The 144,179-nt window shown below is 41.5% G+C and overlaps 1 protein-coding gene across 3 annotated transcripts; it reads right to left on the reverse strand.

Moving 5' to 3' along the window:
* Nucleotides 1-15,486: 15,486 nt before the first annotated feature.
* Nucleotides 15,487-115,150, reverse strand: LOC126335468 (serpin B6-like). Of its 3 annotated transcripts, none has more exons than XM_049998781.1 (8): nt 115,072-115,150; nt 63,269-63,358; nt 59,391-59,570; nt 36,012-36,219; nt 26,844-27,058; nt 26,192-26,377; nt 21,864-22,008; nt 15,487-15,710 (listed from the first exon to the last, which is right to left on the reverse strand). In XM_049998781.1, the coding sequence occupies exons 2-8, from the start codon at nt 63,344-63,346 to the stop codon at nt 15,571-15,573; spliced, it is 1,152 nt and encodes a 383-aa protein (XP_049854738.1). In that variant the 5' UTR covers nt 63,347-63,358; nt 115,072-115,150; the 3' UTR covers nt 15,487-15,570. The 3 variants fall into 3 exon arrangements, with proteins under 3 accessions (XP_049854738.1, XP_049854737.1, XP_049854739.1); XM_049998780.1 differs by lacking the exon at nt 115,072-115,150 and adding an exon at nt 89,093-89,135; XM_049998782.1 differs by lacking the exons at nt 15,487-15,710; nt 115,072-115,150 and adding exons at nt 19,191-19,383; nt 89,093-89,135.
* Between the last annotated feature and the right edge of the window lie 29,029 nt (nt 115,151-144,179).

Genomic DNA, 144,179 nt, shown 5'->3' on the forward strand with positions numbered 1-144,179 from the left:
CCCTCCACGCATCCCTCCAATGTTAAATTTGTGATCCCTTGATGTCACAGAACATGTCCTATATAACCGGTCCCTTCTTCTAGTCAAGTTGTGCCACATACTCCTCTTCTCCCCAATTCTTTTCAATACTTCATCATTAGTTATGTGGTCTACCCATTTAATCTTCAGCATTCTTCTGTAGCACCACATTTCGAAAGCTTCTATTCTCTTCTTGTCCAAACTAGTTGTCGTCCACGTTTCCCTTCCATACATGGCTACGCTCCATACAAATACTTTCAGAAACGACTTCCTGACACGTAAATATATACTCTATGTTAACAAATTTCTCTTTTTCAGAAACGCTTTCCTTGCCATTGCCAGTCTACATTTTATATCCTCTCTACTTCGACCATCATCAGTTATTTTGCTCCCCAAATAGCAAAACTCCTTTACTACTTTAAGTGCCTCAGTTCCTAATCTAATTCCCTCAGCATCACCCGACTTAATTCGACTACATTCCATTATCCTCGTTTTGCTTTTGTTGATGTTCATCTTATATCCTCCTTTCAAGACACAGTCCATTCCGTTCAACTGCTCTTCCAAGTCCTTTGCTGTCTCTGACAGAATTACAATGTCATCAGCGAACCTCAAAGTTTTTATTTCTTCTCCGTGGATTTTAATTCCAACTCCGAATTTTTCTTTTGTTTCCTTACTGCCTCTTGATGGCTGGGTGTTGTGTGATGTCTTTAGGTTAGTTACGTTTAAGTAGTTCTACGTTCTCGGGGACTGATGACCATAGATGTTAAGTCCCATAGTGCTCAGAGCCATTTGAACCATTTCCTTACTGCTTGCTCAATGTACAGATTGAATAACATCGGGGATAGTCTACAACGATGTCTCACTCCCTTCCCAACCACTACTTCTCTTTCGTGCCCCTCGACTCTTATAACTGCCATCTGGTTTTTGTATAAATTGTAAATAGCCGTTCGCTCCCTGTATTTACCCCTGCCACCTTTAGAATTTGAAAGAGAGTATTCCAGTCTACATTGTCCAAAGCTTTCTCTAAGTCTACAAATGGTGGAAACGTAGGTTTGCCTTTCCTTAATCTATTTTCCAATATAAGTCGTACGACCAGTATGCCTCACGTGTTCTAATATTTCTACGGAATCCAAACTGATCTTCCCCGAGGTCGGCTTCTACTAGTTTTTCCATTCGTCTGTAGAGAATTCGCGTTAGTATTTTGCAGCTCTGACTTATTAAACAGATAGTTCGGTAATTCTCACATCTGTCAACACCTGCTTTCTTTGGAATTATTATATTCTTCTTGAAGTCTGAGGGAATTTCGCCTGTCTCATACATCTTGCTCACCAGATGGTAGAGTTTTCTCAGGACTGGCTCTCCCAAGGCTGTCAGTAGTTCTAATGAAATGTTGTCTACTCCCGGGGCCTTTTTTCGACTTAGGTCTTTCAGTGCTCTGTCAAACTCTTCACACAGTATCATATCTCCCCTTTCATCTTCATCTACGTCCTCTTCCATTTCCATAATACTGTCCTCAACAACATCGCCCTTGTATAGACCCTCTATATCCTCCTTCCACCTTTCTGCTTTCCCTTCTTTGCTTAGAACTGGGTTTCCATCTGAGCTCTTGATATTCATAAAAGTGGTTCTCTTTTCTCCAAAGGTCTCTTTATTTTTCCTGTAGGCAGTATTCATCTTACCCCTAGTGAGATAAGCCTCTACATTCTTAAATTTGTCCGCTAGCCATCCCTGCTTAGCCATTTTGCATTTCCTGTCGATCTCATTTTTGAGACGTTTGTATTCCTTTTTCCTGCTTCATTTATTGCATTTTTATATTTTCTCCTTTCATCAATTAAATTCAATATTTCTTCTGTTACCCAAGGATTTCTAGCAGCCCTCGTCTTATTACCTACTTGATCCTCTGCTGCCTTCACTACTTCATCCCTCAAAGCTACCCATTCTTCTTCTACTGTATTTCTTTCCCCCATTCCTGTCAATTGTTCCCTTACACTCTCCCTGAATTTCTGTACAACCTCTGGTTCTTTTAGTTTATCCAGGTCTCATCTCCTTAAATTCCCACCTTTTTGCAGTTTCTTCAGTTTTATCTACAGTTCATAACCAATAGATTGTGGTCATAGTCCACATCTGCCCCTGGAAATGTCTTACAATTTAAAACCTGGTTCCTGAATCTCTGTCTTACCATTATATAATCTGTCTGATACCTTCTAGTATCTCCAGGATTCTCCGATGTATACAACCTTCTTTCATGATTCTTGAACCAAGAGATATTTGTCATAAAAGAAAAGGACAGCCAACGAGCTGTAGTTCGTAAAGATGCTAAGCATCACAGCGCAAGAGTAAAGAAACGGAATATTTTTTTTTTAATGTGTGCCTATACACAGTCGCGCGTCCAGCGTTTAAATACTCTAAATAAACTCTATGACCCCCTGGGCGCAGATATTTAAAATCATTGCATCAGCGCTTGACAGCAAGAAGCTGGGAAACATAAGAAAGAAAATCTTTTGTTAAGAAATATTCTAGAGACTTCATTATCCCTTGTGCTTTTGGTCGCCGACATCTTAGGACGTACTACATAGCATTGGTACAAGTTGTAGTTTTATTTTGTGTAAAAATTAGGTGAAACAATAAACATACATTTCGGTAACGGGTGAAGATATGATGTATTTATGCGCTCGCAAGGACGTTTAATTTTTAAGAAGGAACGGACTAAGAAAGCAGCGATTGTTGGACTGCGCCGTGTACAAAAGAAACATCAGATGTAAGCCAAGTATTTATTGTGTATTTGTAAATGTCTAGAAGTTTAAAGTCAGTTTGTTCAAAATATATTAATATTTTACGGTGCAGTAATTTTCTTCTTATTCTTCACTTTCAGTAACTAAAAATTATGTTCAAATTGTATATGAGCTTTGTTACAGTTTCTCTCTTTATTGCGGTGTCTTTTTAGTGTTTGGGAGACCACTAATGTGTTCAACTTCCGATCTACTAATCTTTCTCTTACGAAATTCTACTAATTAGCTTTCATTTCCATTTTTATATTCAAATAGGTCCCTTAGGTATTTTCAACGAAGATTCTGATTGCGTGAAGGCAATCCGGGTCAAAAGGTCAATTATTCGCGCAATCAGTCCCTACGTCTCCTGAACACAATCGGGAACTGACGCATCGGTGATCAATTACTAATCTCTCTTTCTTATCAAGTCGTACTGAAAAACGGCCACATAGGATAGCCGTAAGTACGCAATCTGGTGTCAGGGTGCATTTTGCCAGTAAATATTACCAACCAACAGTGACAGCATCACTATTATTATTTACTAATATTTCTTATACAGAATAAGCAAGTTCCTAACGCCAGAGCCGCTGACGGATCCACAAACGCACCTACTCTTGCACTTCCTCATCCGTCTGGAACCGACGTCCACAGATGTTTTTCTTTACGTTGCTAAAGATGTGAGAATCACACGGTGAAAGACCCGCTCTGTGAGGGGATGTTGCAGTGTTTCCCACTCAAATCACTGAGGCGTAGCCTTCGTCAGATTGCCGTTGTGGAGGAGAACATTATCGTGCAACAGGAGGATTCTATCCAACAGCATTCCTGAGCGCTTTGACTTTATGGCATGTGCGTTTGCCGCAGAGTGTCTTCACAGCGCTGCGCACTGACTGTGGTTCCACACACTAGCAATTCGAGGAACAAAGGAAGCATCCTATTGCACGATAACACCCACATCCGCACTGCCAATCAGACTAACATAAGATTACGCTTCAGCGATTTGATAGGGAACACTGAAATAAACTCTGTACAGCCCGGACCTCCACTGTACGATTTTCATGCCTTTGATGACCACGTGCGTGATCATCAATTTCTGTCGGTCGAAGAGTGGCTGGGGATCCGTCAGCGGCCGACCACAGTCCACAAAATGGGAACTGATCATCTCATCTCCCTATGGGATAAATGTCTTAATGTGTGTGGTGGTTACTTTTGAATTGAACTCTTCCATGGTCCCATTATCGCAGGTGTTCGGTTTTCATTTGACTGCCCCTTATAATCGCACAGTGGCCTTGCATAGAGCGTTCAGTGATGGGCTGCGTCACACTGTGGACTCAGCTAGGAGTGAGGTGCACAGGCATCGAAGTCTGCCCACCAGGACCGGAGGCAGGCTCTGGCCTTTGCTTGCCTCGCAGTCATGACTGTTGGCTGGTTCCTGGACCCACTGGTTAGGTCACACGAAGGCCTATCAGCTGATGTCTCTCATAGCTCGTCATCAGTCTTGACTCGGCTGGAAGCACCAGGTACAACTTACTATTCCAGCAGAGACTGAAGACGGTCTTGATGAGCACAAGATAGATCAAAACAGGCCCTACTCCCTGCTCGTGTGGCTGCTAACTGAGAAGCGGTAGATCAAGTCAATGGACAGGAATAATCTTTATACAAGAACTGTCTCACTTGTGTTGTTATTTCGAGGCGATGATGATTTCACTTCGCCTGCACTCGGTCTGCTATTCTGGCAGCTTCTGGACACTCCAGCTGTAGTTGAAACGTTTAACTTTGGCTTTCACAACGTATTTTGCAGCTGCAGTGCTCTAGATATCTGTGCTTATACCCCTCTTACAAGGGCGATGATCTTGAGGAAATAATTATGGAAATGGAGGAGACTGTAGATGAAGATGAAAAAGGAGATATGATACTGCATGAAGAGTTTGACATAGCACTGAAAGACCTGAGTCGAAACAAGGCCCCCGGAGTGGACAACATTCCATTAAAACTACTGACAGCCTTGGGAGAGCCAGGCCTAACAAAACTCTACCATCTAGTAAGCAAGATGTATGAGACAGGCGAAATTCCCTCAGACTTCAAGAAGAATATAATAATTCAAATCCCAAAAAAAGCAGGTGTTGACAGATGTGAAAATTACCGAACTATCAGTTTAATAAGTCACAGCTGCAAAATACTAACGCGAATTCTTTAGAGACGAATGGCAAAGCTGGTAGAAGCCGACCTAGGGGAAGATCAGTTTGGATTCCTTAGAAATGTTGGAACACGTGAGGCATACTGGCCGTACGACTTATCTTGGAAAATAGATTAAGGAAAGGCAAACCTACGTTTCCACCATTTGTAGACTTAGAGAAAGCTTTTGACGATGTTGACTAGAATACTCTCTTTCAAATTCTGAAGGAGGCAGGGTAAAATACAGGGAGCGAACGGCTATTTACAATTTATACAAAAACCAGATGGCAGTTATAAGAGTCGAGGGGCACGAAAGAGAAGTAGTGGTTGGGATGGGAGTGAGACATGGTTGTAGACTATCCCCGATGTTATTCAATCTGTATATTGAGCAAGCAGTAAGGAAACAAAAGAAAAATTCGGAGTTGGAATTAAAATCTATGGAGAAGAAATAAAAACTTTGAGGTTCGCTGATGACATTGTAATTCTGTCAGAGACAGCAAAGGACTTGGAAGAGTAGTTGAACTGAATGGACTGTGTCTTAAAAGGAGGATAAAAGATGAACATCAACAAAAGCAAAATGAGGATAATGGAATGTTGTCGAATTAAATCGAGTGATGTTGTGGGAATTAGATTAGGAAATGAGACGCTTAAAGTAGTAAAGGAGTTTTGCTATTTGGTGAGAAAAATAACTGATGATGGTCGAAGTAGAGAGGATATAAAATGTAGACTGGCAATGGCAAGAAAAGCGTTTCTGAAGAAGAGAAATTTGTTAACATCGAGTATTGATTTATGTGTCAGGAAGTCGTTTATGAAAGTATTTGTATGGCTTGTATGGAAGTGAAACATGGACGATAAATAGTTTAGACAAAAAGAGAATAGAAGCTTTCGAAATGTGGTGCTACAGAAGAATGCTGAAGATTAGATGGGTAGATCACATAACTATTGAGGAGGTATTCAATAGAATTGGGGAGAAGAGAAGTTTGTGGCACGGCTTCACTAGAGAAAGGGATCGGTTGGTAGGGCAAATTCTGAGGCATCGAGGGATCACCAATTTAGTATGGTAGGGCAGCGTGGAGGGAAATAATCATAGAGGGGGTCCAAGAGAGGAATACACTAAATAGATTCAGAAGGATGTAGGTTGCGGTAGGTACTGGGAGATGAAGAACCTTGCACAGGATAGAGTAGCATGGAGAGCTGCATCAAACCAGTCTCAGGACTGAAGACCGCAACAACCACCCTGCTTATGCCTTCTTGCTTCATTCTCTGGTGTCAACACGCTGTCTCCCTGCCATGTCGTTCTGCTGCATTATCGTATAATACGACCGTATTCAAGACGGTGACAGTTCTCCACACTTTAACAAAAGGAGGCGCCAGGATAATAGGTACAATCCTGGATACCGACAGAATAATTTGCAGAACTGTGAATACGTGGGATCACAACCATCACAATAGATAGAATCCTAATATGGATGTAACCCCACTCCCTAATATGAATTTAGGCAATCAGAACAATCTTAAGAAGCAACCTAGTGTGACCGAGCCAAACTATCGTAACCAGACTCAAGTTGTATGATTGACCGAAGTAGTTGAGGAAGGCTGCTCAGCATGTTGGTTTAGACAAACTAAGCTCTGCCCCATTCAGCCCTCGAATATCAGTCACTGGACAGGAAGAGGGTAGCAAGAAACAAACCATTTACCTGTTCCGATACTTGATTGGTGTGCAGGACAGAGGTTTGTAGCTCTTCAATTTTCGATGTTCAGGTATTGGAGATTTTAATGCGTTACAGAGAATGAAACATCAGTGTTATGAGTGTGAAAGCTTCTACTTTCCTATACCACTTGTAATGCGTACATACATTCCCTTCACGTGTTTAAGCGAAATATTACGCACGTTTATGCGAGCGAGAATGCTCAGTAGCAGCCGGGCTACATGTACATTTAACAGTTAAGAGTCAGCAAGGAGGATTAGAGATGAAATCATAGGAGGCATTGTCGCTACAATGCCAATGAGGGTGTTGTCCGCTCTTAACGGCTACATACACACTTCATTCTTTCTTTGGACACATCTATGACAAAATACCTTTTGAATTATAGAGGGTGGTCCATTGATAGCGACTGGGCCAAATATCTCTCGAAATAAGCACCAAACAAAAATCTACAAAAAATAAAACTCGTCTAGCTTGAAGGGAGAAACCCGATGGCGCTATAGTTGGTCCGCTAGATGCCACTGCTATAGGTCAAGCAGATATCAACTGCGGTTTTTTTAAATAGGAACCCACAGTTTTTTTTATATTCGTGTAGTACGAATGCTGTAGTTGGACGACTTTTTTCACTTTGTGATAAATGGCGCTGTAATAGTCACAAACGTATAATTACTTGGTTGTTGTTGTTCTTGTGGTCTTCAGTCGTGAGACTGCTTTGATGCAACTCTCCATGCTACTCTATCCTGTGCAAGCTTCTTCATCTCCCAGTACCTACAGCAACCTACATCCTTCTGAATCTGCTTGGTGTATTCATCTCTTGGTCTCCCTCTACGATTTTGACCCTCCACGCTACCCTCCAATACTAAATTGGTGATCCCTTGATGCCTCAAAACATGTCCTATCAACCGATCCATTCTTCTGGTCAAGTTGTGCCACAAACTTCTCTTTTCGCCAATCCTATTCAATACTTCCTCATTAGTTATGTGATCTACCCATCTAATCTTCAGCATTCTTCTGTAGCACCACATTTCGAAAGCTTCTATTCTCTTCTTGTCCAAACTATTTATCGTCCATGTTTCACTTCCATACATGGCTACACTCCATACAAATACTTTCAGAAAAGACTTCCTGAGACAAATCTATACTCGGTGTTAACAAACTTCTCTTCTTCAGAAACGCTTTCCTTGCCATTGCCAGTCTAGATTTTATATCCTCTCTACTTCAACTATCATCAGTTATTTTGCTCCCCAAATAGCAAAACTCCTTTACTACTTTAAGTGTCTCATTTCCTAATCTAATTCCCTCAGCATTACCCGACTTAATTCTACTACATTCCATTACCCTCGTTTTGCTTTTGTTGATGTTCATCTTATATATTCCTCTCAAGACACTGTCCATTCCATTCAACTGCTCTTCCAAGTCCTTTGCTGTCTCTGACAGAATGACAATGTCACCAGCGAACCTCAAAGTTTTTATTTCTTCTCCATGGATTTTAATACCTACTCCGAATTTTTCTTTTGTTTCCTTTACTGCTTGCTCAATATACAGATTGAATAACACCGGGGAGAGGCTACAACCCTGTCTTACTCTCTTCCCAACCACTGATTCCCTTTCATGTCCCTCGACTCTTATAACTGCCATCTGGTTTCTGTACAAATTGTAAATAGCCTTTCGCTCCCTGTATTTTACCCCTGCCACCTTTAGAATTTGAAAGAGAGTACCCCAGTCAACATTGTCAAAAGCTTTCTCTAAGTCTACAAATGCTACAAACGTAGGTTTGCCTTTCCTTAATCTTACCTCTAAGATAAGTCGTAGGGCCAGTATTCCCTCACGTGTTCCAGTATTTCTACGGAATCCAAACTGATCTTCTCCAAGGTCGGCTACTAGTTTTTCCATTCGTCTGTAAAGAATTCGCGTTAGTATAGATAGTTCGGTAATTTTCACATCTGTCAACATCTGCTTTCTTTGGGATTGGAATTATTATATTCTTCCTGAAGTCTGAGGGTATTTCGCTTGTTTCATACAACTTGCTCACCAGATCGTACAGTTTTGTCAGGACTGTCTCTCCCAAGACCGTCAGTAGCTCCAATGGAATGTTGTCTACTCCGGGGCCTTGTTTCGACTCAGGTCTTTCAGTGCTCCGCCAAACTCTTCACGCAGTAGCACATCTCCCATTTCATCTTCATCTACATACTCTTCCATTTCCATAATATTGTCCTCAAGTACATCGCCCTTGTATAGACCCTCTATATACTCCTTCCACCTTTCTGCTTTCCCTTCTTTGCTTAGAACTGGGTTTCCATCTGAGCTCTTGATGTTCATACAAGTGGTTCTCTTTTCTCCAAAGGTGTCTTTGATTTTCCTGTAGGCAGTATTTACCTTACCCCTAGTGAGATAAGCCTCTACATCCCTACATTTGTCCGCTAGCCATCCCTGCTTAGCCATTTTGCATTTCCTGTCGATCTCATTTTTGAGGCGTTTGTATTCCTTTTTCCTGCTTCATTTATTGCATTTTTATATTTTCTCCTTTCATCAATTAAATTCAATATTTCTTCTGTTACCCAAGGATTTCTATCAGCCCTCGTCTTTTTACCTACTCGATTGATCCTCTGCTGCCTTCACTACTTCATCCCTCAAAGCTACCCATTCTTCTTCTACTGTATTTCTTTCCCCCATTCTTGTCAATTGTTCCCTTACACTCTCCCTGAATTTTTGTACAACCTCTGGTTCTTTTAGTTTATCCAGGTCTCATCTCCTTAAATTCCCACCTTTTTGCAGTTTCTTCGGTTTTAATCTACTGATCATAACCAATAGATTGTGGTCAGAGTCCACATCTGCCGCTGGAAATGTCTTACAATTTAAAACCTGGTTCCTAAATCTCTGTCTTACAATTATATAATCTATCTGATACCTTTTAGTATCTCCAGGGTTCTTCCATGCATACAACCTTCTTTCATGATTCTTAAACCAAGTGTTAGCTGTGATTAAGTTGTGCTCTGTGCAAAATTCTACCAAGCGGTTTCCTCTTTCATTTCTTAGCCCCAGTCCATATCCACTTACTACGTTTCCTTTTCTCCCTTTTCCTACACTCGAATTCCAGTCACCCATGACTATTAAATTGTCATCTCCCTTCACTATCTCAATAATTTCTTTTATTTCATCATACATTTCTTTAATTTCCTCGTCATCTGCAGAGCTAGTTGGCATATAAACTTTTACTACTGTAGTAGGTGTCGGCTTCGTATCTATCTTGGCCACAATAATGCGTCCTCTATGCTGTTTGTAGTAGCTTACCCGCATTCATATTTTCCTATTCATTATTAAACCTACTTCTACATTACTGACATTCCGCGCTCCGATCCGTAGAACACCAGTTTTCTTTCACCTGCTAACGACATCCTCTTGAGTAGTCGCTGCCCAGAGGTCCGAATGGGGGACTATTTTACCTCCGGAATATTTTACCCAAGAGAATGCCATTATCGTTTAATCAGACAGTAAAGCTGCATGCCCTCGGGAAAAATTACGGCTGTAGTTTCCCCTTGCTTTCAGCCGTTCTCAGTACCAGCACAGCAAGGCCGTTTTGGTTAGTGTTACAAGGCCAGATCAGTCAATCATCCTGACTGTGGCCCCTGCAACTACTGAAAAGGCTGCTGCCCCTCTTCAGGAATCACACGTTTGTCTGGCCTCTCAACAGATACCCTTCCGTTGTGGTTGTACTTACGGTACGGCTATCTGTATCGCTGAGGCACGCAATCCTCCCCACCAACGGCAAGGTCCATGGTTCATGGGGGGGGGGGGGGGGGGGGGGGGGTATCACGTAACATTCCTCCAATGCGGATGGTATTTTCTTTGCGATACATTACCCGTGTTAAAATGGACCTTTTACCAACTGCTGAAAAGGTCGATATCGTGTTGATGTATGGCTATTGTGAACAAAGTGCCCAATGGGCGTGTGCTATGTATGCTGCTAGGTATCCTGGACGACATCATCCAAGTGTCGGGACCGTTCGCCGGATAGTTAAGTTATTTAAAGAAACAGAAAGTGTTCAGCCACATGTGAAACGTAAACAATGACCTGCAACAAATTATGATGACCAAGTAGGTGTTTTAGCTGCTGTCGCGGCTAATCCGTACATCGGTAGCACACAAATAGCCACGAGGAGCGGGAATATCAAAGACGCCGATGTTGAGAATTCTACATCAACATCGATTGCACCCGTATCATATTTCTATGCACCTGGAATTTTATGGCGACGACTTTGAACGTCGTGTACAGTTCTGCCACTGGGCACAAGGGAAATTACGGGACGATGACAGATTATTTGCATGCATTCTGTTTAGCGACGAAGCGTCATTCACCAACAGCGGTAACGTAAACCGGCATAATATGCACTGTTGGGCAATGGAAAATCCACGATGGCTGCGACAAGTGTAACATCAGCGACCTTGGCGGGTTAATGTATGGTGCGGCTTGATGGGAGGAAGGATAATTGGCCCCCATTTCATAGATGGCAATCTACATGGTGCAATGTATGCTGATTTCCTACGTAATGTTCTGCCCATGTTTCACTGCATGACAGAATGGCGATGTACTTCCAACACAATGGATGTCCGGCACATAGCTCGCGTGCGGTTCAAGCGGTACTGAATAGCATATTTCATGACAGGTGGATTGGTCGTCGAAGCACCATACCATGGCCTGCACATTCACCGGATCTGAATTCCCCAGATTTCTTTCTGTGGGGAAAGTTGAAGGATATTTGCTATCGTGATTCACCGACAACGCCTGACAACATGCGTCAGCGCATTGTCAATGCATGTGCGAACATTACGGAAGGCGAAATACTCGCTGTTGAGAGGAATGATGTTACACATATTGCCACATGCATTGAGGTTGACGAACATCATTTTAAGCATTTATTTCATTAATGTGATATTTTCAGGTAATCACGCTGTAACAGCATGCGTTCTCAGAAATGATAAGTTCAGGAAGGTACATGTATCACATTAGGATAACCGAAATAAAATGTTCAAACGTACCTACATTCTGTATTTTAATTTTGAAAACCTACCTGTTACCAACTGTGAGCCAAATGTTTGTGACTATTACAGCGCCATCTATCACAAAGCGAAAAAAGTGGTCCAACTAAACATTCATATTTCTTTACTTACTTCACAAATATGTAATAAAATACGGGGGTTCCTACTTAAAGAAACGCATTTGATTTCGTTTGACCTATGGCAGCGCTAACTAGCAGGCCAACCATAGCGCCATCTGGTTTCCCCCTTCAAGGTAGACAAGTTTCGTTTTTTGTAGGTTTTTCGTTTGACGCTTATTTCGTGAGATATTTGGCCCGGTGACGATCAATGGACCACCCTATATATAGATCATTGGTTTCCTTACACAATTAATATTAAAAAACTATACATCAATTTTCTTGTTGACGTATTAATATTATGACTCTTAATTATGTGATGGATTGATGTCGAGTCATGCCCTGGGGTCAGTTGCTTTCACATTATTGAGGGCCTATACAATGTGTTACAAAAAGGTACGGCCAAACTTCCAGGAAACATTCCTCATACACAAAGAAATAAAATATATTATGTGGACATGTGTCCTGAAACGCTTACTTTGCATGTTAGAGCTCATTTTATTACGTCTGTTCAAATCCCATTTTTCATGGAATGGAAACACACAGCAATAGAACGTACCAACGTGACTTCAAACACTTTGTTACAGGAAATGTTCAAAATGACCTCCGTTAGCGAGGATAAATGCATCCACCCTCCGTCGCATGGAATCTCTGTTGCGCTGATGCAGCCCTGGAGAATGGCGTATTGTATCACAGCCGTCCACAATACGAGCACGAAGAGTCTCTACATTTGGTACCCGGGATGCGTAGACAAGAGCTTTCAAATGCCCCCATAAATGAAAGTCAAGGGGGTTGAGGTCAGGAGAGCGTGGAGGCCATGGAATCGGTCCGCCTCTATCAATCCATCGGTCACCGAATCTGTTGTTGAGAAGTGTACGAACACTTCGACTGAAATGTGCAGGAGCTCCATCGGGCAAGAACCACATATTGTGTCGTACTTGTAAAGGCACATGTTCTAGCAGCACAGGTAGAGTATCCCGTATGAAATCATGATAACGTGCTCCCTTGAGCGTAGGTGGAAGAACATACTGACGAAACTAAAATGAGCTTCAACATGTTAACACATGTCCACATAACATCTTTTCTTTATTTGTGTGTGAGGAATGTTTCCTGAAAGTTTGGCCGTACCTTTTTGTAACACCCTGTATAGAAGCTGCTGAACTATCGCTGTCATACCGACACGATGTTCTCCTTAGCGGATACACAAGCCGTTTGTCTGCCATGCCTGGCCACGCATCCTGTGCCTCCTCCTTTGATTACTCCTATGACCGCCAGTATGGGACGCGTCCCTCTTTTCTGTTGCCTTCCGGACTTAGCTTTCGGCTTTTGCTTCGGCAGCTGAACTTCACGCTACGTGCCACTTTCGAGATGGGTGTGACCCCTTCACCACATTGGCTTCGTGCGGCGGTCTGTGTTCACCTTGGGCTTCAGGAGCTTCCTGAGGACACGACTCCACATGCGCTCTGTCGTTGTAAGTTTCTCGCTCTTCGCACCCAACTTCGTGATAGTACCTTTGTGTATACTAATGTCTGTCTGACTGACCGTGGTGTAGGAAGTGCTTCACCATTGGCGACGAAGATTTTCCGTATCGACTTCCGGAACACTGCTCAGTACCGTACTGTACCAGACCATGCACTACATTTGGTGACACAGGCTTTTAGTTGTGTCATCTACTCCGACTCTCAGTGCTATTCAGAGCCTCTCTGTGCTGTACACCATCCATCCATTAGTGCAGGGGGTCCAGGAAAGCTTTCACTTGCTCATTCTTGATGTAGCCACTGTGATGTTTATGTGGGTTCCTGTCACGTTAGTCTGACGGTAAACGAGGCTGCTGACGTTGCTGCCAAGGCTGCAGTCCATCTTCCTCGGCGCGCTGGTTCTTCTATTCCCTCCGATTACCTCTGTGTTGCCGTCTGACAGCAGGTGGTGTCACGTTGGCGTCACCACTGTCTTCCCTTGACGGGAACAACCTCTCGGGAATTAAACCGCTCCCAGCAGCTTGGCCGACCTCGTCTCGGCCCTCTCGCCGAAAGATCACTTTAGGTACGTCGCGTATTGGGCGCCGTCCGTCACCATTTTCTGACGGAATGCCATTTTTATAAAACACTTATGTTCTAATTTATTGTTGCTGTCTGAGTTATCTGCCGTTTTATCGAAAGATGTGCGGGCTGTCGGCCGCGTCTTATTTTTTATCAGTCGTAGCAATATGGCTAAGGACATTTAATCTTTAGTTCAGGACCTCCATTGTGTCTACAGCATATGTTGTGGACCTTCCTCAAAGTCCCTGTTTAAAGCTGTCTTTCCTTCCGTCGTTGCGCTTAATGTGTAGTCGCTTTTAACTCCTTTTTGGTCTTCGTTTTCTACAGTTCTGACATGGGCGCATATGACCTTAGTTGTTTTTGCGCCCTAAAAATAACGAACAAACATGAACAATACCACTTTAATTATAAAGTCTGCAGCATGACGAGGCTACGTGGAAATCTATATTAGGAGAACAAACTGTCATTTATTCGGCTGCATAAAAATGCCTTTCCTACAATATAGCGAAGCTCTGGAGCACAACGTAAGGAAGAATTTTAGAGGTGAAGCCACCGGAGAGGGAGTTCCGGCGTTGCTCTTGAAAAAGAAAGCAAGACTTGTGCATACAATGTACACAAGGACCAAGAGGCAATAACAGGAATGTAAGGCCAAGAGAGAGGTCCTCACTAGGGCATCGGACAAGGATACAGACTTTCTCCACTAAAGTTCATCCTATTCGTCTAAGAAGTGTGGCGACATTAATGGATACATACAGAAATGGCGTAAACGTCTGGTTGAAAATATATCAGCAATGAAAATCTTGATACCACTGCTGTTTTCTTTGAAACGAAGAAGAATTACAATAATTACCGAACTTAATGAATTCTGCTGACAAATACTATAGACTGTCAGAAAACTAAAGAAAGATGACTGCAATATGTAGTATAAACGTCATTAGTGATCAACTAAAACGATAGTCCGTGGAACATGAAATAGGCGAAATGAGAGAATTCCACTGTATAGGAAGCAAAATATTACGTAACGGACAAAGAGGACGGAAGAAACATGTTTGCACAGACAAAAAAGGGCATCCACAGGCATAAGAAAATAAAGAAATAACAGAATCGAAGCGTTGGAGATGTGACGTTACAAGAGAGTGCTGAGAATTAAGCTGACATGTTAGAAATGAGTGAGGATTAGAGGAAGAAAACTAATTAGAAGGAGAGACATTGTGATGGAACATGTGTTCACGCCTCGGGCAATTACTTCAGTAGTAAGAGGAATGTCTTAGTGGTCGAAAATTGTAAGGGAGTACAGAGATCGGAATACATCCAACCAGCAATTGAGGACGCTGGATGTAAGTGCTACTCTGAGATGAAGAGGATGGCCCGGGAGATCAAGTCGTGGTAGACACATTTAACATGACAGTAAAAATGTGGTATGGCATCTTGCAAGCCGCTTATCAGTTAAATAGTTCCTAAAATATTATTTCAACAGAGAAATTTTACACTGAGCTTGATCAGTTTTCTGTGGAATTGATTACCCACATATATCAGTAGCAAATTTGTAGCGTTCATCTTGGGTATCAAGGGAAATGTAATGAACTTCTGTTCTGCATATCGTTTCTTGTGTGGGAAGAATTATACATCGTGGACAACCAGATATTTATTTTCTATAGCATACATCTTTTTAAAGAGTAATATAAATTACGCAGAAATCTTCATCTGTTAGACATCACGGAGCAGGAGTTGAGTAGCGACCAGCAAACAACACAGTATGTGTCTGCAGGTCCAGTATCAGGAACACGAACGGATGATCTGCCTTGAAAGTTACGGGTGCCTCAGAATATAATACGCCGTAGCGGTCCGCAACAGCTGAAAATAAAAGAGAGGACATGAGAATATGTTAGAAAGTATTATCTTATTTCTAACCTTATGTTTTGATCACGCACTAAAAGTAGGTAAAACCAAAAAACAAGACAAAAATTATTTTGAGAGCGGTTCTGATACAACAGTACGAGCGTCTGAAAAATTCTAGAAACATAATTTTACGAAATCAATAAATCAGATGAGAAAGTCGCTGAGGATTCATAGCCGGCCGCGGTGGTCTCGCGGTTCTAGGCGCGCAGTCCGGAACCATGAGACTGCTGCGGTCGCAGGTTCGAATCCTGCCTCGGGCATGGATGTGTGTGATGTCCTTAGGTTAGTTAGGTTTAATTAGTTCTAAGTTCTAGGGGACTAATGACCACAGCAGTTGAGTCCCATAGTGCTCAGAGCCATTTGAACCATTTTTTTGAGGATTCATAACGCAATGCAAAAAGAAGAAACCAGTTTATATTGCGAGCGTCATTTCCGAATGGAAACACAGTAATTTCATTTTCAATGAGGGAAATGCAAATCTGGGTTCGGTGGTTCAGCTCCTATGACAAACTGACCAAGAAACATTAAAGCGATGATGCGTATTGCCGTTGATACCTGATGTGTCAATTGAAGCTATCAAATCTGTATCGGTCACAGTTCGTTGAAACTGAACAAAAAAAGTACCAGACAAAGACACTCAACTACCCACCTGCACTTATGCAAGGTAAATGTACTATTGATGAGAAAGCTGTTATTCTCCTTATACAACAACATAGAAAAACGATAACAAAATTAATGCTCCGCTACCGAACGTCTGCCGTTAGCAGTTTAGTTTACATTGTCTAACTCGGATGTCAGTAGTCTCTAATAACCTCCCTTTATTTTCCTCATTTTCAGAGAGTCCAAGTCCCCTCTTAAAATTACATTCACGGTCCGATCGACTTTGCCTGTTACCGTATATATCGAGGGTGTACTGAAAAATAATGCCACTGAATTCCTTAAATGGAAACTCTTAAAATAATGCTCGGCATCGCGAAGGAATTGTCGCAGCTCATCACAGCTGCAGTACTGAAAGGGCTCCAGACCGTCCACCAACAACCCTCTCAACCACAACATGAACACTGAAAGTGGAGATCTGATGATATGAACCTGGAACGCAAACAGCATCCATACACATCAAGGAGAGTTCAGACGAATCCATCGTAAAGAGACCATCGAGGTGTCCTCGTGGGAGATACACACTTGAAGTCGGTCACCAAAGTACAAGTCTCCAACTACTGTTGTTATCAAACTGCCGACTCAAGGCTGGTGGTGGTACTGCTGGCCACATACACCGCAGCCTCCAACATCACCAGCTGCACTTACTGGTCCCGGAGACTGTTGAAACAACCGCTATAGCTGTCGAATAACCTTAATAGCGAGACAAAGGCTGTCACGGGTCATATTCGAGAACAACAATTTCGCGACGTTATTATCGACCAGACATGATTTTTATCGTAGGGGATTTCAGTGCCAAAAATGCTGCGTAAACTTTAAAGCTCACAAACGCTAATGGCAGGAGATTATTGAGTGACGTGCGAAAAGCAACTGTTTTTAGTCCCCTTGAGCCAACAGCCGTCTCCAGGACAAGTGGACGTGCTCAGATGTGTGAGTAGTCCAAGGGCTTCACAGTTTATCACAGTGGAAGCAAAGAAAGCCCTCTTAGCTGACTATTTACCTGTAATTTTTCGTCTTGAGGACGGAGCCACCTTCATCCCAGAGAGGAGCACTGACACAAAGCACACCAACTGGGACCTATTTCAAGAACATCTCTCTACGAATCTTGAAATTTTCCGGTCCCAACGATGAAGAAATTGATACAGCACAGCAATGTTTTTCAAGTAGTGTCTTGGACGCCGCCAGGGAGGCCTCACCGTCGAAGGAGGTACAACTACATTCACGTCAGCTACCACCCCGGTCTGGTGCCGCAGTTACCAAAAAGAATAGGATTTGTCGGGAATAGCGGCTTAGTGTGAATGCTGCAACGAAACAACTGCTCAACCGCATCCGCCAAGAATAGCATCAAAATTAGTGACCACAGGAACCAAAGGTTTGGAGCCTCCGCCTTGAAGGAGACACGACACTCCCTCCACAAAAAAATACGGATTCCTCCACCTCATATGGGAAACCCAATGCAAGAACCGATGGCTTGGCGGATGCCTTTGTTAACTATTTCGGGCCAGTAGATTATCCGGTGTACGAAAGTCTGCCAAGATTACTGGAAGCTCACATGGATGAACAAGAATTAGAACCAATTACTACTGAGAAGTCCAAAGCCAGCATCGCTGCCTAGGCTGGAGGAATGGACCTCATCCCCAACACCTTGCTTCTCCACTGGCCACAGCCACCTACTGATCAGTTGGCGACCCTTTTCAATGCATTAATGAGGACTGGCAACTTCCCTGCAACATGGAAGCACGCAGGGATCATAACCATCCCTGTGAAAGTCACCCATTTCCCCCAAAGCTATCGACTGATAAGCCTACGCTCTGGAGTATCAAAGGTGTTCGAGTATCTCTTCCTGTGGAGCTCTCTCGACCATATGGAAGCCGAAAACATTTTACCATATGTCCAGTTCGGATTCCAGAAACGGAATTCTACAATCCACAGGATGCAATGAAGGCCTTCAACCAGCACGAGTCGAGCTGTGCTTCTAAATGTCGCCAGAGTTTATGACACCATGTTGTATGAGGGATTACTGTATGAGTTGGTAACACATGGAGTCTCTGTATAACATGTGAGACTACTGTGCATCTGGGTGCATGTACTTCCCATGTCCGTTCTAACAACCCTACCATAACAAAGATCTAAATCCCACGCTGGTCTCGTTGTAAAATCATGGCTCAATCGTCGAAAATCTAGGTGGTGGTGACTCCAAGCTCGGATGCAAAGAGGCCTAGGTTTTCAGAATGAGATTTTCACTCTGCAGCGGAGTGTGCGCTGATATGAAACTTCCTGGCAGATTAAAACTGTGTGCCCGACCGAGACTCGAAATCGGGACCTTTGCCATTCGCGGGCAAGTGCTATACCAACCGAGATACCGAGGCACGACTCACGCCTGCTACTCACCGCTTTATTTATGCCAGTACCTCGTCTCCTACCTTCCAAACTTCCCGAGTTCGAGTCTCGGTCGGGCACACAGTTTTAATCTTCAGGAAGGTTCATATCAGCGCACACTCCGCTGCAGAGTGAAAATCTCATTCTGCAAACATCCCCCAGGCTGTGGCTAAGCCATGTCTCCGCAGGGCGGTAGCTCAGTTGGTAGAGCACTTGTCCACGAAAGGCAAAGGTCCAGAGTTCGAGTCTCGGTCGGGCACACAGTTTTAATCTGCCAGGAAGTTTCAGGCCTAGGTTTTATTCTGCTATATTGAAAGGCTTTATACATGTATTTCACAAACCATTCTTGAGGATTACACTTTTGCAGGACAATGGTGATGTAAAAAAGTAATGAGCACTCCGAATTTAAGTTACACTTCCTTTTAATTGCTTTTATTGCAATATCACGTAACACAAAACATCACTTCACAATACACTTCACAATACTTGAAAACATCTTCCTCACTATTAAAGTTCACATTTTATAAGCTGACTACTATACGCGCCGCCTTTCCAGCAAGAGTCCAAGACTTGACTTCCTCAAGGGCCGACTCTGAAAAATTATACAAGACTGTGCTTAAACTGACACACAATAATTTTAGCGCAACGCAATCTGACTTTTAATAATCCCTACAAAAGAATGGCCCTGACTAACATTAACCTATACCATTCACAAATCACTTACCTCACCAAAAATATTCGTTACTCGAACTACTGCAATACAGCTAGCGCCACTACTGCCAGCTAAATAAAAGATTCAAGCTACGGAAGGTACTAACTACTGATAGGCACAGTTAGCAAATGAAAGATTTTGATAGATAACAAACAATGTATTTACCTTAATAGTCATAATATATAAAGCAGTTCAAGACATCCAGTCTTACAAATTTCAAAACTCCGCCATCTCTCTCCCCACGTCCACCACTGCTGGCGGCTCACCTCCAACTGCGCAACGCTACGCGCTGTTAGCATCCAGCTGCCGCTGCCCAACACTACAACGGCAGACAACAATGCAAACCAGCCACAGACTGCACATGGCACAGCCAGTGATTTTTCATACAGAGCGCTATGTGGCGTTACCAATAAAAAAAAACCTAAACAGCCTACTTACAATCATTGCAACATAAACATATCAATGTATCAAAGTACCTCTACATTAATGAAATCAAATCTGAATGTTGTCTCAGAAATATGTCAACTACTTTACAGAAACACAGTAGAATATTGCTGGTATCGAGAGATTGAGTTGAGATGCCGTAATGGTTACGTAGTTCAAGTACCATTACACCGTGCTGCTGAGGGAGTGTTATCACGTTTTCCCATCGCCTCTGGCTTATCACAAGGGTCGGTGCTTGGCCCGATCCTATATAAGTTGTATACAGTTCAAATGGTTCAAATGGCTCTGAGAACTATGGGACTTAACATCTTAGGTCATCAGTCCCCTAGAACTTAGAACTACTTAAACCTAACTAACCTAAGGACATCACACACATCCATGCCCGAGGCAGGATTCGAACCTGCGACCATAGCAGTCGCGCTGTTCCAAACTGCAGCGCCTAGAACCGCTAGACCACCGCGGCCGGCGTTGTATACAGTACACATCTCCAAAACACCATGGATGAAGCTGACGTTACATAGTGATGACACTGCCTTGTGCTCCAAGAGACTTAGTGCATGGATATTACAGCGGAGACTTCAAACAGCGATAAATCAACTTGGTGCCCAGACGATAAAATGGCGGCTAGCTTTCAACCCACACGAGACACAGGGAAAGAGGGCAATGGCAGCAACTGCGCCACCCGTCATCGTTAGAGGAACAGCCGAAAACTGGGCGTCACCAACTTGATATCTTGGCGTCATGCTGGACAGATGTGATGCCAACGCACAGAAGTAGTACGTGGCGGGTCCCATGGGCGACTGAGGGACGTATGTCCAGTTCTCAACACCCGCACCAGTCATGCTGTCCCCTCTCCTTGACTATGCAGAAGTTGCTTTTTGCCAACTCTGCTGAGACCCACACGCGATGGCTGCAACGAACTCAGACCAGGGCTCTGTCACTGGCTCTCCGTCTTACTGGAAACTACCCACCGCGGGAACTGCACGTACTGGCCGATGTACAGCTATATTTAAAAACTGCAAGGAAAGTGTACAGCAGGGTGTTAGCTCTTACATGTAAATATCAGAAACCTAAACCACACAGACGAGGACCCGCCCACCATGCTGTGTCCACACTACATCCGCTTCTAATCTGCTGCGATAAATAAGAAAAAAATTAACATTTAAAATTAAATCTAACAAAAGCACTACCTAGGTAGCAGCACGAGATTTCACTAAATTTGCTGTAAGTGATAGCAACGATACAAAAGGATCAGACATGAAACAACGGAAGAAGACAGAAAGTAAGACACAAATTGTTAAAACTCCATCTTAAATTGCAAGTTAAGCATTTCTAGTACTGAAGCTCACTTCGTCGTTGTCCAAAATCATTTTGTTTTACGAGTGAAAACGGCAAAAATCCTCTTGACACGCCATTAGGTGCTTGACATTGGATTGGGCTAACGATTACTATACGGACTATTTATTGTTGTGCTAACAGCGACGTTAGGAGGATTTTCTAACTTCGTGGGGTTGTTCTCCCACTATCCAATTCCCTCCCTCACACCGAGCCAGCTAGTTCTGGTTTAGTGGTGGTTAGTGTTTAACGTCCCGTCGACAACGAGGTCATTAGAGACGGAGCGCAAGCTCGGGTTAGGGAAGGATTGGGAAGGAAATCGGCCGTGCCCTTTCAAAGGAACCATCCCGGCATTTGGCTGAAACGATTTAGGGAAATCACGGTAAACCTAAATCAGGATGGCCGGAGACGGGATGGAACCGTCGTCCCCCGAATGCAGTTCTGGTTTACTGGGAACTCTAACTTCTTCCGTGGTTGTTTTATTGTGTGTTAACAAACGCTGAGCACGTTGGTATGCAGAAACGAAACAAATGTGTATAGAAGTAACGCTGCTCGTGGGGATTCGTCGTTGAAACACTTACCAAAGAATGTTGCTGCTGCTGCTTCTGTGCCTTCTTCATTGACTTCTATGAAAGCCTTGTGCAGAACTTTGGTAACTACTAATGGCCCGTCACTAATACCAGTCAAATTTGCTGTGCTGCCATCGAACATATCACTCATGCCAAGCTGAAATTCAAATAAGGGAAACGGTATTAGCGAATTTTCCACTACGTGTAACACTTATAAAATACGGCCCCATTCACGTTTGTAATAGTGAGCAACAGTCAAACAAGAATAGAGAGGCACTAAATTGCTTCGGAATTATGCTATCTGTAACATTGCAAGCTAGTCAGCAGCAGTGTGAACAGACAACCATAAATCACATCATTTATTTAACAATGCCATTCAAGCCATCAAGGGATCATACAAATATATCAAGATTCGATGTCGTGTAAATCGAATTAGCAGTTAACAGTGACCGATCTTATTATGAAAATACTACACTGACTCAAAAAGTGAGATTGCTCACATATTAAGGTGACAAATGTCATGGAGTATTAGTGCAGGGGCGTTCGTCGATCTTAAAACGTGACTAGTTTCATATAAAGCTTAGGGCCTATGGAAGAGCAAATAACTATATATGCGTTCTTATACTCCGCTAGAAACAAATAAAGGCGCAGTTCCTTCGTTTTTAGCACTTAAGAAATGGGTATCTAAATTCAAATGTGCTCGATAATCTTCCTGAGGTTCGTCCAAAACTACAAGCTCAGATGAAGATATCGAGCAAGTTTAGAATAAAGTGTTTATACACTCCTGGAAATTGAAATAAGAACACCGTGAATTCATTGTCCCAGGAAGGGGAAACTTTATTGACACATTCCTGGGGTCAGATACATCACATGATCACACTGACAGAACCACAGGCACATAGACACAGGCAACAGACCATGCACAATGTCGGCACAAGTACAGTGTATATCCACCTTTCGCAGCAATGCAGGCTGCTATTCTCCCATGGAGACGATCCTAGAGATGATGGATGTAGTCCTGTGGAACGGCTTGCCATGCCATTTCCACCTGGCGCCTCAGTTGGACCAGCGTTCGTGCTGCACGTGCAGACCGCGTGAGACGACGCTTCATCCAGTCCCAAACATGCTCAATGGGGGACAGATCCGGAGATCTTGCTGGCCAGGGTAGTTGACTTACACCTTCTAGAGCACGTTGGGTAGCACGGGATACATGCGGACGTGCATTGTCCTGTTGGAACAGCAAGTTCCCTTGCCGGTCTAGGAATGGTAGAACGATGGGTTCGATGACGGTTTGGATGTACCGTGCACTATTCAGTGTCCCCTCGACGATCACCAGAGGTGTACGGCCAGTGTAGGAGATCGCTCCCCACACCATGATGTCGGGTGTTGGCCCTGTGTGCCTCGGTCGTATGCAGTCCTGATTGTGGCGCTCACCTGCACAGCGCCAAACACGCATACGACCATCATTGGCACCAAGGCAGAAGCGACTCTCATCGCTTAAGACGACACGTCTCCATTCGTCCCTCCATTCACGCTTGTCGCGACACCACTGGAGGCGGGCTGCACGATGTTGGGGCGTGAGCGGAAGACGGCCTAACGGTGTGCGGGACCGTAGCCCAGCTTCATGGAGACGGTTGCGAATGGTCCTCGCCGATACCCCAGGAGCAACAGTGTCCCTAATTTGCTGGGAAGTGGCGGTGCGGTCCCCTACGGCACTGCGTAGGATCCTACGGTCTTGGCGTGCATCCGTGCGTCGCTGCGGTCCGGTCCCAGGTCGACGGGCACGTGCACCTTCCGCCGACCACTGGCGACAACATCGATGTACTGTGGAGACCTCACGCCCCACGTGTTGAGCAATTCGGCGGTACGTCCACCCGGCCTCCCGCATGCCCACTATACGCCCTCGCTGAGTCCGTCAACTGCACATACGGTTCACGTCCACGCTGTCGCGGCATGCTACCAGTGTTAAAGACTGCGATGGAGCTCCGTATGCCACGGCAAACTGGCTGACACTGACGGCGGCGGTGCACAAATGCTGCGCAGCTAGCGCCATTCGACGGCCAACACCGCGGTTCCTGGTGTGTTCGCTGTGCCGTGCGTGTGATCATTGCTTGTACAGCCCTCTCGCAGTGTCCGGAGCAAGTATGGTGGGTCTGACACACCGATGTAAATGAGTTCTTTTTTCCATTTCCAGGAGTGTATAAAACTTCCCGGCAGCGTGCCGGACTGAGACTCGAACTCGGAATTCTTGCCTTTCGTGGTCATGTTCTCCCAAGCACCATTCACGCCATTTTTTCCGTCAGCACCTCATTTCCATTCATTCTGGAATTATGTTTATACTACACAGTGTGTCAGATAGTTGATGCTATCAAAACAAAAGAGAAATGTTCAAATGTGTGTGAAATCTTATGGGACTTAACTGCTAAGGGCATAAGTCCCTAAGCTTACACACTACTTAACCTAAATTATCCTAAGGACGAACAGACACACCCATGCCCGAGGGAGGACTCGAACCTCCGCCGAGACCAGCCGCACAGTCCATGACTGCAGCGCCTCAAGACCGCTCGGCTAATCCCGAGCGGCTTGATGCTATCCATTACTACCATTACTACCACAACGGACTATTTTCTAACGACTGCAACTATTAATTAAAAGGTGGGAAAATGTGTTCTGCGTCAAGTTTTTGCTTCATCCTATACACGTTTCGATAATTAAGAAACATTATCATCAAGTGGAAGGGATCGTTTTCATAGGTTTTAATAGCAGTAATCATTGGCGATTTCTAGCAGTGGCTCAGCAGTTCGTTAGCAGCTTGCGCTGTTAACAATTAAATTATTAGTAAATAGCCATAGAATTAACAGATGTCACTTAACTACTTATTTAAAGTTATAAACGTTACGTGCACTGTAAGAACAGTAAATGTATTTCATTTTGAAGATGAAAATCGTAAAAGATTCTTACTCTATGTCAGTCACAAAATATTGTGGTTGTGTAGCAAATTAGTTACATCATTTTCACCAAGGAGTTTGCAACAAATAGGTGGTGATTTAACCGAAAAATTTACGTTATAACGATATGTTTACGTAATGTGTATACATAAACATACAGTTATAAATGTCTCCGTTCGTAGTCGCTAATTATAACAGTATGTTTACTTTTGTGCTATAACATATAGCTATAATCAGCTGTGGAAATATATTTGCGAACGTCGACCGTGTTTCTTGTTGGATCATCTGATCAGTCGGAAGTTGCATTGCAGAGGAGAGTAAATGTCTATTCAAAATTATAATGATTTTTGGATAGCTCAACATGAATTTCCTAAGGGACCGTAGGTTGTCATGCATTTACCAGTAGAATATGGCGCGAAGAAAATATTTCGCCGCATACAACTTCCGTCCGATTTCGACTAAAGAATTCGTGACTGTGAACTCTCTATTTGGCAGAAACATAAAGAAAATGAAATAACTTCATGAAGGAGTGAGACATAGATTCTATATTAAATAAATAGTCCATAGACCAGTTCCATTTAACTCTGAATTTATGGCAATTAATAGATGAACTTACACTGCAATGGACATTTAACATGGATGCCGTTTTGACTGGCACTTCTCTTCTCGTAATGAAAATAATTCCTTTGACGTTTTCACATACACGTCACACAATAAATCTACTGCTATGCAGTGTTGCACTTTTACTTTACACTAAAATAATATTATTTTAACGATAATAATACGGCGGCAAGACATGAGCGTCCGACACAAGTTACAGGAAACAAGAGAAGAATGAGTAAATGTTCATCGAGAATATCTCGTACATACAAAAAAAAAGTGTAAAAGTGTTCTTCTTCTGTCCTCTTTTCGCGCCGCGGTTTTCAGAGTCAGTAACTCAGTGCATCTCTGACGGCGCTTCGACAATAAACACGTTATGTCGCGGGTCGTTCACCTTTTACATTCTCGCAACATTATTTGCTAACTGTAGCTGTTGCCGAGCGAGTGCTCGATTAGTGAATGATTTAAAATGATAAGGCAATTACATAATGTTACATCGTTGCAAATACGCTCGTACCAAGTCGAAAATTTTTTCATTCAGAAGTCTGCTGCCCCTCATAAGTGCGTATTCAAAAAAGGCATTTTTGCGTGTCGAGCCGTACTCGAGCGTTTCTGCTTCTATTAACGTATGTTGTCAATCTTATCAGTTTTTGACCTTAATTATGGGCACCCTACATATCTGATGAGAAAATTCTCTTAGAAGGTTACAGATGAGTTTTGGAGTAATTTTGATTACCTAATGCATCTCAGTACATAACTATTACTGCTTTAAATATTTGTTTTTTCACTTACTGTTTTTAATGTTGCTTTAAGGTCCACTGTGTACTCCAGTTTGAATTTTGGTAAATAGAGATACACTTTCCGTTCGCCCATTACTGACAGAATGTCCTGAAGATTTATGTTGGCAAGTTTCTTCTCAAGATTCGAAAGTCCATTCTGCTCTTTGGGCAGTATTATCATCATACCGAGTTTTTTCCCCTGTTGCATGAAAAAGAAATGCAATGAATAGCTTATGTTACGTTAAATGGCTCTAAAACATTGTGCATCGTGTAAAATTAACTACTGCACACAACACACAGAAACGTGTGTATCCTCCAGAGAACAAACTATCTGCAAAGCATCGGAGGGAAAAGTTAAAAACTTTTTAAATGAGATAAATTTTTCACCTTTGTAGTCTGTAATAATGCAACGCTACTGAAACAAAGTATATTTCTGAAATAGCGATTTTCTCATCCTACTTCCACACACTGAAGAATCACAATAACAGATGGGAACTCATGGAATAACTGTTAGTTGTTATTATATAAAATTCTGAACCTTTAATCTTTAGGAATACTTTACACTTATGTGTATTTCTTGTATTATAATTTCTCACTCGTTTATACAGCTACATATCTTGTCTTCAAATTGCACAATTATTGTAGGTTCATAATTAGTAACATACCCTGTATGGAAGAAGCACAACCTGAGATTCCAATTCACTTATCTCTGTGTATTTGAACCCCTCTTCAATGTACATCATATCCACATTTTGTGTTGATCCTGAGGCTAGATGAAACGATGTTGGTAACGTAAATGCTACATCAAACTGCTGTAGCCAATCAGCATTGAGGTAGATGGCATTCACCAGTACCATCTTGGTTAAATCATTCAGGACACCTGAAAGAAATAATTTGCCTTCTTATGGATATGATGCTTTGATGCCTACTAACCTTACAAATTTATTTCTGTTGCTCCATGAGTCAGGAGAACGCCAGTACCCAACAGAGCACCGTTGAAAATACATAATGCTTATGTACATAAGTGGAAAAAAGGGCTCGTAAAAAGGTCCAGTAACGTTATTCAGGACATAATTACCTACAATGTCAACGATAATTTAAGTGATATGTTTACGGTTTACCTTTGCAATTCGGCAGGTTCTTTGTCTCATATTACTACAACAAAAAAACTGTTTCCGCGTCCAGATGACTTTTATGGCAATGTCAGTAGCCCAAACAAATTGCAAAAATGAATGTGTGTGTGTTCCGGATCTCTTCCTAAACCAATGTGCCGATTTCAACCAAACTTAATCCACATATGTACCTTACTGTGAAGCGACAATCGCTTTGGGAGTAAGAACCACCTATCAAGGGGGGGGGGGGGGGGGGGGCAGTGAAAATGAAGCCTAGCTCGCGACGAGTGAAGCCCCAGACATTATCTGTCTAGTATTTGTGAACAAAAGTACTTAGCAACATACAACCAACTTTATACATAATTTCGAACTTCAACGAAATTTTTTCTCGCTGACAATCTCTACAAAATGTAAAAACCATTATTGCTTATTACGTTTCCGCTGTTAATGGTTAAGTACCGCACGAGGCATGACGCTATAATTTATTACTTATTTACAACTACCTTTTATCGCGACGCATTGTACAGACAGTATGTACGTCACTGATTGTAAGTGCAACATTGTATGACTGTACGACATAATAATTCCGGAGATATGACATCATGTGATAAGTGAAGAACTGCCACATCATGCACGACGTTTAAATTTATTACATCTTTGCTGCTACCTCTATTCGCAGTAAATTTTACACATAGTAACAGCATATTCCGCTAAATGCACCTACGAAGTTATATCATTGTACGATACGTAGTTCAGAAGACATGACGTCATAAACCTTAAGCTCAGGGCCACACGCTGCATGGTACGTGCTTGGGCGCACAGTTGTAATACATAAACACCTGGGTACCACCAGGTTCCTCCGTTAGTACTTCATAAAAGTTGATTTATCGTGAACAGTATATTTACGGACCCAGTGATTTCTGTCAACCAGCCACACAATCAAATGGCGAGATGCGTCCTCGTCAGACCAAAAAATTTCTTGTGGTAAACACATTGGACTCGCATTTGTTAGAAGTGGAAGTCAAATCTCCATCTGGCCGTCCTGATTATGGATTCATCTTCCGATGTTATTGCACTGAGGACGTTCTTACTACAGTTCCTCATTCCAACCACAGTATGAATGCCAAATTAACATATAATAAAGTAAGTGTCGGCGGAATAGAGGGTCATCCGACCAAGCCTGTACCTCCACGTACAGCGCAGAAATTCATTCGCTGGTCTATTTTCCTCTCGCAGTACCGCTACGATATCTTGTATCGGTCCACTGCTAAGCACGGAAACGCCGATGCGTTGTCCCGCTTGCCTGTTGCTGAGGATAGGGCATTCGATACCTCCGAACTTGCTTGCATGTTCATTGATGCGGAAACCGATGAAGTGGTCGAATCGTTTCCGATTGATTTTAGTCGTGTAGCTACACCCACAGCTGCCGACCCTGTCCTTGCTCCCGTTCTGCGTTTTGTTGCTACGCAATGGCCCTTGTCAAAGTCACGGATCGGGAACCCGTTGGTTCGTCGATTTTTTTGGTCAGAAGGAGAGGCTTTTTGTACGACGTGGTGTTTTGCTGTTGCGTTCTGATAATGATCAGTCCAGGATCGTGGTACCACGTTCGTTACGGTCCTCTGTCTTACAGCTTCTCCACCAAGGACATTGGGGTGCTCCCCAGCACTGTACTTGGTTCGGAATCGATGCCGCGATTACGGAAATGTGCTCTTCTTGCATGGTGTGTGCAGAACAACAATAAGCACCACCGCGGAAATTCTTTGCATGGCCAAAAGCCACTTCCCCTTGGCAACGCTTACACGTCGATTTTGCTGGTCCATTCTGGAATACTCGATGGTTGGTTGTGGTAGATTCATTCAGTAATGTTCCCCGTAGAGATTCTCTCCGTCGGTCTCAAAACGCTCCAAAACTTCAGATGAAATGGCCATTCTTTGAATCTTGTGGTGCGCTGTGAGCATTCGTGGAACCCATCGTGAGCACCTCTTTCAGTATCCAACAGTCTCGATCATTGCAGATCCACTTCCAGTGCTGACCGACAAGCTACATCCATTTGAGCCTGCATACTGTATTCATCTCTTGGTCTCCCTCTTCAATGTTTATCCTCCACACTTCCCTTCTGTTCTAAATAGATGATCCCTTGATGTCTTACAAAGTATTCCATCACACAATCCCTTCTTTTGCTGAAGCTGGGCTACAAATTCCTTTTCTCCCCAATTCTGTTCACCCCAGTTCTATTCAGTACCTCCACGTTACATAAATAATCTACCACGTAATCTTCAACATTCTACTGTAGCACAAAATTTCAAAAGCTATTCTCTTCTGGTCTGAACTGTATATCGTCCACGTTTCACTTCCACACAAAACTACTCTCCAGACGGATACCTTCAAGAAAAACTGTCTAATATATAAATTCATATTAGATAGCTTACTCCACTTTTTCAAGAATATTTTTCTTGCTATTGTCAGTCTCCATTTTATATGGTCTTTGCTTCGACTACTATCAGTTATTTTTCTTGCCAAATAACAAAACTCATCAATTGCTTTTAGTGTCTTATTTCCTAATCTAATTCACCCAGCTCACTCGGCTACATGCCGTTATCTTTAATTTGCTTTGCCTCATGTGCATCTTCTGTACTCCTTTCAAAACATTGTCCATTCCGTTCAGCTGCACTTCGATGTCCTTTGCTGTCTCCGACAGAATTACGATATTATTTGCAAACATCAAAATGTTTATTCTTTCACCTTGAATTTTACTTCCTTGTCTATATTTTTCTTTGGTTTTCTTTACTGCTTGCTCAGTGTACAGACTGAATAACATTGGGGATAAGCTACAACCCTGTCTCATTTCTCTCTCAACCACTGCTTCCCTTTCATGGCCTTTAACTCTTATAATTGACGTTTGATTTCTTAACACGTTGTAATGATATAACAAACAACTACTGCGTTACTTGTAATTGACACTGTTGTCCTTGAAACTAATAGAATCGAGTGAGCGCTCTAAGTTAAGAGCTAGCTTATGTGTAGCTTACCGAGCAACCGCTAGTGTGTTTATTAATTCATAGTAATCATTACTACTAACGAGATGCCTGGTGATACCCGTGTCATGATGTGACTGTGGTTTCTCATTATTACCCTAAGGGCTGTCAATTCGAGTAAATACGTAGGAATTACAATTACGAGCAGCTGAAATTCGAAAGACCACATGGATAATATTGTGGGAAAGGCGAAACAAAGACTGCGCTTTGTTGGCAGAACACTTACAAGATGCGACATACTCACTAAAGAGACAGCCTACATTACACTTGTCCGTCCTCCGCTGGAATACTGCTGTGCGGTATGGGATCCTTATCAGGTAGAATTGACGGAGGACATCGAAAAAGTGCAAAGAAGGGCAGATCGTTTCGTGTTATCGCGCGATAGAGTTGAGAGTGTCACTGATATGATTCGCGAGTTGGGGTGGTAGTCACTGAAACAGAGGAGGTTTTTTTCCGGCAAGATCTATTTACGATATTTCAATCACCAACTTTCCCTTCCGAATGCGAAAATATTTTGTTGTCATCCACTTCTGTAGGGAGAAATGATCATCACAAAAAAAAAAAAGGGAAATCAGAGCTTGAACGGAAAGATTTAGGTGTTCCTTTTTCCCACGCGCCATTCGAGGGTGGAATGGTTTTTTTTTTATTATTTCGTTTGGCATAAAGGACACATTACTCGAATTAAACAGCAATGATGTTACTGGTAACACAATATGCACATACTACAAATAAAATAGATTACATTCATTTATGGCAATAAAAGTCTTAGATTAGATCGATAAATCATTAATATTCATATGGATAAAAACACTAGGATGAGTTACATGTAAAAGAGAAAAAGTGGTTTTTATAAACAGTAATACTGACAAACAGAGTTTCAAGTTGTAATAAAAACTATAGGTTAATATCTAAAGTATCCAGCCAGGAGATTGCTTCCTCAGAGACCTCATGTATGCTGGTCAGAGTTCCAGCATATTTCCGTAGGGGACACTCGGTGACTGTGTGGTGTATTGTTTGTCGTTGGTGTCCGCAGTCACACTTGGCGCTTTCAGCGATTCCCCACTTATGCTTCAAGTCCTGGCATCTTCCGTGCTTGCTGCGTATGCGATTTAGAGTGGTCCACGACCTCCTAGGTAAGTGGAATCCAGGAGGGACTCGTGTAGGATCAGCAATGAGACCTGCAGAATTGGGATTGGCTGCGAACCATTCTTCCCGCCATGCTGTTTCTGGTTGGAATCCATCAGAAGTAAGCCTTTTTCCAAGTCTCCAGGAGGGTTTCCTGGACTTAAGACGTTGCCTTTGAGTGGAATCACAGTCCTGGTGTAGCGGTAACTCGGGATTCTTGGAGCATTTCTCCCATTCCCTTTTCAACGCTGCTTGATGTCGTAACTTCGGTGGTGCAATATTAGACAGAACAGGTAGCCATTCTGTGGGTGTGGATTTTATTGTCCCGGATACGCTTCTCATGGCTACATTCAGCTGCGTGTCTACCATGGCTGTGTGAGCGCTGTTCAGCCATACTGGGCTGCAATATTCCCCAACTGAATATACAAGTGAGAGGGCAGTTGTTTTGAGTACTGATGCCTTAGCTCCCCAGCTTGTTCCGGAGAGTTTGTGTAATATATTGTTTCTGGTTCTCATTTTTAAAGCTGTTTCAGTTAGGTGTTTTCTATATGTTAGCGAACGATCCAAGGTCACGCCGAGATATTTTGGGAATGGGTTATATAAGAGCAACTGATTTCTAAAGGAAATTTGCGGTTTATAACGAGCATGCCTATTACTCAGATGGAAGGTGGAGGATTCAGTTTTATTTGTTTACTTTGAGTCGCCATCGATTAAAAAATTCATCTAGAATTCACAGATCCTCAGTGAGAGTCGTTTCTGAAGTTGTAAAATCGTTAGCCCGCGTCACCAAGGCTATGTCATCAGCATAGATAAATGTTCTTGCTTTCGTTTCTGGCAAGTCAGCGACATATAAATTGAAAAGTAGGGGGGCCAATACTGATCCTTGTGGTAGTCCGTCATTTAAATTGTATCTCTTGCTTACTTGACCTTTTAGGTGAACTTGGAATTTTCTGTTGGACAGCATGTTATTGAGTAGTTGTGCAATTCTTTTACATGGAATTATTCTTAAGAACTTAAGAAGCATGCCTTTCCGCCACACTGTGTCATATGCTGATGTTAGGTCAATAAACATGGCCATTGTTTTCTTCAGGTCTTCGAAGCCCTTCTCTATGTGTGTTGCCAACGCTAGCACTTGATCGCTACAACTGGGGTCTCGTCTGAAGCCAGCCTGTTCTACAGGAATGTGTCTCAGGATAGTTGGTGCAATTCTATTATAGAGTACTCTCTCCAGCAGTTTATAGCAGACACTTAAAAGTGCAATGGGTCTATAGTCTTCAGGATTGTTACCAGATTTTGACGGTTTCAGGATGGCAATTATTTTAGTTTTCTTAAAAAGATTTGGCAGTCTTCCTGTTGCGAGAATTTCATTAAACAGTGCAGTTAGCCACTGCACTGCACCTTGGCCAGCATGTTTAAGGAACTCCGGGTATATACCATCACAACCAGCCGCTTTACCAGATTTCAGAGTATCTAGGGCTGAAACAACTTCGGCTGAAGAGATTATCTGTGCAAATTCGGAAGGCTGTGCTTGAGACATTTTAGACTTTAGCTCATGTTTTATTTCTTTGGCTTTCTGTTTGTTGTTGTTGCTTGGTGTTCTTGTTATATTAACAATCCTGGCTGCTATTTTGTTAGGATTTATTTTGTCTGATAAGATATCAACTTTTGTGGCACTGCCAAGCTTTCGTAATAAATTCCAAGCTTTCTTGCTCGAGTTTTGGAAAGACATGTTTTCAGTTAGTTCCATCCATTTCTTTTGCCTAGCTGAATCTAGGGCCGAAATCAATTCATCTTTTACCTTGGTGTCTCGAGTCGTTTTAAATTCGTCATAAAACTCATGACATCTAGTGCTCCATCCAGGGATGTAGTTCTCACTGTACCCTCTTGGAATATGTTTTCTGGCAATGGAATGAATTAGTCTAACAAAGCGGTGATAGTGCCTAACTTTAGGTGGAATAAACTGAATAATATGATCAACTTCTTCAGAGAATTTAACCCACTTGGCTTTTTGGAAGTTCCATCGTGGCTTTGGTATAGACTTCACAACTGGGATTTCGAGTCCAATTTTCACCAGTACAGGTCGGTGTTGGCTTCTAGGGAAATCACTGAGCACCTTCCTGCTGCTCTGCAAGGGTAATCCTTTGTTGTTAGTGGTAACAAAACAGAGATCAGGTGTGTAGTCTTGAGCCCATCTAGCCGAGCGGAATGTCCTTTTGTCCTTCCCGTCAAATAGTAAGAAAAGGCGTTCCATTTCAGCCCATTCTGATACTTTTCACCATCTTCATTCGTGGTTCTGTAGCCCCATTGTGTGTTATGGCTATTGAAGTCTCCAGTTACTATTCCTGGATGTAGAATATTTTGAGCAGCTTCATTTACCCATGGTTGTGCTGGGGGCTTATAGATGTTCACAATCTCTGTGTTGGCGACTTTCAGTCTGATGGTATGGATGTTATTTCCCGTTTTTGTTTGGACATCTGTTACCTCTTCAACATCATTCTTGATATATGTTGCAGATCCGTAACTTGCATGGTATGTCGTAGCAGCTAACGTGTAGCCAGGGAGCTTACACCTGGAATGAAGTTGGGTTTCGCCTGAGCAGTGGGTTTCCTGTAGTAGAACAACGTCCACCTTGTTTTCAATCAATATTTGAGTGAGATACTCACTTTTTGCTCTGCTTGTTCCCTCTATGTTTAGCTGTAAGAGCCGAAGGGTATTCCCTAAGTCCTTTGTCAGGTAGTTATTGGCAGAACTGTTTTGCTTCATTGCTATGTATCCTCTAACAGCTGGGATATCCTAAGGTAATTTGCAACCACCAAAGGTCCAGCAGCCGATATCTGTAGACTATTTAGCCGTAACTTAGTTACGTTCCCCGGGGTACACCACTTGGAGGCTAGTCTACTTTGTACCCCGGTGGAATGGTAGAGAAGTAGTATGAAAATGGGTCGATGAACCCTCTGTGAGGCACTTAAGTGCGAATTGCAGAATAACCATGTAGATTTAGATCTAGATATAGATGTAGATCAATGAATCTGTGTGTTTATCAATGCCGCTAGGTGGTGATGTTTGTATGAAGTGTCATACTCTATGTAGATAGAGTTACAATCTGTATGATACAGAAGCCAAGTATGTTGTTTGCCTTGTTATTTAATTTTCATTGAGATCAGAATTTTATTTTCTTGAAATGTTATTTAGTTATGATCATTGGTCGGCCATCGGACCAAATCTTTAAATGGTAGGTCAACCGAATGTTTTTATTTGGCGAGTCATTTAAGTGTTGTCAGCCAGTGGCGGTGTTATTTGGAGTCACAAAAAAATGGTTCAAATGGCTCTGAGCACTATGGGACTCAACTGCTGTGGTCATCAGTCCCCTAGAACTTAGAACTACTTACACCTAACTAACCTAAGGACATCACACACATCCATGCCCGAGGCAGGATTCGAACCTGCGACCGTAGCAGTCGCACGGTTCCGGACTGCGCGCCTAGAACCGCGAGACCACCGCGGCCGGCCTTGGAGTCACAAAGAAGTCTAAAACGCGCAGTAGATCACGTTAGTTTTTGAGGTCTCTGTTTCAGGATGAGATCGCTTGTGCGTTTCATTTGTAGTTCGCCATCAGCAGTTCGGAAGTTCGCGTCGTCAGTGTTACCGAAGCCGCGGTGGTCGAGCTCGGTCAAATTTTGTCGTCTGGCGCCGGGTTTACTCTAGTGACGCCAGGCATTCCAAATTCGCGTCGGTTCCCGAAGCCCGAATGAAATGTGAGTTTGAAGGTTTAAAAAAAAAAGATTGTTTTAGTCCAATCCGTTTCGAGTCGCAAAACCCAGTGCTGCACTTTACGGTCACATCTTATGACATAGTGGACAGATGCGAACCATTGTTCGCGTATCGCGAGAGTACAACGAAGTCTGAAATCTACGGAAGTAAATTATCGAGGATACACAGGCACAGAGTGTATCTGGCGATTCATTTAATGAAGTACTGATGCCGAGGAAAATATGAGAATTTACGAAAAAGGTGGCTTTGCAAATTATCGTCGATCAGTTCTTGAGTACTGCTTCATTCCTCGGGTTTCTGAACCGTACAGGGAAGAATTATTAGAAGCGTTAGAGGAAAGCCAAAACAAAGTTGCTGTAAGAACTTCATTAGCAAACGCTGAAGTAATGCATGGCGTAACGAATAGGTTTACGTGCTAAATGGGTAGAACTTTCGTTTCAACAAGTATCCACCAAGGCACTACTTCTTTCTACTTGCGTCATCTTCCTACAACAAATCATACTGTGGTAACAGTTGGATTTTAGCTCATATCGCTGCTTACTAACAATGGTTCTCGTCGCTCATCATTCGCAAATTGTACATCAAAGGAGAGAAACAATAATGGCACCAAAACTATGATGTGCCATGTATCGTAAGGTGGCTTGTGGAGTAAAGGAATACATATTGACAACTATTCTAAAATAATTATTGCGACAAGCTGAAAAAGATACTCATTTACAGAGGAGAAAAGCTGAAAATATTCTTGAGTAGTGTTCATACGAATAGTAATTTAATGAGGAAAATTGCTTACCAGCAGGGATTATGTTTTTTATCTTCTGATTTGTCTTATATTCTATCCAGTCATTTATTATTTTTCGTGCTTGCTCTTCTTGTGAAAAATCTACTTCTTCTGTTCCAGCCTTGAATCTAATGGCAGAATTATTGAATTCTTCCTTAATATTATAACCATTTTTAATGAATATTCTGTTAGCAATGTTAAGCACTATGCCTTTACTTTCCTGAAAGACGGAACAGAAATAGACTTAAAAGCTAAAATATTTAAATTTATTTTATATTTATTTTTAACAATACACTTGCCGTATCAGTCATAATAATAGACAGTAATGAAAATTATAGTGTTAATCTTTTCTTGATATAGATCATGTCGAAGCAGTTTGATCTTTCTTTATATCCTATGAACCTTTACACCGCTGAACACTAAGTTTAAAAGAAATAAATTAAACACAGCCAGAATCAGGAGGTAGTTTGCCAAGTTATTTTTTTCCATACTGTATTTAATTATCTTGGTGAAATACTAGTGCAGTATAATTTTTCTTATGTTTCACTTACATTTATTACATTAACTTCCACCATGTGCAAGTTAACCATGTTTCTTATTTCATTTACCTTTCAGAGACAAAATTATTTTTTACCCATTAGAATATATTGCTTTCCATCGAAAATACTTCTTTTTTATCGAATAAATACACTGGGGTATTTAAAACTTAATAGCTACATTTAACAGTTTGAAAATATTGTCTTAGCAGTACTGCAACCACTTTACATCTTACTTATGGGCTACCCATAAGAAGTAAACTATTGTTTTTTAAAAATTGAGATACTGTCAAGTGGAAATATGTGACCATTTATATGTTTATGTAATAACTCATTATTTCCAATTGTTGTAATAATTACAGTGCTAGCATTACCAGTTTTGAAAACTGATTGCGATTTTCAGATGAAATTAATCCACTAACAGTTTCTTCATGGTATACACCAGAAATTGTAATATGTAATAGGAAATATATTGGTGAATTAATTGCATCAAATACTGAAATTGGGCATGTTAAGTCATATAAGTAGTAAGTGACTTGACATAATGAATTGTTATATTTAAAAACAATTGTTGTGACACTCTCATTTAAAAGAACATGCACTTGATAACCAGTCTCAGTCACGTTTATCGTTCATCATCATATCTGAAAACTAAATTAAATTAAACTTTGATAATCACTATCTCTGTAAATAATCTGATTCAAAGTGTTTAAAATTTTGGTTTTCTAATTTACTGCAATAAGTTGGAAACATAAAATGACACTATCTATAGTTTCTAATAAGGTACTTGATTCTCACCAGTTGTAAAAATCACAAAATTCTTTAAAAGGAGCTTGGTCACAGCTGAAAAGTACTTGTGTCAACATTCTGTAGCATCTACCATTTTACTAAACCCACTATGAATCATAAAAACCCATGCATCATGGTTGATGGATGAGTAGGGAGAAACGTAGGGGGAGAGCAAAAACACAGAACTTGTATGGTATTAAAATGTAACAATGAACTGTCTAACAGTGTCACAGAATTATTTAAAACTAAGAAGCAATTTATGTAATCCACCAAACGTTTATATATGAATCATCATGCTGCAATTCATAATTAAATTACAATATCCAACCTGAAAGCTGAGTGCACACATTCCCACCATAGTATGTCTAAGCCATATTATGTATGTGTACAGTGGGCTCAGTCTCCCTGTGGCCATGCTGGCACTGACTCACAAGTGCAGCGACCTGGTAAGATCTTGTTCAGTCTGGTATGGTAGTAGCAAAATCAGAGAGTTTCCACTGACTTAAGATTTTATCGACATTATAGTTTTATTGTTGTCAGTAATGTAAATTGTGAGAAAGTTAGGTTTACTGTGAGGCATCAGAAAAAAACTTACATCTGCATTGATGTAAAAGTAAAGGGAAAGGCATACTGCAAAATTTGCAGAAGTTCTATGACAGATTTGTCAATTTAACAAACATCACACTAGTTAATAATAAGATTTTATTTGTTTAAAAAGGACTTAAATGTAATCTACAGCCCATATTATTCGTTAAAGAAATAATGAGAACTATAGGTGAGGTAAAAAGGGCTAGCAACTGGTTAAAATCACCCGTAGCTCAAAACCCCCCCTCCCTTGAACCATGGACCTTGCCATTGGTGGGGAGGCTTGCGTGCCTCAGCGATACAGATGGCCTTACCGTAGGTGCAACCACAACGTAGTGGTAGCTGTTGAGAGGCGAGACAAACATGTGGCTCCTGAAGAGGGGCAGCAGCCTTTTCAGTAGTTGCAGGGGCAACAGTCTGGATGATTGACTGATCTGGCCTTGCAACATTAACCAAAGTGGCCTTGCTGTGCTGGTACTGTGAACGGCTCAAAGCAAGGGGAAACTGCAGCCGTAATTTTTCCCGAGGACATGCAGCTATACTGTATTATTAAATGATGATGGCGTCCTCTTGGGTAAAATATTCTGGAGGTAATATAGTCCCCCATTCGGATCTCCGGGCGGGGACTACTCAGGAGGACGTCGTTATCAGGAGAAAGAAAACTGGCTTTCTACAGATAGGAGCATGGAATGTCAGATCCCTTAATCGGGCAGGTAGGTTAGAAAATTTAAAAAGGCAAATGGATAGGTTAAAATTAGATATAGTGGGAATTAGTGAAGATCGGTGGCAGGAGGAACAAGACTTTTGGTCAGGTGAAAACAGGGTTATAAATACAAAATCAAATAGGGGTAATGCAGGAGTAGGTTTAATAATGAATAAAAAAATAGGAGTGCGGGTAAGCTACTACAAACAGCACAGTGAACGCATTATTGTGGCCCATGCCTACTACAGTAGTACAAGTTTATATGCCAAATAGCTCTGCAGATGATGAAGAAATTGATGAAATGTATGATGAGATAAAAGAAATTATTCAGGTAGTGAAGGGAGACGAAAATTTAATAGTCATGGGTGACTGGAATTCGTCAGTGGAAAAGGGAGAGAAGGAAACGTAGTAGGTGATTATGGATTGGGGCTAAGAAATGAAAGAGGAAGCCGTCTGGTAGAATTTTGCACAGAGCATAACTTAATCATAGCTAACACTTGGTTCAAGAATCATAAAAGAAGGTTATTTACATGGAAGAATCCTGGAGATACTAAAAGGTATCAGATACATTATATAATGGTAAGACAGAGATTTAGGAATCAGGTTTTAAATTGTAAGACATTTCCAGGGGCAGATGTGGACTCTGACCACAATCTATTGGTTATGACCTGTAGGTTAAAACTGAAGAAACTGTAAAAAGGTGGGAATTTAAGAACATGGAATCTGGATAAGCTGAAAGAACCAGAGGTTGTACAGAGTTTCAAGGAGAGCATAAGGGAACAATTGACAGCAATGGGGGAAAGAAACACAGTAGAAGAAGAATGGGTAGCTCTGAGGGATGAAGTAGTGAAGGCAGCAGAGGATAAAGTAGGTAAAAAGACGAGGGCTGCTAGAAATCCTTGGGTAACAGAAAAAATAATTGAATTTAATTGATGAAAGGAGAAAATATAAAAATGCAGTAAATGAAGCAGGCAAAAAGGAATACAAACGTCTCAAAAATGAGATTGACAGGAAGTGCAAAATGGCTAAGCAGGAATGGCTAGAGGACAAATGTAAGGATGTAGAAGCTTATCTCACTAGGGGTAAGATAGATACTGCCTACAGACAAAATAAAGACCTTTGGAGAAAAGAGAACCACTTTCATGAATATCAAGAGCTCAGATGGAAACCCAGTTCTAAACAAAGAAGGGAAAGCAGAAAGGTGGAAGGAGTATACAGAAGGTTTATACAAGGGCGATGTACTCGAGGACAATATTATGGAAATGGAAGAGGATGTCGATGAAGACGAAATGAGAGATAAGATACTGCATGAAGAGTTTGACAGAGCACTGAAAGACCTGAGTCGAAACAAGGCCCCCGGAGTAGACAACATTCCATTGGAACTACTGACGGCCTTGGGAGAGCCAGTCCTGACAAAACTCTACCATCTGGTGAACAAGATGTACGAGACAGGCGAAATACCCTCAGACTTCAAGAAGAATATAATAATTCCAATCCCAAAGAACGCAGGTTTTGACAGATGTAAAAATTACCGAACTATCAGTTTAATAAGCCACAGCTGCAAAATACTAACACGAATTCTTTACAGACGAATGGAAAAACTGGTAGATGTGCACCTCGGGGAAGATCAGTTTGAATTCCGTAGAAATGTTGGAACACGTGAGGTAATACTGACCTTACGACTTATCTTAGAAGAAAGATTAAGAAAAGGCAAACCTACGTTCCTAGCATTTGTAGACTTAGAGAAAGCTTTTGACAATGTTGACTGGAATGCTCTCTTTCAAATTCTGAAGGTGGCAGGGGTAAAATACAGGGAGCGAAAGGCTTGTACAGAAACCAGATGGCAGTCATAAGAGTCGAGGGACATGAAAGGGAAGCAGTGGTTGGGAAAGGAGTGAGACAGAGTTGTAGCCTCTCCCCGATGTTATTCAATCTGTATATTGAGCAAGCAGTAAAGGAAACAAAAGAAAAATTTGGAGTAGATATCAAAATTCATGGAGAAGAAGTAAAAACTTTGAGGTTCGCCGATGACATTGTAATTCTGTCAGAGACGGCAAAGGACTTGGAAGAGCAGTTGAACGGAATGGACAGTGTCTTGAAAGGAGGATATAAGATGAACATCAACAAAAGCAAAACGAGGTTAATGGAATGTAGTCAAATTAAATCGGGTGATGCTGAGGGAATTAGATTAGGAAATGAGACACTTAAAGTAGTAAAGGAGTTTTGTATTTGGGGAGCAAAATAACTGATGATGGTCGAAGTAGAGGGAATATAAAATGTAGACTGGCAATGGCAAGGAAAGCGTTTATGAAGAAGAGAAATTTGTTAACATCGAATATAGATTTATGTATCAGGAAGTCGTTTCTGAAAGTATTTGTATGGAGTGTAGCCATGTATGGAAGTGAAACATGGACGATAACCAGTTTGGACAAGAAGAGAATAGAAGCTTTCGAAATGTGGTGCTACAGAAGAATGCTGAAGATTAGATGGGTAGATCACATAACTAACTAGGAGGTATTGAATAGGATTGTGGAGAAGAGAAGTTTGTGGCACAACTTGACTAGAAGAAGGGATCGGTTGGTAGGACATGTTCTGAGGCATCAAGGGATCACAAATTTAGCATTGGAGGGTAGTGTGGAGGGTAAAAATCGTAGAGGGAGACCAAGAGATGAATACACTAAGCAGATTCAGAAGGAGGTAGGTTGCAGTAGGTACTGGGAGATGAAGAGGCTTGCTCAGGATAGAGTGGCATGGAGAGCTGCATCAAACCAGTCTCAGGACTGAAAACAACATAACAGCCCAAAAACAAAAAAAATGCACTCACCAATAAACTTACTAAAATAGTTTAAATACAAATATGAATTGGGAGTTAAATATTGATAAGAGAACAATACAGTAATTGAATATTAAATTAAAAAAGCATCAAGTGTTAATTATAAAATACAATAAAAGTAAACCATAGTCATAATGAGTGAAAAGACTACATATCTAAAACTGAAATTTTTTGCAGACAGCGGAATAAAACAAGTAAATAAGGATCCTACAGCGAAATTCCACATTACTGAAAACCCTCTGTGTAAAAATGTTGAAAAGAAATGGTTTCTTGTGTTGAACCTGCAGACTCCAGTCATGCAAACAGAGGCCAAGCTGGAGACGAGAGACAAGTAAATGAGACTAATCCCCAAGAAAGAACAGATTAACAGATATCTGCCACGTAAGTTAAGAAGTATACATTAATTCAATGAGCAATACTGTATTAAGAAGATTTATGACTTTTCTGATAGCATCAAACCTATTTCAAAACCAGTAGATACATTCCTTGCATCAATTCACAAAGGAAACTTGTATACAAATATAGCAATCAGTGAAATCGTCGATTTCATTAAATATTATTACTGGTACATGAAAATGTATCTGTATGAGAAATGATAGAGCTAACATTTGCTTATAGTTATTTCATATGTTGCCATAAAATTAACCATCAATCCAGAAGGTTTCTCAATGGATAATGATCTCTCCAGTATCATGGCTGAAACGTTCATGAACCAAATAGAGCACAAATTTTTTGATGTAAGCCCAGAGTTAGCTAAGACAATAAACTATTACCAATACGTTGACGAAAATATTTTAATATTCAAAGGAAGCGTTCATGAAATGAATGATGTTACTCTAAAGCTTAGGGTTTCTCACTTTGAAGTAAAATTCACTTTTGAATGTTAACGTAAAGGACTTATCAATTTCCTTGACATAAATGTCAATGAAGATGGCGATACACTTAAATTCACCATTTACAGGAAACCCAGTTGCATGCACCTCGTTATAGGTTCTTCATCATGGAAGTCCGTTCATTTACTGATGGGTGCCTCAAGCTATCATTAAGTGAACAAGATAGGATAAATGAAATAGCTATTCATAAGCAAGTCGTTCTAAGCTCTTCAGTATGTGGGTACAGGTATGTAGAATTTGGGTATTCACGTCGTAAAATTAATGAACGGTTTTTACCAACTCTAGACCTGTATCACACTTTTGTGTTGCTTGATTAGTTTCAGTTTTTGCTATAGATGGAACCACATTCTGCACATAGTGATACTTACTTTGTTTTGAAGACAAGGCTAAACAGAAAGGCGAAGAATACCTCTAAAACGAACTACAAAAATTGTATTTCATGCACAAGAATCGTTTATAGGAAGAGAAAGAGTTATCTGCGTGTAATCAAAAACACCTGCGTTTTAAAATTCCATGAACAAAAATTTTAATATGTGTTGTGAAATATTTTTTTATACTGGTTAAGACTTGAACTACACGTGTGTAGTTTAAATATTTAAGAAAAAATAAATAACTTAAAATTAATACATTATGCTTTAGAATGCATCTATGGGTAATAACAATTAAACAAATTATGAAAACATTTTCCTTTGCTTCTTTTATCACTGGGAATGAAGGAGGTAATTATTGGTTATAACGGTGAAGGTGTTACTAAAATGTTTCGTAAAACGAAAACAGAGCACACATGGAGAGCAGGTACTACCGCGTAAATGAGGAACAAGTGTAGAACCTACGTTCATGTTCATAGAATGTAGACGAAATGTGTCAGAGAAAATAGCTCAAAGGCTTCGAAAAACCACATTAAGAACAGGGTCCTGTGTAAGAGAAACTCTTTCTTTTAAGCTAAAACACAATACAAATACGTAAAGCTGTAAATTTAGTCCATCGGGTGGGCCTAAGATTAAGTGCAACAACTGTCACAAAAGCGTATACAGGTCAGTCAAACTGGTAGGAATTTTGTGGCCAAATTAGAAGAACATAGTGTACTACGAAATAATAGAAAAAACTTGGAATCATCTAACTGGAACTAGAAATTCAGTAGACCAACACAGACACATCTTGAAAGTTTATACATAGCGCCTAGGGCTGTCATCACACAGGACAAGGTAGCTACAGTTGACTTCGTGTTCTATGAGTCTTGTTAAGTAACTTTCTGCTATTTCACGTTGAGAAGCCATTTCGTCATTTGAAACACACGTGCTACGGTGACAAAACCAATAAGAAGCAATACTGCTCTCCATGCTACCATCAGAAATTCCAAGACGCCGTATTGTATTTGTCGTGTTCAGCTACAGCCCATATTTGGCTGGTTTTATGTTATAAATTACCTTATATAAAGATATACTGTTTCTTAGCAGCGGCAGACTGAATTACTCAAGAACGCATCGAAACTGGTACGGTTTGTTATTATAATACGACGTGAAACATCAAAATGGTCGTTCAAGAATTTTCGTGCTAAGTTACGTTCCTGTTGTGACACACGTGTGTTATGGAAATACGTCGATTTATGGCAAAGGCTCACCGTAGATACAACAAAAACGTGTCATTCTTGTTAGAATTAAACTTAAGTTCGTAACAGATCAGCGATTAAAGCCTTCAGAAGATCGGAACATAAAATACACTGTAGCTTGTCGTAGACGTAGAGTGTAGCGTAGTTGGTGGGGAGCGAAGATATGAAACTGTGTTGTGGGTTTGGGTCCACGTCCCCTAGTATACAGATCTTTTCGCCTTCGAGTTTTCTAACGGTTGTGGGACTTTCGTATCAAATTAATAGAAATAATTTCCGTAATATCTGATGTTACGTAAATATAATAGCACTGTCTGTCTACAGTGTGTCTGACCGAATTGGTGAACTTTTGTAAGCTGATGTCCTTACTGACTGGACATATATCTTCCTTTTTAATCATATTACATGTTCATGAATACTAATGTTTTCATTTATGTATATTACAGAGGGAATAACATGACTATGGTACAGGCATGACTGACATTCACATTTTAATAGACCTAACGCAGTACTTCATTCTCGTAAACAAACAGTGCTATTTGTGAGTCAAATAAAGTTGACAGCTGCCGCTGGAGTGCTGAGAGCGTGAATCACATTAACCAACTCGTCTCTCTTGATGTCGGATTTCTCGTCCGCGTCCACGTAAACGTTAGCTGCCTCGTCTCTTATGAAAACGGTTGGCGGGACATTATTTGAAAATCTTGGAAGTACGTGAAATGCAGTGGCTTATAACCAAACTTTCGGTATTTGAGAGGGGCTCCATCAAAAACGAGTCATCGTAGAACAATGAAACTTTGTGGATACATTTGTAATGACATGTAAAAGATAAATAATGAATGAACTATTTAAGTAAACACATTTTAATTGCCTCATGAGACTTGCGTTCCATTTTTACGTTCCGGGTTATAAACATTGCTCAGCAAGAAAACATGTGCACCCACGACAGCCTGGAACTGCAATGAAGATTGTTTTGATGCTGCCCGAAACATCTCAGGTGGGATGCTGTCCACTTTCCACGCTATGCTCATCTTCAATGTCCAACGTATGTTCGTATCACATTGATAAACCCATCCTTCAGGTAACCCCACAGCCAGAAATCACACCGATTCAACTCTGGCGATCGTGGTGGCCACACAGCTTTGAATAATCGGTCAGTGATTCGGTTTTCTCCAGACGTGTTTCGGAGTAGCCGAATGACCTGATGAGCGGTGCGAGTTGGACCCCATCGTGCATCAAAGCAGTTGAGTCCAAAGCACCTCCCTACATTAGAGCAGGGATCACAGTGAAGTGTACCGTTTATGCTGCGTGTCCTTAAAGCCTGGAGTCCATCAAAGGAAAACACTGATGTCCTTACTGACTGCGGGCCGGTGTGGCCGAGCGGTTCTAGGCACTTCAGTCTGGAACCACACGACCGCTACGGTCGCAGGTTCCAATCCTGCCTCGCGGATGGATGTGGGTGATGTGTTTAGGTTAGTTAGGTTTCAGTAGTTCTAAGTTCTAGGGGACTGATGACCTCAGATGTTGAGTCCCATAGTGCTCAGAGCCATTTGAACCTTTTTTCCCTTACTGATTGGACACGTATCTTCCTTTTTTATCAAATTACATATTCATGAATATTGAAGTTTTTCATGGAACTATACCACACAGTCACGCATTGACAACGGAGGGGAACTTCATGAACTTTCTTTGATTTTGGCTTGTTTTTACTGCGCCAGGGAGCGTGAAGCGTGCTTCATCTTTCAAGAAAATGGCCAAAGGCCACATGTCGCCACATTCAACCCTTGCAAGAAACCTAAGAGCAAAGTCTACCCCGTCACGTAGCCAACAATGGCGAGTAATGTGAGGTCTGTACGGATATCATTTCATAAATGTTCGCAGCACTTTTCCAACGGTGGACCAAGGAATGTTCAGCTGTCGTGACACAGCTCGTGCACTGTTTGGAGACAGCACATCGCGTCCAGCATTCTCAGTCATGGCAACAATATCTTCTTCGACAATATTTGGCACAGTTGGCCGTCTGGCGCTTCCAGGAGCAACTTACAAATTGCTAGATAGTTCTAACTCCCAAATCATGTTCTTCAACGCCTTTGCGGAAAGACGACCTCTCCTTATTCATTTAACGCGTCGATATGCGCGACGACCAGCAATACTATAACTGTTGTTATGATAAGACAGCGTTACAAGTAAAGCCCTGCTCATCTTGTCCTGACCCACGTTGACTGTCTGCAACGGTAATACACACTGATGTTTGTTGTTCAAGCCTACGTCGCCATAACAGTAGCAACACCTAACGGCAACTCGTGACGCTGACAGTACTAACAACGTAAATCCTGCAGCTCACAGTCTGAACATCATTTCTGTGATGTTGTTTACCGATACAGTAAATAGCTTTCCATCTCCACTAAATCAAGTAGCGAATATTTAATTATAATCACTCTGCACACGCATTTCGCCTGCAACAACCAAATAAAATACTCACTCTCCACCATGACTTCAAGAATTCGGTGTACTTCAAGAATTTCGACATCATACTCTGACGGCACAGTCAGCAGAATTTATCCCATTTTACTACAGCACCACTAGGCAGAAAAAGACGTCAGCAGTTCGCTGCACTTACTGGAAACTTGGCTAAGTGGCAGTGAGGGCACAGGTAGACTGAGCCAAGTGTACACAAGCACTATACATCTCAGACCCTCCCTGGTGAAATTTTCGTGCATTCAGTGTTTTAGATCAATGTTTTCATTTAATTATGAATTTTAACAAAATGATTAATGTATTAATGACAGGTGCATTACCTAAATTGCTTGTTGTTGTTGTTGTTGTGGTCTTCAGTCCAGAGACTGGTTTGATGCAGCTCTCCATGCTACTCTATCCTGTGCAAGCTTCTTCATCTCCCAGTACCTACTACAACCTACATCCTTCTGAATCTACTTAGTGTAGTCATCCCTTGGTCTCCCTCTACGATTTTTACCCTCCACGCTACCCGCCAATCCCATGATGCCTCAGAACATGTCCTACCAACCGATCCCTTCTTCTAGTCAAGCTGTGCCACAAAATTCTCTTCTCACCAATTCTATTCAATACCTCCTCATTAGTTATGTGATCTACCCATCTAATCTTCAGCATTCTTCTGTAGATCCACTTTTCGAAAGCTTCTATGCTCTTCTTGTCCCAACTATTTATCGTCCACGTTTCACTTCCATACATGGCTACACTCCATACAAATACTTTCAGAAATGTCTTCCTGACACTTAAATCTATACTCGAGGTTAACAAATTTCTCTTCCCCAGAAACGCTTTCCTTGTCACTGCCAGTCTACATTTTATATCCTCTCTACTTCGACCATCATCAGTTATCTTCCTTCCCCAATAGCAAAACTCCTTTACTACTTTAAGTGTCTCATTTCCTAATCCTCTTCCCTCACCATGGCCCGACTTAATTCCACTACATTCCATTATTCTCGTTTTCCTTTTGTTGATGTTCATCTTATATCCTCCTTTCAAGACACTGTCCATTCCGTTCAACTGCTCTTGCAAGTCCTTTGCAGTCTCTGACAGAATGACAATGTCATGGATTTTAATACCTACTCCGAATTTTTCTTTTGTTCCCTTTAGTGGTTCCTCAATATAAACATTGAATAACAACAGAGATAGGCTTCAATCCTGTCTCACTCCCTTCCTAACCACTGCTTCCCTTCCATGCCCGTCGACTCTTATAATTGCCATTTGGTTTCTGTACAAATTGTAAATACCCTTTTGCTCGCTGTATTTTACACCTGCCACCTTCAGAATTTTAGAGTATTACAGTCAACATTGTCAAAAGCTTTCTCTAAGTCTACAACTGCTAGAAACGTAGGTTTGGCTTTCCTTAATCTTCCTTGTAAGATAAGTCGTAGGGTCAGTATTGCCTCACGTGTTGCAACATTTGTATGGAATCCAAACTGATCTACTCCAAGGTCGCCTTCTACCAGCTTTTCCAATCGTCTGTAAAGAATTCGCGTTAGTATTTTGCTGCCGTCTTTTATTAAAGTGATATTTCGGTAATTTTAGCATCTGTCAACACCTACTTTCTTTGGGATTGGAATTATTCTTGTCCGTAGTTCTACTGGAATGTTGTCTACTCGTAGGGCCTTGTTTCGACTTATGTGTTTCACTGGTCTCTCAAACTCTTCACGCAGTATCATATCTCCCATTTCATCTTCATCTACATCATCGTCTATTTCCGTAATATTGTCCTCAAGTACATCGCCCTTGTATAGACCCTCTATATACTCCTTCCACCGTTCTGCTTTCCCTTTTTTGTTTAGAGCTGGGTTTCCATCTGGGATCTTGATATTCATACACATGGTTCTCTTTTCTCCAAAAGACTCTTTAATTTTCCTGTAGGCAGTGTCTATCTTACCCCTAGATATGTATGCCTCTACATCCTTACCTTTGTCCTCTAACCATCCCTGCTTAGCCATTTTTCACTTCCTGTCGATCTCATTTTTGAGACCTAAACTGTTTATCAGTTTTAAATTAATTCTATTACCTCTTTTCGTTTCATTGTAATACCAGAAGTATAAGCTTTTTCCTTTCTCACTTTCACCTACCTCCCTCCCCTACCCATCACACTTGATGCTTGAGTTGGTAAGATGCATAATACACTCCTGGAAATCGAAATAAGAACACCGTGAATTCATTGTCCCAGGAAGGGGACACTTTATTGACACATTCCTGGGGTCAGATACATCACATGATCACACTGACAGAACCACAGGCACATAGACACAGGCAACAGAGCATTCACAATGTCGGCACTAGTACAGTGTATATCCACCTTTCGCAGCATGCAGGCTGCTATTCTCCCATGGAGACGATCGTAGAGATGCTGGATGTAGTCCTGTGGAACGGCTTGCCATGCCATTTCCACCTGGCGCCTCAGTTGGACCAGCGTTCGTGCTGGACGTGTAGACCGCGTGAGACGACGCTTCATCCAGTCCCAAACATGCTCAATGGGGGACAGATCCGGAGATCTTGCTAGCCAGGGTAGTTGACTTACACCTTCTAGAGAACGTTGGGTAGCACGGGATACATGCGGACGTGCATTGCCCTGTTGGAACAGCAAGTTCCCATGCCGGTCTAGGAATGGTAGAACGATGGGTTCGATGACGGTTTGGATGTACAGTGCACTATTCAGTGTCCCCTCGACGATCACCAGAGGTGTACGGCCAGTGTAGGAGATCGCTCCCCACACCATGATGTCGGGTGTTGGCCCTGTGTGCCTCGGTCGTATGCAGTCCTGATTGTGGCGCTCACCTGCACGGCGCCAAACACGCATACGACCATCATTGGCACCAAAGCAGAAGCGACTCTCATCGCTGAAGACGACACGTCTCCATTCGTCCCTCCATTCACGCCTGGAGGCGGGCTGCACGATGTTGGGGCGTGAGCGGAAGACGGCCTTACGGTGTGCGGGACCGTAGCCCAGCTTCATGGAGACGGTTGCGAATGGTCCTCGCCGATACCCCAGGAACAACAGTGTCCCTAATTTGCTGGGAAGTGGCGGTGCGGTCCCCTAAGGCACTGTGTAGGATCCTACGGTCTTGGCGTGCATCCGTGCGTCGCTGCGGTCCGGTCCCAGGTCGAAGGACACGTGCACCTTCCGCCGGCCACTGGCGACAACATCAATGTACTGTGGAGACCTCACGCCCCACGTGTTGAGCAATTCGGCGGTACGTCCACCTGGCCTCCCGCATGCCCACTATACGCCCTCGCTCAAAGTCCGTCAACTGCACATACGGTTCACGTCCACGCTGTCGCGGCATGCTACCAGTGTTAAAGACTGCGATGGAGCTCCGTATGTCACGGCAAACTGGCTGACACTGACGGCGGCGGTGCACAAATGCTGCGCAGCTAGCGCCATTCGACGGCCAACACCGCGGTTCCTGGTGTGTCCGCTGTGCCATGCGTGTGATCATTGCTTGTACAGCCCTCTCGCAGTGTCCGGAGCAAGTATGGTGGGTCTGACGCACCGGTGTCAATGTGTTCTTTTTTCCATTTCCAGGAGTATAGGTTTAGTAAAACGCTAGGCGCCATGGAATGTTAACACACGTATATTACTGTGTGGTTACCTTATTTTAAAGCTTTGACTAGGTTCTTTTAAAAGAATTTTGACTTTTCGCTACTCGCAGTTAGTCAAGTACAGATTCGAGGATTTTAAAAATTGTTAATCTATGTTAACTGCTTATTCATGTAGATATTAAAAAAATTAAATTGTTAATATTTTCAATGTTGTCACCTACAGAGGCAGTGATTTAATAACGTTTGACTTCATTTTAATCTTAGATCTGAAGTTGATAGTTAAATGCGAAATAAATTAGTTATCAAGGTCGACTATTTTCAGTTGACACTATTAGTACAAAAATAAAAACTTTAAATAGCTGCAGAATCCCTTATGACAATATGTCACCCATTTTCGAAATAATTGTATAAAGGCTTTCGATAGGGTAACGCATGAATTAAACACTGTACATCAGACCTGCACATGCTTCTACCATGGACATTTCTCAGTGCTGATGACATCATGTTGTCCGTGGAGAACAAGTCTGATCTCCAGACACAAGAGCGGAACGACCGACTTGCGCAACATGGCCTGCGACTCAACAGAAAGGAAACTGAGTACGTGATATCAGATCCACGCGAAGTTGGGACCATCAACCTTGATGGAGATCTACCAAGACTAACAAAATGTATCTCGGTTCTACAATCGCTAGCGCTGGCCAACTAACGGACGAGGTCAACACAAGGACGCAGGCAGCCCAGATGAAGTGGCGAATGACAACAAGCGTCACCTGCGATCTTTGGATGAAAGAACATCTACTGGACAGTCATGCGCCTGTCGCTCTTGACAGTACCGAGTACTGACTGGCTACAAAAGGAGCAGAACGTCGACTGGAGAGGTCATGGAGACGTACATGGTCAGATGGGCATATGGCATAACTGCACTGCGTCGCCGGCCGGGGTGGCCGAGCGGTTCTAGGCGCTACATACAGTCTGAACTAGCCCGACTGCTACCGTCGCAAGCTCGAACCTCGCCTCGGCATAGCTGTGTCTGATGTGTTAGTTAGGTTTAAGTAGTTCTAAGTTCTAGGGGACTGATGACCTCAGAAGTTTAGTCCCATAGTGCTCCGAGCCATTCCACTGCGTCACGCCTCGAAGGAAACTGTCAGGAAATGTTTTGCGGTCGCACTGATCCAGAAGAAAATGGAGACAGTCTCCGATGGTCTGGACATGTGCTGCGTGTAGAGAACGACGCTGTTGCAAAGGTAGCGTACATACTGGAAGTCATGGGAAAGATACCAAGGGGAAGGCCGTGACAGCGATGTGCCGATACTCTGCCCAAAGGCATCAAGACACTAAATCTTCATCTAGACATGGCCCACGATCAAACAAAATAACAAAACAAAATAGGTATTCCAATGACGAACAACTTAAATTGGAAGGAACACATAGAAAATTATGTGGGGTAGGCTAACCGAAGACTGTGTTTTATTGGCAGGACAGTTAGAAAATGTAACAGATCTGCTAAGGAGATTGCCTGCACTACGTTTGTCCGTCATCTCTTACAATACTGCTGCACGCTATGGGATCCTTACCAGATAGGACTGACGGAGTACATAGAAAAAGTTCAAAGAAGGGCAGCACGTTTTGTATTATCGCGAAATATGAGAGACAGTGTCACAAGAATGATACAGGGTTTGGGTTGGTCATCATTAAAAGAAAGGCGTTTCTCGTTGCGTCGGAATCTTCTCACGAAATACCAATCACCAATTTTCTCCTCCGAATGCGAAAATATTTTGTTGGCACCGACCTACATAGGAAGAAACGATAACCAAGATAAGGGAAATCAGAGCTCGTACGGAAAGATATAGGTGTTCGTTCTTTCTGCTCGCTATACGAGATTGGAATAATAGAGAATTGTGAAGGTGGTTCGATGAACCCTCTGCCAGGCACTTATATGTGATTTGCAGAGAATCCATAAAGATGCACATGTAGAAAGGTAGCGAATGCTACGACCAGGAGCGACGAAGGCTACAGAAAAAGAAGAAGTTATAAAATGAACCATTTTTTCCTTTGAAACATTTTCACTCTCATTTTAAGTGGCCTTGCTGTATTTGTCAGAACACAGTGCTCTTCCACATCTACATCTATGCTCCGCAAGCCACTTTATGGTGCGTACTTTGTGTACCAGCTTCACTTCCTCTTCCAGGCGCATATGGTCTTTGGGAAGAACGATTGCTGGTAAGTCTTCGTGTGGACTCGAATCTAAATTTTATCTATTCGTGATATATACACTATGTGATCAAAAGTATCCGGACACCCCCAAAACATACGTTTTTCATATTAGGTGCCTTGTGCCAGGAACACCATATCAGAGACCTCAGTAGTCATCAGACATCGTGAGAGAGCAGAATGGGGCTCTCCGGACTTCCAATGTGGTCAGGTGATTGGGTATCATTTGTATCATACATCTGTACGCGAGATTTCCACATTCCTAAGCATCCCTAGGTCCACTGTTTCCGATGTGGTAGTGAAGTGGAAACGTGAAGGGACACGTACTGCACTAAACCGTAAAGGCCGAGTCCGTTTGTTGGCTAATAGAGCCGCCGATAGGTGAAGAGGGTGCTAATGTGTAATAGGCAGACATCAATCCAGACCATCACACAGGAATTCCAAACTGCATCAGGATCCTCTGCAAGTACTAGGACAGGCGGGAGGTGAGAAATCTTGGACTTCATGATCGAGGGGCTGCTCATAAGCCACACATCACGCCGGTAAATGCCAGACGACGTCTCGCACGGTCTATGGAACGAAAACATTGGACGTCTGAATAGTGGAAAGACGTTGGGTGGAGGAGTGACGAATCACGGTGCACAGTGTGGCGATCCGATGGAAGGATGTGGGTATGGCAAATGCCCGGTGAACGTCATCTGCCAGCGTGTGTAGTGCCACCAGTAAAATTCGGAGGCGTTGGTGTTATGGTGTGATCGTGTTTTTCATGGAGGGGGCTTGCACCCCTTGTTGTTTTGCGTGGCACTATCACAACACAGGCCTACATTGATGTTTTAAACACCTTCTTGCTTCCCAATGTTGAAGACCAATTCGGGGATGGCGACTGCATACCTGTTCGTAATGCACGGCCTGTGGTGGAGTGGTTACATGACAATAACATCCCTGTAATGGACTGTCCTGCATAGGATCCTAACCTTTACGATGTTTCGGAACGCTGACTACGTGCCAGGCCTCACCAACCGAAATCGATACCTCTCCCCAGTTAGCACTCCGTGAAGGATGGGCTGCCATTTCCCAAGAAACATTCCAGCATGTGATTGAACGTATGCCTGAGAGAGGGCTAATGGGGGGCCAACACCATATTGAATTTCAGCATTACCGATGGAGGGCACCACGAACTTGTAAGTCATTTTCAGTCAGGTGTCCGCATACTTTTGATCATATAGTGTAAGTAAGAGGAAGCAACATATTGGTTGACCCTTCTAAGGATGTGCGCTTTCGGAACTTTAACAGTAGACCATACTGTGATGCAGAACTTCTCTCTCTGTGTCTGCAAATGGAGTTGGCTGAGCATCTTTGTGACTCTTTCGCTCTTACTAAATGAACCTGTAACGGAACTTTGCTGCTTTTCTTGCCTCTGTGTATCCTACCTGGTACGGTTTCCATACTGACGAGCTGTACTCAAGTACAGATCGGAGGATTGTTTTGTTCGCTACTTTCTCTGTGGATAGACTACATTTCCTGAGGATTGTTTCCATGATCTCAGTCTGGCACCTGCCTTACTCGTGATTAATTTTATGTAGTTGTTCCACTTCAAATCGCTCCGTACGCGTACTACTTTTTATGGAAGTAACGGCTTCTAGTGATTGTTCCGTAGTTGCATAATCATAGGACAAACGGGCCTTCAATGTACTTGCAAAACGTTATATTTCTTTATGTTGAGAGCCAATGGCCACTCGCTACAGCAACAATCGATTCTCTGCAGATCTTCCTCCACGTCGCCACAGTCTTCTAGCGTTTCTACTTTTTTGTAAATAGCGTCATCCGCGAAACGCCTCTTGACGCTTTCGACATTTTCTACCTGGCCATTCATAAAGACTTTGGAAAGTAATGGTCCAGTAACACTCCCGCGGGTCACGCCCGAAGTTACTTTTACGTCTGAAAACTCCTCTGTGTTCAGAATGACATCCCGTTTTCTTTTTGCTACAGACTCTTTACTCGAATCACACGGTCTTCCACACGCTCGCAGACTGTTCGTTAGGCGGCAGTGCGGAATCATATCGAATGCCTTAAGGAAATCAAGAAACAAGCATCCACGGGGGCGCCTGCGTCTGTTACTTTCTCGGTCTTGTTGACTAAACGAACGAGATGAGTTTCACATGGACTCTGTTTTCGTAATCGGTGTTGCTTCCTACAGAAGAGACTTTTAGTTTCCAGAAATGTCATAGCAAAGCAGTCATAAAACATGTTCCACGATTCTGTTGAGACAGATGTAAGAGATAAGGGCCTATAGCTAAACGGGGATGACCTGTTTTGTTCATGATTAGGAACGCTTCATTCCTATAGAGACATACGGCACTCTGCTGCTCGAAGAGGAGCAAGTCCTTTCGCATACTCTGTGCACAATTGTATTTTGTGGTATCAAAGAATTTCACTTCCTCTGTTAAGTTAGTAGTCCAACTTTAACACTATTATCGATTATGAGTGGTTAGTACAGTGTAATTAACTGTATATAACTATGAAGTGTTTATTCTTTACGCGTTACGTTCTTTGAATTCTTGAAGTAAAATGGAAAATTGAGATGCATATTTTGTTCTAACTTACCAGTGTGCTAAAACAATGAAACTTTACTAAATATGTCTGTTTGTGAGAGCAAAATTGTATGTAGAAAACTGGTTCATGCTTAGGGATCTTGTATTGTGAAATAGAAAAGATGTAAAGAGCCCCCTCTATTACGGAAGGGGCTTGGCGCGCGAGAAAATGAGGAAGTGGCGGTTAATCTGAGCGGCAAGAGAGAGAGAGAGCACATTAGGCAGTCAGTGGCCAGCAGTTGCATAGTCAACACCGCTCGTGCCAAGTGAGGCGTTCTGAAACCAGGTCTGTGATGGAATGGCCTCGGACGCGGTTACGGCTGTAAAATGGTGCTCTCGCATTTGGAAAGGCTCTAAAGATGATGAATACTTACCCAAGAAGAATTAAATAGGGCATAAATCCGTCAGAGGTGAGACCAGATAGTCGTTACGTGCTTGCCACCACTATTGCGCCACTGCTTCACCAACTTTATAGGTCACATATGTATACATATGAACCAGTATACTTGTGTGTGCTTTTGCAATAATAATTCAAGTGTTCAAAAATTTGTGTTAGAACTTTGAAACTGTCCTCTTCATGCTACCAAGCAGGCTCCTATCCTAAAAGTGCTAAAGACCGAGTATCCTGCTTATGAAGAAATGAAAATTTGTTTCTATTTAAATGTGCCTAAGTTTCAGTTTTAAAGTATAAAGAAGTTGCTGGTTAAATCATTGATTTCACAGATAAAGAGAGAGGCACATTATCTTAAACTTGGTAAAAAGCTTTATTTTGCTTTCGATTGCTAATACTTCGATTGTGCCAAAATTTAGTGTTAAAGAACATAAATGTTGTTAATTAAAACTACTTACTTCACATGTAGTAAAAGACGCACATAATGTTGAACCTACTGAAAACTTAACTTGAATTTATTTCCGAAGCTAAATAGGAATATTCCTTGTGTAAATTGTTATAAAGCATTGTGGGCTAAATAATAAGTGGGGTTGCAGTTCAGCATTTATGTGATGCAAATTGTTTCTGAAATGTGTGCATAGTTGCTTATAAAGGAAGGGATAGTTTAAGTGTCCCCACTTTAACCTTTGTAATCTTTGCTAGTAGGAGAGAGTTAATTAGAATATGGTTCTCGTTAATGAAATCTGGACCATTTCCACATTAGAGTGAACATGAAATGTCTTGGTACAGTGTTAATTTATTGCATTTGTGATGTGTATGTGTTAGTCAAACTTGAACTCCTGTCCGGTGCGCTTAATCTCGTGAGATCTTTGAGAACATTTTGTGCTGAATTAATTAATGGATAAGGTAGTAATTATAGTTAACAGGAGTGAACTCTCTTTTATATTTCTGTGATTGCTAACCTATGCTATTAATAGGTACAGATATCCGCTGTGCATTACGCCTGGTAGTTGTGTGTATTCAATGCACTTTACTAAGACAGAATTTATGAAAGTCCCTTTACCAAGAGTACATTTAAATCCACTGAAAATAAAGTTTTCACATTATTATGCCTCATTCGGCTGGCGACCGTTTATTGTTTCATTTAAGGGAATTCTATTGCTTTCATTTCTTACAAAATTAAAGTCTTTCTGATTTCTACTAATTGCCATAGTAACGAAATTTACGTCCGATACCCTCTGTCCATTAGGTTAAACACGGTAAAACAATTCAGAATTCCTCCCAGAGGGTAACACTTATTGTATGTTAAGGTCATATTTGGCACAACATATGTGTAGGCGTTACACAACTACTTGAGGAGAAACTAATTCGTCCTGTTTCGGTTTGTACCCATCGATACGTATATTCCGGGGATTATTATGATTGATTTGAAATGAAAAACAAAAGCAGAATTTTGAGGGAAGCAATACAGACTATGGCAATGTCGCCCATGAGAGATCATATATACTGTATTTCTTGAAGAACACCTTCAAATGTTATTTCTAACAGAGATGAACACTTCAGTATCTCCTATGCAACCATAGGAACTATAGCTGTCAAACGCTGTTTGGTTTATAAACCACTATCATCAGTCATCACCAATCAAGAACCATCTTTGCCAATCGTTTACACCATCAATCACTATTTTCTGCCAGTCACCATAATCAATCATCCCCATTCACCATCACTCACCACCAGCCTCCACTACATATTACCATCGCTATATCTGTGTCAATGATATCCAAAACATTCATTTAAAACACTTGTTTCTGTTGTCGTGGTCCTCAGTCCAAAGGCTGGTTTGCTGCAGCTCTCCATGCCATTAAAAACTTATTGTTATTAAAATTACATATACCTGGAGAACAAAATTTGTTACCTCTTTCAGATTATTCTGGCCTCCTCCTCTGTATGCAACGTTATGCATGGATCAGTGAAATAAAATTTTTCCTTACGTCATCTTACAAGGATTGCTCTGGATCCATCTATCGACAGAAATTCAGTCCAGAATATCTGCACAGCACTATCGTCCCCACAGTCACGCGATAACGATTACGCAACTATTCCTGTCCAGCTGCGTTGGAAATTTATAACCTCTAAAGCTGTAATATTTCGTTTTATATCTTGTGTTTAAGTCAACGATTCGAAAGACCTCGTATGGGTGTACGGTGTCAGGCAAATCCAACACCTTCCGTGAAAACCCTGACATGATAAGCAAATCCAGTAGTATGTCACATAGCTCCAAATAAATCGTGACATTAAATTAACCAAAGTAGTACGAGAAACGAGTGAGCAAATGGAATACTACAGACTAACACAAGAATGCCTAAATGCATGTCGTACCTTCCCACCGTGGGACCGACGCAGTTCCGAGGGGAGAAACCAGAACAGAAGCCGAGAGCAGAACCGTGTTAAGCTGGAAGGCCCTACGATAAGGGACGGACTGGACACCCACGTCGCCAGCTAACCATAAGGACGACACCACCCGCAAGTTTTAGAGTGAGACTTTTTCACGTCACTGTTACGTCAAGGACCACCCCCCAGCCCATGTTAAAAGCTAGAGCACTTCAGAAAAATAGTATACATCTCACGATAACGCTAAAAGGACCACACCAGCTGCAGGTTTTAGTGTGAGAGTTTTTCGCGTCTCTGTTACGTTGCAAACTTTAAAAACATTGCCCCACCACGAAAAATATAACGTTTCTCATTGGATAGACAGAATTTTTGTAGGCGGAGCTTAAGGTTAACATTGAGACCCTGATTGGTCAGATGAAAACACAGCCAGATAGTTTTTTTTAAACCAACTTCGGTAAATTGTAGTAAGGAGAAGTTAGTTACTTCCGAGACGGCGAGCTGGGTGGCTGCTGCGCCGGCCGCTGCCGCCCTGACGCTGCCTAAACACCGACAAGGTAATGAACGCACGCGATGCCGCATTTTTGAGCGCATAAGGCTTCACTCAGAACTGCAGAAGACTCATCTGTTAAACCCCTTTTTTGCGTAATACTAGTGTCGATCGTTAATTAAAACTCACGGTGTTCACATTTGCCACTTGAAGAACAAATCTGAAACGCGATGATTTTTCTTTTATATAGTTATTGAGAACCCACATCAGCCACTGCAATTTACGACAAGTTAGATAAGTAATTAAAGATAATTGAGGGTCACTGTAGACCATTTTGATAGTTTTCTCTTTTGTGAAACTTAATTTAAACGTAGATTATAGATGTGATATGGCATAGGTCATCCTTCGATCCATTGTAGAACTTGGAAACCCACTCAGGGATATTCGTTCACATTTTTGTTGAACGAAGTTGGTTTTTACCATCCTGTATTAAAACACTTCCTTTTATCAATAGTGCAATTTATAAACAATGTTTTGTGAGTAGAATAAAATTTCCAGTGGTAAACTTAACTGCTTTTTCGACGTTATTTTACCAGCTAACTAAGAATAGGAAAGCCTTGAACCCCTTCCACTAAATTTAGTTAGTATTAAGATCCTTTTACAGGGAGTGCAGTGGAGCTGACGCTGAGATCATTTAGTGTTTGGTTATATCATCGCTAGTGTCACTGAACTCTTCTGAATTCTACATGTCATGTGTGGTCTGGCGTCTCCTTACCAGCAACAGGTCCCAGGTTCAAACTAGTTAATTCCCTGAAAAACACGCTCAGAGCGTCGTTGCGCGAAAGTGGTAGAGAGACACGATATACAACAAACAGACACCACCATGAATGTTTAGATGGGGATCACTATGATAGTGCTTCGACAGCCCTCTTTTCTAGCCGGGATTGCGTGTCACACAGCTTGCACGACGATCGGATTGATGTCGGTCCTCAGCTACGGTGTACAGGAACTATTATGAGCACATCTTCTCTTTCGTCTAAGCAATCTTGCTGTACAGCCAAGCAACTCAAGTGAAATGCCGCCACTTACGCATCTAGTGACAAAAAATCTAAGATCTTACGTGACACTCAAGGTAATCATACTTTCTTGCGTTCTTCGAACCATTCCTTTATGAATCAAAGGTGTTGAATACCTGCGTTCTGAGACGTTTTAAATAGAAGCAATGGTCGTGTAGTGAAAGTAATTAACAGACAGAGAGTATTGACATAGTTCAAAGAACTACAACTTTAGAGAAACAGAGAATGATTTTTACCTGTAGCTGAATCATTAGTGTACTGATTCCGTCCTCTGTCACATTTCTGTCTTCAGGTAGATGCAGGCCCCTTGACAATTGCTTTGCTGTGTTTCCACGAGCACCCAGAAATACAAGTGCTAGGATCACCTGTATACTGAGAGGCGAGAAGAATAGATTATCTGCCCCATTTCCCAAAACCTGAAATTATATAATCTTTTGAAGCGGTTTTCAGACGTTGTGAGACATTCCTGAAACACAGCTGCAGAAACATGTAACACATCCATGTAGTCAATGAGCTTGCTTCACAAAGTCCGGAGAAAAAAAAAACTTTGTCCTAAAGCCCAATTACTGTTTACTAGCGAAGGAGGAACTGATGAACTGTAGGGCCTGAAGCTAGGTTAGTAATATAAGGAAAAGCATGACGTAAAATCGAATAGGTTACATGAGCTTTATCTCAAAGCATATTCAAGAAATATGTTTTACTACTCTGAAATGGAAAAGTAAGGAAACTGAAATAAAAGTAAGAGAAATTTTTTACTACTGAGGAACAGAATATCGACGAAATTAATATGAAGGTTACACTGAAATAAAAAATTAAATGCAACACTGATGATGTTAAGGTAATTTCGTGAAAAACTGTAGCACTTTAAAAATTAAAGGTTTTCCATAGAATTATCGGAATCGATGGCCACATTCTGAAATGTAGGCAGAAAACTTCTAGAAAGAGATACAGAACCTCATGCATGACAGCAAATATCACCACATGATCGTACTAGGGGACTGTGATGAAAAAGTACGACAAAGAACTAAAGAATGATTCGACATTCGTCGAATTTGCTCAAGATATTCATGTGTCCTTCATGAATATATACTCCTGGAAATTGAAATAAGAACACCGTGAATTCATTGTCCCAGGAAGGGGAAACTTTATTGACACATTCCTGGGGTCAGATACATCACATGATCACACTGACAGAACCACAGGCACATAGACACAGGCAACAGAGCATGCACAATGTCGGCACTAGTACAGTGTATATCCACCTTTCGCAGCAATGCAGGCTGCTATTCTTCCATGGAGACGATCGTAGAGATGCTGGATGTAGTCCTGTGGAACGGCGTGCCATGCCATTTCCACCTGGCGCCTCAGTTGGACCAGCGTTCGTGCTGGACGTGCAGACCGCGTGAGACGACGCTTCATCCAGTCCCAAACATGCTCAATGGGGGTCAGATCCGGAGATCTTGCTGGCCAGGGTAGTTGACTTACACCTTCTAGAGCACGTTGGGTGGCACGGGATACATGCGGACGTGCATTGTCCTGTTGGAACAGCAAGTTCCCTTGCCAGTCTAGGAATGGTAGAACGATGGGTTCGATGACGGTTTGGATGTACAGTGCACTATTCAGTGTCCCCTCGACGATCACCAGAGGTGTACGGCCAGTGTAGGAGATCGCTCCCCACACCATGATGCCGGGTGTTGGCCCTGTGTGCCTCGGTCGTATGCAGTCCTGATTGTGGCGCTCACCTGCACGGCGCCAAACACGCATACGACCATCATTGGCACCAAGGCAGAAGCGACTCTCATCGCTGAAGACGACACGTCTCCTTTCGTCCCTCCATTCACGGCTGTCGCGACACCACTGGAGGCGGGCTGCACGATGTTGGGGCGTGACCGGAAGACGGCCTAACGGTGTGCGGGACCGTAGCCCAGCTTCATGGAGACGGTTGCGAATGGTCCTCGCCGATACCCCAGGAGCAACAGTGTCCCTAATTTGCTGGGAAGTGGCGGTGCGGTCCCCTACGGCACTGCGTAGGATCCTACGGTCTTGGCGTGCATCCGTGCGTGGCTGCGGTCCGGTCCCAGGTCGACGGGCACGTGCACCTTCCGCCGACCACTGGCGACAACATCGATGTACTGTGGAGACCTCACGCCCCACGTGTTGAGCAATTCGGCGGTACGTCCACCCGGCCTTCCGCATGCCCACTATACGCCCTCGCTCAAAGTCCGTCAACTGCACATACGGTTCACGTCCACGCTGTCGCGGCATGCTACCAGTGTTAAAGACTGCGATGGAGCTCCGTATGTCACGGCAAACTGGCTGACACTGACGGCGGCGGTGCACAAACGCTGCGCAGCTAGCGCCATTCGACGGCCAACACCGCGGTTCCTGGTGTGTCCGCTGTGCCGTGCGTGTGATCATTGCTTGTACAGCCCTCTCGCAGTGTCCGGAGCAAGTATGGTGGGTCTGACACACCGGTGTCAATGTGTTCTTTTTTCCATTTCCAGGAGTGTATATGCTTCCAAAAAATAATATGTAATAAATGACATTAGGAAGAAATTAAACTAACATTAAGTTGACTTTATTCTATGAAACAGTCACGAAATTATACTTGATATCACGACCCCTTTAAGTTTTAAAATTTCGAAAGGACTAAATACTTATACATACTGGTTCAAATGGCTCTGAGCACTATTGGACTTAATATCTATGGTCATCAGTCTCCTAGAACTTAGAAATACTTAAACCTAACTAACCTAAGGACATCACACAACACCTAGTCATCACGAGGCAGAGAAAATCCCTGACCTCGCCGGGAATCGAACCGGGAAACCCGGGCGTGGGAAGCGAGAACGCTACCGCACGACCACGAGCTGCGGACATCGAAAGGACTAGTGAGGCAGAATAATAATAAATAATAATAATAATAATAAAGACCACAGTGGAAGATTCCCAGGCAGGAAGCGAGAAATGTAAATCAGAACATATTCAACAAGAACGAAGGCTATCAGATTAAATCAAGCAACGAATGCTGTTTCCTGAAAAATGTACGTCATATGTACGCAGGATTAATTATTTAAGAATAAGTACCTACGCGAAGGAAATTGGTTCTTGCAAATATGAAGAATGCGATGAAATGAAAATACTTTGGAGCAAGACAGTTATTAAAGAGAATGCGAGAGCTTCAGGCGAACTATAGTAGCAGCATGATAGAGTTCATTTAAAATATTCAGAAATAGTTTCTTGATGATGTAAGAATGCCAGGAAAAAATACAGTTCTACAAGCTTTTCCATATTTCAGATTGTATTTCCGTATTTCCATCTTTCAGATTACATTAAGCTGGAATGAAGAGTCTGACAAGAAGAGTCCGCATCACCAAAACTATTCTCAGTACACCTCAAGGCAGTGTGCAGATCATTGGACATGAATAAAAAGAAGGAAAGACTAACCTTTGTTTTTCTGTGGAAATTTCGCTACTTGTCTATGAGGAAAAGTTAAAACGATAAGTTCGCTGAAAATCAACAGTATCAAGGCTAAAACATGTATAATCATTTGTAACCTATGTAGTGAGTAGAAAATGATTAAAGATTTTCTACATACAGTTGTTAAGAATTGTTTTCGTTGTAGTGAAAGACAACTAGGTGGAAAAGAATAGAAGAGAAATAGAATTAAATTTACTTTTTAAAACGAAGTTTCAGATGTGTCTGCAAATGTGTTGAGGATTACCAGAGAAAATAAACAGGTCAGGGTAGAGAAGCGAATGCAAGACGTTGTTACGACTTATTAAAAAGAAATGATAGGTGACACTTTTATTTTGGTTAATGGATACTATATGCCTCACGAGATTTCTGTGCTGAATTCTAAGAAATAAGAAAAGAACCAGCGGATAACGTTATGACAGGTGGAGAGATGACGATAGATACACTCTGGAGCAAAGTGAATGCGTTTAACTAAAGGCCGTAATTCAAAGGAAAGCCTTTTTCCATCAGTAGACGTCCACTGACTGTTAATATGTTAGGGCTGAAATATTGAGACTTTATGTGAATTTTCTCCGGAATTACACAAAAATTACTTTGTAGATATTACAACACACCATTTGATGTCGCAAAAACTTACCTTATAGATGTCGAATGTAAGTAATGAATTTGCTTGAGATATCGTCTGCAGTGCGACGTTAGTTTCTCCATCGACCATTCTGACGTTTATCTGCACACAGAAAGATTATTACAAGAACTGCCATCTATTCGAAACGCCTTATGAGAAGAATGAGAAACTATCTTTTCAATGCCAAGAGATCGCTAGGAACACACCAGCCAGGAAGTGAGTTACGTGTTTGCAGACCTGCTCCCGCCGCCGCAGCCGAAGTCATTAACGCACACAAGTGCACTGAGGTGGCTCGCTCAAATCCACCTCGTGGTATAAATTTTCACCGATAGTAGTTGGCTACTAAGGGGAGGTGAGGACGTAGAATTTATAACCACCAGCCTTTGAGTCTTTGATATGATAAAAAAACAGGCGACTGTGTTTGAATCTAACTTTTTTTTTATTCTTTTAAACACATGCTGCCAGTTACCATACAACATGGTATCATCTTTAGCCCCCGAACGTAGCTTGCCATGCACAAGTGTTTTCATATACAATGAACAAAATCGCATGCAGACGGCAACATTCAGCTGTATTTCCGTACCTTCCATGACAAAAACAAGCTCAGCTAGTTTTGGCCATTCTCAAACCAACAAATGTTCGCAAAGAAAGTGTCAGTCCAACATTACAGTAAATAAAGTGGGCACATATGCGCAAGGTCCCAACAAATGTTCGTTAACGAACAGTTGGTTCGAATGGCTCTGAGCACTAACATCTGAGGTCACCAGTCCCCTACAACTTAGAACTGCTTAAACTTAACTAACCTAATAACATGACACACATCCACGCCCGAGTCACGATTCGAACCTGCGACCGTAGCAGTCGTGCGGTTCCGAACTGAAGCGCATAGAACCGTGCGGCCACCGCGCTCGGCTAACGAACAGTACTTTGGATCATACACATATGTACCACTTTTATTTACTTAGATGGGACTCCGTTTGTCTCTTTTTTCATCATGACCTGGAACGAATTTCAGACCTGTCCGTGGTCTCTCACTGAATACGACATTGTAGATGTTGACTGACTGACGGACGGGGACACCGAGATGCACTCCCCATTCGTCTTTATACCACACAAACATGGCACCGCACTGTACACACATCGATTACACCAACTTAAACTTAACACATACACGTAAGACGCAAGTCACACACCACGAGAAAAGGTGCCAGTGTACGCGGAGGAAGAAAACCGGTTCCGTTTAGGTGGTCGAACAAACCCTCGGGCTATCTCAACCCACAATGCTACTCGGTTCTTCCCTTAGCAGAATGGTTGTGACTCCTTTAAAGGAGACGTACAGACCGACGAACAGTGTTTAATTCGCTTCAAATTATTGGGCAACACATTTAGAAACGTTATCCGAGGCAGACATCATAACTCAAGTAATGTGAAATACTGTTTATGGTTAATTGTCAGGAACTACTGGAAGAATAGTTCCGATAAAAGCTGTATTTCATTTGGTGAAAAAACTTTATAAAACAAAGATCGCATAATTATTTCTTTATTTACGAACAACAGATTTCGATAGACTTTGCTGTCATCCTACGGTCTTCAAAAATTTGTGTTATAAAATGTGTCTATTTCGAGCTGGTTGACTGTCTGTAAAGAAATATTTATATGATATTGCCTTTAGAAAGTTTTTACCAAGCAGAACAGATTGCTCCTAATACTGAGTATGCACTCCGTCTTCAGGCCACGAGTGGCCTACCGGGACCATCAGACCGCCATGTCATCCTCAGAGGAGGATGCGGATAGCAGGGGCGTGGTTTCAGCACACCGCTCTCCCGGCTGCTATGATGGTATTCTTGACCGAAGCAGCTACTATTCGGTCGAGTAACTACTCAATTGGCATTACGAGGCTGAGTGCACCCCGAAGAAATGGCAACAGCGCATGGCGGCTGGATGGTCACCCATCCAAGTGCCGGCCACGCCCAACAGCGCTTAACTTCGGTGATCACGGTAACCGGTTTATCTACTGCGGCAACGCCGTTGCCAAATACTCAGCATGAGGAAATTCAATTATATTTTATTTTTAATTTTTGCCTTCATTTGCCATAGGTGGATTACAACTTTCAATATCTTTCTTATGTTCGACAGTAAGTGTGACATTTACGAATTAGACAGATGTAGTTTCAAATAAAAATTATTAGAAAAGTGTGTGAGTAACTTCTCGCCTTATGTTATAATAGTTGCAATACTGTTTCTAATTCTAGACGAACGATGAAATTATTTCCAGGTAATATTGTGTTCGTTTCCATAATCGGTAAAACGGATTCAAAGTACTGTTCAACAGCGAAAGTAGTAAAGTGTAAAACGTTCACGAGACGAGGTAGAGCGTAATTCCCTCATGAAAAGCTTGATAATATGACTTTCCGAAAATATGTTTATGAGGGACAATTAAAAAAAAATTAAATGTATCTGAAAGGTTCACATTACCCACTAAAGATATCGATCGAGAGGGCTTTTCCTTGGATGCTATATTAAGGAAATTTTGAAACAGATTCACTCCATGATGTTTGTAAATCGTAATACGGCCTATGGATAGCGTCTTTAATTAGCAGTCAAAACGTCCTCGGTCCCGGGTTTGAATCCCACCAGCGCTGAAATTTTCGGCGTGAGAAATCACCCTCATTCTGCCAACGGTCTTGTCAAAGAGGGCGGAGGAGCGAACACAGGTTCAGGGCACTCTCTTGTACTTGAATCGGCAATGATGAACGACATGAGGATGCAGAAGGCAATGGAAACCACTGCATTAAAGACACGTAACTTGTGCTTGATAGGTTCACGGGAATTACGCCGGATAATATTGTATTGTGCGGTTTCCACAATATTATCCGGCGTAATATTGTATTGTGGAAACCGCACAATACAATATTATCCGGCGTAATTCCCGTGAACCTATCAAGCAGATGCAGCGCCGGGAGAGCCTCAAACAGCACAAACGTAACGTGTATCCACAGGATATGTGGAATGTCAGAAGCTTGAACGTGGTAGAGAAACTAGAAAATCGGAAAGGAAATGTAAAGATTCAGTCTACATATAGTCGGGGATACTGAAGTGAAATGAAAAGAAGATGAGTATAGGGTAATATCAGCAGCAGCAGAAAATGGTAGAAAGGGAGTAGGATTCGTGTGAATAGGAAGTATGTGAGGATACTGAAAGGGTAATAGAGTACGTAAAGGGAGATGGAAATCTAATAGTCATGGGGGACTGGAATACAGTTGTAGGGGCTGGAATAGAAGAAAAGGTTACAGGACAATATGGTCTTGGGACAAGGAACGAGAGAGGAAAAATATTAATTGAGTTCTGTAATACATTCCAGATAGATTTGACAGTGTCTAGCATGAAAATTAGAATTGTGTCTGTATATTCGCATTGTGAAGGGCCAGATCAAGATAAGATGGATAGTTTTTATGAGGCACTCAGTGATGTAGTTGTTAGAGTAAAGGTCAAGGACAGTCTTCTGCTCATGGGTGATTTTAATGCCAGGATTGGAAATCGAACAGAAGGGTATGAAAAGGTTATGGGTAAATTTGGAGAGGATATGGAGGCCAACAGGAACGGGAAACAACTCTTGGATTTCTGTGCCAGTATAGACTTAGTAATCACAAACTCCTTTTTTAAACATAAGAACATTCACCGGTATACTTGGGAAGGCAGGGTAACCAGATCTGTCATTGACTATATGACAACAGATCAGGAGTTCAGGAAGGTTGTGAGGGACACACGTGTACTCAGGGGATTCTTTGATGACACTGATCATTACTTAATCTGCAGTGAAATTGGGATTGTGAGGCCGAAAGTGCAGGATGTCAGGTCCACACGTAAGAGGATAAGAGTGGAGAAACTTCAGGATAAGGAAATCAGGCACAAGTACATGACAGCGATCTCAGAAAGGTACCAGTTAGTTGAATGTAGTCAATTACAGTCATTGGAAAAGGAATGGACAAGGTACAGGGACACAGTACTAGAAGTGGCTAAAGAATGTCTTGGAACAGTAGTGTGTAAAAGTAGGATGAAGCAAACAGCTTGGTGGAATGACACAGTCAAGGCAGCCTGTAAAAGAAAAAAGAAGGCGTATCAAAAATGGCTACATACGAGAACTCAGTTAGAAAGAGAAAGTTATGTTGAAGAAAGAAACAAAGCCAAACAGATAATTGCAGCATCCAAGAAGAAATCTTGGGAAGACTTTGGAAACAGGTTGGAGACTATGGGTCAGGCTGCTGGAAAACCATGTCTTTGAAAGAGAGGTAAGAAGAAATGACAAGTATTTTGGACAGGTCAGGAAAACTGCTGATGAATCCTGTGGATGCCGTGGGCAGATGGAGGGAATATTTTGAAGAGTTGCTCAAGGTAGATGAAAATACGATCAGTAATGTTTGAGATTTCGAGGTAGAATGGGACAGGAATGATGATGGAAGTAGGATCATATTTGAGGAAGTGGAGAAAATGGTCACTAGATTGCAGTGCAATAAAGCAGCTGGGGAGGATGAAATTAAGTCGGAACTCATCAAATACAGTGGAATGTCAGGTCTTAAATGGCTACACAGGATAACTGAAATGGCCTGGGAGTCGGGACAGGTTCCATCAGACTGGACAAAAGCAGTAATCACACCAACTAATCACACCAACCTTTAAACATGGAAAAAGAAAAGATTGTAACAACTACAGAGGTATCTCTTTAATCAGCGTTGTTGGTAAAATCTTCTCAGGTATTGTTGAGAGGTAAGTGCGAGTATTAGTTGAGGACCAATTGGATGAAAAACAGTGTGGGTCTAGGCCTCTTAGAGGTTGTCAGGACCAGATCTTTAGCTTACAGGAAATAATGGAGAAGTGTTATGAGTGGAACAGGGAATTGTATCTATGCTTTATAGATCTAGAAAAGGCATATGACCGGGTTCCTAGGAGGAAGTTATTGTTTGTTCTGCGAGATTATGGAATAAGAGGCAAACTTTTGCAAGCAATTAAAGGCCTTTACATGGGAAAGAGTTTGACAGAGCACAGAAAGACCTGAGTCGAAACAAGGCCCCCGGAGTAGACATCATTCCATTAGAGCTACTGACGGCCTTGGGAGAGCCAGTCCTGACAAAACTCTACCATCTGGTGAGCAAGATGTATGAGACAGACGAAATACCCTCAGACTTCAAGAAGAATATAATAATTCCAATCCCAAAGAAAGCAGGTGCTGACAGATGTGAAAATTACCAAACTATCAGTTTAATAAGTCACAGCTGCAAAATACTAACGCGAATTCTTTACAGACGAATGGAAAAACTGGTAGATGCGCACCTCGGGGAAGATCAGTTTGAATTCCATAGAAATGTTGGAACACGTGAGGCAATACTGACCTTACGACTTATCTTAGAAGAAAGATTAAGAAAAGGCAAACCTACGTTTCTAGCATTTGTAGACTTAGAGAAAGCTTTTGACAATGTTGACTGGAACACTCTCTTTCAAATTCTGAAGGTGGCAGGGGTAAAATACAGGGAGCGAAAGGCTATTTACAATTTGTACAGAAACCAGATGGCAGTCATAAGAGTCGAGGGGCATGAAAAGGAAGCAGTGGTTGGGAAAGGAGTGAGACAGGGTGGTAGCCTCTCCCCGATGTTATTCAATCTGTATATTGAGCAAGCAGTAAAGGAAACAAAAGAAAAATTTGGAGTAGGTATTAAAATTCATGGAGAAGAAGTAAAAACTTTGAGGTTCGCCGATGACATTGTAATTCTGTCAGAGACGGCAAAGGACTTGCAAGAGCAGTTGAACGGAATGGAGAGTGTCTTGAAAGGAGGATATAAGATGAACATCAACAAAAGCAAAACGAGGATAATGGAATGTAGTCAAATTAATCGGGTGATGCTGAGGGAATTAGATTAGGAAATGAGACACTTAAAGTAGTAAAGGAGTTTTGCTATTTGGGGAGCAAAATAACTGATGATGGTCGAAGTAGAGAGGATATAAAATGTAGACTGGCAATGGCAAGGAAAGCGTTTATGAAGAAGAGAAATTTGTTAATATTGAATATAGATTTATGTATCAGGAAGTCGTTTCTGAAAGTATTTGTATGGAGTGTAGCCATGTATAGAAGTGAAACATGGACGATAACTAGTTTGGACAAGAAGAGAATAGAAGCTTTCGAAATGTGGTGCTACAGAAGAATGCTGAAGATTAGATGGGTAGATCACATAACTAACGAGGAGGTATTGAATAGGATTGGGGAGAAGAGACGTTTGTGGCACAACTTGACTAGAAGAAGGGATCGGTTGGTAGGACATGTTCTGAGGCATCAAGGGTTCACAAATTTAGCATTGGAGGGCAGCATGGAGGGTAAAAATCGTAGAGGGAGACCAAGAGATGAATACACTAAGCAGATTCAGAAGGATGTAGGTTGCAGTAGGTACTGGGAGATGAAGAGGCTTGCACTGGATAGAGTGGAATGGAGAGCTGCATCAAACCAGTCTCAGGACTGAAGACAACAACAACATTGATAGTCAGGCAGCAGCTAGAGTTGACCGTAAATTGAGTTCATGGTTCAGAGTAGTTTCAGGGGTAAGACAAGGCTGCAACCTGTCTCCACTGTTGTTCATATTATTTATGGATCATATGTTGTAAACAATAGACTGGGCGGGTGCGATTAAGATATGTGAACACAAAATAAGCAGTCTTGCATATGCGGATGACTTAGCTGTGATGGCAGATTCGATTGAAAGCTTGCAAAGTAATATTTCAGAGCTAGATCAGTAATGTAAGGGCTATGGTATGAAGATTAGCATCTCCGAAACGAAAGTAATGTCAGTGGGAAAGAAATATAAACGGATTGAGTGCCAAATAGGAGGAACAAAATTAGAACAGGTGGACGGTTTCAAGTACTTAGGATGCATATTCTCACAGGATTGTAACATAGTGAAAGAACTGGAAGCGAGGTGTAGCAAAGATAATGCAGTGAGCGCTCAGCTACGATCTACTCTCTTCTGCAAGAAGGAAGTCAGTACCAAGACTAAGTTATCTGTGCACTGTTCAATCTTTCGACCAACTTTGTTGTATGGGAGTGAAAGCTGGGTGGATTCAGGTTATCTTATCAATAAAGTTGAGGTTACGGATATTAAAGAAGCTAGGATGATTGCAGGTACTAGTAGATGGGAACAATGGCAGGAGGGTGTCCACAATGAGGAAATCAAAGAAAAACTGGGAATGAACTCTATAGATGTAGCAGTCAGGGCAAACAGGCTTAGGTGGTGGGGTCATGTTACACGCATGGGAGAAGCAAGGTTGCCCAAGAGACTCATGGGTTCAGCAGTAGAGGGTAGGAGGAGTCGGGGCAGGCCAAGGAGAAGGTACCTGGATTCGGTTAAGAATGATTTTGAAGTAATAGGTTTAACATCAGAAGAGGCACCAATGTTAGCACTGAGGATCATGGAGGAATTTTATAAGGGGGCTATGCTCCAGACTGGACGCTAAAAGGCATAATCAGCCTTAAATGATGATGATGATGAATAAATTTCAGCTAGTAATAGCGAATTCTCTGCTAAAGAATCACAGGAAGAGGACGTATACTTGCAAAAGGCTGGGTGATGCGTGAAGATTTCAGATGGTCAAGCAGAGTTTCCGAAATCAGATACTAGATCGTTAGACGTACCCAGCAGCAGATATAAACTCAGATCACACTATAGGAGTGATGAAGACTGGGCTAAAGTTTAGGACATTAGTCAGGGATGCGGAAATACTAAGGAATGACGAGATAGGCTCGAAGTTTTCGAAGGCTATAGGTACAGCAATGAGAAATTAGACATCTCTCAAAAGAGCCATCATAGACGGTGGAAAGAAGAGCGTTGGTACAAAGAGGGTAACTGCGAAGAAACCATGGGTAACGGAAGAAAGGTACTACAGATGATCGATGAAATGAGGAAGTACAAAAATGTTCCGGGAAACTCAGGAATACAGATATACAAGTCGCTGATTAACGAAATAAATAGGAAGTGCAGGGAAGACGAAATGGCTACAACAAAAACGTGAAGAAATAGTTGTTGGAAGGACAACCTCAGCGTAAAGGAAAGTACTTAGGAAGTCATCTTCGGTGACATTAAAAGCAAGGGTGGTAACATTAAAAGAGCAACGGGTATTCCACTGCTAAATGCAGAAGAGAGAGCGGACAGGTGGAAAGAATACACTGAAAGGCTCTATGAGGGGGAAGGTTTGTCTGATGTGATAAAAGAAGAAACAGGAGTCGTGTAAGTAGGCTGTTTAGGTTTTTTTACTGGTAACGCCGCCGCCACGTAGCGCTCTGTATAGAAATCACTGGCTGTGCCGTGTGCAGTCAGTGGCTGGTTTGCATTGTTCTCTGCCATTGTAGTGTTGGGCAGCGGCGGCTGGATGTTAACAGCGCGTAGCGTTGCGCAGTTGGAGGTGAGCCGCCAGCAGTGGTGGACGTGGGGAGAGAGATGGTGGAGTTTTGAAATTTGTAAGAATCGGTGTCACGAACTGATATATATATTACGACTATTAAGGTAAATACATTGTTTGTTCTGTATTAAAATCTTTCATTTGCTAACTGTGCCTATCAGTAGTTAGTGACTTCCGTAGTTTGAATCTTTTAGTTAGCTGGCAGTAGTGGCGCTCGCTGTATTGCAGTAGTTCGAGTAACGAAGATATTTGTGAGGTACGTGATTTGTGAAACATATAGATTAATGTTAGTCACGGCCATTCTCTTGTAGGGATTACTGAAAGTCAGATTGCGTTGCGCAAATAAATATTGTGTGTCAGTTTAAGCACAGTAGGGTACAATTGTTCTAAGGGGACGTTTCATATGTCGACCCTTAGCCAAGGATACCTCACTGGAATCTTCTGATTTTTTCTTGTAGTTTGTGTAGTTAGTGTAGCCTCTGTTTATTGCTAGCGCGTAATCATAGAGAGAATTTCCTTTGTAGTTGCAGTCTTTCATTGTTGTACAGTAAAACAGTTGTGGCATGCATGTAGTTTTGCACGAAGTATTTCGCAGCTGCGCTTGCAATTAACTAGTTATTATTTTGAGTGCTATGTTAATGTGTTTTCTTATTTTGCTCTTCAAATTGTGCTTTTCTGTGTTGTCGTGTGAAATATTGTGACTATAATGGCGTGTGAAAAACGTAATACTAGGCTCCAAAGTAAACTGAGAAATGACAGTGAAGACGAAAGCAGTGTGTTAGCGCCACCGTGTAATGAATTAACTAATGTTCAAAGTAGCAATTTGGTAATTGTACATAGGGAAATGGAGCGGGCTACAAACAATGGTGTAGACAATGAAACAAGTAGTGAACAGGGAACAATTATCGATCGATCAGTCGGCAACAGCTCGCCTCAGGTATCCGAAATGACAGAACACGATATTGCAAATACTGTAGACTTAGGTTATGGGTCCTCACCGTTTTCTCAAATGAGTCAAGACACATTTTCTGCCTGTCAAAATGTAAATGTTGCCGGTGAAAATACACTGCCAAAAAGCATAGAAAAACAGATTCCAGACACTAATACATTATTATTGAAATTAATGCAACAAATGGAACAAAATCAGAAACAAATGGGACAAAAGCTTCAAAAGTTAGACACAATGGAACAAAATCAGAGACAAACACAGCAAAAGCTTCAAAATTTAGACACAATGGAACAAAATCTTCAAAAGTTAGACACAATGGAACAAAATCAGAGATAAACACAGCAAAAGTTAGACGCAATGGAGCAAAAGCTTCAAAAGTTAGACTCAGTGGAACATACGCTTGAACAAACACGTGAAGATTTAACTACTGAATTACATAAAATCGAATCGAAATGTCAAAAAATCTGTAATGACGTAAAAACACAAATTTGCGAGCATTTTCAACCTATTTTTTCGCGGCATGAAAACGCATTACAGAATCACGAAGCAGCCATAAAAGAATTGCAAACTGTTGTTCGTGAAAATCACGACACCTTGCAAGCTAAAATGGACTCAGTTGCATCCACCGATTCGGTTACGCAACTTGCAAGAACTCAGGAAAACTTAAAGGACACAGTAGATTCGATTTCAACACAAATAGACACACTGAAACTTGGTTCAGAAAAACACACTGAGGAAATGTGTTCACTATCGGAGAAAGTAGCCGAACTTTCGGATCAGTTCACTAATTTATCTACGAAGGTAGATGATAATCTGAATGACACAAAACCGGTAGTCTTTAATGACACAGAAGAGTGCGAACAAATTAGGAAATTCAAACAAAGTCTGAATCAAATTAGTACGCAACACCAAAGAGAAATCCGGGAAGTACAAGATCAGCTGACACAGGTAATACAACAATTACGTATTTCAGAGGACACTCGCGCTCCAATACGGGAAGAGGGACATAGAAATACGGAACAACCACAAAATAATAACACAGGGCAATTCGGAAATTATGAAAGAAATTGGCAAAGTACACCGAATTTTGAGATGGAACCGCCGAAACGACGTAACAATGACCGAAATGCGACCCGCCGACATGATGATTTTGACTATAAGCTGTTCATTACTACACGTAAATTCAAAACATTTAAGAATTCTGGCAATGACATTCATCCACAAGCGTGGCTTCATCAATTCTCTCATTGTTTCCCCGCCAACTGGTCATTAGAGCACAGATTAGAATTTATGTGTGGCTACTTAGAGAATGAACCAGCTGTAAGAATGCGATCGGTCATTCACGATTGTCACAGTGAAGGAGAATTTTATCATGCTTTCCTCTCAGCATATTGGTCTCAAGCTACACAACACAGAGTAAAACATAGCATAATGATGATGAAACACTTTGAACAATCTGAATTTTCCAGTCTTTTCAAATATTTTGAAGACATGTTGCATAAGAACCAATATCTTTCAAACCCATATAGCCCTTCAGAACTCATCCGCATTTGCATAATGAAATTGCCTGAACATTTAAGGAATATTATTTTGGCAGGGCGTTGCAAAGACGACATTGAAGCTTTTCAGGGACTCTTACAAGAATTAGAAATTGACACAGACAGTCGCGGGATGCAAAAACAGGAAACAATCACTACAGGTTACATCCGTCGCAATTCCGCGATGAACGAAATAATAACTGGACACGGCAAGGCTATTCTTACAACGCAAATCGTGACCAAAACAGACACCACCCGTATGACAACCGTTGGCAGGTTAGTAATAATTACAGAGAAAGATCGCATTTCCGTAGTAATGAATATGACAGAGACAATAATAGAAACAGACAATATGGCAACCTGAACTATTATCATCACGGGAGACGGAATAACTTCAGACGCAACGGTCCAGCGCGCAGTTACGATTCAGAGAGAAATTCTCCACCACGTGACCGACAAGAAATTAATTACATAAATTACCGACATGACGACAGACGACATGATCGTAACGACAGACCTGAATTGCATCAGAACAGGCGGGATTCAAACAGAGCAGGGCTCTCTCGGCAAGGTGAATTTGTAGACGTTAGGTCTCCAAATCCCAATAACGACGCGCGCCAACAAAGAAACAGACAATGACTCGCACCGCAGGCAGCCGCGTGCGCCGGCTGGCTCAGAGAAAAATAACATATGCTAACCTTGAGCAAAATTCCAGTGTTCTTTACTGCCGTATACCACATGATGATTGACTTCAAGTTGATTTGCTGCATACTGAGGAAGAGTAAAGGTTTACACCACATTTCACATGTAAAACCGTTTATTGAAATATAATCTGCTTTTTAACTTTGTCTTTGCCATAAAATTTTTCACTTCACGCTACTAGTACAATTTGTCAGACTTAGAATCTGTTAACATGCAACCATGTTTGAAGTTAAATATCCAGTCAAGAACCAAGAGAACTTATTTAAACAGAAATTACGAATGCATTGTTGTACTGAACAGACGTCACAGTGTTATTGTGGATGTACATTCTTGCTTCTTAGTTGCACGATTACGTAACGACTATAAGGCTGACATATTTAGAACAGTTACCAGTACTGCTAATGAGATTTTAATGCAACATTTTGGTTTACTTGAAAATACATTCTGGATTTAAAGTACTTTCTGTGAGATACCAGATGACACAGTGGTTAGTTTATGTGACAGCTACACGATTTTATCACGACGCTACTAATGAGTGACAATTTACAATGTTGCTTTTGCAGTTTATCTGTTTTATATCTGCACAGTTTTTCTGAATTTTTCTGGAAAGTAAAACATGTTTTAGTAGTAACTTTGTGGTATAGCTACAATGAGACAGCCTTTTCTGTAGCACAACAATACGTTACAGTACAGTACTTACTTCATCACGGCAATAAGCGTAGTAACTACGATATCTATACGCAAAGGATTTCACTTTTGTTTATCATGAGGTAAGTACATTGACTTCTGTAGAACTTAGCTTTCGGAGGACGATAACTACGACACTTCCACAGAGATTATCTTACAACACGACGCACAGTTTAGCGCTACAGTACGCGTATTTGAGTGACTAATTTTGTATTTAAAGCATTTGTTTTTAAAGATATTTGAAGTAAAATGATACAAAGTTTTCCGTGATACATTTCATTCCATTGCTGTAATCTGTAACACCTGAGGATATAATTACATTAATCCTCAAGGGGGGTACACGCTTACTTTGTGTACCATGTGTTTGGCAAGCACAAGGAGCCCTAGCTAATATGGTATTTGCTTATACAACTTTACACATCGGTACCATATTTCTCTAACACATAAATTACACAGCTGTCTGATCATTTAACTGAGAGAGACAAATATTTATTTTACTACATCAATGACAGATGTTTACGTAATTACACGGTTGAATAACTTCACACTTATGAAATTGTATTTTGTCTGTACTTTGTGAACAGTTCATATTTTTTCGGAACCACTGTGATACTATGAGAGCTTTGAATGACATATTTGGTATGAGACCATGATTTTTAAAGTACGTTTGAGGTAGATGACACTTTTGACATGAGCAGAGAATTTTTTTTAGGTTTTGAAATTATTGCAGAAAGCTATGACGTTTTTGAGAATTTGACTGAGGTGTTATGATGTTATTATTATGACGACAATGTGAATTATACTGCTGAGGTATGTTTAAGCTGATGCTATTTGAGGAATTTGATTATGCTACTTATCTGTTATGATGGAATATTGAAGAAGTGTCGACGAATAAGGTAAGAAATAATGAGTAGCGGTTAGGGACTCTGGTTTGTGAAAAAGGTTGTTGGAAACCAAGAATCGTACTTTAAGAGTTATGAAATGTATGTAAATGCGTGAATGTATTACAATGCCGATGAAAATTTTTTGGACACTGTTATATCAATAGGATTTTGTTTCTACTGATGTGTAACACAAATTCTTGACCTGTGAATTTTTTTTATATGAGACTGCCACTGTAGTGGAAACTGGTGTCGTAAATATTTCGATAAGACAGTTAAGTGACCACCTGCACGTAATCCGTCGTGGGCACCCAGCTGCGCGACAACCACCTGACAAAAGAGAGCCATTAGTGTGTGCATTTCAGAGGCACAGGTAAAAAAAAGGGCCATTATCCTCTCTATTGACATTCCTTTGTAGAAAGCACCGCAAATACGACACGCTCATTACTGAGAAAGATACTTACATCTGACACCTGATTATAACAAACGTCTTTCTACGAAAGTTGAGAGAATTCTACTAGCTTATAAAATGGCACATGACTATTGAATGATATTTTTATGCTTTGTCCATAGTTGCTTATTTCATTTGATATCTGTTTTCCAGCTGTGCTGCAGCTTTGGTTTTATAAAATTAAATGCATTTGCTAATGTGAACACTTTCTGTCGACAGATCTATTAAATAATTATTTTATGATCCACATTCTGCGAAAAAGGAGCTCTTGGAATGGAAAGAGCAATAAGAAGCGACTAATAACAGTAACTGTATATATAATTTTCTTTTAAAGTACTTCGTAATTTGTTGTAGCATTAGTTTTTGTGGTGCACCACTTTAATTACATAGCCATTAAGATGTGATTATATCTTTCCCTTATCTGCATTGTTGTCTTTAGTGTACTATTTTTTTTTTTTTTTTTGCTTGTAGCTTTGTCATGTTTAGGTATAAGCTATAGCATTTGGTGCGGCTGTTTGCCATTCATTGTGCTACTGAATGTCACTTTGTATTACTAGGATAAGCCAATTTTATTACTGATTTATTTTTCTTGTTTGCTGCGCATTGCCTTATATTAGTTGTAATATTGCTGCCTTTTTTGCCAATTTCCATTTTTTTTATCATTGCTGTTTGTGTAAATTGTTTTGTGCTGCTGCATTGCCTCGTCCCTTAGTTAAGCATCTGAGCTCAGTAGATTTAAGTTAGCTTAAGAGGGGGTAACCTATATAAGAGAATGAGTTGCGATGAATTTGAAGAAATGCGCTGAGAGGTTATACGAGAAAAGTACAGAAAGCAGGTATAGATAGGACTTTTTGGAAATAATGATGAACTAAGGGAGATCTCTATGCAAAATACTGCAGTAAAACAAACCCTGTCCTTTCCTTTCGTATTATCCCTCTATGTGTTAATGTACCCTTGTGTATTTGTCTTTTTTCTGCCTTTATGTGTTTAGCTAATAAGATTTATGTTGTAGAATTTTTCAAATACTATGTTATTTTCTTTGTAAATATGTTCAGACATTATTTATTGTGTTTTGTTTTAATGCTCATGTGTGAAGTTGATGTTTCAAAAGTTATTCTGAACTTTATGTATGTACTTATGTCGTAATTTTTGTAACACTGATGTATTTGCTATTTCGATTCTTTTGTAAAGCCTGTACTACTGCTAATGTTATCTGTATTGTTATGTTCTTTAATGATGTATTTTGTACCTTTGTTATTGCATTCTTATGTTATAAAATTATAATTGACACCAGTTCATCAAATTAAGTAACTTGTAAATTACATTTCACTGCACACGTTTCTGTTGGTCATAGTATATGGACAATATGTGAGAAGTAGGGACTGATAGTGTTTGCACATGTGTTAATAATTCAGTAAGGGACTGGATAACAGCATTGCTGGTTCTAAGGTCATTTCAAAAACAATTTTTGTGAGTGCACAAGTGGTGGTTATGGACTTGCTATATTATCCGCAAGACTCTTCAATGGTGATTGTGCACCTGCACAGTCAAACAGATGGATGCTAGCCATCTCTACAAGGACTACAGTGGGTCTACACCTTTGATGACCCACCAATACCATTATTTCTACAAGGACTACAGTGGGTCTACACCTTTGATGACCCACCAATACCATTATTTCTACAAGGTCTACAGTGGGTCTGCATCTCTGGTGGCCCACCAATACCGTAATCTCTACCAGGACTACAATGGGTCTACTCTGTGATGACCTACCTACCAATAATCTTCAAAACTTCGACTGACTCTGCTGTGGGTTTGCTCTGTTGTGGCCCATTACCTGCCTGCATGTCAAGAGTCAGCACTGTCTTTCCGTTGGAAGGACAACACTACTTCTTCAAGACTGCATGGAAATCCACTACTTCCGTGTGCATTTTCTTTTACTACTCAGACTTTGAGAAAAATACTGCAATTTTACTTTGATGATTGATCAGGACTGTCTTTATGGACTGTAAGAAAATTTTAGCTTTTCACCAACATTGTATCGATAAGTGTGTGCATTTCATTTCTTTGTCATTGTAATTATGAAAAAAATTTTCAAATCTGTATTGGCCACTGCCCAAAACAATTTGTAATTTTTTTGTGGGGAGCATGGGGGCTATGTAAGTAGGCTGTTTAGGTTTTTTTAATGGTAACGCCGCCGCCACGTAGCGCTCTGTATGAAAAATCACTGGCTGTGCCGTGTGCAGTCTGTGGCTGGTTTGCATTGTTGTCTGCCACTGTAGTGTTGGGCAGCGGCAGCTGGATGCTAACAGCGCGTAGCGTTGCGCAGTTGGAGGTGAGCCGCCAGCAGTGGTGGACGTGGGGAGAGAGATGGTGGAGTTTTGAAATTTGTAAGAATCGGTGTCACGAACTGATATATATATTACGACTATTAAGGTAAATACATTGTTTGTTCTGTATTAAAATCTTTCATTTGCTAACTGTGCCTATCAGTAGTTAGTGACTTCCGTAGTTTGAATCTTTTAGTTAGCTGGCAGTAGTGGCGCTCGCTGTATTGCAGTAGTTCGAGTAACGAAGATTTTTGTGAGGTACGTGATTTGTGAAACATATAGATTAATGTTAGTCAGGGCCATTCTCTTGTAGGGATTACTGAAAGTCAGATTACGTTGCGCAAATAAATATTGTGTGTCAGTTTAAGCACAGTCGGGTACAATTGTTCTAAGGGGACGTTTCAGTCGATTTAGAAGAGCTAGGAGATCCAATATTAGAGTGAGAATGTAAAACAGCTTTGGAGGACTTACGATCATATGAGGAAGAAGGGATAGGTAACATTCCTCCAGAATTTCTAAAATCATCGAGGGAAGTGGCAACAAAACGACTATTCGCGTTGGTGTGCAGAATGTATGAGTCTGGCGATATACCATCTGACTTTCGGAAAAATATCGTACACACAATTCTGAAGACTGCAACAGCTGACAAGCGCGAGACTTGTCGCAGAATCAGATTAACAGCTCACTCATTCGAGTTGCTGAAAAGAATAATGTACAGAAGAATGGAAAAGAAAAGTGAGGATATGGTAGGAATTCTCACATTGCGTGTGATGCAAGACTAAAGAAAAATCAAGGCACGTTCATAGGTTCTGTCGACCTGGAAAAAGCGTTGGACAATGTAAAATGGTGAAAGATATCTGAAATTCTGAGAAAAATACAGGTAATTTATAGTGATAGATGTGTAATAAACAATATGCACATGAGCCAAGAGGGAATAATAAGAGTGGACGACCAAGAATGAAGTTCTCGATTAAAAAGGATGTAAGACACGGATGTAGCCTCCCCCCCCCCCCCTTCCACTCTGGTTCAGTCTGTATATCGAAGGAGCAATGATGGAAATAAAAGAGAGGGTCAGGAGTGGAATTAAATTCAAGGCGAAAGGATATCAGTGATACGATTCCCTGATGACATTGCTATCCTGAGTGAAAGTGAAGAAGAATTACATGAACTGCCGAATGGAATGAATAATTTAATGAGCACAGCATATGGATTAAGAGTAAATCGAAGAACGACGAAAGTAATGAGGAGTAGTATAAATGAGACCAGCGAGGAACTTAAAATCAGGATGGAGTGTCGAGAACTAGATGATGGTAAGGAATTCTGCTACGTAGGATGTAAAAAAGAAAAGAAAAAAAACGAATGGGGGACGGAGCAAGGAGGCCATCAAAAGCAGGCCTCGAAAGGCAAAAAGGGCATTCCTGGAGAAGGGAAGTCTTCTAGTACCTTCTAGTATCAGAATCGGAAACGAAAGGAATATTTGGACAAAGGACAGGTTGTAGGACATCTGCTGAGACGTGGCTGAACGACTTCCATGGTACTAGAGGGAGCTGTAGGGGGCAAAAAGTGTAGAGGAAGACAGAGATTGGGATACATCCAGCAAATAACTGAGGACGTAGGTTCAAAGTGCTACTCTGAGATGAAGAGCTTAGCACAAGAGATGAATTCGTGGCGGGCCGCATCAAACCAGTCAGTAGACTAATGAACCAAAAAAAAAAAAGATATAGAACTTGGATCTTTGTACAGTTTGTTTATGTTTTCCTACCTAAACATTCTCTGAAAGACACAAGCTGATTGTAACTTAAAAGCTCTTAACCTAGCAGTCCAGAGTTTCACACAGTTTTTAGCAGATGCGGAATAATACTTAGTAAATGTATTTAAACACAGTAACCGTTACCATTCGTAAATTTGGACTTCACTATGAAGCTGTGAAAAAAATCACTACTATTTCCTTCACTTTTCCTTTACCAGTTCTACAGCAACGTGGTGTTAGCTTGTATTTGTTTAGGTGCAAGTGCTCATTTCCCTGTTACCAGTTAATAATCTGGTAAGCGTAGCTTATTTTTTGATGCCGAGTGTTTCTTTTTACTTTAGTATATGGATATCATAAATTTGTCGTTTTTTTTTAGGCCTGTAAGTTTTAGACAGGCGTTCGTCTTCTTTTCTAACCCTCGTTCTGTTCGAGGGCCCATTTCCATTGCACACCAAGAACGTCTTACTGTAAACATTGCAACACCAACACGGAGTAGATACTAATTCGATTAGGCCTACCTTGGCTCAGAGCCTATAGGGACATGCGATCAGATATAGACGTTATTACTCAATCACGCAATCTTCTGGGACGTGCCCTACAGCTCTATATGTAGTACGTTCTTCTCAGTGAACAGTCTCATCCATCTGATGCTGCAGCTAACCACTGCCTGCTGCCGAAATGAGAACATAAATACCTTTGACATTATCTTTTAGCAGAGCAGGTGTCATCGCTTTGCCAGCCACTTTACCCAAAAAGCACTGGTTGCCAGGGAATTACCCAGAAATTCCTGCACTGTTTCCATGCCATAGTTACTGCCTAACACTAGGACGTCCTTATCCGCGCAAGCTTATCCTCTGTCTTTTGTGACTTTTAAGTGGACGGGTTTTTAAACTCTGATCTTCCTTTCTTCCTTCCTTTTACACAGTCAAAAGTCCTGGAAATACTGAAGACTTCTACGATGAAGCTATCAAACTTGAAACATATCTTTAATAGTTTCGCTGATTTAGAAGGTTTGACTGAATTAAGTCTCCCCTACCCCCCCCGCCCCACCCCAAACCCCCTACCCCCAAAAAAGCACCTAATTTCAATTGCAACTTCACATAATATGTATCATTATTATCAATAAAATTATAACAGATCCTGTAAAACAAGAAATTCAGAGCATATTTCCACCCTACAGTAATATCACGAAATGTCCTATAAAAATATCCAAGTTTCAGGTGGTCATAATCATACTGTGCTAACTTATACCCTCAGCTCCAGTTGCGTTTGCGTATGTCACATATATTCCAGACATAAATACTTTCCAAGTATATTGAACACGTTTCACTCACAATTGTATACATATTTCAAAATTGGTATCAGTTGCTCTGAGAACTATGGGACTTAACATCTGAGGTCATCAGTCCACTAGAACCTAGAACTACTTAAACCTAACTAACCTATGGACATCACACACATCCATGCCTGAGGCAGGATTCGAACCTGCGACCGTAGCGGTCTCGCGGTTCCAGACTGTAGCACCCAGAACCGCTCGGCCACCCCGGGCGGCATACATATTTCACCTGTATCTGTAGCGAATTCTGCCCTGAAGTTTCATCTGAATCCTAAAGAAACTCCACCCGGGTAAGATGTATGCAAAAAGTGGCTAGTAAGTGAATGATTTCCGCTACCTTCCACCATGCGACTGTAGAGAAGACGTTAAATGAATCTGTGGTGTTCAGCCGTGTGGCAGAAGCTCTGGTCCCGAAGCACGTTGACAAACGTATTGGCTCGGTAACTGCTCATTCTGATGCAAGAAACAGATTGCGCGTCATACTTTTAAAATGTTACAAGTCAGCTAGTTTCTTTTTTTTCTTCTACCTTTGCCTTGCATCGGCCCACGGCCCTTATTGACGGATTTGGCACGTTTAGTTTAGGGAGCAGCCAAATGCTCTTCACGTCGCCACTCAGTGAACCCTGGGACAGAATATGTGTGCCCCAATAGTCTATGTGTAATGTGATATGAAAGTGAGCGAAAGGTTTCCAAAAGTTTACGAATCGGTTAACAGAGGCGAGAATTGTGTATTGCTCCGGTATTCAGCTAGTGGGATGTGGAAAACCATCTAAAGACGGCGTCCAGGCTGGCTCGCACACCGACCCTCGTCTTTAATCCACCTGGCGGTTGCCATCTGAGGCCGGTGCACCTCCCCGTGGTGCTTTAACAAGCATGTCTATCTGGTTCGGTTCCAGTTCAGCTAACTAGAGGAAAGATATCCCAACAGTTCGCTTTGAAGATCTTTTTGTCTGTAACCCTTTCTCATTCCCAGCTCCACCCCTGAGGTAACAGACGCATCTTCCTTGCACAGTATTTTCACACATGTAGTGAGCCATATATATACAAAATTGGATTGAAATTGCTCCAGGCGTTCTTGACTTACACTTTTATGTCACCCATTTTCACTGTCTCTCACGGTAACAGGGGTATGAGGTTTGTCTTGCTGTCCCAGTAATTTTTTTCAAACGGAAAGTGATGAGCATGCTAAGCTTAGTAAAAATTGCTTCAGGCGTTAGCCCCGTGATATTAAAAAAAAATGGCGTGTGACGAGGGCTTCCCGTCGGGTAGACCGCTCGCCTGATGCAAGTCTTTCGATTTGACGCCACTTCGGTGACTTGCGCGTCGATGGGGATGAAATGATGATGATTAGGACAATACAACACCCAGTCCCTGAGCGGAGAAAATCTCCGACCCAACCGGGAATCGAAACTGGGCCATTAGGATTGACAGTCTGTCGCGCTGACGACTCAGCTACCGGGGGCGGACAGAAGCGTCGTCGGGTCTGTCATCAGTCAGCGTAGCTACTCCGGTTACTGTGGATTCGATGCTAACATCGGTCGTTGTGGAAGGAAGCTAAGCCCAAACTCACTGAGAAGAATTTTCTTAATAACCGAATAAATCAAGACATTGAAATCTTCGTAATCAACGTTGTCTTTAATCCGCATTGTAAGTATAATTTCATGGCATTTAATGTTTATAATACATCAATAAAAGGTCTCTTTGTTAGGGATCCCTCAAAACGATTAACACTACATTCGTGGAGACATTTTGTCCGTCCTCCCGTTTTCTGTCTGTCCGTCGAAATACCACTCAGGGTTGGCGCGGTTAAAGTAAATCACGTGTTAAAAACACTGTTTAATACACTCTCTAAAGAAAACATGTTTTTACTGTTCAATACACTTTCTCAACAAAACATGTTCTTATTAAATTCTTTTAATCATCGTTTAAAACAAATAAAAAAATCGTTTTTAGGTACTTTTAATAATTGGCAACCAATGCTGTACAATGGCAATAAAGTCATGAGATGTTCAATTGACTCTTTTATTATAACATGTTACGCGTTTCGGGGTTACACCCATCTTCCGACATAACAAACTTCAACTCCTTCCTAACCAACCAGGCGTACAGCCTTGACAACTGGAAGAAAGCGTCGAGTAACATATGACAGCGGCACAAGCAGTCTTGAAGCAGAGCGCCGGTAGTTTTACCCGACTACGTGAAGGAGAGGGAGGCTCCCAACACATCTCACCAACTCTCACCAAGGGTGGAGTGGGAGTCCAAAGTTTGTAAGAAAAACTTCAAGGAATTAATGGACGTTCCCTTACATATCACTGCAATAGATTGCAACACCTCCAGACAAGGAAAGAGTACAATCCCTTCGTGAACGCTATATCTTTTTGCTCCTAGTCCGCCAACTCTTTCAAAAAATACTAATTCACCCACCGTGAAAGAAATAGAGTTTCTGAATAGTGATGGATTGTTATTTTAACACGAAAACAGCTGTCTCCTTTTAATGCCCTTCTAAAGGGTGTCCCAGAAGTAGGGACGGACATCAAAATGCTATAGAACATATAAAATTTATTGAAAATGTAATATTTCTTTAGAAACACATAAGTAACTTCTCCCACTTATGTATGAAAAATTATATCCTCTATATGACCACCTAAGGGCGCGCGGCAACGAGCAATGTGTTCATTGATGTTGTCGATGACCCGTTCACGAACATCTGATGGGATGCCGTTAATAAACCTTTTCATTTCATCATTCAATTGGTTTATTGTTTGTGGTTTGTTCACGTACATTTCTAATTTCACAAATCCCCACAAAATAAAGGTCATAAGGCGTAAGATGGCATCATCTGGCAGCCCATTCCCGATTGCCACGCAAAAGGATAATTTTTTCAGGAAACTTTTCATTCAGCAGAACAAACGTTTCACGAGATGTGTGACATGTCGAACCATCTTTTTGAAACCGAAAATCGTCATTTTCATCAACTAGAGGGAAAAAATAATCAGAAAGCAAGTTTCTGTAATGGTTGCCGTACGCACGAGCCGTTGTCGGCAGCTCCCTCATCATTTTCAAAAAAGCACGGGCCGATCACTCCTCCTCCTCAGAAACCACACCACACAATCACACAATCATTCGTTGTGGATGTATCTCATCTTCAACAGTCACACTCGGATTATCGTTACCCCAAATTCTGTACTCGTGTTTGTTGAAGTCTCCACTGAGAGGGAAGCGCCTCATGAGAAAATTATTCTTTTTGTGAAGTTCTCCTCTTGTAGAGCCAAACCAATTGAGCAAATCGATGTCTCTTTCCATGATCTGCAGGCTTCGTCTCTTGTGTAAGTTGAATGTGCATGCATTTTCAGACCTTTTTCAAGGATTTCATACAGTGAACTTGATGACAAGTTCAGTTGTTGAGCCATTCGGCCAACCGACTTTCTGGGGCTAACGGTCGGGCACGACAGCAATGTTTGATTTCGAACAAAACGCGGTCGTCCTGTTTTCTTACGGTTTGAAATAGAACTCGTGGTCTCAAACTTCCGGATCATCTTCCTGACTGACGACTCATCTGGAGCAGCATAACGTCCGAGTGTCACACTCGGTTCACGGACGGTTGCGGTAGGACATTCACTGTTTTTGTAGTCACTTATTATCCTTGGATAGGTTGCTCATCTGTCATCTGCTCCATAAAGAAAATAAACATGAAACAACAATGCTCACCACACAAAAGCCATCAGGTTACTAAAGAGAAGGGTTGCAGATAACAGAGACGGAAAAGCAACGGCTGCCAACCGTCATGTGACAAAATGGCGCAAAATTCAAATTCATCGTTACTTCCCAGGCACACGTTACTAACAAACTTTTCACAGTTAGTGGACCCACGGTATTACGAATATCAGTGTACGTTAAAACTGGTACGTAGTGCTATGCTCCGCTCATCACAAGAATAAACCAGACGTGAAGCAAAACTGTGTCCAGTACAGTCAAGTACGATCATAAGGATGCATTTTACACACTGTTACACACACATAGGATGAGCGATAATGCAGGACAACAGTAAAAAGAGACGAGCAGAGAAACAATAAAGCTTCAAATGTCATTTAATTTTTAAAGAGAATGAAATAATATCCGGAAAAATTTCAGTACTAACGCACGCTTCTTAGGTGAAAATACTGAAAGCATTAAATGCTCTCGTTCTCACCTAACATAGTATTCTAATTACAAACAAGGGTGATGAAAATTCCTAACTTAAAAATAGGGTAATTTTTCTGAACGGGCTAAGTGTGATGGAAAAGCACACTATAGAGACTTCACCGTATTTTTGAACACTGAAGCCACTGAAGGTATTGTTACAATTAGTTGTCTGGTAATCTCTTAGATCTTTGCTAACCCGAATCCGAGAAATACATCTCAGTTCTGGAACTATCGTCTGCTTCGTTGAAAACAAGTCGATGAACAACAGAATCCTCCAAGCCACCCAGGCGCCGCATTTCCTCCTCTTGTTTTATGATGGGCCGTTCTTACATCCCTCCAGCGTTCGGTAGTCACATGTGAAAAAGCTGCGTGCGTTAGTTCCAATACGTCTGGCTGCGTAAGTTTTGTCATTTTTCTCGACAATTCCCTTAACTTGTCTCCACATGAGTTCTGTTGCGTTCATATTGTAATGGTACAGTGGAAAAAGTAAAAATGCAGGATTTGTATGATGTAATCGATGCTGGGAAAACTAATGTTTTTCGTGTTTCTACGGCGCTTATCACTCTGGTTAACATGAGACTACATCTGTGGTGTAAAACAATGGACATAGTGCGTATAAACAGTATCTGATTTTCCATATTTGTCTAAAAAATGAAATTCTTATGTTTTCTTAATTTAAGTAATCTTTACTAACAATCTTTCATAAAATATCGATAATTAAGAATTTATATCTGAAATGAGAACAGGAATTTTGCTTGCACTATGTAATTAGAACCAAGAAGACGTGCTTTAGTCATAAAAAATGATAATGAATTTTACAATTATGAGATGTAGATATTTCTAACTGAACGAAAAAAATAATGCTTAAGTCGAGGTTTCAACCAGCGACTCAACAAACGCGCGCGATTATCAATCTATTACAGTAACAATTACGCTACACATCAATCGCGCGGGTATTCTCCGCTCAAATATAGAGCACGGAAGACTTCAAAGCAGACTTTTCCTGTAAATTTATGAAAAACATTAATAAAAACCTAATTGTCGGCACTTTTAACCGTGTTCCGCTCGCTTGTTTCAGTACGGAGCAGGAAGCAGCCTCAGCCATTTTCATACCGCGTATTAACAGCGCGACAGTCAGACAACAACATCTACATCTACATGACTACTCTGCAATTCACATTTAAGTGCTTGGCAGAGGGTTCATCGAACCACAATCATACTATTCTCTCTACTATTCCACTCCCGAACAGCGAGCGGGAAAAACGAACACCTAAACCTTTCTGTGCGAGCTCTGATTTCTTTGCTGTAGTGACTTCCATCCCAACTCGTGTATCATATCTGCCACACTCTCTCCCCTATAACGTGATAATACAAAACGAGCTGCCCTTTTTTGCACCCTTTCGATGTCCTTCGTCAATCCCACCTGGTAAGGATCCCACACCGCGCAGCAATATTCTAACAGAGGACGAACGAGTGTAGTGCAAGCTGTCTCTTTAGTGGACTTGTTGCATCTTCTAAGTGTCCTGCCAATGAAACGCAACCTTTGGCTCGCCTTCCCGACAATATTATCTATGTGGTCCTTCCAACTGAAGTTGTTCGTAATTTTAACACCCAGGTACTTAGTTGAATTGACAGCATTGAGGATGGTACTATTTATCGAGTAATCGAATTCCAACGGATTTCTTTTGGAACTCATGTGGATCATCTCACACTTTTCGTTATTAAGCGTCAACTGCCACTTGACACACCATACAGCAATCTTTTCTAAATCGCTTTGCAACTGATATTAGTCTTCGGATGACCTTACTAGACGGTAAATTACAGCGTCATCTGGGAACAACCTAAGAGAACTGCTCAGATTGTCACCCAGGTCATTTATATAGATCAGGAACAGCGGTACAGAGACTGTGACTGAACACTATTACTGACATAAAAACTACATAGCTAGAGCGTAAAGAAAAACTTTGATGGCTGTTAATATATTAGAATATCTTAAAGTTTCATTTATCATGACTTAGTAATAAAATAACTAATACGTAAGTGGGACCTACTTCCAAGAGCATAACAACACCAGCGTAGGCGTGCTAAGGCTTCTAATTCATCATTTGAGTTTGTGTTTGTTTTCTTCAGGTTTATTTTTAATATGAAGAGATTATAATGGCTTGCGTCGTTACAGACAATGTTCAGTTTTGTAAAATGTTACATTATGTTATTAAATACACACACCCACTTGAGTGTATTGCCTATTGTAAATTCTATTGCCCATAATATGTCGTCGATTTTTGAGATTAGCAAACAAAATAAAAAAAATTACGGAATTTATAGGGTACATATTACTCTACATGAAGCGTCATTCTAGATTTGTTACTCACTCTAGTAAACAAGATGCAGGAGTTAATGCTGGAGCAAGTTTTCTTTTAATCTGAACGTTCGCGTTAACTAGATACCAGGGTATTTATTTTATGCAGGTAAACTATTATTTTTTATGCAGGTAAACTTATAACGTTCCTATACAACACATCTGATTTCGTACATAGAGATAGTGAGCAATGGCGTGCTCTGTTCACTTGGTACCTTGTACCTGCACGACTTACCTCGGCTCTGCGCCGCCACGGATCAACTGCACTCGCCTACAACGCTGCGGCATTTTATAGCGTCAGAGACGTTTCCTCTTCTATTCCCGGAAGGGGCAGATCACGCCCTTCATGTGCAGAAGATATTTATTGTACGCATGCGTCACAACTGAGGCCTTGGAATCGGCGTCGTGGACCTTCCGACTATCGATTTTGCGAACCGTGACGTCAACGTAGTGTATCTGACAACAGTCGTGGCATTCCCTGCCATTTTAGGAATAAGAAAATCTCTTCACTTTTACCCTGGCTATGTACATAGTACAAATGAAAAAAAAAAATGATTCAAATGGCTCTGAGCATTATGGGATTTAACGTCTGAGGTTATCAGTCCCCAAGAACGTAGAACCACTTAAACCTAACTAACCTAAGGACATCACACACATCCATGCCCGACGCAGGATTCGAACCTGCGACCGTAGCAGTCGCGCGGTTCCGGACTGAAGTGCCTAGAACCACTCGGCCACACCGGCCGGCATATGGCTAAATCTGTGAACATTGGTTTCCTCCTTCTTCCCCCCCCCCCCCTTTTTTTTCTCAACCTACTTAATCACACTGAGGCACCATACCCGACCCTCCCACACCACCCTCGACCTTCCACTCCTTTTCTAACCCTTACTAGAGACATATTTCTGTTAACTCCAATCTGCACTTTACATTCGCCCACTATGCCCCCCTTTCACCCCCTCTTTCCGTACTCTGTTCTTGGATGTTTGGTCTTTTACACAAATTTTTAAATGCGGTTGTAATCATTAACGTATTTATAACCATTTATTTTATTTTACGAACCATGTATCAACATAATCTTGTCTAAGGTGGTTGTTTTCCTTTACGGTGTTTATAACTATTCATTTTTATATGGGACCATTGTAACACGCCCGAGAGTACGAACGGGTTAGGGGGTACCTTATACTGACTTCTCGTTTCCTGACCGTGCGCCGTGTCCACACCACATACCTGGTAATCCCGCGGCGGTCGTATTGTTCTGCTCCACAGCTGGCTGTTGGCTTGCCTGAAATTATCTATCGAAAAAATGCAAGCCGGTATAGGGGAGCCACTCAACGTTTAAACACTTCACTGTCCTATGTCTGGTATGGCCATCTATATTCTGAGAAGATATGGAAACCACAGGTTGCATTGTCTAAATCGTAAATGTTTATCCCAATTAACAGTCTTGATGATTAACAGTCCGAAATATAATTCAGACGAGCGTAGCGCAACCGACACGACGCGGGTGATTGTTGATGATGCGGAAGCCGAATGATCGAACGAAAGTTCTTACGCTCGTCACACATACAGATATCTGGCAATAGTCCTCCTTGTCACTAGTAATGATATAACACAGATCGTAAAGTTAATTTTTCCGTTCTCAGTTCTCACTTGTACGAGCGTGCGCGTAACGGTCGCGGCGCGGCTGATTGTTGATGCGGAACGCGATGATCGAACGCATGTTCTCACGCTCGCTACAAATCACTGGCACTTGACTGCACTCTTTTGTGGTAAATAGTACTACTGATCCACATTTGATCATTCTTGGAGACAGAACACGGCGCGGATGATGGATGCTATGCGATACGTAACGAGAGGATACATAAATACGTTATTAAAGCCACTGCTCATTTTCAATTACTTCTTGACTTTCCTCTGAACCATTTCCATATGTCATCACTTTACCGTAATGGCACTTGTAGCAATACTTCACCTGAATAATAACAATGCTTTTACATGCAGAGCTACACATTACACACTGTAAGTTTCGCGTCCCGTGCTCGACTCTGCGACGCGGCTGCCCGCAAAGATACTCCACAACTAAGTCAGCGATATGGCTATACGCTTACACCATATCTCAGATATTTAACGACCTCAGGTTGAACGTCTGTGTCTCTTAAATTACGATGATGTGTGTCGCGATGTTTACATGCACGCTAGAAAAAGGTTCTCCACGCCATATAATATAAACACTGACATATTGTACCAATTGCGGAGATAATGTAACCACCTCGGTAAATAAACAAATAAACAGTACCACTACCTGCTTCCCTGACATACCATAGATTACATGGTGCACACTGTGGTGTCTCTGTGACAACCATTTTACTTACGTTGGTTGGTGCTTAAACACAGTGAAACCAACTGTAAAGCTGGCATGTGTTCTTAAAATTTACATACATACACTCCTGGAAATTGAAATAAGAACACCGTGAATTCATTGTCCCAGGAAGGGGAAACTTTATTGACACATTCCTGGGGTCAGATACATCACATGATCACACTGACAGAACCACAGGCACATAGACACAGGCTACAGAGCATGCACAATGTCGGCACTAGTACAGTGTATATCCACCTTTCGCAGCAATGCAGGCTGCTATTCTCCCATGGAGACGATCGTAGAGATGCTGGATGTAGTCCTGTGGAACGGCTTGCCATGCCATTTCCACCTGGCGCCTCAGTTGGACCAGCGTTCGTGCTGGACGTGCAGACCGCGTGAGACGACGCTTCATCCAGTCCCAAACATGCTCAATGGGGGACAGATCCGGAGATCTTGCTGGTCAAGGTAGTTGACTTACACCTTCTAGAGCACGTTGGGTGGCACGGGATACATGCGGACGTGCATTGTCCTGTTGGAACAGCAAGTTCCCTTGCCGGTCTAGGAATGGTAGAACGATGGGTTCGATGACGGTTTGGATGTACCGTGCACTATTCAGTGTCCCCTCGACGATGACCAGAGGTGTACGGCCAGTGTAGGAGATCGCTCCCCACACCATGATGCCGGGTGTTGGCACTGTGTGCCTCGGTCGTATGCAGGCCTGATTGTGGCGCTCACCTGCACGGCGCCAAACACGCATACGACCATCATTGGCACCAAGGCAGAAGCGACTCTCATCGCTGAAGACGACACGTCTCCATTCGTCCCTCCATTCACGCCTGTCGCGACACCACTGGAGGCGGGCTGCACGATGTTGGGGCGTGAGCGGAAGACGGCCTAACGGTGTGCGGGACCGTAGCCCAGCTTCATGGAGACGGTTGCGAATGGTCCTCGCCGATACCCCAGGAGCAACAGTGTCCCTAATTTGCTGGGAAGTGGCTGTGCGGTCACCTAAGGCACTGTGTAGGATCCTACGGTCTTGGCGTGCATCCATGCGTCGCTGCGGTTCGGTCCCAGGTCGACGGGCACGTGCACCTTCCGCCGACCACTGGCGACAACATCAATGTACTGTGGAGACCTCACGCCCCACGTGTTGAGCAATTCGGCGGTACGTCCACCCGGCCTCCTGCATGCCCACTATACGCCCTCGCTCAAAGTCCGTCAACTGCACATACGGTTCACGTCCACGCTGTCGCGGCATGCTACCAGTGTTAAAGACTGGGATGAAGCTCCATCGCAGTCTTTAACACTGGTAGCATGCCGCGACAGCGTGGACGTGAACCGTATGTGCAGTTGACGGACTTTGAGCGAGGGCGTATAGTGGGCATGCGGGAGGCCGGGTGGACGTACCACCGAATTGCTCAACACGTGGGGCGTGAGGTCTCCACAGTACATCGATGTTGTCGCCAGTGGTCGGCGGAAGGTGCACGTGCCCGTCGACCTGGGACCGGACCGCAGCGACGCACGGATGCACGCCAAGACCGTAGGATCCTACGCAGTGCCGTAGGGGACCGCACCGCCACTTCCCAGTAAATTAGGGACACTGTTGCTCCTGGGGTATCGGCGAGGACCATTCGCCAACCGTCTCCATGAAACTGGGCTACGCTCCCGCACACCGTTAGGCGGTCTTCCACTCACGCCCCAACATCGTGCAGCCCGCCTCCAGTGGTGTCGCGACAGGCGTGAATGGAGGGACGAATGGAGACGTGTCGTCTTCAGCGATGAGTGTCGCTTCTGCCTTGGTGCCAATGATGGTCGTATGCGTGTTTGGCGTTGTGCAGGTGAGCGCCGCAATCAGGACTGCATACGACCGAGGCACACAGGACCAACACCCGGCATCATGGTGTGGGGAGCGATCTCCTACACTGGCCGTACACCTCTGGTGATCGTCGAGGGGTCACTGAATAGTGCACGGTATATCCAAACCGTCATCGAACCCATCGTTCTACCATTCCTAGACCGGCTAGGGAACTTGCTGTTCCAACAGGACAATGCACGTCCGCATGTATCCCGTGCCACCCAACGTGCTCTAGAAGGTGTAAGTCAACTACCCTGGCCAGCAAGATCTCCGGATCTGTCCCCCATTGAGCATGTTTGGGACTGGATGAAGCGTCGTCTCACGCGGTCTGCACGTCCAGCACGAACGCTGGTCCAACTGAGGCGCCAGGTGGAAATGGCATGGCAAGCCGTTCCACAGGACTACATCCAGCATCTCTACGATCGTCTCCATGGGAGAATAGCAGCCTGCATTGCTGCGAAAGGTGGATATACACTGTACTAGTGCCGACATTGTGCATGCTCTGTTGCCTGTGTCTATGTACCTGTGGTTCTGTCAGTGTGATCATGTGATGTATCTGACCCCAGGAATGTGTCAATAAAGTTTCCCCTTCCTGGGACAATGAATTCACGGTGTTCTTATTTCAATTTCCAGGAGTGTATTTTCTTTTTTAACCATCAGTATTTGATTTTTAATTAAAAATAGAAAACATTCCCAAATATTGTTTCTGTTTCTCACTATATATATTTTTTTCTTTTATTCGGTTGGCTGAAGAGCGCATAATTGTAAAGCTGACAGCGCACCCCCCGCCCATTGGGGGTGATGGGGATGAAATAACAACAAAGAAAAAAAATCACAAGTCAAATGAGTTTTAACATTTAAGTAAGAAAGTAAATCTTGTAATCTACACAATTATATTTTTGTCATAGTTTTCTGCTTTTTGCACTTTTTTGTGCATTCATTTATTCCAATCGCAACCCTTGAAGAGCGCCCAAGGCTGAAGTCTACATCGCGTTATAAAGCATACTGTACAGTCAAAAATGGCGGTTATATGGTTCAATAAGGTTTACGTGATTTTGGCTTCCAATGAAAGAGTTCAGGAATAGAGTAGTGTTTGTTGCGCCTTGTAGTTATCATCATCTTAAGGTTGAGTAATTATTAAACTACCTTTATGAAATTATCTGAAAATTGTTTCTTACCCTCTGTTGACAACATCATTTGCGTCGTGGCTCCATTATGCGTTGTGGTAAGACTTGTTGGTGAATACTTAGCGAGCCACCTCTAGAACAGAAATTACTTTCTATGGTTCTCTTCCTGCCACCTTCATGTTTTATACCAACGGTATTTGGTGAACGTCACAGTAATAAACAACAGTTTCATATGCACTGAATTCAATGTATAAGCTGTCTACACGTTAACATAGGCGTCCGCCACTTCATGCTAATATAAAGGTACTTTCCAGATACTTGTTAGCGCCTGAAATCCAGACTGTGATTTCATAATGTTTGGATCAGACCAGCCTCGTCAGGTAGTTAACTCACCAAAATGTTTTTATTGCTACAATAAGGTAACAGAGCTAGAGGAGAAGTCAGTCTTCGTTTGTTTCCACAAATATTTAATATCGGAAATATATTTTGACCACTAACATCAGTCCGATACATAGATAATAAGTCACTGGAGTTACCTAATCGACTGGAAATGGAAGAAATTTTACTCAAACGTTACTGACGCAAAACTAGGTCGATTGCCTCATGTCTCCTTTAGTGGTGGTGTTATCGTAGTTTTAAAAAATGTTGAGACCTGTTCGTAAAATTTGAGGCACGGAGTACAGGCTGACGAAACGGGGAGAAGACAGACCTGAATCGAAACCTCGCACAGAATTGAGGGCGTTTCAGAAAACAGGATACAGAACACTTAAAATGCGATAAAACATTCGAAACATTTCACACGACCCAACAGCTTAGGTTAACTGACCGTTGCGTCAAGAAGGGCATCATCGCACGAAGTTTTCAAAACAACAATTATCAAGTAATCAAAATAAGAGAAGGTGAACGCCGTACCACGGTAAAACGAAGAAAGATACGCTGTAAAATGCTTTTCTTCTTATACTTTTCCATGTATTCTCTTCTGCTATTACACGTTTCTACCATTCTCCGGAATGTTTATTAACGCCCATAAACCTGCCTTCCATTTGATCGTTTGGGATACGATGAGAGCTTGGGTTCAGAAACGGCCAATTTTTCCGAAAGTAAATAGGGCTGGCAGATTTCTAGTGAAGTGCAGTGCGTCAGCTACGGCAACCAGTAGTAGAGAGCCTCGTCAGTGTTTAAGGACGTCACGTGTATACATGACAGCACACACTGAACAAATTCAGAGACGCGCTATTAGGAATCCTAACAAGTCAGTAAAACCGTACGAAAATGCAACAGATATTCGCAGCTCTTTAACGGGAATCTTTCAAAGAAAAGGTTCTTCTCATAAAACTCTGGTGGGTTAGTTTTCAGAGCAGGTTTCTGAGGAAGACAATTCTGCTGTAACTGTCATTTCTGTTTCACGTAGGGATCGTGAGAAGAAGACAAAGATTTTGGAAACAACATGTTTTCAGAGGATGCTTGCGAATCAGAGTTCACTGAACCGCCACGCGATCGATAGTAATCTGATCGTTGTAAATTTCCTTTGCTACACCGAGATTCCTTCTTAGAAATTGTTAAATCACAATACGATAGTGTTTGCATTTCCAGAATGAGATTTTCACTCTGCACCGGAGTGTGCGCTGATATGAAACTTCCTGGCAGATTAAAACTGTGTGTACAGGAGCGAGATTCGAACTCGGGACCAACGCCTTTCGCGCGCAAGTGCTCTACTATCTGAGCTACCCAAGTACGACTCACGCCCCGTCCTCACAGCTTTATCTCTGCCAGTACCTCGTCTCCTACCTTCCAAACTTTACATAAGCCCTCCTGCGAACCTTGCAGCATTCATCCCGTAGTCGGGGTCATTCTTAAATTCTTTCCTCTCAGAACCAGAGTGAAAATCTCATTCTGGAAACATCCCCCAGGCTGTAGCTAAGCCATGTCTCTACAATGTCCTTTCTTTCAGGAGGGCTAGGTCTGCAAGGTTCGCAGGAGAGCTTCTGTAAAGTTTGGAAGGTAGGAGACGAGGTATTGGCAGAGGTAAAGCTGTGAGGACGGCGCATGAGTCGTGCTTGGGTAGCTCAGATGGTAGAGAACTTGCCCGCGAAAGGCACAGGTCCCGAGTTCGAGTCTCGGTCCGGCACACAATTTTAATCTGCCAGGAAGTTTCGTGTTTGCATTTAACTCTCGACTGGCAGGGTGAAAGCACGCCCTCGCCTCCAATTTCACTTTCTTCTTCTTCTTCTTCTTCTTCTTCTTGCGTTACGGCCTCTGTAGGACCACGGGTAGCCCCTTCGTTGGCTGCATTGTACTCTTCTTCTCCCAGAACCTCTTCATTCTTTCTCTCCTTCTCTCCCGCTCCTCTTCCGAGATCTTCAGTTTCCGTTTCTCCTGCCGGCTCCACTGGTGACACTCAAATCTTCTCCTGTATTCTTCTCTGTCATTGATCTCCGGCATATTGGTCGGTGTATATTTGTTCCTCCAATTTTCCTTTCCTTCGACCTTGATCCCCAATTCCAACCAGTCCTTCCGAAGTTCAACAACCCAAAAAATGGTTCAAATGGCTCTGAGCACTATGGGTCTTAACTTCTGAAGTCATCAGTCCCCTAGAATTTAGAACTACTTAAACCTAAATAACCTAAAGACATCACACACATCCATGCCCGAGGCAGGATTCGAACCTGCGACCGTAGCGGTCGAGCGGTTCCAGACTGTAGCCCCTAGAACCGCTCGGCCACTATAGCCGGCTCAACAACCCACTTGGTTCCTGTCTTTCCCCTTGTCCTCCCTGTTGTTTCCCACACTCTCTTCGTCATTCTGTCCATACTCATCCTAGCTACATGTCCAGCAAACCTCACCCTTTTGAGTCTGATTTCCCCGGTTATTGTTCTCATGCTCTAGTACAATTATTCCCTAGGTCTTCGCATCCACCTCTCTCCACCTCTTTTGGGATCTAGTATTTGTCTCTCTTCTTCCTCTGCTTGTTCTGCCCAATTTTTTCCTAGTGTCATCGTCTCAGCAGGAAATAATACTGCATTCCTCACCGTTGCCTTGTAATGGCGTAGCTTTGCCTCTGTGGATATCTTCTTTTATTGTATATGTCTCTCGTCATGCAGAAGGCTGACCTCATCTTCTTTATCCTCTGTGTTATTCCCTCCTTGCTCCTGTTCCTTCCTGTTATAAATTCTCCCAGATATTTAAATTTGTCCACCATTTGGACAGTGCCTTCCGGTGTTTCCCAGTCTGCAGTCGTATTTGATGTCTTTGTCTTGTTATAGGCGATCCTTAGTCCCACCTCTCTGGCTACCTTACTTAAGTTGGCAAGTTGTGTCTTTGCGTCTTCTTCCTTCTCACTTACTATTGCTATGTCATCTGCAAATGCTAGGCAGTCCACTTGAGCCCTGTTGTCCTCTTTGTCCCCCACATGGGTCTTTGGTATTCCCATTTCCTCGTTTATTGCTCTCCACTGCCTGATCACTTCGTCCAGTACTATACTGAACAACAATGGTGACAATCCATCTCCCTGTTTAACACCAGTCTTGATCTCAAATTCTTCTGACAGTGCTCCTCTGAATTTGACCCTTGCTTTTGTCTTCAGAATGAGATTTTCACTCTGCAGCGGAGTGTGCGCTGATATGAAACTTCCTGGCAGATTAAAACTGTGTGCCCGACCGAGACTCGAACTCGGGACCTCTGCCTTTCGCGGGCAAGTGCTCTACCATCTGAGCTACCGAAGCACGACTCACGCCCGGTACTCACAGCTTTACTTCTTGCTTTTGTGTCTGTCAGAATTTCTTTTATGAATTCTTGTGAAGTTCCAACTTGTGTAGTTTCACTTTGCGACTATTAGCAAACTGTACGTCCCAGGTATACGTTAATAATAATACAAACATTCATCGTGTAGTCTAAGGTCATTCTTAAATTCTTTCCTCCCATAAGCAATGTCTGCTCCAACGTGTCACTTCCAGTGGTACGAAAGAATTTATGGCTCCGCAAAGTTTCCCCCTTCATTTTCCCCCAGCGTTCTAATAATGGAACTAAAAAATGGCTCTGAGCACTATGGGACTCAACTGCTGTGGTCATCAGTCCCCTAGAACTTAGAACTACTTAAACCTAACTAACCTAAGGACAACACACACATCCATGCCCGAGGCAGGATTCGAACCTGCGACCGTAGCAGTCGCACGGTTCCGGACTGCGCGCCTAGAACCGCGAGACCACCGCGGCCGGCTAATAATGGAACTATATGGGCGAAGTTAGTACAGCAGTTCCTCTTATTTTGGTGACAAATGCATAATGCCAATAGGCAAAGTAGTAGCCAAAGGGAGGAAGGGTGGGAGGGGGGGGGGGGCTAGGTACTGGAGAGGGGTGTTTGTCCGGAGAGGTTCGGACCCACCCTATCTCCCAAATAAAAATACAACTACCTAGTTGCCCCGTAGTGAAACTGAAAGATATTTTGATTTTCAGTCATAAGGCGAAGACGGGATACGCTCTACCGATAGTCAAGTATCCCATCAATCAGCTTTGTTCTTACAGTTCCCTGTAAGGTAATATGTGCTGGCGTTTATTGTTTCTGTGCTGTGTGCTGTTGAAATAGGTTCTAATTATCAATAAGTTGGCAACAGTTAAGAGAAAAAAAACGATTTTCGTTCGTCCACCGACGTTACGGTAAGTTCAAAATATGTACGTACTACAGTAATAGCCTAATTACCTATCTAGAGCTGCTTAAAGTTGACATTGGAGCCTTTATTTGAAGACTGATAGAACTTACGGGTTGCAATATTTCAGTATTTCACGAGGGAGCGTAGCAGTAAACATTACCAAAAATAAGATTAAGTTAAAATCAGTGCATCAGAACAAACTTGGATTTGCCTGTGTTGCCCAAAAATCGTGCCGATCAACAAAACGCCCAGGCGGCGATGGCTGCACATCTTTTTAAAAAATTTCTTAAAATTCGATCGTTACTAGCTCAAATGTGGTCACGTGGGTCGTATTCAGCTATGGAATCCAGTTCCCAAACGGAACGATGGGGAGGCGTTTGAGGAGAGCGAATAGGATACTGTATATGATTACAGCACATTCTTTAGTTCGTTCGATTCTAAAAGATTTTTGCAGCGGGCTGCTTGAATTCGTCCGCGCCGACTGCGTCCTGTACATTCCCCTCCTTTCGTCCAAAATCTATTTATCCTCTTGTAATACTATAACGACTGAAGCTAGGAATTCCATTCATAATTAATTCTTAAAAACATGCAAGCATTTATGCACAGATGACCAAACATGCAGAGTTAAAGGAAATACATGCGCTATCAGAATTACATCTTTTGTTGTGATGCGTTTTATTTCATTCCAAAACTGTGTACAACAACCAATTTCTTCAAATTAACCACCGACCGGGATAGCTTTCAGCATTGAGGCGTTGAGTTGAGACGAACCCGGAAATTCGACAGGTGAGATGAACTGTGGGTGAAGCCCAATCGACAGGGTCTTACATGCATTGAGCGAAAATAATAGTGCATTGAGAATGTCTAGCTTCTAGCCGAAATCTGGGTCTGCATATTAAAATTTAAGAAGGACGATAGACTGCTGCAATCTATAATTTACAAGTCAATATAACAGTCGCTGAGTGCAACTGCTTCCCGAATGGAAGGTAACCTTACAGGTGAGGTGGTTCGAATCCATCTGCCGACAACCTCGAAAATGATTTTCTGTGGTTTCTTTTCCATTTTGAATTTAGCCAATAGTTGGAGGGCCTGCCCATAATGTCCCAAAAGTTCTAAGTTGGCGAGAGATCCGGCGAACTTACTGGCCAAGGTAGGGTTTGACAAGCATCCAGACGAGCAATAGAAACTCCTCGCTGGTTGTCATTCACGGCACACTTACAGCACAGCGGTACTGCGATGATATTCTACGCCACGTTTTGTTTCCCTCCATGGTAAGCCATCCTGGACTTACATCCCAGTAAGACAGTGCCCGCCCACGCTCGGCTATAGTTTCTACTGTTCGCTTCGTGCTCGCCGAACCCTACCTTGGACAGGAAGGTCGCCCAATCTTTTACCAATTGAGAAAATTTGGAGCATAGTGGGCAGGGTCCTATAACCAGCTCGGGATTTTGACGATCTAACGTGCCAAATAGAATTTGGCACGCATCCCTCAGGAAGACATCCAACATCTCGGTCAATGCCAACCCGCATAACTGCTAACATAAGGGCCATAGGTGGACCAAAGCGTTATTGACTTTTTCAGTTTCTGAAGCTCTTTATCTTGAAAAAATCATTCAATTTTTTGTGGAATTGTAGTCACAGTTTGTCCATACATGTACACATCACAACTACCGATTTCCGCCCAAATCGGATAATTCCTTCTCATTGTTATATACGTAGATGTATTTATAAAGTGGTTAGCTCAAGTTTATAGTTTGCCTGTTGCTATCATGCAAAGGCATGCACACAACGATTTGTGGGAGTGAACTGTGTATTAAATATTTCTTTAATCCATTCAAAAATGTCCAAGATAGTTATATTTACTCACAATCTTTTATTTCGTACTTTTTATTCTTTTTTAGATGTTGTATTGTTATCTTCAAGTTATAATGATGTTCAGTTGTCGAAACAATGATACAAAAATGAGTTTTTCGTTGCTTTCGTAGCAGAACTTACCTTGATTTGGGGAATAGTTAGGTATTTATCGGGCAGACTGTATTTAATTTTAATGTTTCTTCCCTAAGATTTCAACTATGTGCCGTAGTTCAGATATTTACAGTGGAAGGCGGCTATGTATCTGTACCTGTGCATAAAAACGTCTCACTTGCGGAACGGACAATTATCACGTCTTCGCGTTTAACTACTTTGAGATATATTATTCGTAATATTCTTGGGACAGTGACTGCAACCGTCACAACCTTAATGTATTTGTAAATAGAGGTAATATATGTGACAATGTAAGTCTTACATCGTAGAGGGCTTTCTTAACATCGAAGACAGTTTTTTAATTAGTTTGGCTATAGAGTGAGGTTATGATATTGCTAAATACATAAATATTTAATCGTGGATTTGGGTATGAAATAAACAAATTTATTTTCAGAATAAATGAAAAATACCAGCCTTTTTAAGGTCCTCTTTAACGAATGGGGGCCGTATTTGACTTCTTTGCAATACGTAATCAGTCACCTGATGAAGTTAGTTAAGGCTTCTATCAGCGTTTTTGCAGAAGATGCAGTTATCTATAATCTACATCTGAAAAAAGCTGCGCAGATATGGTCTGATCGTGATAAAGTTTCAAACGATGCAAAGACTGAACTTCGTTTTAAATGCTCGGAAATTTAAAACTGTGCACTTCGCAACATGCAGGAAAGTATTACCCAACGACTGCAGTGTGCATGAGTCACAGTTGAAACCATCCAACTCCTAGAAGTTTTAGCAGTTTGTAGGAAAATAAAATGGAATGAACACATAGGCTCAGTCTAGGTTAGGCAATGTAAGAGCGTTTCATTGGCAGGATACTGGAAAGAAATGTAGTCTATAAGGGATGTAGCTCATAAGTCATCCAATGTCAGAATACTGGTGAACTGCATATGATACTGAACTTAGACAGAGAATGTAAACACAAATGATCACAGGCACGTTAGACTCATAGGCGTGAGTCATGTAAAAACCTGAACTGGTAGATGCTAAATTGCTAATACTGGTGAACTGCATATGAGCCATGCCAAATAGGACTAACGTGGGATACTGAACTTAGACAGAGAATGTAAACACAAATGATCACAGGCACGTTAGACTCATAGGCGTGAGTCATGTAAAAACCTGAACTGGTAGATGCTAAATTGCTAATACTGTGGCTTTAAAGGTAACAGTAGTAGATTTACAGCTATTTAATTTAGTATAGTAGCTGAGGTTTTTCAGGAGACTTAAAGATAATTTTACTATGGTGAATTTCAGCTGAATAAGCACAAATAATTTATTGCGGGTAAACTATTTTAAACAATTGATGCAGTTCTTCAAAGTAGTAGTTTTAGTGCAACCCAAGGTGATTATTAAATTTCCTTCCCATGTATTTTGGCTGTTTGATGTACTTTGATAACTTGTTTCCTTAATGTTTTCCTGCTGTGCACACATATTTAACACATATTTAACGAAATGTTACCCCTTGCACAATCGTTTCTAACAGTGACGATAGGTTTAACGAACCTTCCATTTTCTTCATTTTTCAGGAGTTATAGCTGATTTGTATCTTATGGTTTAATACCACCTGCCACAACTCCCTCTTGTGTAACAAACTCTTAATTTCAGAGTAATACATAAATCGCCATCGATTTTTGCTATATTACGCTCTGTCTTTCCCTTCAGTTTTTGGCATCTACAACTCCTTCTAGCACTACGGAAGCTATTAACTGACGTCGAAACAAGTCCTATGGTCACGTCCATCCTTCTAATAAGTATTCTGCAGATTTTGCGAACAGCCTTCTCATTTTTAAGTGCGCTTAATTTCCGCCGTCCTTGTGCAATACCATATTTCAAATGTTCTAATTTTCTTCTTTTTCGGTTTTCCCATCGGCCATAATTCATTTCCACAGAATGCTGAGCTCCAGGGCTTCATTCTCAGAAATTTAGTCTTGAAATTAAGTCTTATATTTGGTAGTAGTTGCCTTTTCTAAACGAAGATTCCCTGTGCTAGTGACATCCGTATATTCTCCTTCTCGTTGCTTCGTTCGTCAAGCGTATCTTGCTTTTTAAAAAAATAGAATTACCAACTTTGTCTACTAAGTGGTCTCTAGTTTTGATATTAAGTTTATCACTCATCTCATATCTAGTATTCCTTTTTCTTCATTCTTTCTTTGTTTACTCACAGTTCCTATCTTGTGCACATTAGACACACTATTGCATTTAACATGTCCTGTAACAATTATCTACTTTGACTGGCAATAGCATTGTCATCAGTAAATTTTAACACTAATATTCTTCCACCAGAAATTTTAACGCTGCCATCAGTTCCGTTTTTTGCTTCTTAGATGTACAGTGTTAATCCGTGTACTTCAGTCTTTGAGTTCTATCTTACTGTTGATTCTTGTTTCACCCACATTTTCCTATAGCTTATACCTCTTCCACGGATTATTTTAAAAAAATCACCTTCTGAGCATGAGCTGGTAAGCAGACTATGCGATAATCCTCAATTTACTTGCATTTAATATCTTCATGTTTGTATTGATGATTCTTGAAGAAATCTGGTGGTCTCTCGAATCTAAAACAATTTTCACATTAGGATAAATAAGCATTTGGTTACCTAGTGCACTCGTGGTGTAGGGGTTGCGTCTTTCATTTCTAATCAAAACTTCTTCGGTCCTGGGTGCGAATCCCGCCGCTGCTTAAATTTTGATTAATAATCTTCATTGGTAGCCGAAGACTTCTGCATAAGAAGTCACCCTCATTCTGTCGACGCTCTTCCCAAAGAAGGCGGAGTAGCGGACACAGGTTCGGGGCACTGTCTTGTCCTAAGGGTGGGAAACTGCCCCTAAAGGCAGAAGAGTCAACAAAGATCAACGGCATGAGGATGCAGAAGGCAAAGGAAGCCACTGCATTAGAGACAAGTAACGTGCATCCACAGGACATGCGAAGAAGTGTTGTGACGACCTATCCATTGGCAAAAGATTCCGGAATAGTCCCCCATTTGGATCTCTGGGAGGGGACCGCCAAGGGGGAAGTTACCATAAGAAAAAAATTTAATAATCAACGAAAGGATAGCTTTCTACGAGTCGGGGCGTGAAATGTCAGAAGTTTGAACGTGGTAGGGAAACCAGAAAATCTGAAAATAGAAATGCAAAGTCTCGATCTAGATACAGTACGGGTCAGTGAAGTAAGTGAAGTGGAAAATAGACATGGATTTCTGGTCAAATGAGTGTGGGGTAATATTAACAGCAGCAGAAAATGGTATAACAGGAAAAGGATTCGTTACAAATAGGAAGGCAGGGCAGAGAATGATTTCCTGTGAACAGTTCAGTGACAGGGTCGTTCTTATCAGAAATGGTTCAAATGGGTCTAAGCACTAAGGGGATTTAACATCAGACGTCATCAGTCCTCTAGACTTAGAACTACTTAAACCTAACTAACCTAAGGACATCACACACATCCATGCCCAAGGCAGGATTCGAACCTGCGACCGTAGCGGCGGCGCGGTTCCGGACTGAAGCGCCTAGAACCGCTCGGCCACAGCGGCTGGCTGTTCTGATCAGAATCGACAGCAAATCAACTCCGACAACCATAATACAGGTATACTTGCCGACGTCGCAAGCTGAAGATGAAGAGATAGATAAAGTATATGAGGATACAGTATGTAAAGGGGGATGAAAATCTTATAGTCATGGGGGACTGGAATGGAGTTGTAGGGGAAGGAATAGAAGAAAAGGTTACAGGAGAATATGGGCTTGGGACAAGAAATGAGAGAGGAGAAAGATTAACTGAGTTCTGTAACACGTTTCAGCTCGTAATAGCGAATACTCTGTTCAAGAATCACAAGAGGAGGAGATATACTTGTAAAAGGTCAGGTGGTAAGGGAAGATTTGAATTATATTACATAGAGATTCCTAAATCAGATACTGGATTGTAAGGCGTACCCAGATCACAATATAGTAGTGATGAAGAGTAGGATGAAGTTTAAGACATTAGTCAGGAAGAATCAATACGCAAAGAAGTGGGTTACAGAAATACTATGGAATGACGAGATACGCTTGAAGTTCTCTAAAGCTTTGGATACAGCAATAAGGAATAGCTCAGTGGACAGTACAATTCAAGAATAATGGGCATCTTAAAAAAGTGCCATCGCAGAAGTTAGGAAGGAAAACATAGGTACAATGAAGATCACTGCGAAAAAACCATGGGTAATAGAAGAAAACCTTGAGTTGATTGATGAAAGGAGGATGTACAAAAATGTTCCTGGAAACTCAGGAATACAAGTCGCTGAGGAATGAAATAAATAGGAAGTGCACAGAAGCTAAGACGAAATGGCTGCAGGAAAAATGTAAAGACATCGCAAAAGAAATGACTGTCAGAAGGATAGACTCAGCATACAGCAAAGTCGAAACAACCTTCGGTGACATTAAGAGCAGGGGTGGTAACATTATGAGTGCAATGGGAATTCCACTGTTAAATGCAGAGGAGGAAGCGGATAGGTGAAAATAATACATTGAAAACCAATATGAGGGAGAAGATTTGTCTGGTGTGATAGAAGAAGCAGGAGTCGATTTAGAAGATCTAGGGGATCCAGTACTAGAATTAGAATTTAAAAGAGCTTTAGAGTACTTAAGATCAAATAAGGTAGAAGGGATAGATAAATTTCTAAAAACATTGGGGGAAGTGGCAACAAAACGACTATTCGCGTTGGTGTGTAGACTATATAAGTCTGGCGACATACCATCAGACTTTCGGAAAAGCATCATCCACACAACTCCAAAGACGGCAAGAGCTGACAAGTGCGAGAGTTGTAGCACAATCAGCTTAATAGCTCATGCATCTAAGTCGCTTACAAGAATAATATACAGAAGAATGGAAAAGAAAATTGAGAATGCGCTAGGTGACGATCAGTTTGGCTTTAGGAAAAGTAAAGGCACGAGAGAGGCAATTCTGACGTTACGGCTAATAATGGAAGCAAGGCTAAAGAAAAATCAAGACACGTTCATAGGATTTATCGACCTGGAAAAAGCGTTCAACAATGTAATATGGTGCAAGGTGTTCGAAATTCTGAAAAAAAGTAGGGGTAAGCTATAGGGAGGGACGGGTCATATACAATATGCACAACAACCAAGAGGGAATAGTAAGAATGTACTACCAAGAACGAAGTGTTCGTATTAAAAAAGGTGTAAGACAAGGATGTAGCCTTTCGCCTGTACTCGTCAACCTGTACATCGAGAAAGCATTGATGGAAATAAAAGAAACGTTCAGGAGTGGAATTAAAATGCAAGGTGAAAGGATATCCATGATACGATTCCAAGATGAGGAGAACACGCCTTTGTTCAGTCGGACATGTTTTCTTATTTAAGTGAACGAACCATTCGGTGAGCAAATTATTTTGAACCCATCCTGAAGGATGCATCAGGTGCAGACTCTCATTAGAGCTTGGGACATGTTGGTTCTATGGAAAATTATCGTTGGCGGGACATGACGTCCTGAAGCGCTCATATACGCGATAAGTGTGATTGTAGTCTCTCTTTCTGCAGATGTTAGAGCTACATTTTGTTTCTGCCCCTTCATCCCTATCACTTTTGGAATTTTGCTTTGGACAATGGACAGGCCTGTCTCGTCCATGTTATACACTCGGTTTGCTGAATGTGAGCGTTGAAGGCGTCTGCCAATAAATCACAGAAAACCATCAGATTCTCTTTATAGGAGCCTAACCCTCTGGCATATGAAGTGCCACAAGGTTAGCGAACTGACAGCTGATCCTTATCTCTTCTCCTCCTTTGAAAGTGGTTGTCAAACTATTTCTCTGAGCAAGGTGAAATGCCATTCTTTTCAGATCCGCCAAAGCGCACCCAAAGAATTTTTGCTCCATCTCAAGGAGATAAGAAACTAGCTGTTTTTCGAGGTCTGCATTTAAAATCGGTTTCCTTCCGAGGGACTTTACCAAGTATAAGAAATCTCTGTAAAGTGGTACCAGGCACTCTAAATGTTCTTGCACCATCTTTCATAGAAACCTCCTTTGCTTTCACAACTTCTATGACATGTACCATCTGAGATTTATCCCACTGATGCGCTTATTTATTCTCAGGATTCTGCAAGGACGAACAAGAGCACTTGTGTATATTATCGCAATTTGAAAATTCTATTTGTTTGTTGCTGTGTGAATTGTATATATGAACTTCAAACAAAATTCGACTAGACATATCTCCATAAAATTATTTAAATGTTGTACATAGTTTAAGAGAAGAGATGGTGTAAATATGGGCCCTTCTTAAATAGAGGCCCATTTTTACATCAACCCAATGGGACCATATTTACACTGACCAGTCTTAAGCAACATGGCCACTATCACGTCTAACCAAAAAAAAAAAAATTAACTTAAAACGTGCTTCTAGAAGTAGCTTAGGATTCCATTATTCCTGATATCACTGAGAAATTATTTTAAATTAATCAGAAGGATATAAAAAGAAAACGATTTCACATACCTGCCAAACGTTTGTAGGCCTGAACAAACACCAATTCACACAATAACCGACGCTGTAACTACACTGCATGATACAATGCTTCCAACTATTCGCTGCTACTGTCTCTCAAAAACAGGCACTGTTTTCAGTTATGGTCACCAGACTGCAGCACTTTCCATATCCTCTTCGTGAGGGGTGTTCATAATTACATTTGTGACCATTTTTAGACCTTTTCCTCTAAATTTCACATCACAGCAGACATTGCAGCGTTTTACCTCTCTAGTTGCTGAGTGCTTGGAAGTAAAAATATATTATAAATATGTCGTATTAGAGCAAAATTTCAATTTAATGCTGGTACAATGTTACGTCGTCATTCAGGATAACATTTCACTACTTTTAAAAAACAAAGAATTTTTCCTATGTCTAATGCTCTGCTTAAATATAGATCCCGCCAGAAGAAAATCAGGTGTTAATAAGAACTAAAAGCAAGCAGTAATAATTAAGTACTGCAAGTTTACTTTGAAATGTCAAAATATTTGTATCGACCTGGCATTTTCAACTTAAATCAATGTCGCCAGAAGATCTATTCAGAGCCAACATAACTGAAGGATAACCACGAGCTCAAGAGCTTGTAAGAAGCTGGAGAGACAGCTGAAATACTAACTAGAAACCACAAAGGAACTCTTAGCACAAAATAACTCAAGTAGGTGGAGCAGCAGCAGTTTGAAACAAAAGCGGTAAGTGGTACAAAGATACTCTGATGGGCTGTACATTGATGACTACGGCATGACTTAAGCAGAAACGCAGCTGTACAAAGAAATAAATTTACAGCTCTCGTCCTGAAACATCTCTTTCAATGCGTCACGAAAATAAAACAGAAAAAAGGAAAAAGAAAGCGCAGGAAAAGGGTAAAAAAGAATCAAATCGTTCCTTAGCCTTATCTCATGCTAGAAGTCGGAATGGGCCAAAAGACAGAGCTTGGAATACATTCAGCAAATAATTGAGGATGTAGGTTGCAAGAGCTACTCTGAAATAAAGAGATTGGCACAGAAGAGAAATTCGTGACGGACCACACCAAATCAGTCAGAAGACTGATGACCAAAAAAAATGTTATGTTCACAGCTTCCTTATATGTTGATTCTCTCCCCTTATTCTTCTTGAACAGTGTATTTGCTGTTACCAGCAGACATTTTGTTATACGAGGGTCAGTCAAAAAGTAATGCCTCCTATTTTTTTTCTACGTTTAATTGTCAGGAAATTTAAATGCAATTACATAGGTTGAAAACCACAACATTGAGGATCATTTTGTCATTTTTCAATGTAATCTCCGCCCATCTCTACAGTTTTGGTCCATCTTTGAACAAGGGCATGTATCCCAGCACGGTAAAAATCACTGCTCTGCTTCCTAAGCCATTGACGCACGGATGTTTTGACGGCCTCCTCATCTTCAAAATGAATCCCACGATGAGCTTCTTTTAGTGGCCCAAACAGATGGAAGTCTGATGGTGCCAGGTCAGGCCTGTATGGGGGATGAGGCAAAACTTCCCATCCAATTTTGACAATCTCGTCAGAGGTGTGACGACTGGTGTGTGGTCTTGCATTGTCATGCAAAAGAAGAACATCTGCCATTGATTTTGTTGGGCGAACTCGCTGAAGACGTGCTTTAAGTTTTTTGAGGGTTGTGACGTATTGAACAGAATTTATTGTGCATCCCTGCTCCAAAAAATCAACCAGAATCACACCCTCTGTATCCCAGAAAACTGTTGCCATAACTTTCCCTGCCGATTGCACAGTTTTGAATTTTTTCTTCCTCGGCGAGCTTGTGTGACGCCACTCCATTGACTGCCTCTTTGATTCGGGTTCAAAAAAATGCACCCATGTTTCGTCCCCAGTCACAATTTTTTTCAGAAACTCATCTCCCTCCAAACGGAAGCGCTGCAAGTGTTGGGAGGCTATTGTTTTCCTTGCCTCTTTATTCTGATCGGTTAACATTCTTGGAACCCACCGTGCACAAACTTTTGAGTACCCCAATTGTTTAATAATCGTGATCACACTGTCTTTACTAAGAGAAATAATGCGACACACTTCATCTGCAGTCACCCGACGGTCACCACGAATGATGTCATCAACCTGCTGAATGTTGTGTGGAGTCACTGCACTCACCGGCCTGCCGCTCCGCTTTTCGTCAGTCAACGGTGTTTGCCCTTCAGCTTCCTTACAACGACGAACCCATCGTCTAACAGTGCTGACATCCACTGTCACAACACCATACACCTTCTTCAGTCTTTCATGAATGCGTATGGGCGTTTCACCTTCTGCATTCAAGAATTCAATCACACAACGCTGTCTCAAACGAACATCGATGTCGGCCATCTTACAAACTTCTGCTGTGCTGCCACCTGTTGACACAGAAAGTTACTACTGCAGTGGATTGCAGAAGAAGGTTTGAGGAATGGCGCCAAATTCAAATTTTTCCCTTAACTTAATTTTTTTAAGTAGAAAAAAAATGGGAGGCATTACTTTTTGACCGACCCTCATACATTGATTCTGCCCGACGATTCTCCTCTCTTGTTCTTCTTAAACATTGTAGTTGCTATTACCAGCAAATATTTTCGTTAACATAGGACCTCCAGGGCCAGAGTCCCTAGACCAGCACGGTTGCAGCTTGCTGTAGCGATGTGCAAATCTCTAATAAGGTTTATTGTAGACTGATCGTATCCTGTGGTGTTCGCCTACACATTATCCTTTATTGGCCAATCTAAAAAAAATGTTTATATGTTATGGCTAATAGGTTTTGTAGTTCGCAAAATGTGCAAGTCCAGATGTATATTTAGTAATGCAATTAGCTTCATAAGCTTAAAATATTTTCTGGAACGACGCAAGCCGCCAGTAGCACGTAATAGTTTCATATTCGTAATGCACAGCAATCCATCCGTTAACAAAAATAAAACTATAAAATAAATTATTAAATTAAAGATAGAAAATGGAAAAAATTGAGTTGGACTCCCGCTCTGAGGATTCTGCACAAACTTAATTATGTTTGTAGATACCTTGTCTATAGGTTCTGATGAGAGAGTTTTCGAGTTTCAGAATATGTGACATAAATGACCGAATATTTTTATTGTACAGAAACAGAGTCTTAAATTTCTACACCAGCAAGGTACCTTGGACCTTATTCGACATGAATTTCAGCTTCATGCCTTTACCTCTTCATGCGCAAAAATGGTCTTTTCAATCGGACAGACAGACGGCCAACCAAGTGGTCCTATAAGAGTTCCGTTTGAATAGACAGAGATACGGAGCCTTAAAAAGTAAACTTATTTCTGAATTAAATTATTTTAGGTGGTTGTACTTCAGTATTTTTCCGCCATGTATTCAGAAAAGAAATTATATTTCTCAGTTATTTTAGTGGTGGGAAACGGCTGTTTGTACGAGAAGTAGTTGCAACCTAAAAGGCTTGTAATCATACTTCCTTATCTATATGTTTAGTACTATCTAAATATTTATAAAATCATTTTGTTTATTGTATGTTTGCATATTTCTGAACCATTGGATCGATTTCAGCCAAACTTGGTGCAAATGTAACCTGCTGTGGTTAAGTGCCAGACGCTTAATTTTAAACTGCTGATTAATCATGTAGAGGTAGACGTAAGAACCACCCGCTTCTAGTAATAAGCGCGGTTGACAAGTGAGTGACGTACGAACATAACTCACGGAACGTCTGGAGACATTTCTAGCAGGAAACTCTCTGTTACCTGGTAATATAATAACTTGCGTAAAAATACTCCTGGGACGATATACCATTGCCACCTCGGGTTTTCGGGTGGCGCGTTAGATGAGTTGACATGTGAAAAAATTCGACAACGACCCACATTAGTATCGCATCCACAGTTTTCTGGGCAGCTAGCCGAACTGGTGACAATGCCAATAACGTTTCCCACGTGGGGTAAAGCCTGAAGCGATTTCTACCAGTTATGGCACACGTATCACTTTTTGTCACAAAACTATAGCAGTAAGTTGCCCCCAGAAACTCTATGGCTTTGGGTAGAGGTAAAATTTCTTATCATAACAGTGTAACTCAGGAACGCCTGGAGCAATGTCAACCAAATTTGGTAAATACATGACATGTGATATGTAGAACGAAGGAATTATCCGAATGGGACGGAAGTCGATAAACATAAATGTACAGCTAAGCAAATAATTACAGTTTCATAAAAAATGGATTATTTATAACGAGAAAGAGCTTCACAAATTGACAGTCAGTTACACTTTGGTCTGCCTCTGGTCCTTATTCAAAAAGTTATTCGGCTTGGCATTGGTTGATAGAGTTTTTGGATATCTTTTCAAGGGTTATCGTACCAAATTCTGTCCAAATGGCGCATTACATCGTCAAAATCTCGAGATCGTTGGAGGGTCCTGCTTGTAAAGCCCCCTAACGTTCTCAGCTGGGGAGAGATCCGGCGAGCTTGCTGATATAGTGAGAGTCTGCAAGCACTAAGGCAAGCAGTAGAAATTCTCGCAATGTGGAGGCGCGCATTATCTTGCTGAAATGTAAGCCCAGAATGCCCTGCTATGAAGGCAACATAACGGGACACAGAACATCGTCGACGAACCACATGCTGTGGGGATGCTGCGAATGACTAACAAAGGATTCTGCGAAAAAAAAAGTGTCTTGTGGTCGGACAAGTCCGCAGAACAGACACTACTCGTACATAATATATATGTTTCTGTGATAGCGTGACGACTCCATGGCATTTGCCTCACTGCGGATGCGTTAATATCGTCCTAACTCCAATGGAAATCAGTAATTTGTCAATAGGGGGTTGATGCCCGAGGGGCGCTGCATTGCAGCGTGCGATAAGGGGGAAACTTGGGTCGGTCAGGGACCGTGTCCGGATGGCCGAAGCGCATAAGGCAGCCACCCATGAAAAATGGTAAATCCGTTTTCGAGTCCCAGCACAAACTTTCAGCTTTCATATATCTGATGAAATAGAAGGAAGGCTGAGGAACTGGCGACTGTATTGTGTAGGGTGGTCCATTGATAGTGACTGGGCCAAATATGTCGCGAAATAAGCATCAAACGAAAAAAACTACAAAGAATGAAACCAGATGGCGCTATGGTTGGCCCGCTGGATGGCACTGCCGCTGGTCAAACCGATATCAACTGCGTTATTTTAAATAGGAACCCCCATTTTTTTATTACGTATTCGTGTAGTACGTAAAGAAATATGAATGTTTTAGGTGGATCACTTTTTTCGCTTTATGGTCGATGGCGCTGTAATAGTCACAAACGTATAAGTACTTGGTATCACGTCACATTCCGCCATTGCTAACGGTATTTGCTTCGTGATACAATACCCGTGTTAAAATGGACCGTATAAAAATAGCGGAAAAGGTCGACATCGTGTTGATGTATGGCTATTGTGATCAAAATGCCCAACGGGCGAGTGCTATGTATGCTGCTCGGTATCCTGGACGACATCATCCAAGTGTCCGAACCGTTCGCGGATAGTTACGTTATTTACGGAAACAGGATGCGTTCAGCCACTTGTGAAACGTCAATCACGACCTGCAACAAACGATGATGCCTGCTGTCGCGGCTAATACGCACATCAGTAGCAGACAAATTGCGCGAGAATCGGGAATCTCAAAAACGTCGGTGTTGAGAATGCTACATCAACATCGATTGCACCATATTTCTATGTCCCAGGAATTGCATGGCGACGACTTTGAACGTCGTGTACAGTTCTGCCACTGAGCACAAGAGAAATTACGGGACGGTGACAGATTTTTTGCACGCATTCTATTTAGCGACGAAGCATCATTCAGCAACAGAGGTAACGTAAAGCGGCATAATATGGACTATTGGGCAACGGAAAATCCACGATGGCTGCGACAAGTGGAACATCAGCGACCTTGGCGGTTAATGTATGGTGCGGCATTATGGGAGGGAGGATAATTGGTCCCCATTTTATCGATGGCAATCTAAATGGTGTAAAGTATGCTGATTTCCTACGCAATGTTCTACCGATTTTACTACAAGATGTTTCACTGCATGACAGGATGGCGATGTACTTCCAACATGATGGATGTCCGGCACATAGCTCGCGTGCGGTTGAAGCGGTATTGAATAGCATATTTCATGACAGGTGGATTGGTCGTCGAAGCACCATACCATGGCCCGCACGTTCACCGTATCTGACGTCCCCGGATTTCTTTCTGTGGGGAAAGTTGATGGCTATTTGCTATCGTGATCCACCGACAACGCCTGACAACATGCGTCAGCGCATTGTCAATGTATGTGCGAACATTACGGAAGGCGAACTACTCGCTGTTGAGAGGAATGTCGTTACATGTATTGCCAAACGCATTCAGGCTGACGGAGATCATTTTGAGCATTTATTGAATTAATGTGGTATTTACAGGTAATCACGCTGTAAAAGACTGCGTTCTCAGAAAAGATAAGTTCACACATGTATCGCATTAGAACAACCGAAATGAAATGTTCAAACGTACCTACGTTCTGTATTTTAATTTAGAATACCTAGCTGTTACCAACTGTTCGTCTGAATTTGTGAGCCATATGTTTGTGACTATTACAGTGCCATCTATCACAAAGCGAAAAAGGTGATCCAATTAAAACATTCATATTTCTTTGCGTACAGCACGAACATGTAAAAAAAAATGGGGATTCGTATTTTGTAAAACGCAATTGATATCCGTTTGACCTATGGCAGCGCCATCTAGCGGGCCACCATAGCGCTGTCTCGTTTCCCCCTTCAAGCTAGACAAGTTTCGTTCTTTATAGTTTTTTTCGTTTGACACTTAAAAAATGGTTCAAATGGCTCTGAGCACTATGGGACTTCACTTCTAAGGTCATCAGTCCCCTAGAACTTAGAGCTACTTAAACTTAACTAAACTAAGGACATCACACACATCCATGCCCGAGGCAGGATTCGAACCTCCGACCGTAACGGTCGCGCGGTTCCGGACTGTAGCGCGTAGAACCGCTTGGCCACCCCGGGCCGGCGTTTGACGCTTATTTCGTGAGATATTTGGCCCGGTCACGATTAATGGACCACATTGTATATAAAAAATTTTAAGCATGTTGCACAGTACTTTATTATGTCTTATTAACAGGTTTTGTAACGAAATATGCTGAGTCTTACTGTTTGAAAGGTAATATTCGACTAGGACGCAGTCTGCTTAGCTGCCATTACGGATATTTTACTGAGGTGCCTACAAATTGAAGTCGGTATTCAGGTCCTGCTTGCTGTTCAGTTTATGAAATGCGATTGCTAGTGCGAACAGTACTGGAGCACATAAGATACCGGAAGCTGGCACGGTCGCAAAAATAAGAAACTAAACATTTCTTCCCGAACAGTCTAATATTTCATGTGAATTTATGTTCTCATTTCGTCGTCAGCCAAAGTAGCTAAGCTAATGGCAAAAAATGTTCAAATGTGTGGGAAATCCTAAGGGACCAAACTACTGAGGTCATCGCTCCCTATACTTACACACTACTTAAACTGACTTATACTAAGAACAACACACACACACACACACTGATGCCCGAGGGAAGACTCGAACGGGAGGGGCCGCGCAATCCGCGACATGGCGCCTCAAACCACGTGGCCACTCTGCGTGACCTAATTGCAGACACTCCACTTGTGACGTTCCCGCACCGTACGACTGTTTCCTATATATAGAACGATGTGCTCTGTGCATTTGGTACACTGTTCCTGCACTTACCTTGAAAACTGCTCGAGTACCAGCCGGAGTGCCGTCACCGACTGCCGCGAAACTCTAGTGCAGCGGTGCGGGGCTTTAAGCCGCCGGCAGCAGATCCTCTTGTTTTTCTGGAGGAACCTGACGATCACCGTAACTGGAAATGCTGGACTTTCAGATGTGGCTGGAGGCCAAACGCGTCGCGCCGTTCTTCCAGTCTTGGCTACAACCGTGGAGCAGTACACGTAAAGTATGTGGCGCGCATTATTTGTTAGCCGCCTAACCGCCGTGTCGTCTTTTTGTGTTGCGCCAGTAGCGCAGTAACGTTCCAGTCGCGCAGCAGGTATTTCGTGTATTTCGCTGGAGGTGAGAGACGGCCTCATTCATGGCCACAGCAGTCTGTAGATTTGTGTCGCAACCCAGACCTTGGGGAATCCCTGTACTGACTTCGTTGCGGGTTGCTGCTGGGCAGCACAGCACTCCAGCTTACCCGTGGGAAAACTCCTCGTGCCGCCGCGCTTGTAACGGCACCGTACCTTTCTCGTAATAATGTGTTCAGTATTTCTGTATATTTCACTAAAGGTACAGGGTGTTTCAAAAATGACCGGTATATTTGAAACGGCAATAAAAACTAAACGAGCAGCGATAGAAATACACCGTTTGTTGCAATATGCTTGGGACAACAGTACATTTTCAGGCGGACAAACTTTCGAAATTACAGTAGTTACAATTTTCAACAACAGATGGCGCTGCAAGTGATGTGAAAGATATAGAAGACAACGCAGTCTGTGGGTGCGCCATTCTGTACGCCGTCTTTCTGCTGTAAGCGTGTGCTGTTCACAACGTGCAAGTGTGCTGTGGACAACATGGTTTATTCCTTAGAACAGAGGATTTTTCCGGTGTTGGAATTCCACCGCCTAGAACACAGTGATGTTGCAACAAGACGAAGTTTTCAACGGAGGTTTAATGTAACCAAAGGACCGAAAAGCGATACAATAAAGGATCTGTTTGAAAAATTTCAACGGACTGGGAACGTGACAGATGAACGTGCTGGAAAGGTAGCGCAACCGCGTACGGCAACCACAGAGGGCAACGCGCAGCTAGTGCAGCAGGTGATCCAACAGCGGCCTCTGGTTTCCGTTCGCCGTATTGCAGCTGCGGTCCAAATGACGCCAACGTCCACGTATCGTCTCATGCGCCAGAGTTTACACCTCTATCCATACAAAATTCAAACGCGGCAACCCCTCAGCGCCGCTACCATTGCTGCACGAGAGACATTCGCCAACGATATAGTGCACAGGATTGATGACGGCGATATGCATGTGGGCAGCATTTGGTTTACTGACGAAGTTTATTTTTACCTGGATGGCTTCGTCAATAAACAGAACTGGCGCATATGGGGAGCCGAAAAGCCCCATGTTGCAGTCCCATCGTCCCTGCATCCTCAAAAAGTACTGGTCCGGGCCGCCATTTCTTCCAAAGGAATCATTGGCCCATTTTTCAGATCCGAAACGATTACTGCATCACGCTATCTGGACATTCTTCGTGAATTTGTGGCGGTACAAACTGCCTTAGACGACACTGCGAACACCTCGTGGTTTATGCAAGATGGTGCCCGGCCACATCGCACGGCCGACGTCTTTAATTTCCTGAATGAATATTTCGATGATAGTGTGATTGCTTTGGGCTATCCGAAACATACAGGAGGCGGCGTGGATTGGTCTCCCTATTCGCCAGACATGAACTACTGTGACTTCTTTCTGTGGGGACACTTGAAAGACCAGGTGTACCGCCAGAATCCAGAAACAATTGAACAGCTGAAGCAGTACATCTCATCTGCATGTGAAGCCATTCCGCCAGACACGTTGTCAAAGGTTTCGGGTAATTTCATTCAGAGACTACGCCATATTATTGCTACGCATGGTGGATATGTGGAAAATATCGTACTATAGAGTTTCCCAGACCGCAGCGCCATGTGTTGTTGACAATTGTAACTACTGTAATTTCGAAAGTTTGCCTGAAAATGTACTGTTGACCCAAGCATATTGCAAAAAACGGTGTATTTCTATCGCTGCTCGTTTAGTTTGTATTGCTGTTTCAAATATATTGGTCATTTTTGAAACACCCTGTATAAAACAGTTAACTTCAAAGTTTGTATATTGCAGCAGTTCTCAAGATAAATTGCCGTTGAATGCTGCACAATAATTTTTTTTTTCATACACCTGGACACGTTTCACTTTCTAACAAGGCATTCCGAAATATTACGTGGTTTTTTCGTCGTCGCGGTGTATGAACGAAATAAGAAGATAATGTTTTCCACGCAAAAGGCGTTTTTCTTGTAACCTACTGCAGTTTAGATACAGCTGCTGCGAAAAATGGCCATAAGAAAGTTGTTCAACATTCCTGTGTAGGCATATTACACAATGTGCGAAGTATGTCATAATGCCACCTCTGAGCGTGAGGAAAAGCTGACAGCTTAACATCGTGTATTAAACTTACTGTACAATCTGCCTGCGTGCTAGTACCGGCAGGTTGTTAAAAGTTCTCCAGAAAATTGCGGCCACTGAAAATTGCCTTGAATTCTCTGTGGAACTGCTTTCCAGTCGCAGGAACACGACTCTTGGATGCCCTCACTGATTATATTTGACAGCTTAATAACAGCTCCATCTTGAAAGGAGAGTTAACCACACAATTTACTGAGGCAAAAATAAGTCGGCCTCGTCACAACATTACTAACATGTTCTTCTACCGGATCATCCACATTTCTGAAACCACTTAGGTGGTGCAGTCCATCTAAATTATTATTGCTATACTACTGTTTGCACTACTACTATTACTACTACTACTACTACTACTACTATTATTATTATATTAGCACCAGCAGCATCATTAACACTCATGTAATTTGTTCTTGTGGTGTCACCGCCAGATACCACACTTGCTGGGTGGTAGCCTTTAAATCGGCCGCGGTCCGTTAGTATACGTCGGACCCGCGTGTCGCCACTATCAGTGATTGCAGACCGGGCGCCGCCACACGGCAGGTCTAGTCTAGAGAGACTACCTAGCACTCGTCCATTTGTGCAACCGACTTTGCTAGCGATGGTTCACTGTCTACATACGCTCTCATTTGCCGAGACGACAATTTAGCATAGCCTTCAGCTACGTCATTTGCTACGACCTAGCAAGGCGCCATATTCAGTTACTATGTCTTCTGAACAGATAATATTGTGACTCATGTACCGTCAAGAGCGACGTTCATCATTAATGGATTAAAGTTAAGTATGAAACTAATTAGGTCCGCTTTCTGAATTCTAATTCCTTGTCGTGTTCCAGACCTCACGTCAGTACAGTCCTTCCCTCCTCACGCCAGGCTGCGTGGGGTAAAACGCGTGTATTTCAGCCTCCACTAGTAACATGGTGTTGGCTCTTCTGCCAACTACAACAGTTCTTAGAAGTGTTATACACACTGCCGTTAGATACATTCCAATCAATTTTGATTCTCTTAATCACATTTTGCACTGAAGCGCCAAAGAAACTGGTATAGGTATGCGTATTCAAATACAGATATCTAAACAGGCAGAATACGGCGAAGTGGTCGACAACCCCTAAGTAAGACAAGTGTCAGGCGCAGGTGTTAGGTTGGTTACTGCTGGTATAATGACAGGTTATCTAAATTTAAGTAAGTTTGAACGTGGAGTTATAGTCGGTGCATGAGCGATAGGACACAGCATCTCCGAGGTATGGACGTCCTATACGACCATTTCACGAGTGTACAGTGAATGTCAGGAATCCGGTAGAACATCATATCTCCGACATCGCTGAGGCCGGAAAAAAGATTCTGCAAGAACGGGACCAACGACGACTGAAGGGAATTGTTCAATGTGACAGAGGCGCAACCCTTCCGCAAATTGCTGCAGATTTCAGTGCTGGGTCATCATCAAGTGTCAGAGTGCGACCATGCGACCATTCGACGAGACATCATCGATATGGGCTTTCGGAGCTGAAGGTCCATTCGTGTACCCTTGTTAACTGCAAGACTCAAAGCTTTGCGCCTCACCTGGGCTTGTGCAACACTGCCATTGGACTGTTGATGACTGAAAACATGTAGCCTGGTCGGACGAGTGTAGTTTCAAATTGTATCGAGCAGATGGACACGTATGGGTATGTAGGACCACTTCATGAATCCATGGACCCTGCATGTCAGCAGGGGACTACGTAGTTACGTATGTAGGTATTTTGTCTGTAGGTTTGATGAGTGCGTTAGTATCAAAATGTGTGATATAAATTACTGTAGCTTTTGACTGCACTGACTTAGAAGATTAAACATTTTACACTACCAACGAACAGTAGGGGTTGGTATTTGACATTTGACATAATTTTTGAAATAGCTCTACCCACTCCTGAGGAAAAGGTGCCGTAAGAGACCGACAGAGAGAGAGAGAGAGAGAGAGAGAGAGAGAGAGAGAGAGAGACAGAGAGAGAGAGAGTGAGAGAGTGAGAGAGAGACAGAGACAGACAGACAGACAACAAAGTGATCCTATAGCGATTCCATTTTTACTGACTGAGGTAGGAACTCTAAAAATGTCCTAAGACGTTACTGCCACAGAACTAAGCTGATTGCGTTACATCTCCTCCAGGAGTAGTGGTATCACAGTTATAAGAAATGTTGAGCCCTACTCCTATAACTCAACACGCGAGCTGCGGAAGTGGACGACAGTGACTTGGACCGAATCCGCTTGCCTCGTTAATTGCTAATGGTCTGGAAAACCGACCAACTTACGTAAGAAAATATGTATATTCAAAAGATTTCACACGATTCTAAGACTTTCCTCTTTTAAGTTAACTGGCTAAGGCTGTAAGAAGTTAATCAGGGCATAAGATTTAATTATTATTATTATTATCTTTCCTTTCTCAGACGTTATGTCTGGTTAAAAATGGAAAGTGACACGGACCTTGATCAAGCATGACTTCCTTTTAACTGTACGGTATGTGTTACATTGCATTTAGGAACTTTCGGGTAATTGAACATGTATCATAATTACGGATTTCTGTAGTTGTATATATACGTTTGGATGTAGCTGTATTGCGTTGATGTACTGGTGGATATTGTGTGGTATGACTCCTGTAGTTGACAGTACAATTGGTATAATGTCAACTTTATCCTGATGCCACATGCCCTTGACTTCCTCAGTCACTTGGATGTATTTTTCAATTTTTTCTCCTGTTTTCTTTTGTATATTTGTTGTATTGGGTATGGATATTTCAATTAGTTGTGTCAATTTCTTCTTTTTATTGGTGATTATGATGTCAGGTTTGTTATGTGATGTTGTTTTATCTGTTATAATGGTTCTGTTCCACTATAATTTGTATTCGTCATTCTCCTGTACAATTTTGTGGTGCATACGTTTATGTGGGAACGTGTTGTTTTATTAGTGTATGTTGTATGGCAGTTGTTGATGTATTATTTTTGCTACATTGTCATGTCTTCTGGGGTATTCTGTATTTGCTAGTATTGTACATCCGCTTGTGATGTGATCTACTGTTTCTATTTGTTGTTTGCAAAGTCTGCATTTGTCTGTTGTGGTATTGGGATCTTTAATAATATGCTTGCTGTAATAGATGGTGTTTATTGTTTGATCCTGTATTGCAATCATGAATCCTTCCGTCTCACTGTATACATTGCCTTTTCTTAGCCATGTGTTGGATGCATCTTGATCGATGTGTGGCTGTGTTAGATGATACAGGTGCTTGCCATGTAGTGTTTTCTTTTTCCAATTTACTTTCTTCGTATCTGTTGATGTTATGTGATCTAAAGTGTTGTAGAAGTGGTTATGAAATGGCAGTGGTGTAGCCGATGTATTTATATGAGTGATTGCTTTGTGTATTTTGCTAGTTTCTGCTCGTTCTATAAAAAATTTTCTTGAATTGTCTACATGTCCATAATGTAGGTTTTTTATGTCGATAAATCCCCTTCCTCCTTCCTTTCTGCTTAATGTGAATCTTTCTGTTGCTGAATGTATGTGATGTATTCTATATTTGTGGCATTCTGATCGTGTAAGTGTATTGAGTGCTTCTAGGTCTGTGTTACTCCATTTCACTACTCCAAATGCGTAGCTCAATATTGGTATAGCATAAGTATTTATAGCTTTTGTCTTGTTTCTTGCTTTCAGTTCTGTTTTCAGTATTTGTGTTAGTCTTTGTCTACATTTTTCTTTTAGTTCTTCTTTAATATTTGTATTATCTGTTCCTATTTTTTGTCTGTATCCTAGATATTTATAGGCATCTGTTTTTTCCATCGCTTCTATGCAGTCACCTTGGTTATCCAATATGTCATCTTCCTGTTTAGTGTGTTTTCCCTTGACTATGCTATTTTTATTACATTTGTCTGTTCCAAAAGCCATATTTATATCATTGCTGGATACCTCTGTTATCTTTAGTAATTGATTGAGTTGTTGATTTGTTGCTGCCAGTAGTTTTAGATCATCCATGTATAGCAAATGTGTGATTTTGTGTTGTTATGTTCCAGTAATATTGTATCCATAATTTATATTATTTAGCATGTTGGATAGTGGGTTCAGAGCAAGCCAGAACCAGGAAGGACTTAATGAGTCTCCTTGGTATATTCCACGTTTAATCTGTATTGGCTGTGATGTGGTATTATTTGAATTTGTTTGGATATTAAGTGTGGTTTCCCAATTTTTCATTACTATGTTTATTATTATTATTATTATTATTATTATTGACTGTGAAATAAAGACTTACAGCCAATAGAAGCATCAGAAACGAAATTTGCATGCTCTGTGAAAGACTACACAACGAACGGCAAAATTAGAAACAAGTAGTAAGGGAAGAGTTATGGGTGCGACCAGAAATCCAAAAGACAATCAAATAGAAAGAAACATGCAGAGAACGTGTACTTCGTATGTCACCAGGAAGACTTCCTAAACTATCAATAGAGCAAAAACCATGAGGCAAGAGACGTGTAGGAAGACAAAGGACGAGATGATGAGACCGGAACAGGCTCTAACCCTCGAGAGCCACATGAAGAAGATTGTTATTCGTGGTCGTCGTCGCCGTCAAAATTCTCCACTTGATATCTACTGCTGGATAATGGCCTCCTGTGGACTATTCACTGTATAACGGTCTGAAACTATTGACATCAATGTTTCTCCTGCGCGTTTCCTCGGGTCATTTACCCATCTGCACTTTCGCTCTTTCAAACGCGTTGGAAGCTCGTACTTCATAGCAATTTAGTTTACCAAAAAGCAGTCCACGACGTTTTTATTCCTCTATTGTTTTTGTGTATCAATTGTTAAGCAATTGACGTACCCCTGTGGACGTCAGAGGGAATTATACCGGATGACCTAACCGATAATCAGTTCGCTCCCCACAGAATCACATGGCTTTGAATTACACATGCCGCACAATATAATTTATTAAACAGGGGTGGCCCTATCCTACATGCAACATGGGTGCTCTAACTCTCAAGTTGATAAGACGGAGTTTCATCAATCTGCTGAATGTGAAACATCCCCTTAGAAAACTTAATGAATTACTGTGCTGATAAACTTCTTACATTATTTGATTTTCAAACAGCTGAGCAGGAACTGAATGTACTCAGACATTTCTCTCTTTACTTATTTTGATCAAACCTAGACTGACACACAATATTTTTAGCGCAACGCAATCTAACTTTCAATAATCCCTACAAAAGAATGGCCGTGACTAACAATAACCTGTACCTTTCATGAATAACCTACCTCACAAAAATCTTCGTTACTCGAACTACTGCAATACAGCAAGCGCCAATACTGCCAGCTAAATAAAAGATCCTAACTACTGAAGGCACTAACTACTGATAGGCATAGTTAGCAAATGAAAGATTTTGATAGAGAACAAACAATGTATTTACCTTAATAATATTCAAAAGTCATCATATATATATGTCAGTTCATGATGTCCGGTATTACAAATTTACTCTTTCTGATGGACACACGTCCAGATCTTCCGCTCTCAAAATCCTGCCATATCTCTCCCCACAACCACCACTGCTGGCGGCTCACTTCCAACTGCGCAACGCTAGGTGCTGTTCACATCCATCTCCCCAACACTACAATAGCAAAAATTCCAACAATGCAAACCTGCCACAGACTGCACACAGCACAGTCAGTGATTTTCATACAGAGCGCTACGTAGCATTACCAACATAAAAACCTAAACAGCCTACTTACAAATGAAAAAAAAAGTCACTGAAAAATCTTATGTGTTAACAGATTGCTGTGGACTTAAACACAAGTGCACAAGGACATGAAATCGTTTTGATAATTAAATGTACTGACGGGAAAAACGCAACACAAAAAATTATTAATTATGAGTAATGAAATTTGGGAAGTACATTTGTCTAACTAACATGTTTAAGCGATTAACATTGCAAGCTCACAGATTAATGTAAGTGCGAGATGCTCCATTGCAAAATGTGAAATGCTGTTGCATCAATAACCGGTGTAACCGAGAGAATATTGAACGCAAGCATGCAGACGTGCATGCATTGTGTTGAACAGGTGGCAGACGTCAGTGTGTGGACTGGAGGTCCATGCCTGTGGCAGTTGGTCGGTCAGTACTGGGACGGTTAACGCTGTTTGTGGATGACGCTAGACTTGTCATGTCGTCCAATGTCGTTCCACATATGCTCCATTGGCGGCAGATTTGACGATCGAGGGGGCTATGGCAACATGTCGACTCTCTGTAGAGCATGTTGGGTTAGAACAGCAGTATGTGGGCAATCGTTATCCTGCCGGAAAACACCTCCTAGAATGCTGTTGATGAATGGTAGCACAACAGCTCGAATCATCGGACTGACGCACAGGTTTGCAGCACGGTGCATGGATAACCACTAGAGCGCTAATGTCATGCGAAATGGCACCCCGAATCAGACTTTCAGCTGGCCTCTTTGCAATCAATAAAAGGCCATCACTGACACAGAGGCAGAACCAGCTTTCATCAGAAAATACAACAGACCTCCACCCTGTCCTCCTATGGGCTCTCAAGTGACACCACTGCAATGGCGGTGGATTGGGGTCAGTAGAAAGAACTATAGGGGTCAGTAGAAAGGCTATGTGGAAGAAACCTGTTTGTAAGAGTTTTTTGTGCCACTGTGGTGCCAACTGCTGTTCGAACTGCTGCTGCAGATGCATCACGATGCGCGGGAAGCCATACTCCTCTACGTAGTGCCAAGTGGCTGTACGAAAGACGATCTTCTCGCGACTGTACATTTTCTTGACCACAACTGCCAGCAATCATGTACAGTGGCTACATTCCTGCCAAGTCTTTCTGCAGTATAACAGAAGGAACCTACAGGTTCTGGTAACCCTGTCGCACAACCTCATTCAAACTCAATGAGCTGTTGACAGTTGCTTCTGTGTCGCCTTAGGGGCGTTTGTGACTGACATCGACTCACTGCGACCAGTGTGAAAGTTTGAAAGGTGGCTACACTGAGTCACAGCGCCAGAGATTGCGCCAAAGATTATTATTCCGCTGCCTCCACTGGGCCAGTCGTAGTTCAGTTGAGAGGATGTCGAGAGCAGTAGTAGTTCAGAGGTTGCCGTGGGCAGTACTTGTTGAGAGGATGTCGAGAACAGTACTAGTTCAGAGGATGTCGTATGCAGTTGTTGTTCTGTTGGGCGAGAGAGTAGATACTGTTCGGTTGATGTAATGTATAGATGGAAGATGTTGCAATGATCACAGTGTATTTTTCGTCAATATATATGGAGGCAACAAAAAAAAATTATTTCACATTACCTTCATGACAAAGCCTCTTGGTCACAGGTTTAGTCAACAAAGCATCTGGCTCATGTTCATGTATTAGACTTGTAATTCTGGTTTCTATGTGCAATTATAGTATTTCTGGTTTTTCAATTAGTTCATTGTAAATTGTGTTTAAAATTTCTTGTCGTATTGAGGAAGAACCGTGCCAGATACATGTACGTTGAATCACACTACCACACACAAAACAGTTACACTTGTGCTTTGTTATTTCGTAGATTTTATAGTTGCAGGGGGCTTAATTAATCAATTATGTTAACGGAAATTTCCCTTAATTCTTTATTGTTATTTTATGCAGTCAGACTGCGTGCTAATACTACTCAGGGCCAACCGGTTACGAGCCTTCGTAACCGGATACACAGTTACTAAAATTATTGCCTTTTAATTACGCCCCCATGCAAGGTAACTAACGCTGACGATAGTTACGGCGTTTATTTAAAGGTAACCTGATTTGCATTCTCATAGTGGCGGTACTAGCGCCACTCTTAAGCGAGTGGTGCGAAATTTGGACAGACATCATCTTTCAGATGTTGAAACACGCCTGTCAACTTTCGTCTACGTCGCACAACTTCTTCCTGCTGTTGCGACTTTTTCCATCAGTGTTTTTGTACAAATTACAACGGAATTAAATTAACAGCACCTTGGCAAAGGTGGGACGGGGGCTGAGGGAGGCATTAAGTTCGCTGATGTCGCATAGTGATCGGCGAATGTTAACCAGAGAGGAAACGAAGAACTACAGAAAGAATAATCCACTACCTTGATTGATCACACGTTGACCCTGAAGTTGCTAATAAAGGTACTTGAATTACGACATAAAAGTCCCTAAAATCGAACTGGAAACTCCACGTGGATCTTGTCAATTGTTCTGCGAATGGTGGAATTGCTTACCATACTTTGCGTTACTGGTAGGTGCGAGTGCGGGCTTGGTGGCTGAAAATTCGAAGTCGACACCAGCGCATTTCGCCGTGGCTTGAAGACCCTACATGCATATCAGGCTTCTAACTCCCTAGAAGAACCTGGTGCGTGCTCAACAGAATCCGATGTGGACATGGAAGAACTAAGTCCTTCACGTACAAATTGAGACAGACTCCCTGATGTGCGACTGTGGAGCAGCAGAACAGTCTGTTGAACACATTGTAGAGGAATGTTCCAATAGATGTTTTAGTGGAGGCTGGAACGACATAATCAATGTCTTTCCAACATCACTGGATTGGATAGACTCTCTGGATATCAGTTTGCGATATAATTGGTGACCATAACTCTTGTACCTTCCTTTTGTTATGTATAAATATTTCTTTTGTATTGTGTAAATATAGCTGTAAATTGCTAGTGTATTCCCATACGATAAATAATAATAGTAAATAACTTCAGTTTTACTTGTACCCTCAGTTCCAGCTTGGTGTTTATTTATTTTGGCTAGGTTTGTTAATTCATTCGTGTTTAATTATGGTACATGGCAGTTTTAACGAACATGGTCGTGAAACATCATCAACTTGTTTTCAACTCCATAAATAAGGAAACTCTTGTCAAATGACTCTATGCAAAAAATCATCAGTTTATGCAGTTTTCTTTTCGCAATGTTGATTATGCAATAAATCAGTTTTATTTGATGGAAGTTTGGATGTAGTTCAGAAAATCACGCTTAGTGGTTGAAATCTATCTATATAGAAGCTAGCAATGGAACGTCACCTATAAAATATGTATGGTATTTGTTCTGTAGGACTTTGCACACAATGGTAAGGAGAGGTGGACTATAGACTGGTGCAGCAACAGTCGTCGTAGGAAAGCTGGACAGGATCAGAAAAGATTAGCAAACAAGTAAACTCTGTAAACAGAAGAGAATTTATATTCCTCCATGGGAACGAAGTCTCATTGCAAATACTGCGGCCAGAAACACAGTTCAGCTATGGCAAGATCAGCAAGGATGAGACTCCTTAAAGTGATCAAGAAGGACGGTGTCATAGGAAAGAGACGCTAAGTGATAGTAAGGTGGGCCAGATCCCTAGTTTCCACTACCGGAGTCAGATAGCACTAACACTTTTGTTGCCGACTGCAATTCCCGTAGGGTGGTATCGATATATGGTACCACAGTACTGGTAAATTTCATTAACACCAATTCCTTCATTCTCCTGGTCCACAGATATGGAAACGTTCTCTAAAACTGTGTCGCAACTCCTTGTCAGACACCTCTTTCAGTTCTGTATTTCCCTCTGGCCTGGCGAGGTCTAACGACGGCCGCATTTGAGGCCAGTAGTTACTAAACTGAGCCTGTGGTTTGTGCCGTGGCAGGGGATATTTTGTGACACCAAACCTGAAAAATATCATTCATCGAAACATTCGAATTTAAAGCCTGTAATAGAGCATTAAGTGAATTTATTATCGAACTGTATAAATTTTTACTACACGCTTGTGTGATTTAATTAATGCACGAAGTTGAAAAGACTGAAAGGAATTGAAACCAACATTGCTACGAAAAGTTTGTTAGTCATCAATCTTCTGACTGGTTTGATGCTGTCTACCTAGAATTCCTCTCTTGTGCCAACCTCTTCATCCCAGAATGGTAATTGTAAGCTACATCTTCAGTTATTGCAACCTCCCTCTTCCGCTACAGTTTTTGCCCTCTACAGCTCCCTCTTGTGCTACTGAAGATATTCCCTGGTAACATCCTGTCAACGCATCCCTTCTTCTTATTTGTGTTTTCCACATTCTCCGTTCTCTACAGAGTCTGCGTAGAACTTCCTCATTCCGTGTTTTATCAGACCACAAAATTTTCAACGTTTGTATAGCATGGCTTCTAAAACACTTCGATTCTCTTCTTTTCCGATTTTCCCACATTTCATGATTCACTACCATATGATCCTGTGCTCCAAACGTACATGCTAAACAATTTCTTCCGCAAATTAAGACTTGTGTTCCGTAACAGCAGACTTCTTTAGGTCACGAATGTTCTCTTATTCCTTTGGGAGTCAGCGTTTTCCATCTTCCTTGCTTCGTCCGTCATGTGTTCTGTTGCTCCCATGTTAGCAGAATTGCTTCACTTCATGTACTTCGTTGCCCCAAATATGGTGTTAAAATTACCTCTAATTTCATTTTACTCCTCATTATTTTCATATATCTTCGATTTACTTTCAACGCGTACTGGGTGTTCATTAGACATTTCATTCCATATAACAGGTCCTGTAATTCTTCTTCACATTAAGTGGGGGTAGCAATGCATCAGAGAAACCAATCATTTATATCTCTTCCCCCTGAATCACAATTCTACTCCTGGAATTTTCTTTTATTTCAAGCATTACATCTTCGAAGTATAAATTGTACAGTAGGGGTGAAAGACAGCATCCTAATCGTACACCATTTTTAATCCGGGCATCTCGTTCTTGGTCTTCCGTTCTTAATTTTCGCATATCGGGTCTTCCCTATAGCTAACTCCTCGTTTCGAACATATGCGTCATTTTTCTTTATCGTAAGCCTTGTCTCGGTCGACAATTTTTTGTGAACGTAGCTTGATGTTTCTTAAGTCGCTTTAATTATCAATCACAATGTCATAACCGCTTCCCTGATGCCTCTGTCCTTTAGAAAACCGATGAAATATTCATTTAACAGATCCTAAATTTGTTTTCTGACTTCTGTACATTGTTCTTGTCAGCAAGTTGTATGTATTACCTTTGAATTGTACGGATGACATTTTTACGAAAGTCAGATGGTGTATCTGCTGTCCTATACATTCTACACACTGACTTGAATTGACGTTTAGTTCCCACTGCCCTTCATTGTTGTTAATTTCGAAGAAGGAATGTCATCTATCCCTTGTGTCTTCTTTGATCTTCAGTCTTTCAAAGTTCTGTTACATTCTGACTCTAATACTGGACCGCCTACCTCATCTACATCGAGTCACATTTCTCCTTCTGTCATGGCATTAGACAGTTACTCACGCTCGTAGCGGCCTTCAGTGTACTTTTTCCACCTGTCCGCTTTCTCATTCGTGTTCAAAATTGCAGTTCCAACAGTAATCTTAAGACAATCTTGTAAGCAGCTAGCAGTTTGGTGTATGGAGTTGGCTGGGCCGGTCGTGGGGAGCGATGATGGTGCTTGAGCGATGTAGTTAGTATAAGGTAAAAGCAGCCGCGCGCATATGTAGTTTGTTTACAACAAAATTTGTACTATTTTTATAAAAAAGATTATTATTAAAATATTTTTTTGAAACATTTACATGGGACTTGATATAACAATCATTTATCTGAATTTAAAGAATTTACTAATTTCTGCAATCCTTGATCTTCCCAACTATAGTAAAGAAAAATCAGTTCTTTCTTTTTATATATGATAAATCTAGCGGCCAGCATTGCACTGGGCTGTGCCAGAAAAATTTCTTATAGGAGTAGATATATGAACCTTATCCGGCGACTTCATTGAGGTAAGAGTTTTCCATTTATTCAGAATGATCTTTCAGCGCCATGACACAGCACTGCTGACGTCCAAAATTTGCCAGTTTAAATTCACAGTCAATAAATGAAAGGTTTTATTGAGAGGTTAGTCACATTTTTATTTAGAGGTTACGGATGAATAAACTGTTGGGAGATTACACTGAATGTGAATGTTATACATATTTTTATTTTTTCTGTTGGGAGGTTACACTTGTCGACAACCGGCCAGGTTCGTATTTTTTGTGAATTTCTGAAAAGTAGTCAGTTACTTATCTGCTCTTATTTACCTAATGTTAAATGTAGTTTGCATCTGGCGCAACGCATTTACTAATTTGTCACTCCGTCTTTCACAGATCATCGGCAATTTATTGCTCTTTGTTGTTTTGTATTTGTTCCATTTTACTTTGTCTTTGATTTTGTGCCTACCTTTAAGTTGTGAAAGTGCCGCGAAAAACTGCTAGCAGTACATCGCGATGCGTAATGAGTGAAAAAGCCATATTGAATAATTTGACTGATAACACTAGCGACACCCAGTGTCATAACGATAATCCTCCAATTATAATCAGTGCGTGAAGACCACCAGTAATGATTTTAATCCAAATAATGAACAAACAAATTCAGTTGTGTCCACACTTAATTTAATGACAATTGAAGACGGGGCACGTTCCGATACAATGAACGCTGCCCAGTTTGACACACCTGATTTGAACAGATAAATGTTTCTAACGAAGGTGAACAATGTACTCAAAATAAGTCAGATTTATTTGATTGAGATGTAGTGACCAATAGTGCACATTGGATTGGCAAACCTTTTCGTGAATCAGACAATGACCAAATGGTTACACAAAAAGTGACACATGTAGATACACCATCACACAGCACAGAAAATAGAGTAGCTAATTTTGGTATGGATCAAGTTATGGCAGTATTGCTACAACTTAATGAAAATCTCAAACAGTCGAATGAAAAACAAGACAACAATTATAAACAACGTAATGAAAATCTCAGACAGTTGAATGAAAAACAAGAACAATTACGTGAAGGAATTAAGGCTAGGAATAGTAATGAAGAACTTAGATCCATTGCACAAGAAATACGTAATTCACATGCAGCCACAACAAAATTACTTGGAGATGAAATCAGTGCAGTTGCTAAACAATGTTCTGAAAACGCAACACAGTTACACGACGAGTTTAAATTAATGTCAGCAGAACTTTCACGAACATTAGATGCGAAAGTTGACAAGAAATTTAAACAACGGAACAGCCAGATTGACGAACGTTTTAATCCCTGCCTACGAAACAGTGAGACGCGTTACCGCAAATTCATACAGGGACAGAACAAAGTAAAGAAACAAGTCATGGAAACAATTACTACACAGAGGCAGGAAGGCAAGCGTAAGTTGTTTCCGAAAGCAAAGACATACGTAGACAACAACATTGCTACAGTATCAGACGTAATCAATACTGTCCAACAGTTGAACACTGAATTTCATGGTGAAATCTCCGATCTAAAAACAAAAACAGACACTGAATTTCAGCCTTTGGAAAATAAATACGCAGTAGACTTTCAGACAGTGACCATCAGGCTTGAACAATTAGAATTAATACAGGATCCCGATGCCATTAAAGCAGACGTTAAGAAATTAAACAAAACCACACGTAAAATGCAAAAACAAAGTAATGCTTGTGACACTAAAAACGACGATCAGGTAAAAGCACTGACTGGAACATTTGATGAATTGACCAGTCGTATTGACGTTATCGAAAATAACAATGACACCAAATCAGACGATACGTCACCAGTTTCGTTCAATCAAACACCCGAATTCCAAAACATGCAGCAGACAATCAGTTCGTCCAATAATACATTGCGTAGAAAAGCGTCGTCTTTACAGTAAGAAGTGACAGAGATGAGAAATGTCTCAGCCTGTAGCATGACACAGCATACGCCACTCTCCGAACATTTCTCACACTCACACAGCCAGTATAATTTAGGTAATTTACAGGGAGTACGTGACCTTGATTCCGAAAAGTCACAGACAAACAGATTGTCGTACAATCCTGAACCTGTTCAGACATTCAGAGACGAAAATTTTGATTACAAGCACTTTCTATCCGTTAGGAAATTTAAGGTATTTAAAAATGACAGAACACAGATTCACCCTTTGGATTGAATATAAAAATTTAGCTTTGCTTTTCCACCAACTTGGCCCGTAACACATAAACTTGAATTTATTTGCATTTTTTTGAAAGGCGAACCGGCAACTCGTATGAGACCGATCGCGAGACAATGTTATTCGGTAGAAGAATTTCTGTCAGCGTATTGGTCGAAGACGACACAGCGCGGAATCATGGATCAATTAATTAGTTTACCGAATTATGAGAACTAAAATTTTCCCACTGTCACGCAATTTTTTGAACACATGGCCCAACAAAACCAATATTTAAGTGAGCCATACAGTGAATCAGCACTTATCCAATTGTGTATTTCTAAACGACCACGATCGTTAAGAGTATCTCTTGTAACAGGACAGCAGAAAGAAAATATTTCGGCAATTAGAGATCTGTTACAGCTTTTGGAAGTTCAGCAATCAGACTGTTCCTTCATAAACATAAATTTTTCACATCATAACCAAGGCCAACAAGCTATTTTAATAGCAAAGGTGATAGACGCTCCAGGTATGACAACCACCAGAACTTTAATAACAGACAAAATTTTAATTATCAGTATCATCAAAATTATCAGCAACAGCAAACACATTTTGGTAATAGTAGAGGCTTAGCCCCGCAACAACAACAAAACCAGCCGGTTAGCATACCTAACCAACAATGTAATGTGCAAGGTCAACCAAACTTTGTTTCGCCGCCTACACGCTCTGACAAATAGTAACGCACAGCAACCAGGAAATCACTACGTACAGAAGACGCATCATTTCAACTCCTATCTTAACTCGCCGTATAGTAATGACTATCATTACAGACGTAATGAGCACAGTCTTCAAAGTGCATTTAATAACAGTCGGTCTTACCAGCAGCAGAATCATCCGCAACCTCAGATTATCATGAATGAACCAGACAGTCGGTATCATCCTCAGCCAAATACGTCAGGACGAAATAACAGAACACTACCGATAGTTGAAATGCCACAGCATCCTCCTGCAAATAACAGCACGTCAGAAAGAATTTGACTAGATACAGTACAGGTTGCATCTTCTAGCAACGTAAGGAATACTTTTGATACACAGAATCTTGTTCACGAAAACGTTATTACTTTTGACGACATCAGAGACAAACACTTACATGAAAAACCAGTTATACAAAAAAACCATTTCCCGCCCTGTTATTGAAGTAAAGATTGGCTCATCCACATTTTTAGCAGTAATCGATTCTGGATCACCTATCTCAGTTATAAATGAAAAAACTTTCAAGGAATGTAACAAAGAGAATACTTATCCTACGTTACCATTAAGCAAAACTAACGTAAGAGGAGCAGTATCTGGTAAAGGAGTAGATATAAAATTACAGACACACTTATCATTTTGTATTGCATGTCATATGTTGCACTCAAATTTTTAGATTGTTCCCTTATTGACAACAGACGTTATTTTAGGTACGAATTTTTTGGTTCAACATGACGCAATTGTTGACTTTCAAAATTCCTATTTAATGTTAAAGGATGAAAAGGTACAACTGGCATTAAAATTTCAGCACGCTTTATCTGCAGCAGAACAAGCAATTAATCAGACAGACGTTATTTCTGAATCATATCACATAGGCTGTCATTGCACATTGTCCACAGATCCTTATGTACAAAACTGCAATACACCAGACGAAGCCGACTATGACGTTATGCAAATGATTTCTGATAAAGTAAAACAGAGTAACGCAAATACAGAACACGAACGTCCTCAGCTATGCAAAATTCTTTTACAGCAACCTCCAGTTTTTGACAACATCCGTGGTACTATGTTCAGTTTTATGTATGAATTTCAAATTAAACAGCACGACACATTTAAAGCCAAATATTATCCCATTCCATATATTCACAGAGAACAAGAAAGAATTACAAGCTATGCTAGATCAAGGCATTATTGAACCGGTAGTTAGTCCGTACCATATTGTGAAGAAAAATGATGGCTCACCTCGCCTTGTACTTGATTCGCGTCATGTCAACGACATTATTATCAGTGAAACAGACCGCTCACAGACACTAGAAGAACTTCTACAGAAATTTCATGGTACTGCTATTTATTCCACATTAGATTTAAAACCGGGATTTTGGCAAATTCAGCTCCATCCGAACTGCAGAAGGTGCACAGCATTTCTCTGGTTTGGTGACTGTTATCAATTTTGCAATTCGGTTTAACAATTTCTTCAGCAACATTTATTCGCGGTTTGAATCCTATGCTTTCGACAGAACTTGACAGAATCACGACGTATGTAGACGACATCCTTATCGCAGAAGCTAACTGGCCTGAACACAATTTGATTCTGGAACAACTGTTGCAAACTTTTCGTGCACAAGGACTCACAGTTAATCTTAGCAAATCGCACTTTGGCAGTCAACAATTTTTTGGCAGTCAACAATTTTTCTATCCCCGTCAGTAAGCGCAAGTACCACAGAAGGAGATTTTACAAACCCCACTTTCTTGAGACTGATAATGAGACATTTATTGCCCACCCCACTGGTTCCATTCCTCTTGATACACAGGTAGTAATTTAAGTCGATATTTCAAACTCATCTGCACATCGCCACCTGGTCGTCAGCTGAAATATCTTCTCAACAAGATATTTCAGCTGAGAGCCATCCGATTGCAATTCTGAAACCTCATGAAATATTCATTGCACCGAGGAAACTTCAAAATTCAGATAAGAACAAAGATTTATAAGGAGTGCATATAATACAGTATCAGATAAATGTGGCGATAATCGCAATGAAACATTAGCTGGCGGCTCCTACATAATATCCAGTGGACTTATGAACTATAGTCCAGTTACTGCTCGGTATTCTAAAAATATTGCCACATTCTTCTCGTAATCAGCTTGGAAGCAGCAACCTATAACCTCAAGTCAGAATGATAAAAGTACCCAGTTAAAACTGGCCATACTCCACAATCACAATAAAGACAGGAATATTTCTTCTTGAGCAGAAAGCCAAGATTAAAGGAACTGTATTCTATATGGAGACGGGAGTAGTTTTACAGGTCCAGGCAAGTATGTCTATCTGACGCTTGCTGCGTGGTGCCCTCTTAGAGTTTAAATTTTAATGACCGGCAGTGTGCATACTTTCCTCGTGGCTAACACACGCTTATGCGGTGGTGCTTGACTAAGGGTAAACTGGTTCGAATCCCGGTGGCGGAAAAATTTTCCTGGCCAGTATTTCGTCGGTAAGGGGAGGAGAGGTGGAGGCCTAAAGTGCCAGATCACCAAACTTCTTGCCAATGTCCTGGTTTAAATATCAAACCTTTTCCCAGTGACTCATGAAGTGAGGGCATATGACGCTGTTGATGGGACCCATTCGTCGGACAGGGACGTTTAGCTTGGTGGTCCCCATGGCGCTAATCGCGAGGGGTAAGCTGTGTGCCAGCGCCGGGTTTCACCCTTTCTTTTCTCTCATCATCATTCAACACAAACATTACATTGCAATCCACAAACACACACACACACACACACACACACACACACACACACCACACGCAAAAACGCTCACACACACACACACACACACACACATACATACAATAGATGCGTTTAGGATTACAGATATCGTAATATGGCATATTCTAAATAAATGAGTACAACTTACTTGCTTCAACATGTTTCCATATTATGACTTACCTTCTTTCAGATACTGCCAAACAGTCCTGCCAAGTGACTACAAAGCACAATCTAAATCTTGTTTCGATTATATCCGACATATTGGCCTTATGAGAATCAGCAATTGTATTGATATTTAAGATAATTCTCATTTATTATTCCGTCTTAGTTTTTATATTTTTAATTAGAATACATGTTTCGATCATCCAGGATCATCTTCAGATCTAATCTACTCAGAAACAGATGTAAGCGTGTTTGTGTACGGCATGCTCCATTACAATATTTTTGATACTGTCTTTATGTATTCTCTCTCTCTCTCTCTCTCTCTCTCTCTCTCTCTCTCTCGCTCTGTGTGTGTGTGTGTGTGTGTGTGTGTGTGTGTGTGCGTTTGTGTGTATGTGTGTGTGTGTGTGTGTGAATAAAGTAGTGTAATGTTTGTGTTGTATGTTGATGATGATGATGATGAGAGAAGGGAGAGAGTGAATCCTGGTGCTGGCATATAGCCTGCTGTCATAGAACTGTGATGAGTGGTTCTGACGGCCGGAGTGGCCAAGCAGTTCTAGGCGCTACAGTCTGGAACCGCGCGACCACTCCGGTCGCAGGTTTGAATCCTGCCTCGGGCATGGATGTGTGTGATGTCCTTAGGTTACTTGGGTTTAAGTTGTTCTAGGGGACTGATGACCTTAGAAGTTAAGTCCGACAGTGCTCAAAGCCTTTTGAACATTTTTTTTTGCGTGGTTCTGTGTAGATACGACAGGGTATTGATGCCACTACTTACATCTGAAGATGATCCTGAGTGACCGAAACATGTAATCAAATTAAAAAGTGCAACTAAGACGGAACAATAACTGAGAATTATCTCAGATCTTGTTTCGTATACAAACACACACACACACTGACACACACACACACACACACACACATGCACACACGCATTTACGAACACACGCAGAAATGTACATCTGTGAACAAATTACTACACACTCGAAAGGGTTGTTTGCATGCTGCAGGAACTTTGCTACCTTCATACTTTTGTAGCCACTGAAATGGTAAATACTCTTCTCAGATAATGAAGACAATGCAACAGCGCTGAAATACCGGTGGCACACAACTCATTCTGGTCAATACCGCACAAGGGGAGTTGGTGTACGGCTCAATGTAAAACTAAGTTGAGAGATCAAATTAACAAAAGACGGATCTTACCCCCATAATACACAAAACACATTGGAACACTGTTCCAGAAATAGCGGAAAAAGCATTCCAAATTTAAACGGATGTAAAATCCCGAAGATTGGCAGTCCTTCGCAGAACCTCCAAATTTAGAGAGGACTGCAGTGCGAGGTGCTTATATTAGTTTCCACAACCAAATTTTGTCTTCATACCTGACAGAAAATCCAAAGAGATTCTGGTAGTATGTGAAGTATGCTAGCAGCAAGACACAATGTATGCCTTCTTTGCGTGACTACTAAACACAGCCTTCTGAAATTCCTTCACCAAACAAAACGAAGTAAATATTCCAGAATTCGAATCAAGAACAGTTGTCAACATTAGTAGTTTGGAAGTAGACATCTTCGGAATAGTGAAACAACTTAAATCACTTAATAAAAGCAAGTCTTCCGTTCCAGATTACATATAAATTAGGTGCCTTTCAGAGAATGCTGATACAGTACACCTATACTTAACAATCATATACAAACGCTTGCTAGTACAAAGGCCTGTACCAAAGACAGGAAAATTGCACAGGTCACACCAACATTCAAGAAAGGCAATAGGAGTAATCAACTAAATCACAGGCCTACGTCGTTAATGTCTATATGCAGCAGGATGTCAGAACAAAAATTATGTTCGAATATTATGAATTACCTCGAAAAGAAAGGTTGGTTGATTCGGAGGATGGGACCAAACAGCAAAGTCATCGGTCCCATAGGATTAAGGAATGATGGGGAAGGAAGGCAGCAGTGCACTTTCGCAGGAACCATCCCGTCATTTTCCTGAAGCGATTAATAAAAATCACGGTAAACCTAAATCATGATGGCGTGTTTAAGCCGTTGTCCTCCCAAATGCAGGTCCAGTCGAAGAGAACGGTCTATTGACACATAGTTAACACAGATTCAGAAAACATCGTTCTTATTAAGTAAGTAGCTCTTTACTCACACGGAATGTTGACTGCTAATGACTAGGGATTGAAAATTGATTCCATATACCTGGATTTCCAGAACGCTTTTGTCACTGTACCTCACAATCAGCTTGTAATCGAATTGTGTGCTTGTGGGATATTGTCTCTGCTATGCAACTGGTTTTGTGATTTCCTGTCAGAGAGGTCATGGTTCGTAGTAATTGACAGGAAGTCGTCGAGGTAGACCAGAAGTGATTTCTCGCATTCCCCAAGGGAGTGTTATAGGCCCTCTGCTATTCGCCATCTATATAAACGTTTCAGGATACAATCTGAGCAGATGTCTTAAAATGTTAGCAGATGATGGTATCGTTTGTCGTCTAATAAAGTCATCAGAATATTAAAACCAATTGCAAAACTACTTAGATAATATATCTGTATTGTGCGAAAATTGGTAGTTGACTCTAAATAATGAAAAGTGTGAGGTCATCCACATGAGTACTAAAAGTAATCTATTGAACTTCGGTTACATGATAAGTCAATCAAATGTAAAGGCCTTAAAATCAACGAACTACCTAGGAATTATGTTTACAGACATCATAAATTGCAAAGAACATATAGAAAATGTTGTGGGGATGGCGAACCAAAGACTGCGCTTTATTGACGTAACAGTTAGAAGATGCAAAAGATTTTCCAAAGAAAACTACAGGTATTCGTTCTTTCCACGTGCCATTCGGAAGTGGAATAATAAAGAATTAATGTAATGGTAGTTCGATGGATCTTAATTGTGATTTGCGGAGTTGCTATGTAGATGTAGATGTTCGTGAAATCTAGATATGCTGCAATAAAACGACGGACTTGATTTGTGGACAATAACATCCCTAAAATGGACTACTCCGCCCTCCTAGAGTCCCAATACGAATCCAGTGGAGCACTTTTGGGAAGAGTTAGAACGCCATCTTCACTGCAGACTCCAGTATCCAACATCACTAGCTTCACTGGTTCTGGCTCCAGAGGAAGAATGACTTGCCATTCTTCCACAGACACATCACTGGAAGTACCCACAGCAAAGTTCAAGCCATCATACAGGCGAAGGCTGAACACACACTATATTAATTTTCAGTAGCAGGTGTTCAGATACTTTTGAACGTATTGTACACCAGAAGAAAAAATGTTTTAATAGGAGCACAAGAAATGTGAATCTTTTCATGCTTTTTATTAAGACTGAAGTGGGGTAGCAGCTGCCTCATTCTCCCTTCCTGTGTATCTTAAAAAAATTTTCCCAAAGACTTGGGTATGCAAACATATTCTCCATTTTTCTTACATGCACCTAAACTCAAACTCCCACAATCTTCCCTAACTGTAACTGGCTCTTACCCACTAGTACATCGCTGTAGGTCGCTCAGACCGATTCACTCCCAGCTGGACTTTCTCACTCATTCTTTCAGTCCAACTCATTGTCATTGTCTTGTGTCTCTCACTCTTTTCTGTGTCATAGCTAATGTCCACTTTGTTCTGTCCTACTACTACAGTCTCTTCTAAATGTAACTCTCTCTCTCTCTCTCTTACTGGTAACATCTGATTCCTTCCTTCCTACTGCTGCTGTACCTTTCCACTATCACTATCTCTCTCTTCATAGTTGTCATTGTCATATACTCTCTCATTATCACTGGCTCTCACCCACTTCCCCTTTCTTTTTCTCTTTTTTGTCCCCCCCCCCCTCCCACCAGCTTGCACTTTGCACTTCACTCTTTTGCTAGCACTGTTCTGTCATTGTCAACTATGTTCCACAGCCACAGTGTCCATCTCTTTCTTTCACATTGGCATTCCCTCATTCGCTCTTTCCATAACACAACCACGGTCCAGTATCTTCCATCATTTATAACTTTTCCGCCTCATTACCATTGCCACTGTCTTCTTCTCTCTCAGCCTAAAACAGCATTAAAACGTTCGCATGCAAAAAAAATCGGAAAATGGTTAAAAGTGCGGAGAAAGGTAGAAAGCTGGCACCCCACTTTTCAGTCAGAATCTTAAGTAAAAAGGTACATATTCGAATTTTTTGTGCTCTGATGGGAGCACTTTTGGTTTCCTTTTTTTCTGGGCTGCAGCAGGGCATGTAACTCTCTAAACACGCCTCTGTTTGGTAATAGATTAGATTAGATTAGATTTACTTTCATTCCAATTGATCCATATTGGGGTGGTCCTCCAGGATGTAGAACAGGACAGAAAAACACTACGTGAGAGATATTTACAACTCAAACAAACAAGCTAATGTACCATTCCACAGGTCCCAAGTGGAATGATCGTCATTTTTAATGAAAACTACATGAAAGAATCATTTTACAAATACTAATGCACTGAATTTAAAATAAAAAAGTTTATTTATTTATTTATAAGGTAATAAACGTCTAATACAACTACTTTAATACTTATTTACAATGAACACATGCACTGAAATTGTGCAGAAGTTATATTGTACTTACATATATACACACACTAATCAGTTGGTTCTACTAAGAAATTCATCAATGGAATAGAAGGAGTTGGCCACCAATAAACACCTTTAGTCTTCTCTTAAACTGAATTTCATTGGTTGTTAAGCTTTTTATGGTTGCTGGCAAGTTATTGAAAATGTGTGTTCCTGAATAATGCACACCTTTTAGTGCAAGACTAAGTGACCTCAAACCCTTGTGAAGATTATTCTTCTTTCTAGTATTGCTTCCATAAATTGAGCTGTTGGTTTGAAAAAGTGATATATTTTTAATGTCAAATTTCATTATATAATAAATATTTTGGGAAGCAGTAGTTACTATCGCCAGTTCCCTTAGCAGGCTTCTGCAGGATGTTCTTGAGTTCACACCAAATATAACTCTTAGTACACACCTTTGTGTCCGGAAAACTTTAGCTTGGCTTGATGAATTACCCCAAAAAATAATCCCATATGACATTATGGAATGAAAGTAAGCATAGTATGCCAGCTTTTTCATTTTTATATCCTCTATGTCTGACACAAATCGCATTGCAAATAGAGATTTGTTAAGACGCTTCTGCAGTTCTCTGGTGTGCTTTTCCCAGTTGAATTTATTATCAAGCTGTAATCCCAAGAATATAACACTGTCCACTTCTTATATCTGCTTGTCATCATATGTTAGGAATATACTCGTGGGACAACCCCTTACAAATTCTGAACTGCATGTAGAGTGTTTTTTCAAAGTTTAGTGACAAATAATTGGCTAGGAACCAGTGATTAATGTCCGCAAGTATTTTATTAGCTTATCATTGTAAGACTACACGTTATTTGCATTTATTGCAATGTTTGTATCATCGGCAAACAAAACGAACTTGGCATCTGGTAATGTTACTGATGAAAGGTCATTGATATGCACAAAAAATGTAAGGGCCCTAAAATGGAATCTTGTGGGACCCCACATGATATTAGTTCCCAGGTGGATGAAATCTGATTACTTGATACATGTCTCTTTCCTAATAACACCCTTTGTTTCCTGCCAGAGATATAAGATTTGAACCAGTTTGCAGCATTTACTGTTACGCTATAATATTCTAATTTACTTAAAAGGATATTGTGATTTACACAGTCAAATGCCTTTGACAGATCACAAAATATACCAGTTGCCTGCAATTTTTTATCTAATGAATGTAGCACATTTTCACTGTGAGTGTAGATAGCCTTCTCAATATCAGGACGTTTTAGAAATCCCAATTCTGACTTTGACAGTATGTTATTTGAGATACGATGGTTGTAAAGTCGATTGTACATTACTTTTTCTAAGATTTTTGAGAATGCTGGCAAAAGTGAAACTGGACCGAAATTTGATGCTATTTCTTTATCTCCCTTCTTAAACAGTGGCTTAACTTCAGCATATTTTAACCATTCAGGAAATATTCCACTGATAAACGACGGGTTACACAGATAGCTTAAGATGTTATTTAACTCAGAATCACATACTTCAATTATCTTTGCTGATATTTAATTATAATCACTAGATGTTTTTGATTTTAAAGATTTTATGATGGACATTATTTCTGCTGGGGTAGTGAGGGTCAAATTCGTATTATGTAAGTTACTTGAAATGTCTGGTCTGAGGTATTCCATAGCAGCATCTACAGAACCTGACAACCCCATCTTTTCAGTAACAGTTATGAAATGTTTGTTAAAAAGTTTTGCAACACTATACACATCTGTCACCAATGTATCATTTACTCTTAACGCTATTTGTCCCTCATCATGTCTGGTTCTCCTCCTTCACTATATCCCATATTGTCTTTATTTTGTTATCTGATATGACTATCTTTTCCTTGTAATATATTTGCTTTGATGTCCATATTAGAGTCTCTAATGTTTTGCAGTATTTCTTGTAATGTGCTATAGCATCAACATCGGAACTGTTTCGGATTGACAGACACAATTTTCTTTTTGTTTTACAAGATACCCCTATTCCTTGAGTAATCCATGGCTTGCTTCATTGTAGACTTTTCTCTAACCTTGGTACGTTTTTGGGGAAAACAGTGTTCTAATAAGGTAAGCACTTTATTAGCAAAAGCGTTATATATTTCATTCATGCCATGAACACTGTAGACATGAGTCCATTGAATGTCTCTGAGGGGTGTCCTAAAATAATGAATTTTTGGCTTATTGATTACCCTCTTGAGCTCAGATTTAACAGATTTTATATCCTGTTCAGTATTAACATTTAACAGAAGGAACTGCATGTCATGGTCTGAGAGGCCATTGACTATTGGTTTTGTAATATAATTTTGTTCATTGGACTTTTCTATAAAGATATTATCAATGGCTGTTTGTGAGCAATTGGCTACCCTAGCGGGGAACTTTACAGTGGGAATTAAGTTGAATGATAGTGTTACTAACTCACATAAGTACTTATTGGGAGAGTCTTTAAGGAAATCTACATTGAAATCACCAGCAACCACAATTTTGTTTTGTTTTTGGTTGTTAAATGGGTCAGTACAGCTTCAAGGTGGTTTACGAACAGATTAAAGTTACCTGCAGGTGCTCAATATACACTTAATATTATGAAGGATTTTTAGTGAAATTATACTTCTGTTGCACATGCTTCCATATCCTATTCTAGGCAAAATTTATGAATGTCTATGTTCTTAAATTTATGACAGTTCCTGATGAATGTGGCAACTCCTCCTTTCTCCATTTCTGATCTACAAACTGAGATGCTAACCTAAACCCTGTAACACTTAAAAGTTCTATACCAATGGTCACATGATGTTCAGAGAGGCAGATTATGTCAGCTTGGTTTGAAGACTCTGATTGACCTACACAGATAATTAATTCATTAATTTTATTTCTCAGTCCTCGAATATTTTGATGCAATAAAGATAGCTGACATTTCACATTAACTGAGTTAAAATTGGGTACAGTTAAAATATCAGGTGACTTGAAAATTCTTAACCAATGGCTGTTTATGCTGATATAATAAGCTAGAATTTGACGGATTGTCTCAGTCCTAACCTCTATTAAAATTTCGCTTCTTTCTGACCTCACTACCCTAAAAAAGGGTCTTTTGTGAATGAATGCTATGTTTGCATTGTGTGCACGATTCCACCTAGCACACATAACGCAGTTTGAACCCGACCTGTAAGGCAATGTGCTATTACTCACGAAGGGTTTAGACTTCAGAAGAATAGCTGCCATCATGTTCCTAAAATATTCTAATGAGGTAGGAAAGGGACCTCTATCTTAGAACAGACAAGAACTATTCCCTGTAATTGTATTTATTGGAATCACTTTTGCATATGTTGGGTCATTACAGTGCACAAGAACATTCTCAGGTGTCGCCTGTTTAGAGAAGGAGATTCTGGTATTAAACTTCTCAAATAACATAAAATATAACAGATCAATAATACTAAACAAATCAGGGTAGTTAATTATTTTACTTGGGAGAAAGACTCTCTGGTAAAAGACTGTCCTAATGTCTAGCTGAACAATGTTACCATCTCTAATATATTTTATTCTTCCCCCACAAATGTTAACCAAACGTGACCATCAAGCACACGAACGAAATACCTTAATTTCTGGAAATACTACAAGGAGGACAGGTCTTTCTAATTTGAGATTCCTATCACTGGAGCAAAAACGTGCTTGTGTTACGACTTTTACATTTAATGGTGTGCTGTGTTCTTTACCTTGTGTTGCACAGCGTCGTCGGCTTGGTTGCTGCCATATGTCGTCGGATCTGTAAATCTACCAAAATCCTATACTGAGCCTGAATGATTCAGCATCAGCAAACTTGCCCTACGTTTTCGTGAAGCCAAAAACGTCAACTTCACCCTAGTCTACTTTTGATGGCTAAGCACACGCGCCATGTGTTACTCTGCCCTCGTTGTTCTTACAAGATTTTAACTATATTGGCTCTCTTCGTTCTCCACTCAGGAGATTTTCGTAAAGAATTCAGGCAGCTCTTGATTGAATTTTGGAGCCGGGTGAACAAAGTGTTCACACCAATATATCTCCCTTCCCGGTCGTCATGTCAGAGAGGGATGCCCTTCGATCATACTAGAAGACGTCTCAAAGGAAGGTGCCTTGTCGCACTGGGCAGTTGTACGTCTCCTCAACCCAGCCTCCCTTCTCTCTACAATGGGGTTGGACACTGGCTGGAACAGCCAGTGGCAGTCAATCTTTCATTTCTAATGGCCATGGGTGCCCAATCAGCAAATGGCTCACGAAGTATAGTGCCATATAATTGGCTGTCTTTCAAATGAACAGCCAGGTCCGTTAACCCCTTTATTAACATCTCATCATCCACAAGAGTGGTAAGTTACGTCGCTCACATGATGTACTGTTCTTCCCCCAGTTCTCTGCCGTGCCTGCCACCTGCGCTTAACCTTGACTAGGCTGCGGCTGTCACAGCGTGCCTAACTAAAACTGGCTTCCCCTCCACTGATGCTTCCATCCTGTTTCTT

Source organism: Schistocerca gregaria, chromosome 2 (assembly GCF_023897955.1).
Source record: "Schistocerca gregaria isolate iqSchGreg1 chromosome 2, iqSchGreg1.2, whole genome shotgun sequence".
Lineage (NCBI taxonomy): Eukaryota > Metazoa > Arthropoda > Insecta > Orthoptera > Acrididae > Schistocerca > Schistocerca gregaria.

What these genes read in the sequence shown, in the direction of transcription:
- LOC126335468 (XM_049998781.1), bottom strand. Translation starts at nt 63,346, where the DNA reads ATGGTCGATGGAGAAACTAACGTCGCACTGCAGACGATATCTCAAGCA. An exon ending in TTGTGCTTCTTCCATACAGG is followed by an intron (nt 26,378 to 26,843) that starts GTATGTTACTAA and finishes TTCATGCAACAG; the next exon opens with GGGAAAAAACTCGGTATGAT. An exon ending in AGCAGCAGCAACATTCTTTG is followed by an intron (nt 15,711 to 21,863) that starts GTAAGTGTTTCA and finishes TTTTATTTTCAG; the next exon opens with CTGTTGCGGACCGCTACGGC.